Below are 144,179 nucleotides of genomic sequence, written 5' to 3' on the forward strand. Positions count from 1 at the left end.
AAATACCAAATTAAATCAAATCAAATTTTATTTGTATAGCCCACATTCACAAATCACAGTTTGCCTTGGAGGGCTTTACAATCTGCACAGAGACAACACCCTCTGTCCTTAGACCCTCAGTTCAAGTGAGGAAAAACTTGCCCCCAAAAAACCCTTTTAGCAGGGGAAAAAGGTGGAAGAAACCTCAGGAAGAGCCGCAGAGGAGGGATCCTTCTCCCAGGTTGGACAGGCGTGCAATGAGTGGCACGTGTACAGAACAGATCAGCAAAGAAATAGGGTCTAATAAAGAAATGTTGGGTCTATGCTGTATTGTTGGATCTGACCAATAGTGCAGAATCACTGACTACACATTTCTAAACTGGGCCCTAATTTATTTCTAAGTTATTTCTCCTCGTTCAAGTTTCAGGCCTCCACCTGCTTTGGTGACCAAATCATGTCAAAAGACCAACTGGTCTGGGAAGGCCTCAGTCAGTGTCAAAGGTCATTGGAGATCATCCTTTCATTGTATACATAAACAAAAAATCTGCAACTGCAATTCACAGTACATGGTCCTTGGGGGGCCTAGATAATGTGTATAAACTTTGGTGGATGTAGCCCCAAGGATTCACTTAACAGGCCAATCCAGCACCAACACCTACAGATGGTCTAAAGGTGTATAGGTCCAAGGGTCTGGATCTTTCTTGGTCCAACCAGAAAAACCTTTTTCCTCTCAAGCTAGAAAGTTTTGTCAGTGATTTTGCACTCCACGTGGGCCAGTCCTGTGGTGGTTTGAACCCTCTCAGTCTTTTCATCTGCCCACAGTTACAGTTTTAGGCACATAACTGGGCCAGTATAGCTGCAAATGAGCTGAACTTGTTAGGAAGCACTTATATTACATGTCCAAACCAGGTTCTAGACGTTGGAGGCCCAAAGTTATTACTGAAGCTACTTTCAGTATGGTAGTAGCAACATAACATGTTTCCTGGATAACATGATTTTACACATCTCAGGGATCTCCTAGTTCAAGGTTCAGGCCTCCATCTGCTTTGGTGACCAAATGAGGTCAAAAGAGCAACTGGTCTGGGGAGGCCTCAGTCAAGGTCAAAGGTCATTGGAGACCATCCTCTCAGTATATACATAAAAAAAAAACAACCTCTGCAACTCTGTCCCTTTAACCTAAAACTACACAGGCTGATTCACGAGCCCCCCAGCTTGTTGGTCCTGGTACATAGAAAGCTGAAATTCACAGGACATGGTCCTTGGTGGGCCTAGATAATGTGTATAAACTTTTTTCCTCTCAAGCTAGAAGGCTGAAAATGTTGTCAGTGATTCTGCACTCAAGTGATCTGTTGATGACGTTGGTGTAGAGAGAGAAATGCACACATCTTTGGGGGCTTCCAGTGCTTATTGTCCAGGTGCTGGATGGGATTTTCCCCAGCCTCACCTGCTGCCTCCTGTCTGTCAGGAAGTTTGTGATCAACTCACAGGTGGAGGCTGGAACTGTGAGCTGGGTCAGTTTGGTTGGAGGACTTTTGGAATGATGATGTTGAACGCTGAGCTGAAGTCCACCAACAGGATCCTTGCATAGGTCCCAAGGGAGTCGAGGTGTTGGAGGATGTAGTGCAGGCCCATGTTGACTGCATGCTCCACTGACCTGTTTGCAGTCAATGAGTCAATACCAGTCTCTCAAATGTTTTCATGACTACAGACATCAGGGCGAAGGGGGTGTAGTCATTCAGTCCTGAGATGGAGGGTTTCTTTGGGACCGGGATTATTGTTGAGTGTCTGAAGCAGGAGGGGACTTCACACATCTCCAGTGGTCCTTGTAAAGATGGGGGACAGCTGGTCAGCGCAGACTTATAGACATGAGGGTGAGATGCCGTCTGCACCTGGGGCCTTCCTGGTCTCCTGTCTCCTGAAGAGCTGGTACACATCCCCTTCACAGATCCTCATCCTCATCCTCATGGTGGGTGGTGAGTGGGGAGGGGTGAGGGTGGAGCAGGGGTGGTGATGGTTGTCTGGTGTCAGGGTCAAAGTGGGTGAATAGAATAGAATAGAATATCCTTTATTCTTCCCACAGTGGGGAAATTCCGCTTATTGCAGCAGCAAGGGGATAGAATCAATAAATATTACAGTATATACAATATGAACAGGAAAAAAAAACAACAACAGTGACATAGAGCAACATACAGTGACAAAAAAACAACGGCAACAGTACACATTGGATAATTTAAAAATCTGCACGTTAACTTGGGTATCTATTTGACATAACAGTTTATTATTGAGTCTGAGTGTATGAGTGGTCTACTGAGAGCAGTGCTGGTTGAACAGTCTGACAGCAGCAGGAAGGAAGGACCTGCGGTACCTCTCCTTCACACACTTGGGATGAAGGAGTTTGTCGCTGATTGAGCTGCTCAGTGCGGTAACAGTGTCCTGCATGGGGTGGGAGTCGTTCTCCATCATTGATGATAGCTTTCCTATCATCCTCCTCTATCCCACCACCTGCACTGAGTCAAGGGGGCAGCTCAGGACAGAGCTGGCCCTCTTTATCAGCTTGTCCAGTCTCTTCCTGTCAGCGATGGTCCAGTTTATTGTTTGGGCGAACACCCAGGTACTTATAAGAGTCCACTGTCTCAATGTCCATTCCCTGGATGTTCACCGGTGTCGGGAGGGAGTGGCTGCGCCTGCGGAAATCCACCACCAGCTCCTTGGTTTTTGCCGCGTTGATTTGGAGGTGGTTCCGCTGGCACCAGTCCACAAAGTCCTTGCTCAGTTCTCTGTACTCCCTGTCATTGTCCTCTGAGATGAAGCCGATGATGGCAGAGTTGTCAGAAAACTTCTGGAGATGGCAGGTGGCTGAACTGTGTCTGAAGTCTGCAGTGTACAGGGTGAACAGGAAAGGAGCCAAAACTGTTCCCTGTGGAGCCCCTGTGCTGCAGACCACCATGTCTGAGACACAGTCCTTTGACCTCACATACTGTGGATGGTTGGTGAGGTAGTCTGTAATTCAGGATGTGAGGTGATGATCAACTCCTGTGAGCTCCAGCTTGTCCCTCAGAAGCACAGGCTGGATGGTGTTGAAAGCGCTGGAGAAATCGAAGAAAATGATCCTCACAGTGCTTCCAGGCTTCTCCAGGTGAGAAAGAGCTCTATGTTGGAGGAAGATGATGGCGTCAACCACCCCGAAGCCAAGATGGTAGGCAAACTGTACCGGGTCCATCAATGGTTCCACCAGGGGGCGGAGATGGATGAGGACCAGCCGCTCCAGGGTCTTCATCGGGTGCGATGTCAGCGCCACTGGCCTGTAGCTGTTGAGGTCCTTCGGGTGCGGCGTCTTTAGCACCGGTACCACACAGGATGTTTTCCACAGTTGTGGAACTCTCCTCAGCTTCGGGCTCAGGTTGAAGACGGTGTTTGTTGTTGGAGAAGCACCGTACAGTCCTGGTGGGTACAGTGTTCTCCACACAGAAGTTTATGTAGTCCGTGATGCAGTGTATTAAGATCATAGAGTTCCTCCCACACAGTCGTCTCGATACAGTCCCTCAGACCATCTTCTGACTGTGCAGGTCACAGCTGGTTGCCTGTGCACTAAGGGTTTATACATAGGCAGGAGATGAACCAGGCTGTGGTCTGATCTCCCCAATGGAGGGAGAGGTGATGATGAATATGCCTCCTTGGTGTTGGCATAAAATAAGTCCAGTGTTTTATTGTCTCTGGTGTGGCAGGTGACATACTGGGTAAATTTGGGCAGAGTGGAGGAAGGAGAGGCATGGTTGAAGTCCCCAGAGATGAGGAGGAGGGCCTGTGGGTGCTGTGTCTGCAGCCTGCTCACAGCTGAGTGCAGGACATCACAGGCTGCGTCACCATTAGCGGGGGGGGGGTACACAGCTGCTCTTTGACAGTGATGTGCCCGGGGTTACACCATCTATCGTTGACAATCACAGCCAGCCCCCCTCCTTTCTTCTGATCGCTCTCCCGTGTCCTGTCTGCGCACCGCAAATTAAATCCCTCCAGAGAAACGATCGTGTCCGGTGTTAGTGAGTTCAGCCATGTCTCCGTAAACACCATGATGCTACAATCACAATATTCCCATAGGTGCCGGGTAAGCACCATTAACTCGTCCATCTTGTTGGGAAGAGATCTCACATTCCCCATAACGATGGCCGGAAGGACGGGTCAGAAGCGACTGTTCCTACGGCATTGAATTCCAGCACGGGTCCCCCCGTCTCCTCTTCTTTAACTCAAAGGGAACGTCGGGTCTATCCTGGGGCAGCACCGCTGTGTTACGGAGGGCTAACAGCTGATCCCGACTGTAAACAATAGGGCCGTGGCTGGGCATGGGGCCCTCCGGTCACGGAAAGTGTAAAAAAAAAAAAAAATACAGAGCAAACACAGTAACTTTGGTATAGTCGCTAAAAACTGCTAAAAATAAGTGAAAGAAACTCAAATTGAGCAGGAGCTGCTGCAACTACTGCCACTCAGGGGCAGCACGTTGATGGGTGTGAGTGATTTCTCAAACCTGGAGTAGAACTCATTCAGCTCGTCGGCCAGTTGAGGACTCTCTGCAGTGTGGGGGGAGGGTCTCCTGTAGTTGGTGACACCCTGCAGACCTCTCCACACTGATGCAGGGTTGTTGGCTGAAAACCTGTTTGTAATGCCTCTCTGCTCCTCTGACCTCCTTTGTCAGTGTGTTTCTGGCCTGGTTGTACAGGACCCACTTCTGTAGGCCTCCTCCTTGACCTGGCGAAGCTGCTTGAGTTTTGAACCAGTGAACCAGGGTTTATTGTTTTTGTATGTGCAGAAGGCTTTAGTCTGCACACACGTGTCCTCACAAAAGATAGTGTATGATGTCACAGTGTCAGTGAGTTCATCCAGGTTGTAAGCTGCAGCCTCAAAAACATTCCAATCTGTGCAGTCAAAGCAGGCCTGTAGTTCCAGCTTTGCATCAGTGGTCCATCTCCGGACAGTCTTTACTACAGACGTAGCAGATTTTAACTTCTGCCTGTAAGTTGATAGAAGATGAACCATGCAGTGATCAGAGTGCCCCAAGGCTGCATGGGGGACAGAGCGATAGGCATTTTTCAATGTTGAATAGCAGTGGTCTAGAGTGTTTGTGTCGCTGGTGGGACACTTAACATGCTGTCTATATTTAGGCAGGTCATGGCTGAGGTTTGCTCTGTTGAAATCCACCAGAACAATGAGCAGGGAGTCTGGATGTTTCTTCTCCATATCCATTATCTGGTCAGCCAGGTGTTATAAAGCGTCACTAACACAGGCCTGAGGTGTCAGGTGGACTGACCTCCTTGCGGCCTTCAGGGAACCCGTGGCAATGTCTCTCAGCCGGGTTGCCTGTAAAGTCCGATCAGTTGTTAATCTGCCTGCTATTTCAAGATTATGTGATACAGACACATGCGTAACTCTCCTGCTCACTGTTGTCTTGTATTTTATTCTAGGTATGACCGCTTCATTCGGGATCAATTCAATTCAATTCAATTAAATTTTATTTGTATAGCTCCAATTCATAACAGAAGTTATCTCAGGACACTTTTCAAATAGAGCAGGTCTAGACCGAACTCTTTATAACATTATTTACAGAGACCCAACAGTACCACCACGAGCAAGCACTTGGCGACAAGGGCAAGGAAAAACTGCCTGTAAAAGGCAGAAACCTAGGACAGATCCTTCGGCTCTAGGTGGGTGGTTGTCTGTCTGGACCAGTTGGGGTGAGAGAGAGAGAGGGACAGAGAGAGAGACAGAGAGAGAGAGAGACAGACATACAGGTGCACAGGAACAACAGTATTGGCAATGGCAATCTAGCAGGACCATGGCAGGAGGCTCCACCAGGATCGATAAGAACCTGCGAAACGAGAAAGCACAAGAACTCCGGGGAAGAAGTGAAGTTAGAAACATGCATTAATGGGACATGAATGAGTGCAGAAAGAGAGAGGAAGAGAGGAGCTCAGTGCACCATGGGAAATCCCCCCGATAGTCTAGGCCTATAGCAGCATAACTAAGGGATGGTTCAGGACTCACCTGATCCAGCCCCAACTATAAGCTTTATCAAAGAGGAATGTCTTAAGCCTGCTCTTAAATGTGGAGAGGGTGTCTGCCTCCCGAACCACAACACTGGAAGCTGGTTCCACAGGAGAGGAGCTTGGTAACTGAAGGCTCTGGCTCCTGTTCTACTTTTAGAGACTATAGGAACCACAAGTAGCCCAGCATTCAGAGAATGTAGTGTTCTAGTGGGGTAATAGGGTACTATGGGCTCTTTAAGATATGAAGGGGCCTGACCATGAAGAGCTTTATAAGTGAGGAGGAGGATTTTAAATTCTATTCTACATTTTAAAGGGAGCCAGAGCAGAGAAGCTAGTACAGGAGAGATTCAATTCAATTACATTTTATTTCTATAGCGCCAATTCACAACACAAGTTATCTCAGGACACTTTTCAAATAGAGCAGGTCTAGACCGAACTCTTTAAAACATTAATTACAGAGACCCAACAGTACCACCATGAGCAAGCACTTGGCGACAAAGGCAAGGAAAAACTGCCTGTTAAAAGGCAGAAACCTAGGACAGATCCTTCGGCTCTAGGTGGGTGGTCGTCTGTCTCGACCAGTTGGGGTGAGAGAGAGAGAGAGAGAGAGAGAGAGAGAGAGAGAGAGCAAGAGACAGACAGACAGACAGGTGCACAGCAACAACAGTATTGGCAATGGCAATCTAGCAGGACCATGGCAGGAGGCTCCACCAGGATCGATAAGAACCTGCAAGACGAGAAAGCACAAGAACTCCGGGGAAGAAGTGAAGTAAGTAACAGAGATGTGAATTTCGTTTTTTTCTGAGTTTAACATCAGAAAATTGCAGGTCATCCAGGATTTTATGTCCTTAAGACATGTTTGTAATTTAGATAATTGATCGGGCTTGATCGATAGATATAACTGCGTATCATCTGCATAACAGTGAAAATTAATGGAGTGATTCCTAATAATGCTGCCTAAAGGGAGCATATATAAAGTAAATAGTATTGGTCCAAGTACAGAACCTTGAGGAACTCCATGACTAACTGTAGTATTTATTGAAGATTCATCATTAACATGAACAAACTGCGAACGATCTGATAAATATGACTTAGTGACTTAGCTTAGTGCGGTTCAGGGATCAGAGGAGCCTTGATGACTGCCAGAAAGTCCTGTGTGTGGCAAAGAAAGACATGCTGGGCAATCATGGGAGGCTGCTTGAAATTTTTTTATTTATGTTATTTATGTATATTCGCACAAGGACAGTAAGGATGTGGACTCAGGAGGCTGCTGGGGCACTGCAGGACTGCCTTGAGACAATAGACTGGGATGTACTCTTTGAGCCACACGGGGAGGACATCGACGACAAGACAGACTGCATCACAGAATACATCAGGTATCAAGCCATTGATTACCAGTGACCTGAAAGCACTCCTCAACAAGAAGAAGAGGGCCTTTAGGTCTGGTGACAGAGAGGAGCTGAGGAGAGTGCAGCATGAACTCAGAGAGATGCTGAGGGGTGTAAAGACAGCTACAGGAGGAAGTTGGAGGCCAGACTCCAGCAGAACAATGTGAGGGATTTGTGGACTGGGATGAAACAGATCACTGGATGTAAAGTGAAGGGCAACCAACCATCAGGCGGTCTGGAGAGAGCCAACGAGCTGAATGGCTTCTCTAACAGGTTTAGCTCGCAGCCTTCCAGCCCCCCACTCACCCACACTGTTTACACCCCTCCCCCCTCTCCTCCCTATGGTGAGCTCTCTTGTGCAGCAGGTGAAGGAGCTGCGAGACCCTCTACAGTTTGCTTACCAGCCCAATCTGGGAGTTGACGACACTGTCATCTATCTGCTGAAATGAGCCCATTCGCACCTGGATAGTGGTGGCAGCACTGTGAGAATCACATTCTTTGATGTCTCCAGCACTTTCAACACTATCCAGCCACTGCTGCTGGGTGAGAAGCTGCGGGTGCTGGGAGTCGACACCTCCATTGTCTCCTGGATTACTGACTACCTGACAGGCAGGTGACAGTTTGTCTGTCTGGGCAGTGTCCTGTCTGATGCGGTGGTCAGTGATACAGGAGCTCCACAGGGGACTGTGCTGTCCCCTTTCCTTTTCACCTTATACACCACAGATTTTCAATACAACTCTGAGTCATGTCACTTACAGAAATTTTCTGATGACTCGGCTGTGGTCGGCTGTATAAGTTGATGAAGGGGAGTACAGAGCAGTGGTGGACAACTTTGTGGAGTGGGCTGGACGCAATCACCTGAGGCTGAATGTCAACAAGACCAGAGAGATGGTGATTGACTTCAGGAGGAAGAGGACTACTTCACAGCCACTGTGTGTTCTGGGAGAGGATGTGGAAGCGGTGGAGGACTACAAGTACCTGGGTGTCGTCATGATTCCTGCCACAAGCTAACACAATGTACAATAACTCACATCTGTCTGTGAGAGTCAACTCACAACTCTCTGCTGTATAGTCCTGTTTTTGCATACCTGCTCACTGCCACATTGTTTTTCCAGTCTCACTCTTTTCCTGTTTTTATAGTTTTTATATTTTATATTCTGTATATTTGATATTTTTTATATTCTGTATATATTAGGATTTATTTTATATTTTATTGTATTTTATTTTAACTACCTGCACTTTTACGTTTATACTTCTGCTGCTTGTAACAAGACAATTTCCCAGTTTTTGGGATCAATTAAGTAAATCTATTCTATTCTATGTGGCTCCAGAGGAGAAGACGCTGTTTTGCTGTTACTGCAACACCGTCATCATCCTCAGTTATTTTCAAACACCCGATGCAGTGGAAGGAATGGCAGTAAGTGTGTTTTCCTGACACTTTGCACGAGTGTTTCGTAGCGTGCAGTACAGTATAACATGTAGTCAGTATTGAGGTCTGCATGCTGAAACCAAAAGCAACCATGCATGTTCCCACGTTTTCCCTCAGTATGGGGGAGGCAGCAGTAAGTACTTTAATAGGCTGAAATCGCTCGTTGTGAATTGCAGTATTATTAACGACACAGATATTAACTTGGCTCATGTCTTGTCTTTGCAGATGCTCGAGGGCTACTGTCAATGGATCTTCCCTGATTACATCAACATCAGTGTTGATGATGATGGGATATTTTTTTCTGGCCATAAATGGTAGGCCCACTAAGAGTGCCAGCAATGACCTTGCTATATGCACTGTGGAGAGAGAGAGAGAGAATGGGACAAAATTGACATCCTAATTTGCACATTGAGTGAACAGTTCAGAATTCAGATTTGTAAGTGAGAGTCAACTGAGATGTCTTCTGCATTGCAGCTGCAAACTCCCAAATGTGACCAGCCAGGAAATCAGGAGGGTTGTGAAACTCAGGTGGCTTCCCAGTTCACGAGGAGCAGAAAGCTGGCGTGGCTTATTACATGGCCCATTCCACACCCATGGCCAATGTGCACTATTGCATGAAGACCTGGATAACATCGTGGACACCTGCACCCTGTTCAGGAACCTCAGACAGTATGTGCCATCATCTGAAACGCACGTCAGTCGACCACTGTGTCTGTTGGTGCATGTGTTTGTCAGTGTTTATCCTTTGACCTGTTCAATCTTACAACTCCTCTTCTGAGGATTCAGGTGAGGAGAGGAGCAACCGGGCACTGGAGCGAGGAAGAGAAGATGCAGACAACGGGGAGACTGGAGCTGAACAGGACCTTGCAGCTTTCCTACAGGCCTTTCCACTTAATCTGACTGGCCAGCCACCAACCAAGAAGCAGATGGCCGATGCTGGCTTTCCTACTGACACAGTCTTCTATGACAGGTGGAGGGCTCTTCAGTATGGCCAACGGGAGAAACATCTCCTGTGTAAGTGACAATACTTTCCTCCACAATCCAAAGTAATGCATAGAACTCCCAAGTGTGGACAAGAACTCGAAATTGAATGTTCTGTGTTTGAAAGCCAAATGTTCAAGACATCCACGTGTTGTGTATAATATTTTGTCTTATGGATACTGATCACCTAGACCTTGAATACCCAACCTTGAATATGTGTAATTGTTCAGTGTTTTGTATTTGTCCTTTGTTTTACCCTTTGTACTAAAAGATGAAAATTGTCTATAAATATAGAGTTATGAGTTTTGTCTGACAGTGATCACATGGACAGTAGCCTCAAGACAGGATTTTTATAACTAATTTTATTTCAGGCTAACACTGAGATCTCCCCTCTGTGTTCCATGTAATGTCCATCATAGTGAAAGAGGGAAAGAAGTGGTGCTCTTACATCCCAGCACAAACAATAGATGTGTTATACATGTTTTGTTGTGGTTAATGACTCCTCTGTGTGTGACAGTCCAGCCTCAGATTAGGCAAAATCAGTAGTCTTCTTCTTCTGTGTTGTAAACTTTCTCTCTTTTTCTCACCGCAGCGTCCACCCTCTGCTGTGTTAAGTCAAGTGATGATACTGCTCTAAGTGACCAACATCATCCAGGAGAAGGCAAAACTCATGTGTATTCCCATCTACAAGAAAGACCGAGGACACATCACCAAACCATCCAGAACTACACAGAAGCCGAGAGACTGAATCAATTTCAAAACGTCAAACACAGGCTGACAATTACAGTCAGTGTGTGGCTGATGGGTCTGGCATTAGTGCCTTAGTTTGTCATAACAAAGCTGACTCCAGCCCATCACTTAACAGCAACATGGTGGACTCATAATTTATCGGTCATTATGTTTGTGACCTGTGGGAACAAGGACATGTTTGAACACAGTTGTTTGCTAAAATACTGTGAGCGACAAGCGTTTTATTAGATTTTTTAAAATTTTATCATAATCTTAATCTATTTTTCTATTTATACAATGCAAGACCTTTTGTACTGTCACTGCTCCTACAATTTGATGGAAATGAAAACTTTTCTTACAAAAACTCTTTGCAGCCGTTTCATTTAACTGTAATTTCAGTTGTCTGACTGTAGTCCACATTTCCAGGCATCATATTGTTACTATTTTCTGTAGGTTTTTGCTCCCAACTGACAACCTCTAACCTGCAGAGAAGATGAGAAGTTCTGATGACATGATTACTAAGTTTCTATATAGTTTGACCTTTCACCTCCAGGAGGTGAGGCAGCATGTGTTAATGTCCCAGTTCCACATATCTTACAGCCCCTGCAGCACAGGCACAACAAAATATATAAAATAAATAAATATATACAGATATAAAATAATTGATAATGTATACAGATATAAAATATCTACAGATTTAAAATATACATAAGTACAATATATACAGATATAAAATATATCACTCCACTCAGCAATGCTTAACTACAAATCCTCAATTGGATGGGAACCTAGACAATTTCCCCTCCCTTGGTCCGTGTGCACGCTGCCCCTCCTCTTCTATTCAGTAAAATGTTTCCATTTCTGATCCCTGCTTTTCCGCTGCATCCGTCATGATCATCAGGCACTCAGGGTCGGTGTCTGATTCAAAGGCTTGGGCACGTCTCCTCATCTTTCTGACCCTTGTCCTTCTTTCCTTTGCTTTTCTTCCCTCCCTGCTGCTCCGAAAAGCCGCCTTCTCATCTTCATTAACTCCTTCTCTCCTTCAGAGAGCTCAGACACAGAGTACATGCTGTCAGCATACATTGGTTCCTCACCCCCAGAGTCTGAGGTGGAGGCAGGATGCGGGTCCACCGTTTCCTCCATGAGGGCTTTCATCCTCAGGCTGCAAACCTCCATGGCCTCCTTAATGAACGGAAGAGCACAGTCATATTTTTCTGCCATCGCCATGTCATGGCACATGGCAGCCACAACCTGACCAAACTCATCCTTGGACAGCTGTCTCCGTGCCTTGGAAGGAGGAAATGGTTTATAAATTCACTGTCACATACAGATGACAAACAGAGGGTGAACATTAGTCTTCAAAATGTTATGTTTGTTTCATTTTTTAGCATTAAAAAGCCACCTGGGGTGGATCTGACATGACACTTCCACTTCCAGAACCATTATGCTTTCAATTACAGCTTAAATATTTAGTAATGTTCCTTCCAAAAGCAAGTCTGTGAATATTCTCCATCATCCAGTTCATAGTTATCTCAAGGAAATCAATTAAATGCAACTGGACTTGGTTATAAGTCTTTGATTCTGATACAAGTTTCATCGTCATCATCATATATGATGACAAGTTTCGGGTCTGATATCAAAGGCCAAAGCTTCGACATGTTTGCTGGACCCCATGCCAACTCCAAGGCCTACCTCCCTGCCCTCTGCCCTTTCATCACTGACATAATAAACTCCATCCTAGCATCTGGTGTTGTTTCCCCCAGTTTCAAAACTGCTTCCATCACTCCCATCTTAAAGAAGCCTGGTCTGGACCCTGATGATCTCAGCAACTTCCAGCCGATCTCCAACCTGCCTTTCCTCATCAAGGTTCTGGATAAAGCAGTGGCTGCCCAGCTTCACCAACATCTGTCTGACCATGAGCTCTACGAACCCCTGCAATTCAATTCAATTCAATTTAATTCAATTTTATTTGTATAGCGCCAATTCATAATAGAAGTTATCTCAGGACACTTTTCAAATAGAGCAGGTCTAGACCGAACTCTTTAACATTAATTACAGAGACCCAACAGTACCACCATGAGCAAGCACCTGGCGACAAGGGCAAGGAAAAACTGCCTGTTAAAAGGCAGAAACCTAGGACAGATCCTCCGGCTCTAGGTGGGTGGTTAATGCCATCTAGAGTAACTATATCTTTAGACAGTGAGTCTCTAAGGTTTTTGGGGCCAAGAACAAGAATTTCGTTTTTTTCTGAGTTTAACATCAGAAAATTGCAGGTCATCCAGGATTTTATGTCCTTAAGACATGTTTGTAATTTAGATAATTGATTAATTTCATTGGGCTTGATCGATAGATATAACTGCGTATCATCTGCATAACAGTGAAAGTTAATGGAGTGATTCCTAATAATGTTGCCTAAAGGGAGCATATATAAAGTAAATAGTATTGGTCCAAGTACAGAACCTTGTGGAACTCCATGACTAACTGTAGTATTTATTGAAGATTCATCGTTAACATGTACAAACTGCGAGCGATCTGATAAATATGACTTAAACCAGCTTAGTGCGGTTCCTTTAATGCCAATTTGATGCTCAAGTCTCTCTAAAAGAATATTATGGTCAATGGTGTCAAATGCAGCACTAAGATCTAATAATACAAGTACAGAGACAAGTCCATTGTCAGAAGCAGTCAGAAGGTCATTATTAACTTTAACCAGAGCTGTCTCTGTGCTATGATGAACACTAAATCCTGACTGAAAATCCTCAAATAAACTATTGTTATGCAGAAATTCACACAACTCTTTGGCGACTACTTTCTCCAGAATCTTAGAGAGGAGGGGGAGGTTAGAAATCGGTCTTTAGTTGGCTAAAACCCCTGGGTCAAGAGTGGACTTTTTAAGAAGGGGTTTAATTACAGCTACTTTAAAGGACTGTGGTACATATCCTGATAATAAAGAAAGATTAATCATATCCAGTAAAGAAGTGCCAATTAAGGGAACAACTTCTTTAAGCAGCCTAGTTGGGATCGGGTCTAATCGACAGGTTGATGGCTTCAATGAAGAAATGATTGAAGTTAACTGATGAAGATCGATAGCAGAAAAACAGTCTAAATATATATCTAAGTTTACATTGACAGAAGTCCCTGAACTTGGAGAGCCACTGGTAACTGTTGATGGCAGTTGGTGATTAATTTTTTCTCTAATAGTAATAATTTTATTATAGAAGAAGCTCATGAAGTCATTGCTACTTAAGTTTATGGGGATATGTGGCTCAATAGAGCTGTGACTCTCTGTCAGCCTGGCTACAGTGCTGAAGAGGAACCTAGGGTTATTCTTATTTTCTTCTTCTTATTAGTGCTGAGTAATAGGCTCCTCTGGCATTACGGAGGGCCTTTCTATAAATTTTAAGATTATCTTGCCAATTTGAGCGATATTCTGATCATTTGGAAGAGCGCCATTTCCTTTCAGATTTTCTAGCTATTTGTTTTAACTGGCGGGTTTGGTGGTTATACCAAGGTGCTAGTCTCCTATGTTTTAATAATTTCCTTTTTATAGGAGCGATAGAGTCTAATGTTGATCGTAGTGAGCCTGTAGCACTATCGACAAGATTATCAATTTCAGAGGGACTAAAGTCGTTATAGGACTCTGTTAAATTCAGACATGGCATTGAATTAAACACTGAAGGAATCCCCTCCTTAAATTTAGCTACAGCACTGTCAGATAGACATCTGCTGTAGGACGTTTTGCCTAATGGCTTATAATCTAATAGTATGAATTCAAAAGTTATTAAATAATGGTCATAGGTAGGAAAGGATTATGTGGGAAGACTATTAAATGTTCAATATCAATGCCATATGATAAAACAAGGTCAAGAGTGTGATTAAAACAATGAGTTGGTTTATTTACACTCTGACAGAAGCCAATTGAGTCTATTAATGATATAAATGCATTACTAAGGCTGTCATTGTCAACATCAGGTGAGTCCTGAACCATCCCTTAGTTATGCTGCTATAGGCCTAGACTATCGGGGGATTTCCCATGGTGCACTGAGCTACTCTCTTCCTCTCTCTTTCTGCACTCATTCATGTCCCTTTCATGCATGTTACTAACTCCACTTCTTCCCCGGAGTTCTTGTGCTTTCTCGTCTCGCAGGTTCTCATGGATCCTGGTGGAGCCTCCTGCCATGGTCCTGCTTGACTGCCATTGCCAATACTGTTGTTGCTGTGCACCTGTCTGTCTGTCTGTCTGTCTCTCTCTCTCTCTCTCTCTCTCTCTCTCTCTCTCTCTCTCACCCCAACTGGTCGAGACAGACGACCACCCACCTAGAGCCGGAGGATCTGTCCTAGGTTTCTGCCTTTTAACAGGCAGTTTTTCCTTGCCCTTGTCGCCAAGTGCTTGCTCATGGTGGTACTGTTGGGTCTCTGTAATTAATGTTAAAGAGTTCGGTCTAGACCTGCTCTATTTGAAAAGTGTCCTGAGATAACTTCTGTTATGAATTGGCGCTATACAAATAAAATTGAATTGAATTGAACATCCACATGAATATTAAAATCACCTACAATAATTACTTTCTGTTTTAAGGACTAAACTTGATAGAAACTCAAAAATTCAGATCTAAAATCAGAGTACGGTCCAGGAGCGCGGTACACTATAATAAATAGAACTGGCTGCAGTGTTTTCCAGTTTGGGTGAGAAAGACTAAGAACAAGGCTTTCAAATGAATTATAATTTAGCCTACAGCCTACAGAGCACACCACAGCACAGAGATCGCCCTCATCAAAATAACTAGTGACCTTCTCATCGCTGCAGACTCTGGCAAAATCAGTATCCTCATTCTCCTCAACCTCTACACAGCTTTTGACACTGTTTCCCACACAATCCTTCTCAAATCCCTATCCCATGACCTTGGCATAACCGGTACAGCCCTTACATGGTTTCAGTCCTATCTAGCCAACCCTGGACACCTTTCAATCATTCCTCAAAACCCACCTCTTTGCCATGGCCTTTTCCCATCAGTCTTGGCTCAGTCTGTCACTCAGTCTTTCCTTCCCTCTCTCCCTTAATCTGTTCCTTTAACCCCACCCCAAACCCCTGCTAATTCTCATGTAAAGCGCCGTGGGTATTTTGAAAGGCGCTATATAAATACAAGTTATTATTATTATTATTATTATTATGATCGTCATCAACACCACTCAAATTATGCTATGCTATTGTTAAGCTATTTTTTAGATCGAGAGTCATAAGACTTAGACAAAGCACACCCAGATGGTGCTCAATTCTACTGAGCATGGATGGCTCCGGAGATTCATCAGACTCCTTTAGAGTGCATATTCAAAAATACCTTTGATATTTCCCAACAATGAGGGAAAAGTGCACCGGAGGCTTGGCCTGGTGTTGAAGGCAGCATGGACCGACACAAAGGAACCACAGGGAAATTCAATCGAATGCAAATGGACTTGGTTATAAGTCTTCCAAAGACTTTTGGTTCCCCTTAAAAAACCATTACACTTCCACTTTCAGCTCCTGGATTTAGTAATGGTCCTTAGACATGAGTAAGGTTATGCTAACACTTAACCCTGATTGATGGTGGAGGGTGGTGGGTTAGGGTGAAAGGTGCCGCTCACCTGACTTCTCACCCTGGAGTGGATCTGGTTGAATGTCACAGTACTGGTGAGTCCTGAGTCGCTCCACGCCGCATTCAGCAGAAGGCCCAGCTTCCAGTGCTCTTTTCCCTCCATATTATGGAAAACAAGAGGCACTTTTGGGTAGACTCAATCGAGCACTCTGATGAATACCATCTGGGCGTGCCCATATGTGGCCTGGGTCTTGTTACTCTCAATCTAAAATACACATAAAAAATAATGCAACTTGACTTGGTGATGATGATCATATATGATGATGATAAAAGTTGTATGAGAGGTGAAATATCTTCAAAGACATAACCAAGTCTAGTTGTGGTCAACTAAATTTCCTTGCCACAGGTAATCATGTTTAACTCACCCACACCATGTAAAAGCCCTCCTTTTCTTCTCGCTCCCAGACCTCTTTCTTTGTCAGGCTGCAGTACACCACTGGCCAGTGTCCAGTGACGATAAGGTAACCCTGCAGGAGCTCTACGGTGACCAATTGTACCTTTTCCTGCATTTGCTCTGGAAAAGAAAAAAATTATTAGTCTTTCATTAGGGGCAGCTGTGGCTCAGGAGGCAGAGTGGTCATCCACCAACTGGAAAAGATGGTGGACACGTCGAAGCATACTTGAGCAACCCCAATTGCTCCTGGTGGCATAGCCATCAGTACATGCATGAATGTGTGTGAATGGGGTTAATGCTGACTAGAGTTGGACAGCGCTTTGAATGGTCGCAAGGACGAGGAATCTGTCCATTTTTGTATGGCCCACGAAAGCAAGAAAGGAGCCTCCTCTTCTACCTTTGTCATACTTTGGGATTTCCTAAAGCTCTTGAGACTCTTAATGGGTGTTTTGGGACCACAATTAAAGTTGTGCATTAGCTTGACTGAAATCAAATTTCATATTGCAAACTCGCAAATTACAGTTTGCCTCAGAGGGCTTTACAATCTGTCCTTCACCAAAAGAAAAACCCATCAGTAACAAAGCAAAGGATAAGGAGGATACTTACTCAGCAGAGCAGGGGTCCTCATCGTTGCCACCATGATGAATGTTTGCTCCTCCGAGGCACTGACCAGTTTCCCTGGTCATACACATGACAAACATTGAGCAGACATTAATAGGAAGATTTTTCAGTTTGTTTTGTTTTTTGTCAATGAAATAAGCTTCCCTGAAAGATAGAAAGATTTACTTTATTGATTGCAAACTGGGGAATTGTTTAATGAAAAGACTTTTAAGACTTCCAATTTCAGCTTCCAGATTTAGTAGTGTTCCTTCGAAAAACCATCACCCTTCCAATTTCAGCTTCCAAATTTACTAGGCTTTCTTCCCAAACCATTAGGCATTTACCTTAAAACTTCAACTAATTATTACTTCACTTATGTCTCTTTTTCCTCTTGACCCCCCGCCTATGAACCACCACCTACCCCAGAAAGTCCGACTGCAGTCTCTTGATGCAGTCTTTGGCCAATCCGGGTGGCTGTCAGGAGGTTTTCTTTTCAGTGAAAGAGCTCTACGTGGGAGGGGAAGGTCTTTGCGTTGCTGAGCATATTCTTGACTGATGTTGGTTTATACCCAGCCTTCTTCAATGCAGTTGGCCAACTAGAGAACAAAGAGAACCATTTTAGCAACTTATGAGTCATACACCAACCTGGGCCACTGCAACAAGTAAGTCAAGTCACTGGTGTCGACCTCCATTCAAACTTTATTTGGATAGCTCAAACTGAAAGATTGCCTCAGAGGCATGTACAATCTGTAAATAGAGGGTGACCTCTATCTTCCCCCCCAAAATAAAAACCCTTAACAAGGAATAGAAATGGAAGAAACCTCAGGAGAGGCCACAGAGAAAGGGTGCCTCACCTAGGTGCAGTAGAACTTACACCTGTACTCTTATAGCACATGAACAGAATCAAGTGCACTTGGCACACTGTGTACATTATAAATTGTCACCGACCTTAAGGTCAAGGTCCAGCCTGGACACCATTGGTGGCATTGGGTTTGTTGCCCTCAACTCTCTCAGCCTTTGCACGTAGTGGGCCTGCTTTGCTTGAAACAAAGCACCATCCACTTCCTGTGAGGTATTTCAATAAAGAAAGGTCTTTAATTTCCAAAGCAATGATATACATAGCATAAATCAAATCAAACTTGTATAGACCAAATTCACAAATCACAGTTTGCCTTGGAGGGCTATGGTGAGGACAGTATATAGTGATTATAATGAAATGTATATACACAGAAAACACTACTGTGAGATAACTACTTCTCCAAATGTACTCCCCCGCCAGAGGAGAGTTTTTTTCCTCTCAAGCTAGAAGGCTGAAAGTTTTGTCAGTGATTCTGCACTCTAGTCCTGTGGTGATTTGAAGCCTCTCAGTCTTTTCATCTGCAATACATTTGAATTTTTCCAACAGTTTTAGGCCAATATAGCTCCAAATGAGCTGAACTTGTCAGGAAGCACTTATATTACATGTCCAAACCAGATTCTAGACCCTTAGTCATTTCTAAAGCTACTTCCACCACGACCACACAACTTCCCCATATTTTATTGCAAAAACACCCAACTTTGAGACACTTAATTTATTTAAAAATACATAGTTGGCTAGAGAATGACTGAGACCTGTTTGGCCAAATATGGGTCTATGGGATACAGTCATGACACCTTTGTCTCACACAACAGGGAGTTTTTTAAGTATGACTCCAGCATTCATGCGATTATTATCAAGGATTAATATCATAGTGCCCTATTATCTGACTAGAGCACTACGCTCTCAGAATGCAGGATTACTTACTAAGTCTTAAAAAACAGAATAGGAGCAAAAGCCTTCAGTTATCAAGCTCATCTTTGGTCGAATCATCTTCCAGTTTCAGTCTGGGAGGCAGACACCCTCTTCAACTTTAAGAGTAGATTTAAGACCTTCCTTTTTGACAAAGCTTATAGTTAGGCCTTCTCCTCCTTCTCCTCACTCGGTGGTGGTCACAGGGATGGGATGGTGGAGTGCTTGGGAAAAAAACAAAAACAACAAAAATAATACAAAATAAATAAACATATAAAAACACAAATAACATATCACAAACAAGTGCTATGAAATGACACGGACAGGCCAGGCAATGCATACCTTGTAGGGGACGGTTGGATGCAGGCTCCAAATCCTGAGATTCTTCTTCTTCTTGTATTCCCCCTGGATCTGTAGCTGCTGCAACCCCGCCTGCGACACGCCCCCCAAGCACATTTATCTCCATTCTGGATGATGGCCACACAGGAGATGAAGGTCAGGGTCTTCAGGAGCAAACCTCTCTTCATCTCCTTTAGGAGCCTCTGTAACACTGTTTCCATCCGGGGCATGCCGTGCTCTCAGTGCACCTTCAGGTGTATCGAATAGCAGAGGGAGCGCCACTGAATCTCGCCAATGACTTCGAGAGTCTTGGAGGCCACGTGAAGAAGGCTGTGGTATCTGTTAGGTTCTCTAGAGACTTGGACCCCAAAGCAAAGACACAGTCTCTGGTGTGTGGGAACTGAAGATATTTAATAGTTATCCAAAACAAAACCGGAACTGAAACGGGCAGGTGAGGCAAGGAGCTGGCTGGCAGGAGGATGTCTTCAGAAGACTTGCACAGGCAAAACTAGACGTGGGTAAGTAGCAGAACAGCAGAGAGCCGGAGAAGAGACCGGGCTAATGAAGTGGAGGGAATGGCCTGAGTGAAAACAGGTGTGCCAACAGGAGGAAGCCAGCCACACCACCCTGCCCCACACAAGCTCTGCAAGAGAACAGAAAGGGGAGGGGGAAGAGAGAGAACAAAAAGAGAAGCACAACAACAAAGACATAATAAACCAAACCATAACAGTATCTGTGGTCTGGTGTGGGGGAGACAGACTTGCGGGAGCCGACATGATCTCAATCTGCCAGAAAAGAAAAGAAAATAGACATGTCTGTCTAATGATACGGTTGATTAATGAAAAATGAATATATCAAGTCAGAAACAAACAAACAATTTAATATGTACATGTATACATACCTTGACCTTTGACCCCAACGTTTCCTTCCTGCTCAATTAATCTTTGAAAAGAGCAAAAATTCACTTGACTATCTGTATACAGTTGATTAATTAAAATAAATGAACAAAGAGATGAAGTGATACATGATTTCTTATATACATATACAAATATAATTAAAAACTTATCAAATAGACTTGTAATCAGGAATCCTCCTGCACACCAACACACTTAGAAACTCTCTGTGGAAACCCGCTACAGGTTGAGTCATATGTGGTGTGGCATCACTTGTGCTGCCAGGTTAGGGGCAGCGCCTGCCCTCCGGTGGCACCTGATGGGATCTGCACCCCAGCACACTTAGGATTTGGCTATGATGATTTGTAACCCTAAACCCAACCCAGATCTTAAGCCCTAAACTTAACCCTTCACCCTTATCCAGGCCGTAAACATAACCATAATTCCAAATCCTAAACCTATCCTTGATCCTAAGCCCTAAACATAACCCCACCCAAATTTCATGATCATTTATTTGCATGATTAATAATTATAAGACCCCAGACAAGCACACAGGCGTCTTGGCTCTTCCACATCATCGTTCTGTCTGTTAGTGTTGTTGTAGTTGTTGTTGTTGTTATTGTCAGTGTGTGCCTTGGCTCTGTACAGGAAGGGTGATGAAAACATTTATTTTACAGTTGTTCTGCAGCACACAAAATCAGGGAATAAAAATAAACTTTTTGCAGTTTGAACTGTTTTAATAAAGGAAACCAAATTGAAAAACAAAATCTTATAAATAATATTTTTTACTTACATAATTACCAAAATAAACATCTCAAACAAAACAAAAATCTTAATGACCCCAAACTTGCTAAATGTACTTGTACTGATGGAGAACAATAATGAGAATGAAGTACATCAAAATAATTACAATCATTATTATAAGAAGTAGGAGCACATCCCACAGGTCCCATGCTCGTCCACATAGCACTCCCAATCTAAAAGGAAAACAAAACCACATTATTGTATTATAGTACAAACATCACTTGATTCAGCATCATACTATTTGAAATAATTATTAGTGGTGGGACTCGATTAAAAAAATTAATCTAATTAATTAGAGGCTTTGTAATTAATTAATTTAAATTAATCGCATATCAATATTTGACACGAGAAGCAACATTTTTCAATTTAAATGGAATTTAGCTTCCTGAAAGCTTGGTGGATGAAGCTTTTTGTGAGTCTCGTGGAGCGGGCACGGAGGCTCCTGTCCCTTCTTCCAGAAGGCAGGAGGCTGAACAGTGTGTGTGCAGGGTGGCTGGCGTCGCTCACAATCGAGGTAGCTTTCTTGTAAGGAAGGGAGTGGGGCACCAATGATCCTACCAGCTGTGTTGACTATACGTTGCAGTGCTTTCCTGCTGTATTCAGTGCAGCTCCCGCCCCACACAGCTGGACAGGATACTTTCAATGGTGCCCCGGTAGAATGTGCACATGATGGGTGGGGGGAGCTTTTGCTCGCTTGAGCTTGCGAAGGAGAGGTAGAGGCCGTTGGGCTTTCTTCACCAGTGATGCAGTGTTGGTGATCCAGGAGAGGTCCTCGCTGATGTGCACCCCCAGGAATTTGGTGCTGCTCACTCTCTCCACAGCAGCACCATCGATGGTCAGTGGTGGGTGTTCGGTGTGGTCTCTCCGGACGTCAACAACAATCTCCTTGGTTTTGCTGACATTCAGCAGGAGGTTGTTGTCTCTGCACCACGTGGTCAAAAGGTTGACCCCCTTCCTGTAGTGGGTCTTGTTGTTCTTGGTGATGAGATCCACCAGAGTTGTGTCATCGCAAACTTCACCATGTGATTGGTGCTGTAGGTTGGTGTGCAGTCGTGAGTCAGCAGGGTGAAGAGCAGGGGACTGAGCACACAGCCTTGGGGGGGCCCCTGTGCTGAGCGTGATGCTGCTCTTGGTGTTGTTGCCGACTCGTACCGTTTGTGGCCTCTCACTGAGGAAGTCAAGCAGCCAGTTGCAAAGGGAGGTGTTGAGCCCCAGCTGGTGCAGTTTATAGATGAGTTGTTGTGGAATTATGGTGTTGAATGCTGAACTAAAGTCTATGAAAAGCATTCTCACATGTGAGTCTGTTGTGTCCAGGTGGGTGAGGGCTGGGTGGAAAGCAGAGCAGATTGCATCCTCTGTGGAACGTTTGGCTGGGTATGCAAACTGAAAGGGGTCCAGGATGGGGGGGAGGATGGACTTGATATGAGACATGACTAGCCGTTCAAAATACTTCATGATGATGGGGGTCAGTGCCACAGGGCGATAGTCATTGAAGCAGGATGGAACAGGTTTCTTTGGTACAGGTATGATGATGGTGGCCTTGAAATGTGATGGGACAGCAGTTTGACTCAGAGAAGTGTTAAAGATATCCGTGAAGATGTCCTTAAGCTCCTCTGAGCAGTCCTTCAGCACACGGCCTGGGATGTTGTCTGGGCCTGTTGCTTTGCGGGGGGTTGATGGTGGAGAGTGACCTCTTCACACTGGCAGCAGACAGGCACAGAGCCTGATCATGGGGAGGGGGTGGAGTTTTCTGTGGGCTTGTGTTATTTGTAGCTTCAAACCGTGCGAAGAAGCTGTTGAGGTTGTTGAGCAGAGAGATGTTGTCGTTGCAGATCTGGGGCGCGGGCTTGTAGTCCGTGATGGTCTGAATGCCCTACCACAGGCTCCGCGTGTCTCTGCTGTCTTTGAAGTTTAAAAAAAAAAATGTTTTGGGGGGGGGTACAATATCTGGCAGACAGGTAAACAGTCTGAAATAATATGTTTCGCCCCATATCTTTGGCTAGAAGAGAAGAAACTTGTTCATAATCACAGAGGATATAGAGTAGTATCTGAAGTTCACATAAAATAAATTATTTGATGGTCAGGCTTCATCTGTCTATTATAATACATTTCGAGTGAAGTAGATTTCATAGACGTAATTGAAGCCAGAAAACAATCACAGTGATCTTGATTTTGGATATCGACGTTTATTTAGTTCGACAAATTTCATACCAGGACTTGAATTACAGCGTGTTATATGTCAAATCACATGAGGAAATGGTTTTCCCGTTCAGTACGTAGTACGACGTACAAAATAATAAAAGCATTTATTTTGATGGGTGGGCCATGTTGCAAAACCTCGTAGATAATTACAACACCAGAACATTGAATTAAACAATGCAATTGTTATTAGTTTTAATTTACTTGGGTGAAAGCAAGCGCAACGCTGTTCCTACGCCTTCGCTGAATGAATGCACGCTCCCGCGGCCAGGGGAAACACTTTCTGGCGGGGATACCTACATTGGCACAACACACCTGGAACTCGCGCAACGAGCAACGTTACGCACTGTTTGGAATGCAAAAATAAATTTAAAATTAATTGTGTTATTTATTTATTTTTTCTGTAATTAATTAATCGTAATTAACGCAATAAAGTCCCAGCCCTAATAATTATATATATTTAAAGTAGAAACTGCACATGCCTATATGGTGCATCTTGGGGAGATCCTTGTTGTTGTTGTTGTTGTTGTTGTTGTTGGATCTCAAGTCGGATGGAGGGGCCTTCATTTGGCATCTGCATCCTCATTTCTATTGCATGATCTATCAATGTGTCAGTTAGATATAAACAATTTTAGAAAGTTTAACCTCTGTCTGACTAAATTAATTTTAGAAAGCAAACACAAGTACAGCAAACAAATTAACATGCCTGGCATTGCTGAGTGACTTGCTGTTGACACGCCCGACTTCCTGTTGACACGCCTGACTTCCTGTTGACACCTGCATAAAAAGGACCTTTTTAAAGGATTTTTTAGTGCTTTGGATGCTGAATCTGGCTGAACTAGGAATTAGAATTCAAACCAAAGCTGCAAGCTTTTATTATTTTTTATTTGATTTTATGAATTAAGTAGAAGGTAGATTGAAATTTGGAAAATAAAATTGATATTCCACATTTACATCTATCTCATAACATTTTCATTTTAAAAGAAAATGCAATAAAAACGACTTTTTAAAAGTTAAAAAATGCATAAAAATGAGAAAAATCTATAAATTACAGAGCTAACACTTACTCACCACTTACTCACCAGTGCTCCTTCTGTAGCTCCTACTTCTGTAGCTCCTACTTCTGTAGCTCCCACTTCCTGTTGACAGAGGAAGTCCATGTTTTCATCTACAGGCATTCATTATACAATAGATTGAAACATGGAAGGTAAGAACATTACTGATTGAATTTAAACTTGGAAATTATGTTGTGTATGTTTTTTCTACTTCTTATGACATAGGAAGTAGATTTTCCTAGATCTATTTTTATCCAACATGTTTATGGTAAATTATTAAATACACTACACCTGCACATTCTGTATGACATTTATTAAACTAGAAAATTCCTAAAGAAATTTTGATTGTGCCTTGCTCTGACCCGTCACTCTGGCCCATACATTACTGACACTGCCGAGTAGTTTACAGTATGTGACCTCTACCATCGCTTAGGTGTGTGACAGATCAAGCTTTCAACATCTGTGTGTGTGTTCATATGAGAGAAAAAAAAAGACTGTTCAAAATGTTGACAGTTTGCAATATTGGAAATATTGTGGAAATTGTTTTTGTGAACGAAAACAAATTGACACTACTCAGTGACACTACTAGTAATTTCATGTCATATTATTTATTTGAACGTTTTTCAATGGAGCCAATAACATTCGTCCCATAACTGTCCTCCAATCAAAGTTATTAAATGTCAAATCAGGTCACGAAATGCGAGAGCAACTTGTTGTTACGGCGATGACGTACGAAAGGAAGAGTTGAGGGGACAGAGAGGCAGGTCAGAGAGCAGAGAGGGTGCGTCTATATTTACCCATATTTTCTATTTATCGCATCCTCTCTCCTCTGTCCTTCACCATGGCACACACATAATACACGGTTAATCAGCATTCTCACCTGTGTTTAATTCGGCGTATACTTTATCCACCAACCACCCCGTATTTTAATAATGAATCGTGTTTTATTCCATCTATTCCCATGATCTCCTCCCACTGAAATAGCAAGCCTGGTAATGAGTTGATGCGACAAAGTCGGCCCAATATTTTGTATTTATGGATTATATTGATGGCGAATTGACAAGAAGATTGTTGAGATATGATGACTTTTTTTCCCTTTGTTTCTACAGTTATGTGCTTTTATGTGACCGCAAATAATTGTTAATATATGAGATTTCTTAAATGGAGCTTGGCATAATATTGTCCCGCGATTTATGCAGGAAGGGCCATGGTTTAATTAAAATTGCTAAAGTAACTAAATAAGTAATAACCACAATGATGGGAATAATAAGTATGTAGTAATAATGATAATAATAATAACAACAACAACAATAAGAAGAAGAAATGGTATCAATAACACTGATAACAATAGTTATATTGATGAGTAAAATATAATTAAAAAAGAAAACTATTCTTAATGTGCAGTCATAGGCAGTGTAGGTTGTTGAAACCTTTAGTGTCCAGCAGAGCCCCTACCTGTTAGCATACAGTGAACACTGAGGAAAACATTAACGCTAGCTACTGCTAGCATTTTAATACCTACTCATTCACTTTAGCTAGCACACATAAGCACATTAACCATAGCTACGCGCTAATTGTTAGCTACGAGCTAAGCGCTAGCTACGCGCTAATTGCTAGCTACGAGCTAAGCGCTAGCTACGCGCTAATTGCTAGCTACGAGCTAAGCGCTAGCTACGCGCTAGCTTTGGTTAATGTGTTTAATTGTATTATGCACCTGAAGGAGTGCTAATGTAAATTAAGTTACGGCTCATAGCAGGGTAACATATTTAAGGAGCTAGTATTTTAATACCTTCTAATTCTCTTTGGCTAGCCAGGTAGCTAGCGCTAGCATATTAATACCTTGTCATCCTGTGTAGCTAACCATGTGGGTGTCCCAGGCAGACCTTTGGTTGTCCTGGCAACCAGGGCAGGCCACGGCAGCTGCGCACTCTCTCTCTGTCTCTAACACCTGAGAGACACAGAAAATCTTAAAATGAATCCCCTTGAACCATATGGGCCAGGAACGACCGAAATGAAAACCGAAAACACCGTCAGCATCCTCATCTTGTTCACCATAGGAGTCCCGAGTTTCAGTGGTTGAAGTTAAAAAATGTGACCTCTGGAGATTGAGAAAGAAGAGGTTCAACGAGCTCCTTTAAAAATTTCTCCTCTGCATTTAACATGGGACTAGATGGGACCTTGAGAGGGAGTTGCTGGCGCATCAGTGCGTCTCCCGCCAAAACTATTTGTCTGACAGCTTCAGCGGTGGTATCACTGCGACCCCAACGGATTTACCTATCTTTCTATCAATAAATTATTTCTGTAGAGTGACATCTGTGGCCTTGAGAGCAGTTTACAAATTTATTTTTCGACAAATGTTTCGCTCTCCTCACACTCTAGCGATGATGTCACGCACTCTGAAGATTCTCGCAATACACACCCATTCATTTTTTGGCCTGGTTTTTGGCGAATTATTGGTTAACCGTTTGGTGAAACGCTTAGAAAAGTCATGGCACTAATGTCCTCACCGAGCCGCACGTTTTGACACCTTTTTTGAAAAACATACGGAAGAATAATAAGAAAAGTAAGTATGGGGAAGAGTAGTATTGTGCTTGCTTTGCAAGGCACAATAATAAACTTTACAGTGTTGCATTCATTCCAGGCATTCAAACTGGACCATTTCCTATAAATAAGTCCACTTGTGTTGAAACGTTTGTTCAATACGATGCCAGCTACACGCTCCAATTGTCCCTCATCACTCTGAGGTAGTTACAACACTTCATGAGGTGGAAAATCTCAATGTGGGTGCCTAGTCTTCCAAGATAACCCCCTTGTCTACTCATTTTTGTCTCAAACTCCAAAACTTCTCAAACTGATGAACAAGGCCACACTCTGCCATGACAAAAAAGTGACAGTTAAATCTACAATGATGCTGATTGCTATCTGATTAGCTTGAATGATAAAGCTGTCTAGCTTGTTGTGGTTTTAAGGTTTTTTAATAATTTAATGGTAATCCCCCCAGGAAGGCCCCCAAAATGTGCCCTAAAGTCAGGAGTCCAAGGCAGCTCCTTTCATGTCAATTAGCAGGGAGGCCTTAAGGTCCATAAGTCCTGCCTGCAGTCAAAAGTCCATCAGGGGTCAAACAATAGAATTCAAGATACAGGCATTATTCTGCGACATATTATATACATCACTGAGAGCCTGTCTGCTAGATGACAATGTGGTTTTTAATCATGGAATCATCGATTCGCCAATCGCCATACATTATCTATACGAAAACCCTACGTCGCGTGCCGTGGCTTAGGCCTACGCAAAAAATTAAGAAAAAAAAACCCAAACATGTTATGTAAGTCAATAAACGTCATTAATTGATGCTTTCTTATCGTTTTTTGCCTTGATATATTGTTTTAATACTTCTATATAACATATAATAAGTCTGACTCCTCGTGGACTTTGCAGAAAAAATCCTATTGTCCTGCACAAAATGGCAAAATAAACTTCTTGGCAATCTAGAGAATCTAGGCTTATGACCTTTGGGATAATTTGCATAAGTTTTTGGTTTAATAACGACGATATAACCTTACCTTGATAACCCAACGTTAAACGTGCAGTGCTGTGCCTGGCCTCGCCCCAGAATTTTTCAGGTGCCTCGATCGTGCCTGCGGTCAGTGTTGCCAGGTCCGTGAGGCAAAGGGCAGCCAAACTCCAAACAACTCCGTCAACTCCAACCAGCCCAACCGGGTGTAAAAACCAGGAAAACTTAACTTTTGTCTTGTATAATACAGATTCAACATTATTATACCATACTTTATGGTGTTACTTTGTGGATTTCTGTCTATGTAACAGAGTGGTGGGGGGTGGGGTGGGTAGAGTGTGGTGGTGGGGGGAGGATTGGAAAACTTCTTAATTGGCTTCTGCCTCAAGTTTATTCTTTCTTTAACTTTGTGTGCTTGCCTTGTGTTTTCACAGATAAGGCAGGAGGACAGTTGGTCATGACAGATGTAAGTAAGAACGTGCATGTGCTTGTGACTGCAGGTTTCACCTGATTACAGTTGGGAGAATGCAGTGCATATCCAATCCAATCTAACTTTATTTGTTAAGCACTTTAAAACAACCAAAGTTGACCAAAGTACTGTACAGGAGAATAAATAAGACATCATAAATAACAGACATAACAGCTCACATGAGGCGCAAAATTACATACAAAATACAACAATAAAATGATTAATGAAAAGTAATAATGTAAACATGTGTCATATATATATATATATATATATATATATATATATATATACAAGCTTATGTATGATAGATACTTGACAATACAAGAAGATATACATACAATAGATAATATCTTATATATTGGAGTACAACAATCTCGTTCCATACGAGCAAGCGGTGTGCATGGATAGCATTCTGGACACAGAACATCCCTGGCCTTGGCAAAAACACAGAGTGGTATGCATTTCATATACTGTGCGTATTCTTAAGTTGTGGAAGAAGTATCATATCCTTTACTTAAAAGCATGTCTATTTACAAAGTAAGAAATACTGATACTACACTGTAAAAATACTCTGATCACAAGTAAAATATTATTTCAGTATAATCAGTAAAGTATAATTAAAGCATTAAAGGTTGAAGTTGTCCAATAATTGTAGTGAAGTAAAAAGTAAAATATTTTCCTCTGAGATGTAGTGCAGTAGAAGAAGAAAGTAGCATAAAAAGAAAAGTGCCAGTACCTCAAATTTATACTTAAGCACAGCCCTTTAGTGAATACACATTTCATCACTAGTATTCTTACATTCAGGTATTCCAGTGGACATATTTGCATTCTGACAAAATGTGCATATGTATGACAGAAAAGATCTCTGAAGCTACATGCTATATACAATTCAATTCAATTCAATTCAATTTTATTTGTATAGCGCCAATTCATAACAGAAGTTATCTCAGGACACTTTTCAAATAGAGCAGGTCTAGACCGAACTCCTTATAACATTATTTACAGAGACCCAACAGTACCACCATGAGCAAGCACTTGGCGACAAGGGCAAGGAAAAACTGCCTGTTAAAAGGCAGAAACCTAGGACAGATCCTCCGGCTCTAGGTGGGTGGTCGTCTGTCTCGACCAGTTGTGGTGAGAGAGAGAGAGAGAGAGAGAGAGAGAGGGGCAGAGAGAGAGAGAGAGAGACAAACAGACAGACAGACAGGTGCACAGCAACAACAGTATTGGCAATGGCAGTCAAGCAGGACCATGGCAGGAGGCTCCACCAGGATCCATGAGAACCTGCGAGACGAGAAAGCACAAGAACTCCGGGGAAGAAGTGGAGTTAGTAACATGCATTAATGGGACATGAATGAGTGCATAAAGAGAGAGGAAGGGAGGAGCTCAGTGCACCATGGGAAATCCCCCCGATAGTCTAGGCCTATAGCAGCATAACTAAGGGATGGTTCAGGACTCACCTGATCCAGCCCTAACTATAAGCTTTATCAAAGAGGAATGTCTTAAGCCTACTCTTGAATGTGGTTAGGGTGTCTGCCTCCCGAACCACAACTGGAAGCTGGTTCCACAGGAGAGGAGCTTGGTAACTGAAGGCTCTGGCTCCTGTTCTACTTTTTAGAGACTATAGGAACCACAAGTAGCCCAGCATTCAGAGAACGTAGTGTTCTAGTGGGGTAATAGGGTACTATGAGCTCTTTAAGATATGATGGGGCCTGATCATGAAGAGCTTTATAGGTAAGGAGGAGGATTTTAAATTCAATTCTACATTTTACAGGGAGCCAATGCAGAGAAGCTAGTACAGGAGAGATGTGATCTCTTTTTCTAGTTCCTGTCAGTACTCGTGCTACAGCGTTCTGAATTAATTGGAGCGTTTTAATGGACTTATTGGGGCAACCTGATAATAAAGAGTTGCAGTAATCCAGCCTTGAAGTAACAAATGCATGGATTAGTTTTTCTGCATCTGTCTGTGATAGGATGTGTCTAATTTTTGTAATATTACGTAAATGAAAGAAGGCAGTCCTAGAGGTCTGCTTTATGTGGGAGTTAAATGACAAATCCTGATCAAAGATAACTCCAAGATTCCTGACAGTGGTGCTAGAGGCCAAGTTAATGCCATCTAGAGTGACTATATCTTTAGACAATGTGTCTCTAAGGTTTTTGGGGCCAAGAACAAGAATTTCGTTTTTTTCTGAGTTTAACATCAGAAAATTGCAGGTCATCCAGGATTTTATGTCCGTAAGACATGTTTGTAATTTAGATAATTGATTAATTTCATTGGGTTTGATTGATAGATATAACTGCGTATCATCTGCATAACAGTGAAAGTTAATGGAGTGATTCCTAATAATGTTGCCTAAAGGGAGCATATATAAAGTAAATAGTATTGGTCCAAGTACAGAACCTTGTGGAACTCCATGACTAACTGTAGTATTTATTGAAGATTCATCGTTAACATGTACAAACTGCGAGCGATCTGATAAATATGACTTAAACCAGCTTAGTGCGGTTCCTTTAATGCCAATTTGATGCTCAAGTCTCTCTAAAAGAATATTATGGTCAATGGTGTCAAATGCAGCACTAAGATCTAATAATACAACTACAGAGACAAGCAGTTGTCAGAAGCAATCAGAAGGTCATTATTAACTTTAACCAGAGCTGTCTCTGTGCTGTGATGAACTCTAAATCCTGATTGAAAATCCTCAAATAAACTATTGTTATGTAGAAAGTCACAGAACTCTTTGGCGACTACTTCCTCCAGAATCTTAGAGAGGAAGGGGAGGTTAGAAATCGGTCTATAGTTGGCTAAAACCCCTGGGTCAAGAGTGGGCTTTTTAAGAAGGGGTTTAATTACAGCTACTTTAAAGGACTGTGGTACATATCCTGATAATAAAGAAAGATTAATTATTACTTAATAAATAATAAACTTAATGTTATTTATATAAAACCACACTTATTACTGAACTTAAAAATGACCAAAACTCTTCTTAAAATGAAAACACTATGTTTCATTCATATTCCAGTTACACATGTTGTAAGTAACAAAGCTATAACTTTTATGTAAATCATCATCATCATCATGTCCTCCATCAAGGTGGTTTCTAGTATAATTAAGTGTGAGCTGGTAATGGAGCTCTGCAGTCAGTGTTCATCTTGATGCATCATCCTTTGGATATTGTTAGCGCGTTCGTTGATTTGCAAGTAAGGAGAACTCCAAGTCGGAAGTCCGTTTTAGAAAATGTATTTGAGCATTGAGGAATTAAAAGAACATGTACATGGACTCTCTTTGTTCTGAAAACCACAGTTCACTGACTCTAAGAGTGAGCGAGTTGCTGCAGCCAACGTCCCAAAAAGAAGTGCCGAACTAACAGGTATAGAGAGTTTTGTACGAGAATGTGCTGTTATCTTATTGGTCTAGAAGTGTCGATGGGGAGGAGCCGTGGTTTAGACTTAGCTCCCCCCTGATAGGCCCATCTCGATGTCTGTCCTCTGCTCCTGTCTCTAATCGGAAGGGGTCAGCAACCTGGGGAGGAAGAACCCTGTGCTGCCTCTCCTGACTGTTAACTCCCTTCACAATAAGAGCATGCTGACGGTTATACCCTGTGTGTGCAGCCTTTAACAACAACAACCTATGTGTAACCAAACCACGCACTTAATGTGCAAACAATTATTCTGTGAGGGAGCGCATCATAACACTTATGTTAAGTAATATAAAAACACTCACTTTTTCTGATATAATACAGCACTTGTATTGCTATTGAAATATTTATCCCTAACAATAGACTGTCCTGAAGCTGCAGCTGTCTCTGTCCTCTGATGGGTCCAGGAACACCTGAGCTTCATCAGGTCACCTGTAGGACATGGCAGATTCAGTGTTACTTGTAAAGCAGCATATAATATACAGTATAATATAATACAGTACAACAGCTCATTGTGGCTCACAGTAGTCCTATGTTATAAAATAAGCTATCTAATGGCAGCAGATACACACACAGGACATTTACTGACTGTAACTGACGTTGTAATAAGTTCCCGGTGCAATAACAGACATTTGAGCCTCAGTGTTTATAATACAATAGGAGATTATATGAGTATAGGATGTTACACTGGACCTACACTTATATCGTCAGTAATAGCAGTACTTCAGTAACGCTAAATAAACAGATCCGAAAACTTTTATTGGTCGCGGTTTGACTCCACAAAACAACCTAGTGAGCAACCTTAGCTGCTCGGTGCTAATCAAAGTTACACGATAATACTAAACTAATGAATCCCTGCAGTTTGACTACTTCTCTCTCACTGTAGCTCTAGCAGAGGAACAACAAAGCTAACGCTAGCTGAGATAACGTTAGCACGTCAGTATAAAGTTACACAAGAAGCATCATGAAAAATAATCATCATAACTTACTCCCTGTATTTTGTTAGCTTCTAAGGAGGCTTGATCACAGTTTGACTATTTCTCTCTCACGGTAGCTCTATCTTTACCTCCGGTACATTTACATACAGCAGCACACAGACACACCTGAGCGCTAGCGCTAGCTGAAGTAACGTTAGCATGTTCAAGACAGGGACTACACAAAAAGCAACATGAAAAACAACCACCAGGCTCCAACCTAATTAATGGCTAACGAGCGTTAACGATCACACTGTCCCTCGTATTATAACATAAAGTCTGACAGACTCAGTAACTATAGTAACACAGTGAAATCACAGAGCTGCTGTGTGCTAATCAAAGCATCAATCCTACCTAACTAATTACCTTACATGAACAATGAAAAACAAAGCATACATTCTTAAAAATACTTACAGTTACTTTCTCTGCCGATCTACCTAACTAAACTACTACTAATCGAATTCTAGTAACACACACTACTTTCTTTTTGGGTTTTTATTTATTTTTTGCTATGAACAATGAACAATGAACAACCTAAATAAGTCACTTATCTAAAAATCTACCTAACTGAACAATTTACTACTAAAGTTCTACAATTGTAACATTACAATCTACCTAACTAAACTACTACTAATCTAATTCTTATGCACACACACACACTGTATCACACTCACTCCTTTGTTTTTGTGGGATTTTTTCGTATTCTTTTTATTTTTTGTTTACGCAGAACACACACGAGCAGTAACAGTAACTCCCACTAACAACACATTAACAGACAGGAACTCACTGTCTCAGCAGATTTCTTCTTTTCTTAGTAAAGCCCTCGAATGGCCTCACAGGCACTAACTCTGCTTCACAGGCTTTAATGTATTCCTTGTAGGCATCTCTATGGGTCTGGTCCTTGTCTAGCCTTATAAATGAGAGCTCCTTGGGAGACCCAGGAATGGATTTGGAGACAGGCAAGAGACGGACGACCTGCTTCCTAATGTCAGATTGCTTGCTCAGGGCTTTTTCGGCCAAACATTGTCAATTACAGGACCACAGAGAATGTAGAATCATAATTAAGGTCCAGTGTTGCCTTCGCTATGGCCTTGTCCAAGATGAACTTTTGGTCCTGGGCCAACACATTAAAATTGGATGGGTTAGACAAGCTGTTCTTTTGGACTGAGTCCCTGCTCCCATCTTTCAGGTTTAGATCCCTTAGCTCCACTGTAAAACTAGCCCTGACCTTGTTTATGAAGTCCACAGCTTGGTTGCGGTCTGTGAACTCCATGCCTGCAATGTTGGTACGTGATTGGTGGTACCGTGGTACCACAGAGAGGTCTGTGCAATACAGTGGCTGAATGTATTGTTCCACTGAAGGCGTTGGGCTTGGCTGGATCCAGCTATTGCCACATGTTTTTTGAGCATGTGAAAATGTTTCTTTATTGAGACATGGTTCACATGTAGCAGTCTGATGTATGAAATTCGGTCCGTTATGGACTCCAAGCTCTCGAGCTCAATAAAGAGACTGTCGATGTCATATCCCTGGTCTTCAAAAGTCCCTTGCCCCAGTCATAGCAACTGCTAAAGACTGGCACTTTGACTTCTGGGTCATGAAGGAAGTCTTTGAACTCAAAGTGTTCCTTAAAGGGGCCAATAATGGCATGAGTGTTGGCGGTACCGAGCTCAAGAAAGTCGCTAGTGTGTCCAAAATCCATCTGAGGAGAAACCCAGTGTTTTAATTAACTTATACGTGAGTATTTTCCTTTTTCTGTTAAGTTAAGTTGTAATTATATTAAATACTGTGGTAACTATTTACAAATATATAATAACAAATAAACTAGTCACTATTGCCATGGAATGGTTAATATGTTAAATCTGGGACCTTGACCTACCCCACCATTTTCGGCGGCGCTTTTTCCATAAATGTTGGTCCCAAGTGGGTAGGACCTTGCGTTTAAGAGTTACGGCCATTTTGAACTTTGAACTTTGAAACGTTGCTGTATCTCAGCAACCGTAGGTCGTAGAGACACAGGGTCAAGTCCTGCGTGTTCACCATGGTCGAATTGGGTGGGGTAGCCCGGTTCGGGAGTTATTGGACCGAACGTGCGCCCATTCATTGTGAATGGGGTGGATGCTATGTTGAAAACCAAGTGAGGACTTTTCAGAAAGTGTGTAGGAGCACATTTCAGGCCATTTTGAGTGGATTGGAACAGGTTTGTATTTTTTTTTTTTTGGTTCTCACGCCAAGTGGGGGAGTGTATAAGGTAAGTATAACTGAACAAAGTCAGGTATCGGGTGAGTTGTGGACTCTTTGGTCTGTCCTCAGGGGTCCTAGGGACAGGAATAGCTCTGCTGTGTAAAATCAATCTGCAGAGTCCCTGGGATCACTGAGGCACACAAGCCCCCCACGCCACGTCAAGGCAGAGTCCATGTGGAGGATTAAATGGGAACAGAAATACAAAAAGACAAAAGAAAAGTCATGTCTTACAAGATGCCATGATTAAAGAAAAATGTAAATAAAAAATCAGGATGCCACATCGGGTCTTACACTGCCTGCTTGATCAAACAAATTAACTAATTATCTAACTAACCTAACAATCTACCTAATTGAACAATCTACTAAACTACTACTATTGAACAATGAAAGATGAACAACCTAACTAACTAACAATCTTTAACAATCTACCTATCTGAACAATCTATTAAACTACTACTATTGAACAATGAACAATCATAACCTAACAATCTACCTTACTAAACAGCTACAGAACATACACAAACAGTAACAATAACTTGCTTTGGTGTCCCAGACATGAAGGGACCCCGCTCAAGAGGGAAGGGACTCAAGTGAGTGGGATCAGCATTAATAACACAGACCTGAGAGACAGAGGCCATGGGGTGGGGGGGCGGGGTGGGAGGGGGGGATAAACTCGGACGGTTTGGTTTCATTCTGTTTGCTCGGTGGCCTTGGGGGTCCCAGCCCAAAGATCCCCTTCACCTTGTCCTTGAGACTCTCCTTGCTAGGTTGTTTGTTCATGGCCCAAGCTGGAGGAGGGACAGCAACAAGCCTCTCAGTCGCTGTCACTGCTCTCTCCTCTTTGCAGGATTTTCTTTCCGCAGGAGTTTCTTTCCGCTTGAAGGCAGAGCGAACTCCTGCTTCACCGACACCTTGGTCTTGGATTTGCTTTCTTTGTTCAGCAACTTCAGACCATGATTGATTTTTTTTCAACATTTCGTAATTCTTGCGACCATGAACGTGGAAGTTTTCGTTTCATTTGGTGTGCTCGGTGGCCTCGGGGGTCCCGGTCCAAAAATCCCCTTCACCTTGTCCTTGAGACTCTCCTTGCTTGATTTTTGTTTATGGCCCAACCTGGAGGAGGGTAGTATGGGAGTTGTCCTCCTCCTCTGCACTGGAGGCCGACTTGGACTTCTTCACAGAAGTTGTGTCAGGGATCAGGGCGCTCTTTCGTTTTTTAGTTTGTTTGGTGCCGTTCTGCATCTTGTCACTATTTGACTCCTCAGTTTTGCGGTCTGTGCCTGGACATGCACACTTAAGTCCATGTGGAGTTTTTTTTAAATTTTTTTTTATTAGTTTAAGACACACAAGTGTCCTTTATCATAAAAGGAAAATTTTTTACAGATTGAAAGTGAAAAGGGTGGCTTAGTGGCTTTGTACATTATATGGGCTTTAAATGTCCCTCCCTGAGGTTAGAATAAATTAAGGCCAGGAGCCACGGCCTGTAGCCACGGTCTGTAGGATAAGGGGTATCGACATGAGTGCACCCCGGTGCAGGACGTTTCCGGTGAATACCTTTTGACGGGAAGGTGCCAGAGATATGGGAGGCAGACATACCCCACCAAAGCCGCCTAGCGTCTTTCCGACGGCACCAAGCCCGAGTCCGTGCGCCTCTCCACCCCGGGAGAAGTGGAGTCGGGCAGCACATGTGCTTCCAGCCGTAGCCGCAGCACAAATGGTGCAGCGGGTAGCGGCTTTTCACAGCCAAATTTGAGGCACTTCCTGTGGTGCCAGAGCCACAAAAATTGAGCCCCACTATTGGGGGGATGTCAGTTTTCAGTCAGAAGCGGTCGCAGGTGTCTAGCCCTTCGTACGGCCGAGCAGGGCCCAGAAACGTCACTCGACGAGGCCCTGCCATCGTTTACGCCGTGACCTCTCGACCTTTGGTTTCTGCCAAACACACACACGCACACACACGCACACACACGCACACACGAGCAGTAAGACTAACTCACACTAACAACGTGTTAATGGACACGTAGTCACTGTGTCAGCAGATGTCTTGTCTTACGGACAAAGCCAGAGAATGGCAGAACAGACGGGCGGGAATCACATGCGCTTCAGTCGTAGCGGCTTTACACAGAGAAATCCAAAGTGTGGCGGGTGCAGTTCCCATCAGTGGCTACAGAGGGGGTGGAAAAAAAGACAGGCAGGCAGGCAGTCACAGGGAGACACAGACAGGCAGAGCGTTTAAGATGAGGCAAGGTCAAAGGTCAATTGGGAACTTATATCTCTGTTTCTTTCCAAGTATATTTTGTGTGAAGGGAGACTAGCAAATGAAGAATTTCATTGCCCGGTGCCAACTATGTTTCCACTGTGTATATTGTTTTAGCTTTGTTTTTCACTCAATTGATGTTACAAATGGGATTCCTGATTAAAAGTCTATTTGATACGTGTTGAATTTGTGATATTTATATCTATACATACGTACATGTGTGAGTTTTTCTCCAATTATTAATTGAGAAGGAATGAAACTGGGGCTCAAAGGTCAGGGGTTACGGTTAGAGCAAGGGGACTAGTGGACTAATGTGGTGAGGGTGTCTACCCTCACCACATTAACAGGAGGAACCCAGCCTTGAAGCATTTGTTACTTCAAGGCTGGATTACTGCAACTCTTTATTATCAGGTTGCCCCAATAAGTCCATTAAAACGCTCCAATTAATTCAGAACGCTGCAGCACGAGTACTGACAGGAACTAGAAAAAGAGATCACATCTCTCCTGTACTAGCTTCTCTGCATTGGCTCCCTGTAAAATGTAGAATTGAATTTAAAATCCTCCTCCTTACCTATAAAGCTCTTCATGATCAGGCCCCATCATATCTTAAAGAGCTCATAGTACCCTATTACCCCACTAGAACACTACGTTCTCTGAATGCTGGGCTACTTGTGGTTCCTATAGTCTCTAAAAGTAGAACAGGAGCCAGAGCCTTCAGTTACCAAGCTCCTCTCCTGTGGAACCAGCTTCCAGTTGTGGTTCGGGAGGCAGACACCCTAACCACATTCAAGAGTAGGCTTAAGACATTCCTCTTTGATAAAGCTTATAGTTAGGGCTGGATCAGGTGAGTCCTGAACCATCCCTTAGTTATGTTGCTATAGGCCTAGACTATCGGGGGATTTCCCATGGTGCACTGAGCTCCTCCCTTCCTCTCTCTTTATGCACTCATTTATGTCCCATTAATGCATGTTACTAACTCCACTTCTTCCCCGGAGTTCTTGTGCTTTCTCGTCTCGCAGGTTCTCATGGATCCTGGTGGAGCCTCCTGCCATGGTCCTGCTTGACTGCCATTGCCAATACTGTTGTTGCTGTGCACCTGTCTGTCTGTCTGTCTCTCGCTCTTTCTCTCTCTGCCTCTCTCTCTCGCTCTCTCTCTCTCTGCCTCTCTCTCTCTCACCCCAACTGGTCGAGACAGACGACCACCCACCTAGAGCCGGAGGATCTGTCCTAGGTTTCTGCCTTTTAACAGGCAGTTTTTCCTTGCCCTTGTTGCCAAGTGCTTGCTCATGGTGGTACTGTTGGGTCTCTGTAATTAATGTTAAAGAGTTTGGTCTAGACCTGCTCTATTTGAAAAGTGTCCTGAGATAACTTCTGTTATGAATTGGCGCTATACAAATAAAATTGAATTGAATTGAATTGAATTGTTAGGGTCAGGCAAAAGACAGGCAGACAGGCAGGCAGGCAGTCACAGGGAGACACAGGCAGTCAGTCACAGGGAGACACAGACAGGCAGAGCGTTTAAGATGAGGCGAGGTCAAAGGTCAAATGGGAATATATAGTACATTTTGTGGGAAGGTAAACTATCAAATGAAGAATTTCATCCTGAGACACGTCGGCTGCAGCCGTGGCGCTCAGATCTGGAGCACCGCCGTATGTGGCGCTCAGATCTGGAGCACCGCCATATGTGGTGCAGGCCGTAGCCAGGTGTCTAGCCCTTCACATGGCCGAGCAGGGCCCAGAAACATTTCTCGACGAGGCCCTGCCATCGTTTACACCGTGACCTCTTGACCTTTTTTTCAGAAGGTGTGTAGGAGCACATTTTGAGTCGATTTGGGCAAGTTTGTATTTTGACTTTTTTGGTTCCCTCGCCAAGTGTGGGAGTGTATAAGGTAAGTATAACTGGACAAGGTCAGGTATCAGGTGAGTTGTGGACTCTTTGGTCTGTCCTCAGTGGTCCTAGGGATTCTGCAGATTGGTTCTACCTAGCTGAGCTACTCCTGTTTGGTAAGGCAGGAATAGCTCTGCTGTGTAGATTCAATCTGCAGAGTCCCTGGGATCACTGAGGCACGCAAGCCTCTACGCCACGACAAGTCAGAGTCCATGTGGAGGATTAAATGGGAACAGAAATACAAAAAGACAAAAGAAAAGTCACGTCTTACAAGATGCCATGATCAGGACTTACACTGCGTATGATTAAAGAAAAATGGAAATAAAAATTCAGGATGCCACATCGGGTCTTACACTGCCTGCTTGATCAAACTAACTAATTATCTAACTAACCTAACAATCTACCTAATTGAATCTACTAAACTACTACTATTAAACAATGAACAATGAACAACCTAACTAACTACCTAAATAACTAACTAACCTAACTGAACAATCTATTAAACTACTACTATTGAAAAATGAACAATCATAACATAACAATCTACCTTACTAGCCCAAAGATCCCATTCACCTTGTCCTTGAGACTCTCCTTGCTGGGCTGTTTATTTATGGCCCAACCTGGAGGAAGGTAGTATGGGACTTTTCAGAAAGTGTCTGTGTGTGACCGTGAAAGTGGAGAACAAACACCTTCTTGTCCTCCTACTCTGCACTGGGGGCCAACTTGGACTTCTTCACAGAAGTCCTGTCAGGAATCGGGGCGCTCTTTCGTTTTTTTAGTTTTAATTTTAAATTATAATGATTGGTGCCGGTCTCAATTGGTGAGTATTGGACTCTTTGGTCTGGCCTCAGTGATCCTAGGGACTGTCTGGGTTGGCTCCATTCAGCAGAGTTTACTCCTGTGTGGTAAGACAGGAGTAAAGTCTGCTGAATGGGGCCAACCCAGACAGTTCCCAGGACCACAGAGGCACGCAAGCCTCCACGCCACGACAAGGCAGAGTCCATGTGGAGGATAAAATGGGAACAGAAATACAAAAAGACAAAAGAAAAGTCATGTCTTACAAGACGCCATGAGCAGGACTTACACTGCGTATGATGAAAGGAAATGGAAAATAAAATTCAGAGTGCCACATCAGGTCTTACACTGCCTGCTGGATCAAAGGGAAACCAAAGCAAAAAACAGGATACCACATTGGGTCTTACACTGCCTGCTGCATCAAAGGAAAAAATCCTCTCTGTTTTGTCACGCTCTTGTCACTGACTGAACTCGTTCCAAGCGACACGCTCAGCTTGTAGTCCAGCGGTGACAGAGGACGACCATAAAACACCTCCTTCAGTGCAAGCTCGCACTGGAATGCCCTCCATGTGGCATTGAATCATGGAGGACAAACACCTCCTTGTCCTCCTCCTCTGCACCGGAGGCCGACTTGTACTTCTTCACAGAAGTCAGGGCGCTCTTTAGTTTTTTTGTTTGTTTGGTGCCGTTCTGCATCTGGTCACTGTTTGCCTCCTCAATTTTGCGCTTTATGCCTGGACATCCGCATACACGCACCGACTGAACATGCTCAGGTATCAGGTGAGATGTGCACGCTTTGGTCTGACCTCAGTGATCCTGAGGCCAGACCAACAGTTTCAAACTTCCCAGGAAGGGGACCACAGGAGAGAAAACCAATCCGCAAAAAAAGGTTCGTAACAATTAACGATAGGTCATGCCAGTTAGACTACTCATACAACCTTTTTTTAGTGTCCTTGTTGGTCAGTGCAGTGGTTCACTACAGACACATTTTGAGGCCCTAATCTAGTCTGGTGGGATGTGTAGTAACTAGTATTGTGAAAATGTGTAGTGACGAGGAGGGGGGGAGGGGGTATAGTGTTGAAAATGTTATTAGTGTTTATAACAACACGTCTTTTTGTCAGTTACTCCTCAAAGCATGTGCCGTGTGGGAGTGGGTATGGTAAGTATAACTGAACATGCTCAGGTATCAGGTGAGTTGTGAACTCTTTGGTCTGGCTTCTGTGATCCTAGGGACTGTCTGGGTTGGCTCCATTCAGCAGAGTTTACTCCTATGTGGTAAGGCAGGAGTAAACTCTGCTGAGTGGGGCCAACCCAGACAGTTCCCAGGACCACAGAGGCACGCAAGCCTCCATGCCACGTCAAGGCAGAGTCCATGTGGAGGTTTTTTTTTTTTCTTTTTGCTATGAAAACTGAACAACCTAAGTCACTTATCTAACAATCTACTAAATTACTACTATTGAACAATGAATAATTCAATAACATTACGATCTACCTAACTAAACTACTACTAATCTAATTCTAGTAACACACACTACTTTCTTTTTGGGTTTTTATTTATTTTTTGCTATGAACAATGAACAATGAACAACCTAAATAAGTCACTTATCTAAAAATCTACCTAACTGAACAATCTACTACTAAAGTTCTACAATTGTAACATTACAATCTACCTAACTAAACTACTACTAATCTAATTCTAATGCGCACACACACACACACACACACACACTGTATCACACTCACTCCTTTGTTTTTGTGGGATTTTTTCGTATTCTTTTTATTTTTTGTTTACGCAGAACACACACGAGCAGTAACAGTAACTCCCACTAACAACACATTAACTTCTTTTCTTAGTAAAGCCCTCGAATGGCCTCACAGGCACTAACTCTGCTTCACAGGCTTTAATGTATTCCTTGTAGGCATCTCTATGGGTCTGGTCCTTGTCTAGCCCTATAAATGAGAGGAGACCAAGGAATGGATCTGGAGGCAGGCAAGAAGCGGACGACCTGCTTCCTAATGTCAGATTGCTTGCTCAGGGCTTTTTTGGCCAAACATTGTCAATGACAGGACCACAGAGAATGTAGAATCATAATTAAGGTCCAGTGTTGCCTTCGCTATGGCCTTGTCCAAGACCATCAAGATGAACTTTTGGTCCTGGGCCAACACATTAAAATTGGACGGGTCAATTCAATTCAATTCAATTCAAATAGAGCAGGTCTAACAAGGTCAGGTATCACGTGAGTTGTGGACTCTTTGGTCTGTCCTCAGTGGTCCTAGGGACAGGAATAGCTCTGTTGTGTAGATTCAATCTGCAGAGTCCCTGGGATCACTGAGGCACGCTAGCCCCCACGCCACGTCAAGGCAGAGTCCATGTGGAGGATTAAATGGGAACAGAAATACAAAAAGACAAAAGAAAAGTCACGTCTTACAAGATGCCATGATCAGGACTTACACTGCGTATGATGAAAGAAAAATTTAAATAAAAAATCAGGATGCCACATCGGGTCTTACACTGCCTGCTTGATCAAACAAATTAACTAATTATCTAACTAACCTAACAATCTACCTAATTGAACAATCTACTAAACTACTACTATTGAACAATGAAAGATGAACAACCTAACTAACTAACTAACAATCTACCTATCTGAACAATCTATTAAACTACTACTATTGAACAATGAACAATCATAACCTAACAATCTACCTTACTAAACAGCTACAGAACATACACAAACCGTAGGGGGGGTTGGGCTGTTGTTATTTTTTTTTTTTTTGTTTAGTTTAATGATTAACTCGGACGGTTTGGTTTCATTCTGTTTGCTCGGCGGCCTCGGGGGTCCCAGCCCAAATATCCCCTTCACCTTGTCCTTGAGACTCTCCTTGCTAGGTTGTTTGTTCATGGCCCAAGCTAGAGGAGTTTAGTATGGGAGTTCTCCTACTCCTCTGCACTGGAGGCCGACTTGGACTTCTTCACAGAAGTTTTGTCAGGAATCAGGGCGCTCTTTCGTTTCTTAGTTTGTTTGGTGCCGTTCTGCATCTTGTCACTATTTGACTCCTCCGGTCTGTGCCTGGACATGCACACTTAAGCCCCACGTCAAGACAGAGTCCATGTGGAGTTTTTTTTAATTTTTTTTTATTAGTTTAAGACACACAAGTGTCCTTTATCATAAAAAGAAACATTTTTACAGATTGAAAGTGAAAAGGGTGGTTTAGTGGCTTTGTACATTATATGGGCTTTAAATGTCCCTCCCTGAGGTTAGAATAAATTAAGGCCAGGAGCCACGGTCTGTAGCCACGGTCTGTAGGATAAGGGGTATCGACATGAGTGCACCCCGGTGCAGGACGTTTCTGGTGAATATCCTTTGACAGGAAGGTACCAGAGATACGGGAGGCAGACGTACCCCACCAAAGCCGCCTAGCGTCTTTCCGACGGCGCTGAGCCCGAGTCTGTGCGCCCTTCCCCCCGGGAGATGTGGAGTCGGGCAGCACATGTGCTTCCAGCCGTAGCTGCAGCACAAATGGTGCAGCGGGTAGTTGCTTTTCACAGCCAAATTTGAGGCACTTCCTGTGGTGCCAGAGTCACAAAAATTGAGCCCCACTATTGGGGGGATGTCAGTTTTCAGTCAGATGCGGTCGCAGGTGTCTAGCCCTTCGCACGGCCGAGCAGGGCACAGAAACGTCACTCGACGAGGCCCTGCCATCGTTTACGCCGTGACCTCTTGACCTTTGGTTTCTGCCAAACACACACACGCACACACACGCACACACAAACGAGCTGTAAGACTAACTCACACTAACAACGTGTTAATGGACACGTAGTCACTGTGTCAGCAGATGTCTTGTCTTAGGGTTAGGGTTAGTGATGTGTACCAGCTCTTCAGGAGATAGAAGACCAGGAAGGCACCAGGTCCAGACGGCATCTCACCCTCCTGTCTATAAGTCTGCGCTGACCAGCTGTCCCCCCATCTTCACAAGGACCACAGGAGATGTGTGAAGTCCCCTCCTGCTTCAGACACTCAACAAAAATCCCAGTCCCAAAGAAACCCTCCATCTCATGACTGAATGACTACACCCCCTTCGCCCTGATGTCTGTAGTCATGAAAACATTTGAGAGACTTGTGTAGTGGAAATTCTTCTCAACGTTGAGAGGTGCTAAGTCTCTGAAGAACTTTCAAGCCGGTGTGATAATCAAGTCACTTTAATTCATGCAGCATGGAGAGAAGGTCACGCAGTGAATGTTCTCTCCAGACTTCCAAAATGCTCTCTCTTATATACATTTCAGTACATCTCATTACTAGGAAGGACCAGGAAGCAGAGCTGCTGTCTTACACACTTCTGTGCGCTTTCTTTAGAACAGTCACCCACCCAAAACCCCATAGAGACTGTGTCTGTCCCCCGACCACCTAAATTATTTAAAGAAATAAAAACAAGAGGAGTTCAACATAAAAATCTAATAAAAATTAAAACTAACTCCTCAGTAGCACTAAATAAGAGAATGAAATGTGGGCTGTTAAATATCAGGTCTCTGTCCTCTAAAGCTGTTTTAGTGAATGAATTAATATCAGATTATGATATTGATTTACTTTGTCTTACTGAGACCTGGTTGTCCCACGAGGAGTATGTTAGCCTAAATGAATCCACCCCCCCAGTCATATTAATACTCACATTCCTCGAGGCACTGGCCGAGGAGGTGGAGTAGCAGCCATATATGATTCGAGCGTTTTAATGGACCCTAAACCTAAACTAAATTATAATTCATTTGAAAGCCTTGTTCTTAGTCTTTCTCACCCAAACTGGAAAACACTGCAGCTAGTTCTATTTGTTATAGTGTACCGCGCTCCTGGACCGTACTCTGATTTTATATCTGAATTCTCAGAAGTTCTATCAAGTTTAGTCCTTAAATCAGATAAAGTAATTCAGTCAGGACCACTTTCGTCAAAATATCTTATATTCCAAGCAGAATTTACATTTGGTGATATGGCTCTGTTCTGGGACCTCCTTGTCCTTCTGCGTGCCTACGTGGAAAACCTTAAGTCAGGGAGAGCACACCTCCCTGCCCTTCCATGTGCCTACATGGAAAAGTTTAAGACAAGGAGAGCGGCAGCAGAGACCCCCCAGGGTACAGAACAGAGCAAGCATCAATGGCAATCAGAAAATGACATTGATTAATTAGAAACAACATAAAAAGGAGGAGCTGGGGTGGAGGTGGGTGCAAAAGGCTTGTAGAGGAGCAGCAGAGATAGGCAGGCAGGCTAAAGCAGCTTAAATAAGGCGCCATGCATGATGTTTGCCAATTGGATGCTTGAGGAAATCAGGTGAGCTGTCAGCTGACTGTGTATGGTATCCAATGGGAAGCTTAGAGGAATCAGCTGATATATGTTTATGACTAGCTGTGATCGTATATTTAAGAGCAAAAATGCATGGTCTGATTTTGAATTGATAGTCAACTAACAGAAAATCGCCTAAGAGATGGAGTATGAAAGCAGTTGCAGTTATTTAAGAGAATCCAGCAGAGAGCGTCTGATAAGGTATCAAATATCTGGGGCTGCTGTAACAACCAAAGGTGAGCCTAACTGAGAAGTACATTTCTCTTCATTTAAACCGAACAGATGCCAATGTGAAGGTGTAATGCATGACTTAAAGGTTCTCATGGATCCTGGTGGAGCCTCCTGCCATGGTCCTGCTTGACTGCCATTGCCAGTACTGTTGTTGCTGTGCACCTGTCTGTCTCTCTCTCTCTCTCTCTCCCCCTCCCCCCCCAACTGGTCGAGACAGACGACCACCCACCTAGAGCCGGAGGATCTGTCCTAGGTTTCTGCCTTTTAACAGGCAGTTTTTCCTTGCCCTTGTCGCCAAGTGCTTGCTCATGGTGGTACTGTTGGGTCTCTGTAATTAATGTTAAATAGTTCGGTCTAGACCTGCTCTATTTGAAAAGTGTCCTGAGATAACTTCTGTTATGAATTGGCGCTATACAAATAAAATTGAATTGAATTGAAATTAAATGCATCTGTGACATCTGCCTTGGCTAGCCACGTGCCTCTACATGCTTCTTTAATCAACTGATGGCATTGTAGATTATAGCATAAAATAAGGAAAAAGTGCCAGAGGATTTAAACTATTCATGCCTTAGTTTCGCCGTTGCAAGAGCAGACAAATTAATAATTATGTTTATTTATTTTCCCTGAATATTTCCTGGTAGCTATACCTTAATGCTTGTTGAGAAGGCGATTTATGAATGGACCAATATGAACCTTTTGTTATACTTTCTTCAGTAAAGCATCGACTATCTCAGCTCTTGTAAAACAGATTGTAGGTTTTGGCAACCAAGTCAGTCCAGCTAAGAACCATGAACCAGCCCTATAACAGATGATTCACTAAACAGCTTTTAGATGCTTTCTTAGCTCCTTCCCTAGCTCAGGGACGTTTACTGGGGTTGAAGGTTTATCTCTCATGCCCCCTTTTTGAGAGGCAGCACGTTCTTCCCTATGGTGATTGGGACTGCACTTCCCAGCATTCTCGGCGGGAATGTGACGCCGTCAAAACAAGCTGCTGTGACGTCATCGTCAAGCACTGCACCTGTGGAACCATGCACTCTACCTGCAGACAGCAAAGAGGGAAACAGGCCAACTGCGGACGAAGACTGGCCGGCCTGATGTGCCGAACCGAACCCTGGACCCTTGAACCCATGACGGCAAGCGACAACCGGATGTTGGACAGAGCAAGACAGGCGGAGCCGGCCGCTGCGCCTGGGACCCGTGCTCCCCTGGAAGGCAGTGCAGCGCCGGAGCCAGAGCCGGGACCGCAGCGGAGCCGCAGGAGCAATTCCTCCCCCCTTCTGCGGACCCCCCCAGAACCAGAGCAGCCGGACAGAACTGCAGATGTTGTTCAAAAACGACACTCTCCCCAACAGCCGAGATAGCTGCTGAGACTTCACAATGCAATCGACCCGCCATGATACTCACCGCAGACAGGACAAGTAGAAACAACCGACAAACCACAAGTAACGCACACAACATCCTAGCAAAAGGCTTGTAGAGGAGCAGCAGAGATAGGGAGGCAGGCTAAAGCAGCTTAAATAAGGCGCCATGCATGATGTTTGCCAATTGGATGCTTGAGGAAATCAGGTGAGCTGTCAGCTGACTGTGTATGGTATCCAATGGGAAGCTTAGAGGAATCAGCTGATGTATGTGTATGACTAGCTGTGATCTTATGATATAGCTGTAACTGAAAGCTAAGCCTGACTTCGTGCCCTGCCTGAACTAACACTATGCTCAATTTATTGTAGGTGATTTTAATATTCATGTGGATGTTGACAGTGACAGCCTTAGTAATGCATTTATATCATTAATAGACTCAATTGGCTTCTGTCAGAGTGTAAATAAACCAACTCATTGTTTTAATCACACTCTTGACCTTGTTTTATCATATGGCATTGATATTGAACATTTAATAGTCTTCCCACATAATCCTTTCCTATCTGACCATTATTTAATAACTTTTGAATTCATGTTGTTAGATTATAAGCCATTAGGCAAAACTTCCTACAGCAGATGTCTATCTGACAGTGCTGTAGCTAAATTTAAGGAGATTCCTTCAGTGTTTAATTCAATGCCATGTCTGAATTTAACAGAATCCTATAACGACTTTAGTCCCTCTGAAATTGATAATCTTGTCGATAGTGCTACAGGCTCACTACGAAGAACATTAGACTCTATCGCTCCTATAAAAAGGAAATTATTAAAACATAGGAGACTAGCACCATGGTACAACCACCAAACCCGCCAGTTAAAGCAAATAGCTAGGAAATCTGAAAGGAAATGGCGCTCTTCCAAATTATCAGAATATCGCTCAATTTGGCATCATATTCTTAAAACTTATAGAAAGGCCCTCCGTAATGCCAGAGGAGCCTATTACTCAGCACTAATAGAAGAAAATAAGAATAACCCTAGGTTCCTCTTCAGCACTGTAGCCAGACTGACAGAGAGCCACAGCTCTATTGAGCCACATATCCCCATAAACTTAATTAACAATGACTTCATGAGCTTCCTCTATAATAATATTCTTACTATTAGAGAAAAAATTAATCACCAACTGCCATCAACAGTTATCAGTGGCTCTCCAAGTTCAGGGACTTCTGTCAATGTAAACTTAGATATATATTTAGACTGTTTTTCTGCTATCGATCTTCATCAGTTAACTTCAATCATTTCTTCATCGAAGCCATCAACCTATCTATTAGACCCGATCCCAACTAGGCTGCTTAAAGAAGTTGTTCCCTTAATTGGCACTTCTTTACTGGATATGATTAATCTTTCTTTATTATCAGGATATGTACCACAGTCCTTTAAAGTAGCTGTAATTAAACCCCTTCTTAAAAAGTCCACTCTTGACCCAGGGGTTTTAGCCAACTATAGACCGATTTCTAACCTCCCCTTCCTCTCTAAGATTCTGGCTAAAGTAGTCGCCAAAGAGTTGTGTGACTTTCTACATAACAATAGTTTATTTGTGACGCGTTCCATCAAAATGAGTCGGATGTCGCAGCGGCCCGTTTGTGTAGAAACACGTTTTTACAAGAAAATACAATTTTGGGCTATTTTTAGTTTTTACATGTTTCTAATTAAATAAAGTCTCAGCTTTCATACCATGTTTAATGTAAAATACAAAGGATAAATATAGCTAGCATAAATAAAATGAAACAGGTTTCAGAGTTCAAAACACCGGCTAGCGTGTTTGTGTCATCTACGTCATCTGTCAACTGTCAGTTTAGATAGACACGGACACAGAGACAGATTGACAGATTGACAGCTTAGACAAAATGAATTTTCGCGACGACGAAATTGCTCAACTTTTAAATTCAATTCCTGTAAGACATGGTACTTCAGACGACAACTGGATCGACCTTATTACGGACTTTTTCACCGCACCGGCAGCTGAGAGTGAGAGTGACAGCGGCGGCTCGACCTCCGGTATTTCGCTCTACCGACACCGGCCGGCTCCGGCGAAGAAAGTGAGTGTGACGGAGGCCAGGAGGAAGATATTCCACTCGTGGCTGACCCGATGGTAGCATACAATGTCTCTGATTATAATTATGTAAAGCAGTAAAGCAGTAAAGTTTATTTATTTGAATATAAACTGTCTATAAATGTCTTTCAATTCATTTGGAATATGGCGGAATGTTGATTGCTATCTTTAGAGCCCTTTTTCTCAAAAACAAGGTTTGGTGACAATCGACCTTTGGAAGAGCGTGTCTCATACAATTTTTGGAGTAGAAAAATAATTTTGGTATCTCCATAAAGCTGAGACTTTCCTCTTTACAGCCAAGAAGAAAACTCAAAATGAGTTTCTGGGTCAAAGTGACTCAAAATGATGGAGCAGGTCACATTTGAGGATTTTCAGTCAGGATTTAGAGTTCATCATAGCACAGAGACAGCTCTGGTTAAAGTTAATAATGACCTTCTGACTGCTTCTGACAATGGATTTGTCTCTGTACTTGTATTATTAGATCTTAGTGCTGCATTTGACACCATTGACCATAGTATTCTTTTGCAGAGACTTGAGCATCAAATTGGCATTAAAGGAACCGCACTAAGCTGGTTTAAGTCATATTTATCAGAACTCTCGCAGTTTGTACATGTTAACGATGAATCTTCAATAAATACTACAGTTAGTCATGGAGTTCCACAAGGTTCTGTACTTGGACCAATACTATTTACTTTATATATGCTCCCTTTAGGCAACATTATTAGGAATCACTCCATTAACTTTCACTGTTATGCAGATGATACGCAGTTATATCTATCAATCAAGCCCAATGAAATTAATCAATTATCTAAATTACAAACATGTCTTAAGGACATAAAATCCTGGATGAGCTGCAATTTTCTGATGTTAAACTCAGAAAAAATTCTTGTTCTTGGCCCCAAAAACCTTAGAGACTCACTGTCTAAAGATATAGTTACTCTAGACAGCATTAACTTGGCCTCTAGCACCACTGTCAGGAATCTTGGAGTTGTCTTTGATCAGGATTTGTCATTTAACTCCCACATAAAGCAGACCTCTAGGACTGCCTTCTTTCATTTACGTTATATTAGAAAAATTAGACACATACTATCACAGACAGATGCAGAAAAACTAATCCATGCATTTGTTACTTCAAGGCTGGATTACTGCAACTCTTTATTATCAGGTTGCCCCAATAAGTCCATTAAAACACTCCAATTAATTCAAAACGCTGCAGCACGAGTACTGACAGGAACTAGAAAAAGAGATCACATCTCTCCTGTACTAGCTTCTCTGCATTGGCTCCCTGTAAAATGTAGAATAGAATTTAAAATCCTCCTCCTCACCTACAAAGCTCTTCATGGTCAGGCCCCTTCATATCTTGAAGAGCTCATAGTACCCTATTACCCCTCTAGAACACTACGTTCTCTGAATGCTGGGCTACTTGTGGTTCCTATAGTCTCTAAAAGTAGAACAGGAGCCAGAGCCTTCAGTTACCAAGCTCCTCTCCTGTGGAACCAGCTTCCATTTGTGGTTCGGGAGGCAGACACCCACAGGACCAACGAGCTGGGGGGCTCGTGAATCAGCCTGTGTAGTTTTAGGTTAAAGGGACAGAGTTGCAGAGGTTGTTTTTTTTTAATGTATATACTGAGAGGATGGTCTCCAATGACCTTTGACCTTGACTGAGGCCTCCCCAGACCAGTTGCTCTTTTGACCTCATTTGGTCACCAAAGCAGATGGAGGCCTGAACCTTGAACTAGGAGATCCCTGAGATGTGTAAAATCATGTTATCCAGGTAACATGTTATGTTGCTACTACCATACTGAAAGTAGCTTCAGTAATAACTTTGGGCCTCCAACATCTAGAACCTGGTTTGGACATGTAATATAAGTGCTTCCTGACAAGTTCAGCTCATTTGGAGCTATATGGGCCCAGTTATGTGCCTAAAACTGTAGAACAAATTCAAATGGAGCGAACGCTCATGGGCAGATGACAAGACTGAGAGGGTTCAAACCACCACAGGACTGGCCCACGTGGAGTGCAAAATCACTGACAAAACTTTCAGCCTCCTAGCCTGAGAGGAAAAAGGTTTTTCTGGTTGGACCAAGAAAGATCCAGACCCTTGGACTTATACACCCTTAGACCATCTGTAGGTGTTGGTGCTTGATTGGCCTGTTAATTGAATCCTTGGGGCTACATCCACCAAAGTTTATACGCATTATCTAGGCCCACCAAGGACCATGCCCTGTGAATTGCAATTGCAGATTTTCTTTTTAATATATACAATGAAAGGATGATCTCCAATGACCTTTGACACTGACTGATGCCTTCACAGACCAGTTGCTCTTTTGACCTGGTTTGGTCACCAAAGCAGATGGAGGCCTGAAACTGGTTTAGAAAGGTTTGGTCAGTGATTCTGCACTATTGGTCAGATCTAACATTACAGTATAGACCCTTTATTTATTAAAAGTACAAAGGTGGCTCGAGAATAACTTTGACCTGTTTGGCCAAATATGGACCTCATTGGCAGATGGAAAGACTGAGAGGGTTCAAACCACCACAGGACTGGACCACATGGAGTGCAGAATAACTGACAAAACTTTTAGCTTGAGATCCCTGAGATGTTTAGCTAAACCTTGTGAAGATTTAAATGCTAGGTTAAAACACTACTGCTCTAAGTAGACCACTCATACACTCGGACTCAATAATAAACTGTTATGTGCAATAGATACTCAAACATGCAGATTTTTAAAATTATCCATTATGCACCGTTGCCATTGTCTTGCCGTTGTTTCTGTTTGTCACTGTATGTCGTTGTTGTTGGTTTTTTGTCTTTTTCCTGTTTATATTGTATATACTGTTATATTTATTTATTATTCTCCTATCCTCTCGCTGCTGCAATAACCGGAATTTCCCCACTGTGGGATGAATAAAGGCTATTCTATTCTATTCTATTCTATTCTATTCTATTACTGGACTTATGAACTGCGGAAAAATAAATTCCACTATTTTTCAAGTTGAGCAGTTCTATTGAAAACATCAAATTCAAGGAACTCTGTATGGTGACTGAACATTTTAATGTTGCATAAGTTTTGAACAGTTTTCAATTCCTCCTGCCTTCTCCTTTCTTCCCGTCATTCTTGAAATTTCCTTCTTTTCAAAGGTATCTTCCAGGTTTTTTCTGCTGCTCCACTTGATCCTTCTTCACTTTCCCTCTCACTCTTCTCCAGATGCTCCTCTTTTAACTTTCTCTTTTGCACTTCTTTAGCTTTACTCCTCGGCATCACCACAGGCTCATCTTTAATCTTTGTTTCTCTCTTCATTCCCTTTTCACTCTTACTTTTCATCTTCTCCAAAGTCTTCTCTTGAATCTTTGTTTCTCTCTTCTTTCCCTTTTCACTCTTACCCTCCATATTCTCCAAAGTCTTGTCTTGAATCTTTGTTTCTCTCTTCTTTCCCTTTTCACTCTTACCCTCCATATTCCACTCTTTGGACACAGTTTCCCCCATGGATCCTTTATGTTAAGTAAATAATGATTGGTTACTATTGAAATTTGTACCAGTATTTATCCTTTGTATTGTAGTATGTATTTACCTGAGGGAATCATCTGTCCAACTGTGGATCCAGCCTGGTGTTCAATGTTGTCACCTTAAAAGTGTATAAATACAGAAATATATATATGCAACTTTTCTTGTCCAGGCTCTATTACTTCACTTTGTCATATTTTTCCATAATTACCAGATATTGGCATGATGACTTCAAACAAAGATGACTGGTGGAAAATCATCTTATTCACCATATTGACTCGGTCACACACAGTTTTTGTTGAGTGAGTTGTCAAAATCGTTGCTGTTCCTGGGCTTACAAAAGCCTGCTGCATCTAAAAAAATTAAAATAAAAAAGATGTTAAAATATGTTCTCGATCATCTAGTTCGTCTAGCTCGGATGTTCAGGTGTGTTTTAGTGCAGTGCTCTTACACCAGGACGGACTTTGACTGCCACCTTGTCATTCTGTGGGAAAAGGTCAAAGCATGTTGTAAACAGTTTAGAAAGCCACTAATTATTAACACAAAGCGAGCAGATCTACTTCACAGTCAGAAGTTATCATTTTGATTTGTTGGCCTTATAGAAACCCATTTTATCACCTACACACAATGGCAAAGATCCAACATCTATGTAAGAGTCCCTTTATTGTAAAGAATGGGCCTGATGTCTAAACAAGTCTGTTTACTGTAAAATACTTTTTCTGACTTGAGTAACAGCTTTTCTTGTGTTTGTGTTATATGTGGTATATGGTGGTATATGTTGACATTATACTTACTACAGGTGTCTTGAGAGTGACAGGACTCAGTGAAACCAGGGCTGTATTCAGTTTTAGGTCTGGAGATTGGCTCATCAATGCTCGTGTATCCTGTTAATTTATCAATATGAATTAAAGAAGAAATGAAACAGACAAGTGTGGGTTTTAAAAGCCAAGTTTCAAGTTTTTATTTTGCTAATGTGGTAAAACTTTATCTTTTTGTGATATGATTATTGCTTGTTTGATGTACTAGCCACTTCACTTACCTCATTCTGCAACACATCTTCCTCACCACTTTCCCCCATATTTCCTTTTGACAGGGCTTCCTCTTCTTTCTCAGGCAGACATAGACTCTCTCCTCTCGTACACTCCTCCTCTGATTCCTTTTCTGTTACTCTCAGTGCACGGACCCTTGAACCAACCCGCTCAACTTCAGATGAGCTCCTCAGCTGGTTTTATGAAAGACAAAAATAATTTGTTCATTTGGACTGAAAGCTTTTAGTATTTTCCGAAGCATTTACACTGATAATGACTCACCTCTCTTTGCAGGACAGAGCTCTCAGATCTCTTTCTTTTGGCCACCTTGTGAACCCTTCCTATGATCTGTTCATCCTCTTCTTCAAAATCACCCTCTGATTCCTCCTGTGTGGTTTTAATTCATTAAAACTAACTCATTTAGCTCTGAAGGTCTTCAGTACTTTTAAACACTTAAACTGATGATATATCTCACCTCTCTTTGCAGGACAAGGCTCTCAGATCTCTTTCTTTTGGTCACCTTGTGAACCCTTTCTAGGACTTGTTCCTCCTCTTCTTCAGAATCATTCTCAGATTCCTGCTGTGTGGGTTTCCATTCATCAGCGGAGCCATCACCTTCAGATGAACTAAAGCTCTGTTTTTAGGTAACACAAGATTCATTTTACTGATTTTGAATTGAAAGCTTGTAGAATGTGGGGAAGCACTGAATCTAATTATTACTCTCACCTCTATTTTCTGGAAAGGGCACTCAACCTCCCTTTTATCTGTTCCATCCTGTTTAAAAGAGGTCATCTTCTGTTTTTTAATGAAAAGTCAAAAGAGTATGAAAAGCTTTGTAATATGTGGAAGTACTGAAAACTGTCAAAACTCACCATTTGTTGGTTCAAAGGCACAGATGCACTTTTCTCACACAGCTGGTAAGTCCTTTTTGGCACATGTTCCTCATCCTCTTCAGGATCTGGTACTGTTTTTTCTGCTGCTCCACTTGACCCTTCTTCACTTTCCCTCTCACTCTTCTCCAGATGCTCCTCTTTTAACTTTCTCTTTTGCACTTCTTTAACTTTACTTCTCGTCATCACCACAGGATCTTGAATCTTTGTTTCTCTCTTCTTTCCCTTTTCACTCTTACTTTTCATCTTCTCCAAAGTCTTCTCTTGAAACTTTGTTTCTCTCTTCTTTCCCTTTTCACTCTTACCCTCCATGTTCTCCAAAGTCTTCTCTTGAATTTTTGTTTGTCTCTTCTTTCCCTTTTCACTCTTATCCTCCATGTTCTCCAAAGTCTTCTCTTGAATTTTTGTTTCTCTCTTCTTTCCCCTTTTACTCTTACCCTCCATGTTCTCCAAAGCCTTTTCTTGAATCTTTGTTTCTCTCTTCTTTCCTTTTTCGCTCTTGCCCTCCATCTTCTCCAGAGACTTATCTTGAATCTTTGTTTCTCTCTTCTTTCCCTTTTCACTCTTACCTTCCATGTTCTCCAAAGTCTTCTCTTGAAACTTTGTTTCTCTCTTCTTTCCCTTTTCACTCTTACCCTTCATGTTCTCCAAAGTCTTCTCTTGAATCTTTGTTTCTCTCTTCTTTCCTTTTTTACGCTTACCCTCCATGTTCTCCAGAGACTTCTCTTGAATCTTTGTTTCTCTCTTCTTTCCCTTTTCACTCTTATCCTCCATGTTCTCCAAAGTCTTCTCTTGAATTTTTGTTTCTCTCTTCTTTCCCCTTTTACTCTTACCCTCCATGTTCTCCAAAGCCTTTTCTTGAATCTTTGTTTCTCTCTTCTTTCCTTTTTCGCTCTTACCCTCCATCTTCTCCAGAGACTTATCTTGAATCTTTGTTTCTCTCTTCTTTCCCTTTTCACTCTTACCTTCCATGTTCTCCAAAGTCTTCTCTTGAATCTTTGTTTCTCTCTTCTTTCCCTTTTTACTCTTACCCTCCATGTTCTCCAAAGCCTTCTCTTGAATTTTTGTTTGTCTCTTCTTTCCCCTTTTACTCTTACCCTCCATGTTCTCCAAAGTCTTTTTTTGAATCGTTGTTTCTCTCTTCTTTCCCTTTTCACTCTTACTCTCCATCTTCTCCAAGGTCTCTTCCAGAATCGTTTTCTTTGTCTTTTGTCCTGCTCTACCCTCATTGTGGATCTTTTCCTCTGCCCTTTGTCCTTCTTCACCATCACTGTCCATCTTCTCCAAAGTCTCTTCCTGTGTCTCTTTCTCTGTCTTTTGTCCTTCTTTTAGCTTATTTCTGTCACCTTCAATCTTTGACATCTCCAAATAGCCCTCATCCACTTCACCTTCTTTTTCTTGTCCTTCATATTCTCCCCCCCTTTGTTCAGGCAGGCTCTTGTGCAATGTTGTGTCTCCCACTGAGACTTCATTCTCCAATAGCCACTCTTTGGACACAGTTTCCCCCATGGATCCTTTATGTTAAGTAAATAATGATTGGTTACTATTGAAATTTGCACCAGTATTTATCCTTTGCATTGTACTATGTATTTACCTGAGGGAATCATCTGTCCAACTGTGGATCCAGCCTGGTGTTCAATGTTGTCACCTTAAAAGTGTATAAATACAGAAATATATATATGCAACTTTTCTTGTCCAGGCTCTATTACTTCACTTTGTCATATTTTTCCATAATTACCAGATATTGGCACGATGACTTCAAACAAAGATGACTGGTGGAAAATCATCTTATTCACCATATTGACTCGGTCACACACAGTTTTTGTTGAGTGAGTTGTCAAAATCGTTGCTGTTCCTGGGCTTACAAAAGCTTGCTGCATCTAAAAAAATTAAAATAAAAAAGATGTTAAAATATGTTCTCGATCATCTAGTTCATCTAGCTCGGATGTTCAGGTGTGTTTTAGTGCAGTGCTCTTACACCAGGACGGACTTTGACTGCCACCTTGTCATTCTGTGGGAAAAGGTCAAAGCATGTTGTAAACAGTTTAGAAAGCCACTAATTATTAACAAAAAGCGAGCAGATCTACTTCACAGTCAGAAGTTATCATTTTGATTTGTTGGCCTTATAGAAACCCATTTTATCACCTACACACAATGGCAAAGATCCAACATCTATGTAAGAGTCCCTTTATTGTAAAGAATGGGCCTGATGTCTAAACAAGTCTGTTTACTGTAAAATACTTTTTCTGACTTGAGTAACAGCTTTTCTTGTGTTTGTGTTATATGTGGTATATGGTGGTATATGTTGACATTATACTTACTACAGGTGTCTTGAGAGTGACAGGACTCAGTGAAACCAGGGCTGTATTCAGTTTTAGGTCTGGAGATTGGCTCATCAATGCTCGTGTATCCTGTTAATTTATCAATATGAATTAAAGAAGAAATGAAACAGACAAGTGTGGGTTTTAAAAGCCAAGTTTCAAGTTTTTATTTTGCTAATGTGGTAAAACGTTATCTTTTTGTGATATGATTATTGCTTGTTTGATGTACTAGCCACTTCACTTACCTCATTCTGCAACACATCTTCCTCACCACTTTCTTTTGACAGGGCTTCCTCTTCTTTCTCAGGCAGACTTGGACTCTCTCCTCTCGTACACTCCTCCTCTGATTCCTTTTCTGTTACTCTCAGTGCACGGATCCTTGAACCAACCCGCTCAACTTCAGATGAGCTCCTCAGCTGGTTTAATGAAAGACAAAAATAATTTGTTCATTTGGACTGAAAGCTTTTAGTATTTTCCGACGCATTTACACTGATAATGACTCACCTCTCTTTGCAGGACAGAGCTCTCAGATCTCTTTCTTTTGGCCACCTTGTGAACCCTTCCTATGATCTGTTCATCCTCTTCTTCAAAATCACCCTCTGATTCCTCCTGTGTGGTTTTAATTCATTAAAACTAACTCATTTAGCTCTGAAGGTCTTCAGTACTTTTAAACACTTAAACTGATGATATATCTCAACTCTCTTTGCAGGACAAGGCTCTCAGATCTCTTTCTTTTGGTCACCTTGTGAACCCTTTCTAGGACTTGTTCCTCCTCTTCTTCAGAATCATTCTCAGATTCCTGCTGTGTGGGTTTCCATTCATCAGCGGAGCCATCACCTTCAGATGAACTAAAGCTCTGTTTTTAGGTAACACAAGATTCATTTTACTGATTTTGAATTGAAAGCTTGTAGAATGTGGGGAAGCACTGAATCTAATTATTACTCTCACCTCTATTTTCTGGAAAGGGCACTCAACCTCCCTTTTATCTGTTCCATCCTGTTTAAAAGAGGTCATCTTCTGTTTTTTTAATGAAAAGTCAAAAGAGTATGAAAAGCTTTGTAATATGTGGAAGTACTGAAAACTGTCAAAACTCACCATTTGTTGGTTCAAAGGCACAGATGCACTTTTCTCACACAGCTGGTAAGTCCTTTTTGGCACATGTTCCTCATCCTCTTCAGGATCTGGTACTGTTTTTTCTGCTGCTCCACTTGACCCTTCTTCACTTTCCCTCTCACTCTTCTCCAGATGCTCCTCTTTTAACTTTCTCTTTTGCACTTCTTTAACTTTACTTCTCGTCATCACCACAGGATCTTGAATCTTTGTTTCTCTCTTCTTTCCCTTTTCACTCTTATCCTCCATGTTCTCCAAAGTCTTCTCTTGAATTTTTGTTTCTCTCTTCTTTCCCCTTTTACTCTTACCCTCCATGTTCTCCAAAGCCTTTTCTTGAATCTTTGTTTCTCTCTTCTTTCCTTTTTCGCTCTTACCCTCCATCTTCTCCAGAGACTTATCTTGAATCTTTGTTTCTCTCTTCTTTCCCTTTTCACTCTTACCTTCCATGTTCTCCAAAGTCTTCTCTTGAATCTTTGTTTCTCTCTTCTTTCCCTTTTTACTCTTACCCTCCATGTTCTCCAAAGTCTTCTCTTGAATTTTTGTTTGTCTCTTCTTTCCCCTTTTACTCTTACCCTCCATGTTCTCCAAAGTCTTTTTTTTGAATCGTTGTTTCTCTCTTCTTTCCCTTTTCACTCTTACTCTCCATCTTCTCCAAGGTCTCTTCCAGAATCGTTTTCTTTGTCTTTTGTCCTGCTCTACCCTCATTGTGGATCTTTTCCTCTGCCCTTTGTCCTTCTTCACCATCACTGTCCATCTTCTCCAAAGTCTCTTCCTGTGTCTCTTTCTCTGTCTTTTGTCCTTCTTTTAGCTTATTTCTGTCACCTTCAATCTTTGACATCTCCAAATAGCCCTCATCCACTTCACCTTCTTTTTCTTGTCCTTCATATTCTCCCCCCCTTTGTTCAGGCAGGCTCTTGTGCAATGTTGTGTCTCCCACTGGGACTTCATTCTCCAATAGCCACTCTTTGGACACAGTTTCCCCCATGGATCCTTTATGTTAAGTAAATAATGATTGGTTACTATTGAAATTTGCACCAGTATTTATCCTTTGCATTGTACTATGTATTTACCTGAGGGAATCATCTGTCCAACTGTGGATCCAGCCTGGTGTTCAATGTTGTCACCTTAAAAGTGTATAAATACAGAAATATATATATGCAACTTTTCTTGTCCAGGCTCTATTACTTCACTTTGTCATATTTTTCCATAATTACCAGATATTGGCACGATGACTTCAAACAAAGATGACTGGTGGAAAATCATCTTATTCACCATATTGACTCGTTCACACACAGTTTTTGTTGAGTGAGTTGTCAAAATCGTTGCTGTTCCTGGGCTTACAAAAGCCTGCTGCATCTAAAAAAATTAAAATAAAAAAGATGTTAAAATATGTTCTCGATCATCTAGTTCGTCTAGCTCGGATGTTCAGGTGTGTTTTAGTGCAGTGCTCTTACACCAGGACGGACTTTGACTGCCACCTTGTCATTCTGTGGGAAAAGGTCAAAGCATGTTGTAAACAGTTAACAAAAAGCGAGCAGATCTACTTCACAGTCAGAAGTTATCATTTTGATTTGTTGGCCTTATAGAAACCCATTTTATCACCTACACACAATGGCAAAGATCCAACATCTATGTAAGAGTCCCTTTATTGTAAAGAATGGGCCTGATGTCTAAACAAGTCTGTTTACTGTAAAATACTTTTTCTGACTTGAGTAACAGCTTTTCTTGTGTTTGTGTTATATGTGGTATATGGTGGTATATGTTGACATTATACTTACTACAGGTGTCTTGAGAGTGACAGGACTCAGTGAAACCAGGGCTGTATTCAGTTTTAGGTCTGGAGATTGGCTCATCAATGCTCGTGTATCCTGTTAATTTATCAATATGAATTAAAGAAGAAATGAAACAGACAAGTGTGGGTTTTAAAAGCCAAGTTTCAAGTTTTTATTTTGCTAATGTGGTAAAACGTTATCTTTTTGTGATATGATTATTGCTTGTTTGATGTACTAGCCACTTCACTTACCTCATTCTGCAACACATCTTCCTCACCACTTTCTTTTGACAGGGCTTCCTCTTCTTTCTCAGGCAGACTTGGACTCTCTCCTCTCGTACACTCCTCCTCTGATTCCTTTTCTGTTACTCTCAGTGCACGGATCCTTGAACCAACCCGCTCAACTTCAGATGAGCTCCTCAGCTGGTTTTATGAAAGACAAAAATAATTTGTTCATTTGGACTGAAAGCTTTTAGTATTTTCCGAAGCATTTACACTGATAATGACTCACCTCTCTTTGCAGGACAGAGCTCTCAGATCTCTTTCTTTTGGCCACCTTGTGAACCCTTCCTATGATCTGTTCATCCTCTTCTTCAAAATCACCCTCTGATTCTGCCTGTGTGGTTTTAACTCATTAAAACTCTAACTCATTCAGCTCTGAAGATCTTCAGTACTTTTAAACACTTAAACTGATGATAGATCTCACCTCTCTTTGCAGGACAAGGCTCTCAGATCTCTTTCTTTTGTTTACCTTGTGAACCCTTTCTAGGACTTGTTCCTCCTCTTCTTCAGAATCATTCTCAGATTCCTGCTGTGTGGGTTTCCATTCATCAGCGGAGCCATCACCTTCAGATGAACTAAAGCTCTGTTTTTAGGTAACACAAGATTCATTTTACTGATTTTGAATTGAAAGCTTGTAGAATGTGGGGAAGCACTGAATCTAATTATTACTCTCACCTCTATTTTCTGGAAAGGGCACTCAACCTCCCTTTTATCTGTTCCATCCTGTTTAAAAGAGGTCATCGTCTGTTTTTTAATGAAAAGTCAAAAGAGTATTTAAAGCTTTGTAATATGTGGAAGTACTGAAAACTGTCAAAACTCACCATTTGTTGGTTCAAAGGCACAGATGCCCTTTTCTCACGCAGCTGGTAAGTCCTTTTTGGCACATGTTCCTCATCCTCTTCAGGATCTGGTACTGTTTCAGTTAGTGTGGTTTTCATATCACCTGCATCATCCTCATCAGATGAGCTCACCATCTTTTTTCAGGAAAAATAAAGTATATTAAGCTCATTTTAGAATGACGTATTTTAATTTGTGTGTGGAAACACTGCCTGTCTCACCTGCTGGTCTGACGGCACAAGGATCTTGTTGCTGTACAGCTGGTTAAGCCTTTTTCTCACAGGCTTCTCTTGGCCCAATGGTTCATGCTCCTCCTCTTCATACCCCTGATTGTCTTCATTTTGTGCAGGTTCGTTGTCCTCCCTTTCAGAAGCAATGGTCATGGTTTTGTCTTTCTTGTGTTTCTCTCTGCGTTTCCATGTCTTTGCAGCATATGTAGAAATTGCCATCATTGACAATTCTCTACTCTGGAGTGTGACCTCTGCTGGGTCCTCCGCTGTGCAAAGAAATGGATAAAATGAATACAAGTTAATGGATACTACAAGAACAAATAGGTTTGGCATTGATTTAGATTGTTTAAAAAACCTTGATAAAATCTTTTGGCTGTGTTTGCATCATGGCACATAAAAGTCGTCACTTTCTGGTAGGTTTTATGGCCCAACTGCCGCTTGGCCTGGAGGAATGAATGTAAAAAAGAAATATATACAGGTGCAAAATTCATTAACTTTTACCACACTTAATTGTTTTTAAGATACAAAAAAACATGAGAAGTTATCTCACATAAGTGGCAACAGAGGAGCGCAGCATGTTGAAAGTTGGGGCTGTCCCCAAGCCCATCCCCTCCCAGGCTTCCTTGAAATATTCAGACAGCTTCAGCAAGACGCCTCCACTGGTTGTGTGAAAGAAGGTAGAAGCCTCTTTGCCTCCTTCAATTCTGTTTCGAAGCAGGTTGTAACGCTGCAACCAGGAATACTCGCTTGGCTTGAGGGGTACAGCTGCTTCACCAAAGTACCTTTGAGTCTTGTGCTGTCCAACCTAATAATTCAGGAAAGTTGACTTTTCACTCTGACCAACTGATATAACAATGTGTATGTCTCTTGTGTCCTTTCAGTTTTTGTAATAATGTTTGCACTTACACGGATGATGCGGGCACCGTGCTTAGTCTTTTCTGCTGCCTTGACCTCCTTTGTGGTCATGTTGATCACAACACCCTTTCGGTGGCCTGTTGTTGCAATAATATAGCCACCCAGCAGTCCAAAAAACTCTTTCAGACATGTTCGGTCCTCTGGATGCTTCTCAAGGTCAACTGTAAAAGCAGAGGAAGGACATTGTATGCATTCACTCGCAATGATAATGTTCTTTACCTTAGTACCACACGTTGGCCACACAAAAGCAGCAGAGACCAGCCCATATATAAAAACCCAGTTTGTAGATGTTAATCCCTGTAATGTAAAATCTGCAGAACGGTATCTTCACCCAAAGTTTGAGTCTGGAGAAGCCCCATAACATTAAATAAACCTTATTTTTACAAATCTGAAACTTATGCTGAGCAATGATCCATACCCAGTACTGCAGTGATCTTCTTCGGAGCCTCATCTATAAACCATGCATGTTTCTGTGCCTTGACCAGTCTCTCTGAAATTTTGAATAGCATTTATTATATGCATGTTCCCTGCTTTTAAGGATGTAATGTTAATGTTTGGAGGTGGGGTTATGAATGTTAAACATACCAGATTTACTTCGCCTCACACTGAGCTGGTGCCCGACCACATCCCGGCCAATATCTCTGATCCGGGCCCTCAGCTCTACCAAGATGGCATTGATTCTTTTTGTTGCCAGTCTGACAGATGGTGGTGCCATGTTTGAAATATATTTCATAAAGGCCACAACATCCATCAAATAGTTTCTCTGTGTTGGGGGTTTGAAGCCTTTTTCCTGAAGGTCTGCAACAAAACTTGAAAGACAAAAATACAAATACAGTCATGTCCTCTACCCTGTGACACACTGATGCTTCTAACAGTGTAGTACTGTTAGGGATATTTTTGTTTCTTCTTGTTTGATTACACCATCCCCTGATATCTGTCAGGAGTGTTTTATCTCTTTTATAATCAAATAGTGTTTTACCTCTCCTATTGATTAAGTCACATATTTTACCTCTTATTGATAAAGCTGATCAAGTGACCCTTTCCTACCTCTGATTAATACAGCTATACTTCCTACCTCGAGACAGTGTAGTGTGCCTTAAATCACATATCATGTTTGTATGCAATATTCAAAGATACTGTGTTACTAATCATTGAGTTGTTGTGACCTGTCCAGCAATCAGAGGGTATGACGCATTAGTCCCGTGGTGTGAAGGATTAATACATGTGAGAGATAAGCCAGGATACTCTGAAAGTCCCTTTATTATTACTAGCTATTATTATTATTACTAACGAACATGCACTGAATCACAAGTCTGCACTAAAAGGGACTTTTTACTGTAGCTCATACTGTGACATTTGATGCAATTGTTTAAAGATAGGCCTGTACACCAAGTTACACAGGTGCCTTTGTTTTCAAAGAATCAGCCTGAAGCTGTGGCCAAGGTCATGCGAAGGATGCAAGCAAGTGATGGGAGCAAGTAACAGACACAATGGAGCCTAAGACCATAGAAAGATTCCAAACATGGTGCAGGTGAGATAGTATAGGGAGGATCTTTCAACGCGGCGATGTCTTCTGTGGATGGATGGTTCGTGTGCCAAGAGGCTGAGACCAGCCTGTGCACCAACGAAGGAAGAGCTATGTCTAAACCACGGTTTCTTCCCACCAGTTTTGCCAATCATAATAATCAATGTTGACTTGTAATTTGCATGCTGCACATCATATAGTGAATATGTGTTAACAATCTTTATCCTTTTCTGGGAGGCTGGATACAGAGTAACAGGGATCTGCTGACTGTGTTTTTCCAAACAGAAAAGGTCCATGATCATGTACTCTTAATAATCCAATTTGAAAATAAATAGTTAAGAGCACGTCGTAGTTTGTCTTCTCTCAAATAAACGAACACGTTTTCCTGACAGTACTTACCCACGGATTCTAGCGTGGTTGCTCAGGAAAAGAAGGTCAATATTTGGGATTGATGAGTCTGCCATGTACTCTAGAAAATCCCGAACATGTTTGGCTCGCTGCTTGGCGTTTTCAGACGTTTTCCTACTGGGGTTGGCACCTTCTGTGTGGCCCCTAAATTCCTCGACCAATCTTACTGAAGAGGAAAGAATATAAAGCAAATCAAATATTTTTGCATGGTCTTCTTTCTTAAATCACAGAACTCAGATGTCTTTACAATCTGCATATTAACCCAACATCCCCTATCATTCAAGTTCAATACTAGTACAGTGACTACAATATGAGGGTATCTTCACCATAGCGAGGGGCTTTGCTGGGGGGAAATGGTGCACGTCTGCGATGTTTTGCTGCCTGAAAAAAGCACATGAAGCAGATTTTTTTAATCAAGTTACTGAAAAAATTGGTCACATTACAGTACACCAAAGGAATAACTCAACACTCACAGTTGCACGCATTGTTGAAGAATGTAGCTGCTTGAGCTCATGGTTCCTCTCAATCTCAATCTGGAGCAGGTTCTTCACCACGGTTAGTCCAGCAAAGAGAAGCTGGCAGTTCCTGCACCCAGGATCAGGGGCCATCAGGACAGAACGCCTTCTTGTTCGCTTGGCCTGTTGGTCAACTGTTCCTGTGTAGAAGGGAACCTGGCTGGTTGAGGGAGAAGGATCCTGCATCGCTGGTATTTCTGGGTCACAAGAAGCATGGCTGGTTAAAGGAGAAGGATCCTGCATAGCTGGTGTCCCTGGGTCACAAGCAGCCTGGCTGGTTGAGGGAGAAGGATCCTGCATCACAGGTATTTCTGGGTCACAGGAAGCCTGGCTGGTTGAGGGAGAAGGATCCCGCATCGCTGGTATTTCTGGGTCACAGGAAGCCTGGCTGGTTGAGGGAGAAGGATCCTGCATCGCTGGTATCTCTGGGTCACAGGAAGCCTGGCTGGTTGAGGGAGAAGGATCCTGCATCGCTGGTATCTCTGGGTCACAAGAAGCATAGCTGGTTGAAGGAGAAGGATCCTGCATAGCTGGTATTTCTGGGTCACAAGAAGCATGGCTGGTTGAAGGAGAAGGATCCTGCATAGCTGGTGTCCCTGGGTCACAAGCAGCCTGGCTGGTTGAGGGAGAAGGATCCTGCATCGCTGGTATTTCTGGGTCACAGGAAGCCTGCCTGGTTGAGGGAGAAGGATCCTGCATAGTTTTTGTTTTTGGGTCACAAGAACCCTGGCTGGCAAGGGGAGAACTAGACATGGGGCCCGAAAGAGGAGGCACAGTGGTAGAAGCTGCAGCATGGGAAGCAGCCTCTATGACCCTCCTGACACCCTCTTCGATTGCTGCATCATCCACCTCGTCAAGATGTGAGACCATTGGTGGTGTGGGTTTCGAGGCACGTAGGAGGGCCAGTTCTCTTGCAATGTATCTGTCCTTCGCTTTCTGGATGTACAGTGTAACCATTGGCTTCTGCAAAAAAGCAGAACGTACATTTAGTAAATCATTTCATTCTGTCTGAAAAAAATTACATTATTGATATCTCAATAACTTTAGAATCATGCATGTATTTAACCAGCAATATTCTTTTTTTTTAATAAATCTTTTTATTTGGTTTTTAACCCCGGAAAAGAAAGAAAGACACACACAAAAAAAAACATTATTGAAATTGAAATCACATATTAAAATAAATAAATAAAATAAAATTTAAAAAGGGGAAGAAAATAAAAGAAGTGTGGGGGGGGGGGCATCTAGTCACTGTCTGGGTGAATAGTAGTTCTGTCTAAGTACTCTAAGAAGTGCTGCCAGGTTTTGTTAAAAGCATTATCAGAACCCGCCAGTGAAAATCTAACCTTCTCAAGCTTGATATGAGTTAGGACCTCTCTAAGCCAGCTATTGTGTGAAGGTGGAAGAACATGTTTCCATTTAAACAAAATAAGACGTCTGGCCAATAGAGTTGTAAAGGCCAATACCCGGCGCTTTGACACAGGGAGTTGAGGTGTAGTAAGTGGAGGGGAGCCAAACAGTGCCGTGCAAGGCTCAGGGTTAAGGTCCATATCAAGCACTGTTGCGAGTGTATCAAAAATTTGGCGCCAAAAGCCAGTGAGTTTCAGGCAGGACCAAAACATGTGTGTGTGATTAGCAGGTGACTGCTTACATCTGTTACAACTGTCACTGGTGCCTGGATAAATCTTCGCCAGTCGAGCGTTTGTGTAATGTACTCCTCCCAGGTCTGTTTCAGACGAGTCGTTGGGTCAGGGTTAAGGGAGTCAATAGCATTGTAGATCACAGAGATGGAACGCTTTTGTACAGGGTAGAGGGTGAGCAAGGAGTCAATCAGAGACCCGGGTGGGTGGTTAGGGAAGTGAGGGTAGTTGGTTTTAACAAAGTGCCTGGCCTGAAGAAACCGGAAAAAATGAGAGTGAGGTAATTCAAACCTGGCTGCAAGCTCTGTAAAATTAGTAAATATGTTATCTTTGTAAAGATGCTTGACATGTAACAAACCTTTGTTAAACCAGATTTTCCATTTTGTAGCTGCCCAATCGCCTCCTGTACTTCAGCCGCTGTGATTGGTGTGCCTAATTTGTCGGCCAGATTGCTATCAACTTTAGGATATGAGAACATCTCCAGGGGGTTGTGGCTCTTCCAAATTTCAGGTGAGTACTCAGACGTGTACAAGTCAGAATAGAAATTTAAAAACGCATCATTTACCAATTTGGGGTCAGTGACCACTGCTCCCGATGGCAATTTTATCCTGGGGATTAGTCTCGAGAGAGCTGCAGTTCTAGCCTGATGGGCAAGGAGTTTGCCCGCCTTATCTCCCATTTCAAAATACCGTTGCTTTGTTTTTAACAATTTTGTTTTAACCTTGGATGTTGACAAAAGATCAAACTCAGCCTGGAATTTGAGACGTTGGTCATAAAGAGATGGAGTAGGTGCGGCGGCATATTGTGTGTCAATACTAACTAGTTGATCTGAGAGCCAGACCATCCTTTCTGTGTGTCTGATTTCTGACCCCTCAAATATGCTTTACACGCCTCCCATAGAGTGCTTCTTGTGATGTCTGGGGTGTCATTTGCCTAAAAAAAATTGGCTATTTCCTCCTGAAAGAATTTTTTAAAATGTGGATTGTTCAGTAAAAAGTGGGAAAGTTTCCACTGTGTGTGCGGAGGGCTGTGGTTTGGAAAATGTATGACAACTGATGTAGGAGCATGGTCCGAGATCACTATACTGTGATACTTGCTAGAGTTGACCCAGTGTAGCAGCCTATTATCCACAAAAAGAAAAATCAATTCTAGAATATGTACGGTGGACATGGGAGGAAAGCGAAAAGGCTTTGATGGATGGATTGAGAGATCTCCAAGGATCACATAGGCTAAGCTGATTTACAAACGATCTCAGTGTAGTGGCAGAGTTTGAGAGAGAAAAGGGTTTAGACGAGGACCTATCTAGAATAGGATCCTGAATAAGGTTTAAATCTCCACCTATAATCGGGTAATGACTCTGTCTATGTCTGGGAGGAAAGAGAAAAGCTGAGTAATGAATTTGTCAAGAAAAAAAAAAGCTACAACTAAATTCCCCATTAACACATTCAAAACCCCTGTATAGCTTCCAGTTTCTTTATAATTCAATTCAATTTCAATTCAATTCAATTCAATTTTATTTGTATAGCGCCAATTCATAACAGAAGTTATCTCAGGACACTTTTCAAATAGAGCAGGTCTAGACCGAACTCTTTAAAACATTAATTACAGAGACCCAACAGTACCACCATGAGCAAGCACTTGGCGACAAGGGCAAGGAAAAACTGCCTGTTAAAAGGCAAAAACCTAGGACAGATCCTCCGGCTCTAGGTGGGTGGTCGTCTGTCTCGACCAGTTGGGGTGAGAGAGAGAGAGAGAGAGAGCGAGAGACAGACAGACAGACAGGTGCACAGCAACAACAGTATTGGCAATGGCAATCTAGCAGGACCATGGTGGTACTGTTGGGTCTCTGTAATTAATGTGTGCGAAAGAAACAGGATTTGGGGGTAATAAAACAGATATGCCCCTGGTCAAAGGGTTGAATTTTATGATAGGAAGAGCCAGGGGGAAGTCACAGATCAAAGGACCATTTGGTGAGAGAAACCTGGATTTACAGGAGTAACATTTGCAAGACAAACGGGGTTTCATTGTTTGTGATGTAATGAGATGTACTGAAATGTATATAAGGGAGAGCATTTTGGAAGTCGGGAGAGAACATTCACTACGTGACCTTCTCTCCATGCTGCATGAATTAAATTGACTTGATTATCACACCGGCTTGAAAGTTCTTCAGAGACTTAGGACCTCTCAACTTTGAGAAGAATTTCCACTACAAATGTTTTAAAGAGTTCGATCTAGACCTGCTCTATTTGAAAAGTGTCCTGAGATAACTTCTGTTATGAATTGGCGCTATACAAATAAAATTGAATTGAATTGAATTGAATTGAAATTAGCCAGCCTGGTTCCGGAGGCCATGAGGCATGTGCAAAATATTACTTCTTACTGAGGAGTCGAATCAGGTTTTGGGTTGATAGATAAGTCAGCGCTAGAGAGCGCAATGCATGCCTCTACTCCATTCCCCTCTCCACCGGAAGTCTTGAGCCAACCAGCAATATTCTTTCTGTGGGATTTGTAGCACTAAATAAATACAGCATTTCTGAATCTATATTAACCACACAAGGATCAAATGAAGACCACAGACCCACCACACAGCAAGGAAGAACAAGAAGCACAACAAGGACCAAAGTTGCTGGGTTTAAGATCTCAACCTAACTCAACAACACACACAAATCACACAGAGGGACTACCTTCAAGGTGTGGATCCTTTGCAGATGCTTGTCGAGTCGGTTAATATATTTAGACTGGCAGAAACGCACTGGGCAGTCCAGATTTGCACGAAAACTGGAGAAGCAAGAAGAGTCTTTGATTTAGTAGTTGAAAAAATGTTTGTAAGAAGTGTGAAATGAAACAAAGTACTAAGAAAATATGCACACATATTCTTTGTAACATGTGTGACCACTTAACGCTTAAAAATGTTAAAAAAACATATGACACTTGCTAATACAGATTATTCATGACCTGCCTTGCATCTATTTTTGAGACTTTTGCAAAATCAGTTGTAGCCTTATACATCACAGACTGATATTTACATTTGCATTACGTTATTTGTTACTGAAAAAAACACTTTTATTACAGTGATTATTTAAAAGCAACAACTTACTATACAACACTGATTAACAATAGTGTTTTGGACCCTATTTCATTGATAGTGAAAAAGCATCATAAGAAGCCTCTTGAAGAGCATCCTGAAGAGGAAACAGGACACTTACTGTCGATGAGAAAACTTGCTCAGAAGACTCAACTCTGTTTTGTTGACCACCTTTTCTGTGTTTCTCAGGTGCTGGACTATATCAGCATACAGTTTCCCACAAATGAGACACTTGTGCTTGCACCTCTCATACTGCTTGCTTGGAGGGCGGCAGTCAGAAGATTCCTGCTGCTGCGGTCCTGCTGTCTGAGGCTCCTCATCAGGTTTCTGTACATGGACACAAAAGTACTGCTTGTCGAAGCCCAATAGTAGATATTGGTGAATGGATTACACAGATAATCTCTGACCTGTTTCCATCATACCCCATGATATTTGCCATACACATACATTCTAGAGTTTAATATTATTAGGGCCACGGGGCTATCGCACCGATAGCTGCAGGGACCAGTGCTCGGGGCTTTCTCGTCTCGCAGGTTCTCATGGATCCTGGTGGAGCCTCCTGCCATGGTCCTGCTTGACTGCCATTGCCAATACTGTTGTTGCTGTGCACCTGTCTGTCTGTCTGTCGCTCTCTCTCTCTCTCTCTCTCTCTCTCTCTCTCTCTCACCCCAACTGGTCGAGACAGACGACCACCCACCTAGAGCCGGAGGATCTGTCCTAGGTTTCTGCCTTTTAACAGGCAGTTTTTCCTTGCCCTTGTCGCCAAGTGCTTGCTCATGGTGGTACTGTTGGGTCTCTGTAATTAATGTTAAAGAGTTCGGTCTAGACCTGCTCTATTTGAAAAGTGTCCTGAGATAACTTCTGTTATGAATTGGCGCTATACAAATAAAATTGAATTGAAATTGAATTGAATTGTTATACTGTGGATTTCTTCTTATCCTTTCCTCTTCCAGACACAATTTCGGTTTGCTTCTCCTCCTACAATTAGAAGAGTTGCAGGACAACTTATATATCAAAACGTGCGTCTTGATCGGGATCGGTGTGCTATTACTTTTCTAAACAGAATACGAATTTTGAATTTCAAATACGAATCTCATTATAATGTACACACCCTGGCAGTAGCCCCCGTGGCCCTTTCAAAATTTCCCCAGAGGCAATGTTCTAGTTACTTTAATTATCTGGGTGTAAGTTTATGCTTTCTTTACTTTATAAAATAATATTTCCCACATTCCTGGGTAAATTTAGTTTCCTTTTATTCTTGTTTATCTTATGCAAACAATGAATCAATCCATAATGTCATGATTTGGTCGTTTTGATCTTCTGTTTAATAAACGTATTTAAGTTTTTTATTCTTGCATTTGGGTCCTGTTCCATTGTGTTTCCTTAATCGGACATGACACATCATCCCAACTGAACCCTGAATTTTGTAACCTATTGCACAACTAAGATGATACACTAATTTGTTTGTTTTTTTACAAATTGTATATTTTCTCTTCCTGTGACAAAAAATAAAAATAAAGTGACATTTTAAGTTACATTTTAAAAAATTTCAGACCAGTAAAATCTGCAAAAGTAATTCCTGCTGTTCTAATACCTTCATACTGTGATCTATCAGGGAAAAATCAGCTAATAAAAACAACAATTTAAAATCCAGCCTGGGTATATTTAAATGCAAGTAACAGGTTGTAAAATGTTATTTAAGCTATTTTAAGCATGTTTTAGCTAAGCTTATTTAAGTAAAACATGCTAATGAGTACTAATAAAGTGCAACAAAAACCACAAGCAGTCATTAATTTCCCAGACTGCACAGATATCCAACATGTCAGTATTTTTGGGTTTTACCTGATTGCTGGTTGCTGCAACACCTCTGTCCATGATTCCTCCTCAACTTGTCTCTTCCTCTCTCTCTCTGTCTCTCTTGCGCTCTTCCTGCCCTTCACACAGGAGGACATGGCTCTGCTCTGATTGGCTAAAAAATTAAAGACTGCTCTGATTGGCTGAAAAGTTAATGACTGCACTGATTGGCTTCTCCAGTGTGTTGGTGATGTTGTGGATTTTCTTCACTTTTCTGAACTGGCCTCGAGGTTTCTGCATCATCCTGCATTGTGTTCTGCTAAATCTGCACAGGTTTTGAAAGATTTCAGCTCTTCTGCAGGTAAGAGTTAATTTCTGGTTTGTAGCCCACTTTCTGTTTTGTTTTCCTGTTACATTGCTTTAATGCTGCAAAATTACACCACACTTTTACTCTTTTTCCAGCTAAAATGTTGTGGATTTGTGGCCAACTTAACTGTAGATAAAGTTTTATTTTAGTTTGAAATCTCTGAGCGACAAATGGCGGAGGTGGAGGTAAAAGTTCTGCGAGTGAATCTGTCCATTTTCTCTGTATAGTAATAAATGAGGACCCACTTTTGCAGTAAAATATTAAAACTTGTAAAAATTCTGATACAATGTATTCTGCTATTAAGTAGCACACTACTGTAATATGATAGAGCTGAGGCAATTATGAACCCAATTTACTGTAAAGCTGTTTCTCCATATTTAACATGGGTCAAATAAATTAAGTTGACATAATCAATAAAAAATGTATTGCATAATTTACAGAATATGCTTTGGAATATTTTAGATACTTTGTGTTTTTATTACTACTCCCACTTGGATATTGTAGGATATTTTTAGATTGTTGTCGCTTAAAATGCCTGATTTGCCTGATGTGGAACTGGAACTTTTCAAAAACTTGTTGAATGTTGTGATATTTGTAGGCTTTATTTTCTTTACATCACAGGAGAAATGGTATTTTAAACAATCTCACATTCTTGTAATCAACACCATATGACATGAAAATAATATTGTGTATGTATGGGGTCTGGGGCCTAAGAGGATACCTTTCACTCTCTCACTCTCTCTCTCAGCCAAACTGGTATGCCAAGGTCTAATATGTATGTTCCCATATACAGTCCTGCTCTAACTGTAAAACTTACGTTTTACAGTGAAACCCAGGCAGTGCAACCTGAATCTGCAGCCCACCAATCCAAGTACATCATTATGCTTGTGCATCAACATTGCTGCCTCCAGGGATATTTCGCCATGCTATGGACTGTTGCCATGAGGATATTATGCACTCTTACCCCAGAACAAGCTTATTCTCTAAAAATAACATCTGACAATAATCACTATTATGGAACTAGAGATCGAAGTGTGTCTCTCAACTGTAAGTTCACCCTTGATTCTGAGGATTTGGAAGATTTGGACATAGAGTGGAACATTGTGCCACCAAACAGGCAGGAAAAACTTATACTCTGGTATGCTCAAAGTCTCATTCATAATAATTTATATGCCCCTTTAAAGAACAGGATCTACTTTACATCTCATGAGCCCCAAGACGGTGATGCTTCTCTAAGCATCACTGACCTTAAGCTTACAGATTCTGGAACATACCAATGTAAGGTGAGATACCTAGCAAGAGAACAGATTAAAGACATTCTTCTGACTGTAATGGAGAGGCCAGACAAACCGGTATGTTACATGGATGATGAAGCTGTGTTAAATACAAATATAAGGCTCAGATGCAAATCCTCACAAGGCACTCCACCGCTTAAATACAGATGGGCAAAGCTCAGCGTAAACCGGATGCTGGATCCAGATGCCTTTGTTGATGCTCCAGAAGGGGACTTATACTTGGATAAGATCACAGAGAGGGACTCTGGAACATACCGCTGTACTGTCCAGAACCTTGTGGGTATGGAAGACTGTGAGCTTATACTCAAAATCACATCTCCATCAACAGTGATTGACGGACATGGACCTATAGCAGGAACTACAGCTGGAATTACAGCAGAAGTGGGTTTGGAAGACTGTGAGCCGGTACTTAATATCACATCTCCATCAACAGTGATTGATGGACCTATAGCAGGAACTACAGCTGAAATTACAGCAGGAGTGGGTATGGAAGACTGTGAGCCTGTACTCAATATCACATCTCCATCAACAGTGATTGACGGACGTGGACCTAACACAGGAACTACAGCGGAAATTACAGCAGGAGTGGGTATGGAAGACTGTGAGCCTGTACTCAATATCACATCTCCATCAACAGTGATTGACGGACATGGACCTACAGCAGGAATTATAGCAGGAGCTATTGTTGCTGTGATTGTGGTCATCACTGTTATGCTCACCCCAGTCATTTACTACTGCCGCAGAAAAAGGCATGGAAAGTTAAGGAGGAATCTATGGGCTCAGACAAACTCATGCAACTATTGGCCCACCAGCTTAGAACAGGTGATGAAGGTTCAACTAAAGAAATCTGCACATGTAAGTGTTGTGGTCATTTGTGCCAACAGATAGAATATTTTTTCATACTGCGCTCATCATTGCAGCTCAGGTGTGGGGAAGAAGACAAACCGTATGAGAAAACAGAGACTACCAACCCTGTGAGTAGCTGTCAGATATTTATGTCTCTGTTTTATGATTAACTCTATGCTGTTTAGGATGCTGTATATCACTGTAAACTCTGGAGTCATCTAGTCATTAAGGAGCAGAACCAGTGGTTAGTATACATTTCATAGTGTGGCAGCTGGAAACCTTTGAATGTAATTCTGTTGAATAACAGGACCATCTTGGCATTTAAAATGTGAGTAAAAACCCAACATCTATCTGTCCCTTGCATAAAAAAATCTCATGATTTGTCTCCAGGTGCTGTCTTCCTCTGCAGAGGACAATGAGAAGAATGCATCTATTGAGGAGGGTCTGACAGCCTGTGTTGAAGCTAAGGTGAGGTGTATTAACCTTGGCTTAGTGATGTGTACAGGAAGTATAGTATAGGATTTCTGTCCATGACCTCTGAATCACAAAATTTCAGATAGAAAAATCAGAGGACAATGGATCCATGGGTAACGGAGATGAGGTTGGTGCTGAAGGACAGGTGAGTGGAAGTAAACTGGTTTGACTTTGTGTGCATGAAATCAAGTCATACATTAACCAATATTTGTCTGTTCCCCATCTTAAGGAGCCATGTTCCTTCTACATAGAAGATGAGATGGATGTTGAAGGACAGGTTAGTGGAAGTAAACTGGTTTAATTTTGTGTGCATGAAATCAAGTCATACATGAACCACTATCTTTCTGTTCCCCATCTTAAGGAGCCATATTCATTGTACATAGAAGATGAGATGGATGTTGAAGGACAGGTGAGTGGAAGTAAACTGGTTTCACTTTGTGTGCCTGAAATAAGGTCATACATTAACCGATATCTGCCTGTGTCCCATCTTAAGGAGACATGTTCCTTGCAAACAGAAAATGAGAAAAATGCATCGCACGCGGAGGTCATGACAGCATTGTGAAACAAAGGTGAGCAGTATGAAGGTTTTAGTGCTGTTTACTACATTACAGATATATTGGCAAACAACATCTTTTTGCATCCTTTTAGGAGCCATGTTCTTCAGAGGAAGAAAAGTCCAAGGATGAAGAATCCCTTAAAGATCTGTGTTCGTGAACATAAATATAAGACTGGTTTATATATGAACCTTTATCTCAAAATAGTTCAGATTAGGTTACAAAGGAGAACAGGATGTCCAGGGGACACATCCATAATGACACAGTTAAGTTCCTAAATAAGATTTTGATGATTTCATGTTTGTTCGGAGTTTGTCTCAACATCTTTACTCAAAGCTATTTGAAATGTAAGGACCTGTCCGAAATTGATTAAAGACTGAGTCAGGAGGACAGGACGTCCAATTACCAGAAGAAATGTTCTTGAATACATAAAAGTTTTTGAGGAAGAATTCATGTTTGTTCAAAGTCTTGGTCTGTGTTGGGTATTTTAGCCTTTAGATACTGAGAAAGTGGTCTTCAATAATCTCATGAATTTTGGAGTCATACTAAGTTACTTCCTGTTGTGTGAGACAAAGGGGTAATCTCTATCTCTATACACCCATATTTGGCCAAACAGGTCTCAGTCATTCTGTAGCCAACTTTGCATTTTTGATAAAGGGTCTCAAAGTTACAAGTTGGGTGTTTTAGCCTTTAGATACCAAGAAAGTGGTCTTCAATAATCTCATGAATACTGGAGTCATACTTACGTTTCCTGTTGTATGAGACAAAGGGGTCATGACTGTATCTCCATACACCCATATTTGGCCAAACAGGTCTCAGTCATTCTGTAGCCAACTTTACATTTTTAATAAAGGGTCTCAAAGTTACAAGTTGGGTGTTTTAGCCTTTAGATACCAAGACAGTGGTCTTCAATAATCTCATAAATGCTGGAGTCATACTTAAATTACTTAATGTTGTGTGAAACAAAGGTGTCATGACTGTATCTCAATACACCCATATTTGGCCAAACAGGTCTCAGTCATTCTCTAGCCAACTTTGCATTTTTGATAAAGGGTCTCAAAGTTACAAGTTGGGTGTTTTAGCCTTTAGATACCAAGACAGTGGTCTTCAATAATCTCATGAATACTGGAGTCATACTTACGTTTCCTGTTGTATGAGACAAAGGGGTCATGATTGTATCTCCATACACCCATATTTGGCCAAACAGGTCTCAGTCATTCTGTAGCCAACTTTACATTTTTAATAAAGGGTCTCAAAGGTACAAGTTGAGTGTTTTAGCCTTTAGATACCAAGACAGTGGTCTTCAATAATCTCATGAATACTGGAGTCATACTTACGTTTCCTGTTGTATGAGACACAGGGGTCATGACTGTATCTCCATACACCCATATTTGGCCAAACAGGTCTCAGTCATTCTGTAGCCAACTTTGCATTTTTAATAAAGGGTCTCAAAGGTACAAGTTGAGTGTTTTAGCCTTTATATACCAAGAAAGTGGTCTTCAATAATCTCATGAATGCTGGAGTCATACTTAAGTTACTTCTTGTTGTGTGAAACAAAGGTGTCATGACTGTATCTCAATACACCCATATTTGGCCAAAAAGGTCTCAGTCATTCTCTAGCCAACTTTGCATTTTTGATAAAGGGTCTCAAAGTTACAAGTTGGGTGTTTTAGCCTTTAGATACCAAGACAGTGGTCTTCAATAATCTCATGAATACTGGAGTCATACTTACGTTTCCTGTTGTATGAGACAAAGGGGTCATGACTGTATCTCCATACACCCATATTTGGCAACAGGTTGTTTTTTAATTTTTTTTTTATAGTTTTTTTTTTTTTTATGTTTTATTTTTGGTTTTTGTTGGGTTTTTCTAACCTTTTGGCAACGGTTTTTTTAGCCAACTTTGCTTTTTAATAAAGGGTCTAAAGGTACAAGTTGGGTGTTTTAGCTTTAATACCAGTGGTCTTCAATAATCTCATGAATGTGGAGTCATACTTAGTTTCCTGTTGTTGAGACAAGGGGTCATGACTGTATCTCCATACACCCATATTTGGCCAAACAGGTCTCAGTCATTCTGTAGCCAACTTTGCATTTTTAATAAAGGGTCTCAGGTACAAGTTGGGTTTTTAGCCTTTAGATACCAGAAAGTGGTCTTCAATAATCTCATGAATGCTGGAGTCATACTTAAGTTTCCTTTGTTGAGACAAAGGGGTCATGATGTATCCCATACCCCTTGCCAATTTTGTTTTGAATTTTTTTTGTTTTGTTTTTATTTGTGGTTTTTTTCTTTTTAGTCTCTTATCTCCCTTGAAGGTTTTGATTTGTTATAAAGGGTTAGTTACTTTCTGTTTTCCATACACCCATATTTGGCCAAACAGGTCTCAGTCATTCTGTAGCCAACTTTGCATTTTTAATAAAGCGTCTCAAAGGTAAGAGTTTGGTTCTTTAGTCTTTAGATACCAAGAAAGTGGTTTTCAATAATCTCATGAATGGTGGAGTCATACTTAGGTTCCCTGTTGTATGAGACAACGGGGTCATGACTGTATCTCCATACACCCATATTTGGCCAAACAGGTCTCAGTCATTCTTTAGCCAACTTTGCCTTTTTAATAAAGTGTCTCAAAGGTACAAGTTGGGTGTTTTAGCCTTTACATACCAATAAAGTGGTCTTCAATAATCTAATGAATGGTGGAGTCATACTTAACCTTCCTGTTGTGTGAGGAAAAGGGGTCATGAGTGTATCTCCATACACCCAAATTTGGTCAAACAGGTGTCTGTCATTCTGTAGCCAACTTTGCATTTTTAATAAAGGATCTCAAAGGTACAAGTTGGGTGTTTTAGCCTTTAGATACCGAGAAAGTGGTCTTCAATAATCTCATGAATGCTGGAGTCATACTTACGTTTCCTGTTGTATGAGATAAAGGGGTCATGACTGTAACTCCATACACCCATATTTTGCCAAACAGGTCTCAGTCATTCTGTAGCGAACTTTGCATTTTTGATAAAGGGTCTCAAAGTTACAAGTTGGGTGTTTTAGCCTTTAGGTACCCAGAAAGTAGTCTTCAATAATCTCATGAATTCTGGAGTCATACTTAAGTTTCCTTTTGTATGAGGCAAAGGGGTCATGACGGTATCTCAATACACCCATATTTGGCCAAACAGGTGTCTGTCATTCTGTAGCCAACTTTGCATTTTTAATAAAGGGTCTCAAAGGTACAAATTGGGTTTTTTAGCCTTTACATACAGAGAAAGTGGTCTTCAATAATCTCATGAATGGTGGAGTCATACTTACGTTTCCTGTTGTGTGAGACAACGGGGTCATGACTGTATCTCCATACACCCATATTTGGCCAAATAGGTCTCACTCATTCTTTAGCCAACTTTGCATTTTTAATAAACGGTATCAAAGGTACAAGTTGAGTGTTTTAGCCTTTAGATACCGAGAAAGTGGTCTTCAATAATCTCATGAGTGCTGGAGTCATACTTAAGTTACTTCCCGTTGTGTGAAACCAAGGTGTCATGATTGTATCCCCATACACCCATATTTGGCCAAACAGGTCTCAGACATTCTGTAGCCAACTTTGCATTTTTAATAAAGCGTCTCAAAGGTAAGAGTTTGGTTCTTTAGTCTTTAGATACCAAGAAAGTGGTTTTCAATAATCTCATGAATGGTGGAGTCATACTTAGGTTCCCTGTTGTATGAGACAACGGGGTCATGACTGTATCTCCATACACCCATATTTGGCCAAACAGGTCTCAGTCATTCTGTAGCCAACTTTACATTTTTAATAAAGGGTCTCAAAGGTACAAGTTGGGTGTTTTAGCCTTTAGATACCGAGAAAGTGGTCTTCAATAATCTCATGAATGGTGGAGTCATACTTACGTTTCCTGTTGTATGAGACAAAGGGGTCATGACTGTATCTCCATACACCCATATTTGGCCAAACAGGTCTCAGTCATTCTGTAGCCAACTTTGCATTTTTAATAAAGGGTCTCAAAGTTACAAGTTGGGTGTTTTAGCCTTTAGGTACCCAGAAAGTGGTCTTCAATAATCTCATGAATTCTGGAGTCATACTTAAGTTTCCTTTTGTATGAGGCAAAGGGGTCATGAGTGTATCTCCATACACCCAAATTTGGCCAAACAGGTGTCTGTCATTCTGTAGCCAACTTTGCATTTTTAATAAAGGATCTCAAAGGTACAAGTTGGGTGTTTTAGCCTTTAGATACCGAGAAAGTGGTCTTCAATAATCTCATGAATGCTGGAGTCATACTTACGTTTCCTGTTGTATGAGATAAAGGGGTCATGACTGTAACTCTATACACCCATATTTTGCCAAACAGGTCTCAGTCATTCTGTAGCCAACTTTGCATTTTTGATAAAGGGTCTCAAAGTTACAAGTTGGGTGTTTTAGCCTTTAGGTACCCAGAAAGTAGTCTTCAATAATCTCATGAATTCTGGAGTCATACTTAAGTTTCCTTTTGTATGAGGCAAAGGGGTCATGACGGTATCTCAATACACCCATATTTGGCCAAACAGGTGTCTGTCATTCTGTAGCCAACTTTGCATTTTTAATAAAGGGTCTCAAAGGTACAAATTGGGTTTTTTAGCCTTTACATACAGAGAAAGTGGTCTTCAATAATCTCATGAATGGTGGAGTCATACTTACGTTTCCTGTTGTGTGAGACAACGGGGTCATGACTGTATCTCCATACACCCATATTTGGCCAAACAGGTCTCACTCATTCTTTAGCCAACTTTGCATTTTTAATAAACGGTATCAAAGGTACAAGTTGAGTGTTTTAGCCTTTAGATACCGAGAAAGTGGTCTTCAATAATCTCATGAATGCTGGAGTCATACTTAAGTTACTTCCTGTTGTGTGAAACCAAGGTGTCATGATTGTATCCCCATACACCCATATTTGGCCAAACAGGTCTCAGTCATTCTTTAGCCAACTTTGCATTTTTAATAAAGGGTCTCAAAGGTACAAGTTGGGTGCTTTAGCCTTTAGATACCGAGAAAGTGGTCTTCAATAATCTCAGGAATGGTGGAGTCATACTTACGTTTCCTGTTGTATGAGACAACGGGGTCATGACTGTATCCCCATACACCCATATTTGGCCAAACAGGTCTCAGTCATTCTGTAGCCAACTTTGCATTTTTAATAAAGCGTCTCAAAGGTACAAGTTGGGTGCTTTAGCCTTTAGATACCGAGAAAGTGGTCTTCAATAATCTCATGAATGGTGGAGTCATACTTACGTTTCCTGTTGTATGAGACAAAGGGGTCATGAGCTCCTCCCTTCCTCTCTCTTTCTGCACTCATTCATGTTCAATTAATGCATGTTACTAACTTCACTTCTTCCCCGGAGTTCTTGTGCTTTCTCGTCTCGCAGGTTCTTGTCGAACCTGGTGGAGCCTCCTGCCATGGTCCTGCTAGATTGCCATTGCCAATAATGTTGTTGCTGTGCACCTGTCTGTCTGTCTCTCGCTCTCTCTCTCTGTGCCTCTCTCTCTCTCTCTCTCTCACCCCAACTGGTCGAGACAGACGACCACCCATCTAGAGCCAGAGGATCTGTCCTAGGTTTCTGCCTTTTAACAGGCAGTTTTTCCTTGCCCTTGTTGCCAAGTGCTTGCTCATGGTGGTACTGTTGGGTCTCTGTAATTAATGTTTTAAAGAGTTCGGTCTAGACCTGCTCTTTTTGAAAAGTGTCTTGAGATAACTTCTGTTATGAATTGGCGCTGTACAAATAAAATTGAATTGAATTGAATTGAATTGAATTTAATGACTATATCTCCATACACCCATATTTGGCCAAACAGTTCTCAGTCACTCTGTAGCCAACTTTGCATTTTCAATAAAGGGTCTCAAAGGTACAAGTTGGGTGTTTTAGCCATAAGAAACCGAGAAAGTGGTCTTCAATAATCTCATGAATGCTGGAGTCATACTTACGTTTCCTGTTGTATGAGACAACAGGTTCATGACTGTATCTCCATACACCCATATCTGGCCAAACAGGTCTCAGTCATTCTTTAGCCAACTTTGCCTTTTTAATAAAGGGTCTCAAAGGTACAAGTTGGGTGTTTTAGCCTTTAGATACCGAGAAAGTGGTCTTCAATAATCTCATGAATGGTGGAGTCATACTTAAGTTTCCTGTTGTATGAGATAACGGGGTCATGACTGTATCTCCATACACCCATATTTGGCCAAACAGGTCTCAGTCATTCTGTAGCCAACTTTGCATTTTTAATAAAGGGTCTCAAAGTTACAAGTTGGGTGTTTTAGCCTTTAGGTACCCAGAAAGTGGTCTTCAATAATCTCATGAATTCTGGAGTCATACTTAAGTTTCCTTTTGTATGAGGCAAAGGGGTCATGAGTGTATCTCCATACACCCAAATTTGGCCAAACAGGTACCTGTCATTCTGTAGCCAACTTTGCATTTTTAATAAAGGATCTCAAAGGTACAAGTTGGGTGTTTTAGCCTTTAGATAACGAGAAAGTGGTCTTCAATAATCTCATGAATTCTGGAGTCATACTTAAGTTACTTCCTGTTGTGTGAAACAAAGGTTTCATGACTGTATCTCCATACACCCATATGGAGATACAGTCATGACAGAATGACTGAGACCAAACAGGTCTCAGTCATTCTGTAGCCAACTTTGCATTTTTATTAAAGGGTCTCAAAGGTACAAGTTGGGTGCTTTAGCCTTTAGATACCGAGAAAGGGGTCTTCAATAATCTCATGAATGCTGGAGTCATACTTAAGTTTCCTTTTGTATGAGACAACAGGGTTATGACTGTATCTCCATACACCCATATTTGGCCAAACAGGTCTCAGTCATTCTTTAGCCAACTTTGCCTTTTTAATAAAGGGTCTCAAAGGTACAAGTTGGGTGTTTTAGCCTTTAGATACCGAGAAAGTGGTCTTCAATAATCTCATGAATGGTGGAGTCATACTTAAGTTTCCTGTTGTATGAGATAACAGGGTCATGACTGTATCTCCATACACCCATATTTGGCCAAACAGGTCTCAGTCATTCTGTAGCCAACTTTGCATTTTTAATAAAGGGTCTCAAAGTTACAAGTTGGGTGTTTTAGCCTTTAGGTACCCAGAAAGTGGTCTTCAATAATCTCATGAATTCTGGAGTCATACTTAAGTTTCCTTTTGTATGAGGCAAAGGGGTCATGAGTGTATCTCCATACACCCAAATTTGGCCAAACAGGTACCTGTCATTCTGTAGCCAACTTTGCATTTTTAATAAAGGATCCCAAAGGTACAAGTTGGGTGTTTTAGCCTTTAGATAACGAGAAAGTGGTCTTCAATAATCTCATGAATTCTGGAGTCATACTTAAGTTACTTCCTGTTGTGTGAAACAAAGGTTTCATGACTGTATCTCCATACACCCATATGGAGATACAGTCATGACAGAATGACTGAGACCAAACAGGTCTCAGTCATTCTGTAGCCAACTTTGCATTTTTATTAAAGGGTCTCAAAGGTACAAGTTGGGTGCTTTAGCCTTTAGATACCGAGAAAGGGGTCTTCAATAATCTCATGAATGCTGGAGTCATACTTAAGTTTCCTTTTGTGTGAGACAACAGGGTTATGACTGTATCTCCATACACCCATATTTGGCCAAACAGGTCTCAGTCATTCTCTAGCCAACTTTGCATTTTTAATAAAGGGTCTCAAAGGTACAAGTTGGGTGTTTTAGCCTTTAGATACTGAGAAAGTGGTCTTCAATAATCTAATGAATGGTGGAGTCATACTTACGTTACTTCCTGTTGTGTGAAACAAAGGTGTCATGACTGTATCTCCATACACCCATATTTGTATGTATAAGTATGACTCCAGCATTCATGAGAATAATGAAGACCACTTTCCCAGTATCTAAAGGCTAAAACACCCAACTTGTACCTTTGAAACCGTTTATTAAAAATGCAAAGTTGGCTACAGAATGACTGAGACCTGTTTGGCCAGATATGGGTGTATGGAGATACAGTCATGACACCTTTGTTTCACACAACAGGAAGTAACTTAAGTATGACTCCAACATTCATGAGATTGTTGAAGACCACTTTCTCAGTATCTAAAGGCTAAAACACCCAACTTTTACCTTTGAAGCCCTTTCAAAGACTTTAAACAAACATGAATTCTTTCTCAAAAACTTTTATGTATTCAAGAACGTTTATTTTGTTCTCAACAACGTGGCACTTGGATGTCCTTTCCTCCTCTTTAATCAATGAGGGCCAGGTCCACACATTTCACATAAGTTTGAGTAAAGAGGCTGAGACAAACTGAACAAACATGAAATTATCAAAAACATATTTAGGAACTTCACTGTGTCCTCATGGATGTGGCTCCTGGGCATCCTGTTCTCCTTTGTGACCTAATCTGAACTGTGTTGAGGTAAATTTTCACATATAAACCTGTCTAATATTTATGTTATCCTTGAATACAGAACTTTAAGGGATTCTTCATCCTTGGACCTTTCTTCCTCTGAAGAACATGGCTCCTGAAAGGATGCAAAAGGATGTGGTTTTCCAACATATCTGTAATGTAGTAAACAGCACTAAAACATTCGTCATACTGCTCACCTTTGTTTCACAATGCTGTCGTGACCTCCACGTGGGATGCATTTTTCTCATTTTCTGTGTGCAAGGAACATGGCTCCTTAAGATGGGGGGACAGACAGATATTGGTTCATGTATGACTTGATTTCATGCACACCAAATTAATCCAGTTTACTTCCACTCACCTGTCCTTCAACATCAATCTCATCTTCTGTGTGCAAGGAATGTGGCTCCTTAAGATGGAGAACAGACAGATATTGGTTCATGTATGACTTGATTTCATGCACACAAAATTAATCCAGTTTACTTCCACTCACCTGTCCTACAACATCAATCTCATCTTCTGTGTGCAAGGAATGTGGCTCCTTAAGATGGAGAACAGACAGATATTGGTTCATGTATGACTTGATTTCATGCACACAAAATTAAACCAGTTTACTTCCACTCACCTGTCCTTCAACATCCATCTCATCTTCTATGTACAAGGAACGTGGCTCCTTAAGATGGAGAACAGACAGATATTGGTTCATGTATGACTTGATTTCATGCACATAAAATTAAACCAGTTTACTTCCACTCACCGGTCCTTCAGTATCAGCCTGATCTCTGTTTCCCATGGATCCATTGTCCTCTGATTTTTCTATCTGTGAGGAGCACAAATCCTAAAGAGTAGATTTTGTGATTTAGAGGTCATGGACAGAAATCCTCTAAAAAATAACTATACTGTCTGTACACATCACTAAACCAAGCTTAATACTCCTCGCCTTGGCTTCAATACAGGCTGTCAGACCCTCCTCAATAGATGCATTCTTCTCATTGTCCTCTGCAGAGGTGGACAGCACCTGGAGACAAATCATGGGATTTTTTTAATTCAAGGGACAGATAGATAGATGTTGGGTTTTACTCACATTTAAAATGCTGAGCTGGTCCTGTTATTCAACAGAATTACATTCAAAGGTTTCCAGCTGCCACACTATGAAATGTATACTAACTACTGGTTTTGCTCCTTAATGACTAGATGACTCCAGAGTTTACAGTGATATACAGCATCCTAAATAGCATGCAGTTAATCATAAAACAGAGACATGAATATGTCCGCTACTCACAGGGTAGGTAGGCTCCATTACCTCATACGGGTTTTCTTCTTCCTCACACCTGAGCTGCAATGATGAGCGCAGTATGAAAGAATATTCTGTTGGCACAAAAGACCAAAACACAGATTGCAGATTTCTTTAGTTGAATCTTCCTCACCTGTTCTATTCTTATGGGCCAATAGATGCATGAGTTTGTCTGAGCCCATGGATTCCTCCTTAACCTTCCATGCCTTTTTCTGCAGCGGTAGTAAATGACTGGGGTGAGCGTTACAGTGATGAGCACAATCACAGCAACAATAGCTCCTGCTGTAGTTCCTGCTGTAGGTCCATGTCCATCAATAACTGTTGATGGAGATGTGATATTACATACATCAACAAAGCGGTTTCCGCTTCGCTTTTTCCATCTGTATTTAAGTGGTGGAGTGCCTTGTGAGGATTTGCATCTGAGCCTTATATTTGTATCTAACACAGCTTCATCATCCATGTAACATACCGGCTTGTCTGGCCTCTCCATTACAACCAGAATGTCTTTAATCTGTTCTCTAGCTGACTTTCTCACCTTACATTGGTATGTTCCAGAATCTGTAAGCTTAAGGTCAGTGATGCTTAGAGAAGCATCCTGTTCTTTAAAGGGGCATATAAATTATTATGAATGATACTTTGACTATACCGGAGTATACGTTTTTCATCTCCCTGCCTGATTGGTGGCACAATGTTCCACTCTATGTCCAAATTTTCCAAATCCTCAGAATCAAGGGTGAACTGACAGTTAAGAGACACATTTCTATCTCTAGTTCCATAATAGAGATCATTGTCAGGTGTTATTTTTAGAGAATAAGCTTGTTCTGGGGTAAGAGCGCATAATTTCATCATGGCAAAAATCCATAACTCTGTGAAATATCCTGGGAGGCAGCAATGTTGATGCACAAGCATGATGACATACTTGGATTGGTGGGCCTCAGGTTGCACATCCTGGGTTTCACTGTAAAACATAAGGGTTATGGTTAGGGCAGGACTGTATATGGGAACATACATGTTAAACATGGTGCAGGAAAACTGATCTGTTGCAACATATTAGACCTCCTCACACCAGTTTGGCTGAGAGAGTCAAAGGTATCCTCTTAGCCCCCAGACCCCATACATACACAATATAATTTTCATGTCATATGGTGTTGATTACAAGAATGTGAGATTTTTTAAAATACCCTTTCTCCTGTGATGTAAAGGAAATAATGCCTACAAATATCACAACTTTCAACAAATTTTTTTGAAAGAAATCCACAAAAAATTTTAAGCTACAACAATCACCAAAAGTCCACAAAATCCCAGGGGGAGTGGTAATAAATACACAAATATTCTAAAGCATATTCTGTAAATTATGCAATACATTTTTTATTGATTATGTCAAATGAGATCTATTTGACCCATGTTAAATATGGAGAGACAGCTTTACAGTAAGTTGGGTTCATAATTGCCACAGCTCTATAATATTTACAGTAGTGTGCTACTTAATAGCAGGACACATTGTATCAGACTTTTTACAAGTTTTAATATTTTACTGCAAAAGTGGGTCCTCAGTTATTACTATACAGACAAACTGGACAGATTCACTTGCAGAACTTTTACCTCCACCTCTGCCAATCATAGCTCAGAGATTACTAAAGTAAAACTTTATCTACAAAAGAGATCAAAGTGGGCCACAAATCCACATCTGAACAGCATTATAGCAAGAAAAAGAGTAAAAGTGTGGTGTAATTGTGCAGCGTTACAGCAATGTAACAGAAAAAGGAAATAGAAAGTGGGCTATAAACCATAAATTGACTCTTACCTGCAGAAGAGCGGAAATCTTTCAAAACCAGTGCAGATTTAGCAGAACATAATGTAGGATGATGCAGAAACTTTAAGCCAGTTCAGAAAATCCACATGACTGACACACTGGAGCAGCCAATCAGTGCAGTCATTAACTTTTCAGCCAATCAGAGCAGACCCATATCCTCCGTGTGTGAAGGACAGGAAGAGAGCAAAAGTTGAGGAGGAATCATGGGTGGAGGTGTGGCAGCAACCAGCAATCAGGTAAAATCCAAAAATACTGACATGTTGGATATCTGCAGGGCTGCCAAGTTTCAGAAAATGACAAGAGTGAGACTCGAGTGACAGGACGCGTTCGGCCGGTGACCTGTCCTCACCTCCATGCCAGCTTATGGAAGTTTTTCTGTGCCATCTGTGTTTGAATATGAATTTCTAAGATTGAATTTTTTCAGCATCAAAATCAGACTTTGAATTTTAAAACCATCAAATTTCTGGCACTGGAATTTTTTTGCCTGTGATTTTTTGTCAATGTTGAAATAAATTCAGTGTAAAAAAAATCAATGTCTCAAAAAATTCAGTTTTTCAAAATTCGACATGTAAACATAAACAGAAATTCAACATAACAAAATATTAAATGTCAAAAAATTCAACTTAAAAAAATTCAGTGTCGAAAGAACGAGACTCACGTCCGGGTAACCAGTGAGAAGCAATCGATCCCTGTCTCGATTCTTCATTCACAACCTGATGACACAGACACCGGCATAAATAGCAGCATAAATAGGATTCCTCTTGTATCAACTGTCAAATCAGATGACGGATATCTGTCATTCTTGTTTGCCTAACAACAGCGGGTGAGAGTGATCAGATTCACACGCACACACAGGCACACTAGCACGCGCCCACTCTCAGCGCAACAGACACACGCATTTAGACGTACCAGTCCCTAGGAAAAAAAAAAAGCCATACCATACTCAAAAGGTAGAGCGAGTTGTCCAATTCAATTCAATTCAATTCAATTTTATTTGTATAGCGCCAATTCATAACAGAAGTTATCTCAGGACACTTTTCAAATAGAGCAGGTCTAGACCGAACTCTTTAAAACATTAATTACAGAGACCCAACAGTACCACCATGAGCAAGCACTTGGCGACAAGGGCAAGGAAAAACTGCCTGTTAAAAGGCAGAAACCTAGGACAGATCCTCCGGCTCTAGGTGGGTGGTCGTCTGTCTCGACTTATAGCTTATAGTTATAAGCTATTGGTTAATAAGTTATATAGCTTAATAGTTTATAGCTGAGAAGATGATGTTTGTGGTATGTATTGTTTGTCTGCAATTTGTTTGTTTTGTTTATAACACTTGTACCACAGCAGGTGCCTTTGTTAATGAGGCACAAGTCTACATATTTGATATAATTGTGTGTATACATACAAGTGTATATGTATATATAAGAAAATGTCAATAAATATATTGTTAAAAAAAGATGTGTTGGGTCTATACTGTGATGTTGGATATGACCAATATCTCATGTCTCGTCTCATCATGTCTGTATAATCCACTTGTGATAAAGGAATTAATATAGAGTTGTTGGGTTTATACTGCAATATTGGATCTGACCAATATCTCTGTATGGACCCACCAACTCTGTATTAGTCCCTTATAATTTTGTAGTCGTGCTTCTTCTGCTAAAGTGTCATCCTCCTCCTACCTAAGACTTTTTGTGAAAGTGCTTAAGGGACTTTTGCATGCAAACATTAACACACTTAACATGCTGGTAGAATTTAGGGAGTGCTACCTTTAAAGTCTGCATGATTAAAATCCCCTGCTATGATATTCACGGCATCAGGATACATGCTCTGCTTATTGGTAATGCTTGTAGACCCTGTCTGTGAATGTTCTCATTCATCCAGGTCATAGTTATCTTAAGGAAATTAAATCAAATGCAACTGGACTTGGTTATGTCTTTGAAGACGTTTCACCTCTCATCGAAGAGGCTTCATCAGTTCATGTTCCCTTGACTAGGCAAGGGAACATGAACTGACTGTAATAGACGCTCCCTTACTGTTTCCAAAGCCTCCATAGTTGGAATACAGGTGAACAAAGTCGCATCATAGAATACCACGGTTTCATCAGGATCCATTTTTAGATTTCGGACTTTCAATTTTCAATTTTATTTATTTGTATAGCGCCAATTCATAACAGAAGTTATCTCAGGACACTTTTCAAATAGAGCAGGTCTAGACCGAACTCTTTAACATTAATTACAGAGACCCAACAGTACCACCATGAGCAAGCACTTGGCGACAAGGGCAAGGAAAAACTGCCTGTTAAAAGGCAGAAACCTAGGACAGATCCTACGGCTCTAGGTGGGTGGTCGTCTGTCTCGACCAGTTGGGGTGAGAGAGAGAGAGAGAGAGAGAGAGAGAGAGGCAGAGAGAGAGAGAGCGAGAGACAGACAGACAGGTGCACAGCAACAACAGTATTGGCAACGGCAATCTAGCAGGACCATGGCAGGAGGCTCCACCAGGATCGACAAGAACCTGCGAGACGAGAAAGCAAAAGAACTCCGGGGAACAAGTGAAGTTAGTAACATGCATTAATGGAACATGAATGAGTGCAGAAAGAGAGAGGAAGGGAGGAGCTCAGTGCACCATGGGAAATCCCCCGATAGTCTAGGCCTATAGCAGCATAACTAAGGGATGGTTCAGGACTCACCTGATCCAGCCCTAACTATAAGCTTTATCAAAGAGGAATGTCTTAAGCCTACTCTTGAATGTGGTGAGGGTGTCTGCCTCCCGAACCACAAATGGAAGCTGGTTCCACAAGAGAGGAGCTTGGTAACTGAAGGCTCTGGCTCCTGTTCTACTTTTAGAGACTATAGGAACCACAAGTAGCCCAGCATTCAGAGAACGTAGTGTTCTAGAGGGGTAATAGGGTACTATGAGCTCTTTAAGATATGAAGGGGCCTGACCATGAAGAGCTTTATAGGGGAGGAGGAGGATTTTAAATTCAATTCTACATTTTACAGGGAGCCAATGCAGAGAAGCTAGTACAGGAGAGATGTGATCTCTTTTTCTAGTTCCTGTCAGTACTCGTGCTGCAGCGTTCTGAATTAATTGGAGCGTTTTAATGGACTTATTGGGGCAACCTGATAATAAAGAGTTGCAGTAATCCAGCCTTGAAGTAACAAATACATGGATTAGTTTTTCTGCATCTGTCTGTGATAGGATGTGTCTAATTTTTCTAATATTACGTAAATAAAAGAAGGCAGTCCTAGAGGTCTGCTTTATGTGGGAGTTAAATGACAAATCCTGATCAAAGATAACTCCAAGATTCCTGACAGTGGTTCTAGAGGCCAAGTTAATGCCATCTAGAGTCACTATATCTTTAGACAGTGAGTCTCTAAGGTTTTTGGGGCCAAGAACAAGAGTTTAACATCAGAAAATTGCAGGTCATCCAGGATTTTATGTCCTTAAGACATGTTTGTAATTTAGATAATTGATTAATTTCATTGGGCTTGATTGATAGATATAACTGCGTATCATCTGCATAACAGTGAAAGTTAATGGAGTGATTCCTAATAATGTTGCCTAAAGGGAGCATATATAAAGTAAATAGTATTGGTCCAAGTACAGAACCTTGTGGAACTCCATGACTAACTGTAGTATTTATTGAAGATTCATCGTTAACATGTACAGACTGCGAGCGATCTGATAAATATGACTTAAACCAGCTTAGTGCGGTTCCTTTAATGCCAATTTGATGCTCAAGTCTCTCTAAAAGAATATTATGGTCAATGGTGTGAAATGCAGCACTAAGATCTAATAATACATTACAGAGACAAGTCCATTGTCAGAAGCAGTCAGAAGGTCATTATTAACTTTAACCAGAGCTGTCTCTGTGCTATGATGAACTCTAAATCCTGACTGAAAATCCTCAAATAAACTATTGTTATGTAGAAATTCACACAACTCTTTGGCGACTACTTTCTCCAGAATCTTAGAGAGGAAGGGGAGGTTAGAAATTGGTCTATAGTTGGCTAAAACCTCTGGGTCAAGAGTGGACTTTTTAAGAAGGGGTTTAATTACAGCTACTTTAAAGGACTGTGGTACATATCCTGATAATAAAGAAAGATTAATCCAGTAAAGAAGTGCTAATTAAGGGAACAACTTCTTTAAGCAGCCTAGTTGGGATCGGGTCTAATAGATAGGTTGATGGCTTCGATGAAGAAATGATTGAAGTTAACTGATGAAGATCGATAGCAGAAAAACAGTCTAAATATATATCTAAGTTTACATTGACAGAAGTCTCTGAACTTGGAGAGTCACTGGTAACTGTTGATGGCAGTTGGTGATTAATTTTTTCTGTAATAGTAATAATTTTATTATAGAAGAAGCTCATGAAGTCATTGCTACTTAAGTTTATGGGGATATGTGGCTCAATAGAGCTGTGACTCTCTGTCAGCCTGGCTACAGTGCTAAAGAGGAACCTAGGGTTATTCTTATTTTCTTCTATTAGTGCTGAGTAATAGGCTCCTCTGGCATTACGGAGGGCCTTTCTATAAGTTTTAAGATTATCTTGCCAATTTGAGCGATATTCTGATAATTTGGAAGAGTGCCATTTCCTTTCAGATTTCCTAGCTATTTGTTTTAACTGGTGGGTTTGGTGGTTATACCAAGGTGCTAGTCTCCTATGTTTTAATAATTTCCTTTTTATAGGAACGATAGAGTCTGATGTTGATCGTAGTGAGCCTGTAGCACTATCGACAAGATTATCAATTTCAGAGGGACTAAAGTCGTTATAGGATTCTGTTAAATTCAGACATGGCATTGAATTAAACAAGGAATCTCCTCCTTAAATTTAGCTACAGCACTGTCAGATAGGCATCTGCTGTAGGAAGTTTTGCCTAATGGCTTACAATAATAGTATGAATTCAAAAGTTATTAAATAATGGTCAGATAGGAAAGGATTATGTGGGAAGACTATTAAATGTTCAATATCAATGCCATATGATAAAACAAGGTCAAGAGTGTGATTAAAACAATGAGTTGGTTTATTTACACTCTGACAGAAGCCAATTGAGTCTATTAATGATATAAATGCATTACTAAGGCTGTCATTGTCAACATCCACATGAATATTAAAATCACCTACAATAATTACTTTATCTGATTTAAGGACTAAACTTGATAGAAACTCTGAAAATTCAGATATAAAATCAGAGTACGGTCCAGGAGCGCGGTACACTATAAAAAATAGAACTGGCGGCAGTGTTTTCCAGTTTGGGTGAGAAAGACTAAGAACAAGGCTTTCAAATGAATTATAATTTAGTTTAGGATTTTTATGTTGAACTCCTCTTGTATTTCTTTCTTTAAATAATTTAGGTGGTCGGGGGACAGACACAGTCTCTATGGGGTTTTGGGTGGGTGACTGTTCTAAAGAAAGCGCAGAGAAGTGTGTAAGACAGCAGCTCTTTGTTCACTTTGTTCACAAAGCCAATGGAGTTTTGGATGTGTTGCCCACCAGGGGTGCAAGGATGTTTGCTATATGCTTAGCTATGTTGTAGGTGACCAAGTTGATGCTGCTGACAATGGGTCTGAGAGGGGTCCCTTCTTTATGGATCTTTGGGAGTCCATATAGGCAGGGGATTGTGTCCTGGGGATAAAGATGGTAGTATTGTTTCTTGTCAATGATACCTTCTTTTTGTAAATGTTGTAGACCTCTTTTTTGTAGCCACTAGTTGGGTCTCTTCTCACAGTTTCATGTGTCAGTGTCACTGAGTAATGCAGAAATCTTGGCATGGTAGTTAATAGTATTGAGTACGACAGTGCACCTCCCCTTATCAGCTGGAAGGATTATGATGTTTTGGTCCTTGCTTAGTGATGTTACCGCTTTTCTCTCATCAATGGAGAGGTTGGAAGGGGGGGCCTTAGCATTGGACAGAGCCGCTGACACTTTTAACAGAAGCTGTTCGGCTTTGGTTTCAGTTATGTTGTTTTTCCTGATAGCTGATTCTGTAGCTGTAATCAAGTCAACTATAGGTAGGGCAGATGAAAAGACTGAGAGGGTTCCAAACCACCACAGGACTGTCCCACATGGAGTGCAGAATCAGTGACAAAACATGTCCAAACCAGGTTCTAGACGTTGGAGGCTGCAAGTTGTTTCTAAAGCTACTTCCAATATGGTAGTAGTAATCAACATGCTTCCTCGATAGCATGATTTTACACATCTCAGGGATATCCTAGTTCAAGCTTCAGGCTTCCATCTGCTTTGGTGACCACCCTGGAAAGGCTTCAGTCAAGGTCAAAGGGCATTGGATACCAGCCTCTCAGTATATACACTCAAAAAAACAATTTCAATTTCTGCAATTCCTTTAACCTAAAATATACACTGGTTGTATTTGTTTTGGTTACTTTGAGGGACCCAGTAGGAGCTTAGAGTTGCATTTTTGTGTATGTCCTACAGCAGAGTGTCCTCTACAAGTCAGTAAAGAAACAAGGGCAAAATTTAACTTTTGGCCCCAAATTGTATGAAATGAGCTGAAACTTTCAGGCATCACATTCAGTTCAGCACATTCAAAGAACAATATCATTGAAGTTGCATTCCTAAAGCTGCTTTTGGTTTTAGAGGAGCAAGCAACCTACTGCTACCAGAATATGATTTTGCAAATCTCAAGAGTCTTCTAGTTCCTTTTCAGACCTCTGTCTTTTTGTGGGCCACAAAATAAGCATTTTTGGCCCCTAGGGGCCTCTATGGCTATTTTCTACAACATTGACCCTTGAAAGTAAAAAAAAACATCTATATAAGCTCAAAATGGCTACAAATGTAAACAGCAGACCATGAGAGATGTGTCAATCCTGATTCCTGAAGTCCCATACCTTCTGGATACTTTCCAGGACTAATATTTTCCAGGGGCCTTTTGGCACTGAGAGGCCATGAAATATTTTATTTTGGCCCACCAAGAGGTTATCAGGGGTTTTTAGGGAGCCTTGTAGACCACAAAATTGGTTACATGAAGCATTTTTATTCTGGGGGACATGCAGGTCACTGTGGGTCCCTAGAGTCACTCTTGCAGCCCATAGAAAGCATTGCAGACAACTCCAATGCATTTTAAATGAGTGGATTCTGTGGGCCCATATTGTTAGGGTCTAATAAAGATAAACTGGGTGATACTGAAAGATTGGCCTCCAGAGTCTTCATCAAGTGCCCCCTGGTGCCCAAAAATGCAACTACCATGAATAACTGCATACCTGGATACTGGCACTGCGATATTGGCTTACTGGCAAAATGGCCCCAATACACATGAATGGATGGCAGGCCCAACATAGTAAACGTAGTAAATTCAACTTTTAGGTAAAGCCAGGCAAAAAAGGCCAACTTCTCATGATAAAATCCTAAACACCCTTAGACCATCTGTAGGTGTTGGTGCTGTATTGGTTTGTTAAGTAAATCCTTGGGGCTACATCCACCAAAATTTACGACCCCGCTGTTTATAACCCCTTAAGTAGAGAGGAGATTATACCTAGATGTAAAATCCTGAAAGGGGTTTACAATCTCTTTTGTATTACAGCAGATTGTTTTCTAATCTGTCAAGGAAGTTCTGTGTTTCTTCATCAAAGGGCCAGGGGCATGTCAAACAGTATAAGAACAGGGTAAAACATTTGGTCAGGGGGCACAACTCTGAACTGCTTACTGCCTTGTGGTTCTGTGTGATCTGTCCCTCTCAATAGGGAATAAACACTTGGTGCATGCTCCCTTTCCAGTCTTGTTTTTTGACTCTACAGGCAGATCAAGAATTTCAACAACAAGGAGGAAATTTCCGCAACAGGAGCTATATTGGCCCATTTATGTGCCTGAAACTGTTGAAAAAATTCAAATGGAGTGACCCCTGATGGTCAGATGAAAAGACTGAGAGGGTTCAAACCACCACAGGACTGGCCCACGTGGAGTGCAAAATCACTGACAAAACTTTCAGACTTCTAGCTTGAGAGGAAAAAAAAATTCTCTGGTTGGACCAAGAAAGATCCAGGCCCTTAGACTTATACACCCTTAGAACATCTGTAGGTGTTGGTGCTGGACTGTCTTGTTAAGTGAATCCTTGGGGCTACATCCACCAAAGTTTATACACATTATCTCGGCCCACCAACGACCATGTCCTGTGAATTGCAATTGCGGATTTATTTTTAATATATACAATGAAAGGATGATCTCCAATGACCTTTGTAACTGACTGAGGCCTGCCCAGACCAGTTGCTCTTTTGACCTAATTTGGTCACCAAAGCAGATGGAGGCCTGAAACTTGAACTAGGAGAAATAACTTAGAAATTAAAGCTGCAAGCAGCGTTGAGCGGGATCTCGAAACCGGCACGCGTCGGGGCGTGCTGCGGCAGCGTCACATGCCATCGGGGTGTGCTGCGGCCACGTCACGTGCCGATGTAACAAGCGCGGACCATAACATGAAAATGTCATGTAAATTAGCTCAAAATCGCCACGCAGCACTTAGTTCTTGTTGCCACTAGGTGGCGCTATCACTATGTGTTCAGGTCAGGACTCTTATCAGACAAGTGAAGTTTGGAGCCGATTGGACAATGTACACTCAAGTTATAGCAAATTCGTGTTTTGTGGCGGTACATCAAAATTTCCCGGCACGCCACAGACACACCTACTTACCGCAGTCATCACATATCATCAACAATGTGTTTTGTATTTTATAAGAAAATTTCAGCTAGATCTGATCATAGCTTATAGTTAGGGCTGGATCAGGTGAGTCCTGAACCATCCCTTAGTTATGCTGCTATAGGCCTAGACTATCGGGGGATTTCCCATGGTGCACTGAGCTACTCTCTTCCTCTCTCTTTCTGCACTCATTCATGTCCCTTTAATGCATGTTACTAACTCCACTTCTTCCCCGGAGTTCTTGTGCTTTCTCGTCTCGCAGGTTCTCATGGATCCTGGTGGAGCCTCCTGCCATGGTCCTGCTTGACTGCCATTGCCAATACTGTTGTTGCTGTGCACCTGTCTGTCTGTCTGTCGCTCTCTCTCTCTCTCTCTCTCTCTCTCTCTCTCACCCCAACTGGTCGAGACAGACGACCACCCACCTAGAGCCGGAGGATCTGTCCTAGGTTTCTGCCTTTTAACAGGCAGTTTTTCCTTGCCCTTGTCGCCAAGTGCTTGCTCATGGTGGTACTGTTGGGTCTCTGTAATTAATGTTAAAGAGTTCGGTCTAGACCTGCTCTATTTGAAAAGTGTCCTGAGATAACTTCTGTTATGAATTGGCGCTATACAAATAAAATTGAATTGAATTGAATCATCCTGCTAGGAGTAGAACATAAAAGTATAAAACGTGATACTTCCTGTTGCCACTAGGTGGCGCTCTGACTATTACCGAATATCATCACATAGACATGTTCAGGGCGAGACTCTTATCGAACATGTGAAGTTTCGTTGCAGTCGGATCATGTACGCAGAAGTTATGACGAATCACTCTTTCATGGCGAAGGTTTGAAATTGGATGCCACGGGATGCCACGCCACGGGCACAATGTTGGACGAAAAAAACTGACTGCACTTACCAATTTTGAAGTAGATCCAATAAAACCTGTAGGAGGAGTTAGTTAAAATAGAAGCCCTGAAATGCCAAAAATGACATCACAGTGTGACATTCGTTCAAATGGCCAACTTTGAAGGCACGCCACGGACACGCTCTTCAACGTACAGTCAATAATAGCACAACTTGTAATCAGCAACATTATTCAAGAGTACTGTAAAGTTTTGAAGCAGATCTGATAAATTCCATAGGAGTTTGTTTGTTCAAATACAAGACCACGGACTTCAAAATGGCCAAATTTGACGGCATGCCACGGACACGCCCTTTACAGCGTTCATTCAGCACCATTTTGTGACTGTACTGACCAATTTTGAAGCAGATCCCAGAAATTCCCTAGGACGAGTTTGTTCAAATGCAAGGCGAAAAAGTCAAAATGACCACAAAATGATGAGAATTAAAAATTGAAATATCAGACTTCCAGTGGGTTTCTGGGCATGGGTCCAAGAGGCTTTTCTGCTTCTTTTATCATGATACACATGCGTAGCAATTGTCGTACATGTGGGCCTTACATGTCTTGGGGGCTGATTCTGGGGGGCGTCGCCCGTGCACAGGGACAATGTCATATCAATATTTTTGCTACGTTTGAATTTTGTGCAAATCTTCATTCCATTTTGAGAATGTTGCGGGGGCCAAATGTGCGGTTGAACTTCCAAAGGTATAATAATAATAATTCCAAGAGGAACAATAGGGTCTTGCACTTTCAGTGCTCGATCCCTAATTAAAGCTGCAAGCAGCGATGAACGGGCCCTTGCACCCCTTGCCAGTCGGGGCCTGTGGCACGTAAATTTCGTGTAAATCAAACAATGTTCATTTCACAAGGCTTATTTCCTGTTGCCAGTAGGTGGCGCATCGACTACGGTCCTGAACTGTCATGCATGCATCTCTCCTCAGGCCGAGACTCTCTTCAAAAAATTTCATGTAAATCAGATGATGTTTGTGATACAAGGTTTACTTTCTCTGGCCAGTAGGTGGCACAATAACGGTGACTCTTTATTGCCATGTAGATGTGTTTGTGCCAGGTCCCTTATCAACCATGTGAAATTTCATGTAAGTCGGATGATGTTTGTTTCACAAGATTTACTTCCTGTGGCCAGTAGGTGGCGCAATAACTGTGAACCCTAAATTGCATATGGATGTGTCCAGGCAGGGGCTCTTATCAAACGTGAAGTTCGGGTCAGATTCAACCATGTACAGTGGAGTTAAAGCAACTTGATGTTTTGTGGTGAGACAAATTCGCCACACCACCACGGCCAAACTATTTGACTGAGGATAAAACTTTGATCATATTATCATATGATAATGATAATGATAATAATAATAATGATAATAATAATAATAATAATGAAGAAGAAGAGAATAAAAAAGAAAAGAAAATGTGTCCTCAATGGGGAGAGACAGCCAGCCCAAAAAAGGGCACCGGCACCCCCGAAGGGGATTTCCGGGGGGGGGTGAGAAGGCGCGGCATATTTCCCCGTTTTTTTGGGATTAAAGTAGTAAAAAAAGGAGGCGGCGGCCCCCCCGCCGGTTGGAAAAGAAGTTACAGGGGGGGGAGGGGGAGAAGCCGCCGCCGCCGCGGGGAAACACAAGAAAAGCTACCGCAACCTTTTCCGTTTAAAAGAAAAAAAAAAAGGGAAAAAAAAAAAAAAAAAAAAAAAAAATAATTTTTTTAAAAAAAAAAAAAAAAAAAAAAAAAAATAAAAAATTAAAAATTTAAAAAATTAAAATTTTTATATTTTTTTGCATTTTTTTCTCAAGGTTTCTTTGATTTTTACAATATTTGATTTATATTACAGTCTGTTATGTTGCAGTGCTGAGGAAAGAAATTGGTGGTAGCCTATGTTTTTTTTTATTTAAAATGCAATGTGAAATGACAAAATACTTTACTCACTCAATTAAAAGGTTGCAGTTTAAAGCATGATTACATGAGGGGAACAATATTTAGGCTATAGGCCTACACTTGGCCAAGCACCTGCCACTGTTTGTGGCAATTGCCACTGACCCCCTGTGGCAGCTGTCCCTTTCTTTAAACAAGTTGTTGTAACACATGACCTATCAAAAATTGTTGACTTCTAACCCTAAACATTTATAGCTTACTATATGTGATATTTATATGTATCTGTGCATCACAGGATTCTAATTTAAAACCATGTACAAAGGTCTTGGTATGAATGAATAGGCTGTATTTACGAACAAAACTCTTTAATATAACATAACATAAAACTACATCACTGCTCCTCAAATCTTACGAAAAGTTTGTAATTTTTTTTATCAATAAGTTCTCCACAGAACTTGTCGTAATCCTTTTTTTGTGTGAAGACAAATGAGAAAAGTTCTGCTGGAGAACCCTCATCCAGGTCCCCATCCCAGGTTTCCAACTCCTGGAGGGCTTCTTTTCTTTCCTCTTTGTCCATGGAAAGGACAGCAGGGAGTTTCAGCACTCCATCGAATGTCGCCGTACGGCACCAGTCAGCTGCAGCAAGGCTGCCTTGGATGAGAATGTTTTCCTGCAGTAAATTATTATTGATCATTAATGTTGTTCTCAAGTAAAGATTTCAGACTTATAGAGCATTTACAGTACATTTGAAAGAAACATTAAAAAAATTGTACCAACATATGCTGTCTTTATCAACACTGTGGGTTCCATCTAAAACCCCTCTAAACTAAATTTCAGTATACATTCACAATTGTCTTAATTGTACATGTAAATAAAAAAAAAAAGAAATGGTAATGCAACAAATCTGTATCTAGAGCATCTTCAATACACTTCATTAAGTACCACTGTCATTGTGTCCTGGGAGTGCAAAAAAGCTTCCTTATGTCACAGTAAGCGATGCTGTATTGTATGGTCAAGCAACCTTCAACCTTCATAGGATTTTGATTGTGTGAAAGGCTAAATGACATTCATATGGGTGTTTATGTTTACTACTTTAGTATTCATCAGAGACCCTACAATGTATTCATTTTCATTTTCTGTTTTTGTATTTAACAAATTACTTTCTTGCTTAACTATATTTATATATATATTTATATTCAGCTTCATTGTTATTTGTTTGTTTTACATGTAAGCATTGCATATTTAATAATTAATCAGTGACAATAAATAGAAGTTTATCGAAGCTTCGAGGGTCATAATTTCAAATTTATGAACTTCTGAGTTGTGATGCTTGTGAATGTGCTGTACGGCTTCCACCATCAAGAATCGCCTTTGAGCTACTCAAATGTGCTGAGATGCAAAAGCCATAAAACCAAAACAACTTTGTTGCTGGAGTTAATACGTAGATTGCGTTAACTAATACTTTCAGCAGAATAGAAACAGTGTCTGCCTCTCTGGCTGCAACACATACACACTTATTAATATATTACAGATTGCCAATTTTGACAAGATAGCTGTCCTGAGTTAAATACATTTTTGTGGGAAACGGTTTGGGTTTTACCTCTTCTGTGCTGTCTGTTTTATCAGCTGTCTTCCTTGCACTGGGGGCTCTGGGAAAAAAGGAAATCATCTGTAAATGCGATTGATCTGAAACATCACCTGCTAATTCACTAAATGCCACAACAAGCATTATGCATTCAGTGATGTTTCATATCGACATGCACACCAACATCGGAAAGAACGTCCTGTAGCCTACCCTTTCTTTTCCTTTGAAGGTGTGGTGGTTACAAGCACAGATTCCGCTTGGTACCGACACATGTTGCTGTTGCCTTGCAACCACTGAATCAACACCTACAAGAAATAAAATAATTTTTAATAATAAGCATGTCAGGAATTATCAGCTTCAATCCCATAAAAGTATTTAGTCTTGTACACTGTACATTTATGTTCTCATTAATTAATAGTCATACTTAAGTACTTCAGTTTCGATTTTAACATTTTGCTAGTTGTGGTATGTGTTCTCTAAATTATCCAAAGTCCAGTGACACTTGTCCTATGGCATTACTTACTCAGTAATTAGTTTTCTTCTAAATGTAGTTATATTATTCGTTAACATTACATATCCTCATTAGTTTACCTCTGGCAAAACGACCTCTGTTATGTAGAGCTGCTTCTCAGCTACAGTTCCAGGTACTGTCAGGATTTTTGCCAGTCTCTGGATAATCTCGTCCGTCTGTGGTAATAAGTAAGTAAGAAGCATGGAAACACTTTACAGGGGATATTAAGGGGTTAACAAAGAAAATTGTTAAATTGTGCACAGTCAAGGCAACATTTTAATTATTCATTACTCCCTTTCCCTCCTCCTCTGCCTAAAAGTACTGTAATGTATTTGATAAGTAATGCCAATCCTTCCCTGTCCACCAGCATCTGACTAAAAGGTTTCCTCCCAAAAAATGACAGGATGTTAGTTTCAAAATCAAAATAGTTCCTGTGCTCTGTTACTACAGCTTTCTTTGTCATGATGTCCTTATATAGGTTTATTATAGGCAGTCTAAATTTGGGCTTTCAAATACAATTAGTTAATATGCTAAACATGTGCATTGGGATATGGAATATATGTCTAAACATCCGTGACTTCAATATATTTTTCAGTCACATACTATTGTGATTGCGAGGAGTTGTGTCCACCAATAAGACCAAGAGAGAACAGTCTACATACCTTTATGTCACTGAATAAAGTGACATGTTCGCTGTAATGCTTTTTAAGGGCAGGATCAAATCCTCTGTGTTTCCACAGATACATTCTGTTGGACAGAACATGCCCACTCAGCAGGTTTTTCTCCAGATCCTATAATAGTATAATAAGTATTTTTAGATGTTGATTCAGTTTTTACCAGCCTTGTTAAAGTTTTGAATGCCACCTCATAGTAAAAACCTTGTACATGTCACTTCAGAGCAATGTATGTTTTTACCAAAATTTCTTCGTCTGTCTGAAAGTCTTCTACTTTAACAGCCTCCAGGATGTCGTTTCTGTTTAAGACAAAAGCATTGCAGAAATTGGCGCAGTGTTTTTACATCTTTTCATTTCAAAACATTGACCTTAGAATAGATATAGATAAAATGTTACACTGGATTTAAAGGACATGTAACTAGCAAACAGGCTGCTGATATGTGGGGAAAGGCTAAGAATATTTTTTGTCTTATTGTGTATATCTTTGTAATTATTAATAATGTCATACATTTATTTATGTTTACTTATGTAGTTGTTCATTCATTTCATACATTTTCAATATTTGTCTTTCATATTTAATGTAAAAAAAGACAAACTATATTTATCAAAAACAACTGTAAGAGTTATCAATTTGGTTTCAATGGCAACCATTGGTCGGACGTGTATGAGGTTATTCTTACATATCTGGGATGTTGTTGCATCCACAAAAGAAGTCCTTGGACGTCCAGTCTCCTTTTACACCAGCACACTCGAAATGCAGCCAGTTTTTGCAATATGAGCATTGTACCCATTGGTATTTCTTGATGTGGTTATGGAAAACACTGGTAGAAAACAGGATTGTGAGAACGTTATCAATATTCCACAGTACCTTAAAACAGGTATTTCCATGTAATCAGTAGTGGCTTAAATATAACGGACCTTGTCAACTATGTTGTGTCTGAAGTTTTGAGTTGTCATTTGTGTTGTACATACTTGGTTGTCCCTGTTGCTCGCTGGAACAAACATGACTTGGTTTTCCAAGCCTGGCAATGGCTGCTGGAGTCTGTTTTTTTGGCTTCCGATTGCTGTAGTTTAATTTCCTTTTCTTCCATTTTTAAGTTGTCTTCTGCAGTAAGTGGGAAGTCCTGTGTAACAAAAAACTTTGCTCTAACCAGAGCCCTTTTCTTTTTAACAGTATACTGTATATTGTCACATAATAAAACATCAATTACTCCTACCTCAGCATTGACATTTTTTATCATTCTGGTAGCATGATGCAGCCGCAGAGTCCTGCACTGGTTGAGAGTCAGAGCCTCTGTACTGACCGCAACATGTTGCATTTCATTTTCAGCTGCCTAGTTGGGAACAAAACAATTTTCTTTTATGAACCCACAGATGTCACTTGCACTGGACAGGAAGACAAGCAGCACACAGAACAGGCAACTCACAGAACACACGAAAACTCCACAATTAACCGAGTCCTGCTGCTTCCACTGTGGAGGATATGTCACACTCCATCCTTGAAGACCGCCCGAAAATCTGAAGACATTTCTACCAAAAAAGCAGCAATATTTTTTTAGCATATTGTCACATTACCTTTCCAATACCTGGAAAAAATTATATTTTATGTTACTCTCCCTTTACCTGAGGAGGTCCATGTCTTTGTCACTTATGTTTGAATACAGACCAAGTGAATCGTAGACACGAATGTCTTTGGCGCTGAAGTCAAACACCTACAAGGAAACACATCAGTTTATACAACCTTCCAACATATATGACAAAGTTGTAACACAAATGTTGAAATATATATTAAATATAGGTCATGATGTACGTATATTTCAGCATCTCTTAATGTAGGCTGCTGCACAAGATCACTTCTGTACAGAAAGTCTTACAGATATATCCAGTTCTATAAAAGTCAAATCAGAGAATAAAACCTTGCATTTATGGTGGCTCACCCAAAGAATAAAATGGTTCCCTGTCTCCGGAGAGGAATGACCCACAATCCTGGGCAGGAAGATTTTGTCAGAGACCTGTAGCACAAAAAAATACCTCAGATAGTACAACAAAGTCCATATGAAAAGCAGATGTGTTTTGTTAATATATACATTGTATTAGGAAAAAAGTCACAAAAAGGACGTACAGGGATGTGTTTCACAAATTTGTCTTCGACAGCTCCAGTGCTTGTCCATTCCCGGTGCCACAAAATAAAATCAAAGTGACCCAAAGAACCACACTACAACAAAAAATTTAGCATTAGTTTTTAGTTTAGGCATTAGAAATCCATAAAGTCAGACAGTCAAAACATATTACCATGTTTTCTTGAGCCAGCTGTGCTATGCGATAGTTGACAGCCTGGAATTGAATAAATAAGTTGAAATACAAGTCCTTTTGTTTTTTTTTAAGTAAATGATAAACCCTGCACTTCATTACAGATGTTACTTCCAAAACTAAATTATCTATCTACACTTACATCATCTGTCAGCCATGGCATAGCCAGTGAAGAGTCTGCCAACAACTCGAGTGGGCAAACACTGCGCATGTCCTTAATTGACACAGGATATCTTCTTGTGGAATGAGTCAGGGCTTGATTTTCATCTCGAGATCCACATAATAACTTCTTCAGTTTTTCCTGAATACAAACATAATGACAAAGTAATAACTGTTACTACCATTGATTCATAGACAGATGTAAGAGTAAAGGAAAATGGCACAGAGATTTATTACTTACCTTGTCCTTATCGTCAACATCATACAATTGTGCCAAGAAGGAAGACTTCACAATGCTGTCAGGTTGTATATTGACATTTCCAACCTTCCCCTCTATAAAACAAGAGACAAGAACGAAATTGGAATTTCAGAAAAAATGGGCTACTTTGTTACACCGTTTATGTTTCACCAGTTTGTGCCACAGCAAAAAGAACATGTTACAAGTCGTACTTTACAGCACTGTGTTATTTTAACATTTCTACAACTTCAAACTTCTTATCAATTTTAATATCTTAAATATCTGAGCATGTAGTAACAAAACTTACCAGCAGACTGCAGTCCCAGCATCCCATGCAGGCCAATGGACAACTTCATGTTGCACAAGGCCTCCATTTCTGCCTTAAAGCTCCTGTTAATCTTTTCATTGTGAAGATCAATTAACACCCTTACTGTCTGCTTAAAATGTGGCTCATTCATTTGGCACAATGAATATCTCACAGAAGCAAGTTCACGATTGAACTGCTCTGCAACAGATGAGTTCACTTCTGTTCTTAGGGTGGGGCAGATGTTGAGGCTTCGCAACTTCTCTTCTGGGCGTTTTTGGTTTTTTTGGTGGAATCTGTCGTACAAGGAGTACCTTTCACATGTCCCAGTGATTGGATGTCTTGCTTGCAGTCTGTCGTTATCAGGGTTTTCTTGTGATGGGAATGGGGACCTTAGGTTCTTTACCCACTGCATGTCTACTTTTAATTCCTTCTTGGCTGCCAGTTTCAGGTTATCAGAGGTCGGTGCACAGAGTCTTCCATCATGTGGTTGGAAAAAAAGTTGTTTTGTGCGATTGTTTGTATGGCGGGCAACCTGTCCAGCTACATCAGAGATGAAACAGGTGGGAAAGTGCTTAAAACTCAGTAGACCGTCCGTGTGGTCTCTTGCTGACTCAGTCCAGAACAGAAAGTTCAGGTAGTATACCACCCCATGTACGCAAGAAAAATGAAGGACTCCACCTAAAGAATACAAATAAAAATTATACAGCATAATAATGTTATGTTATGGTAGATACTAAATAAATAAATCATATACCAAGGTATTTCTCACCACCAGCTTTCTGTAACTTCAGGAAAAGCTTTGGGTAGATATCCTTGAAGTTTAGCAGTTCCTCAAGCCTGTTCATCATGTCTGCAATGGACCCCTCTGAAGACACACCAAGGGCATTACAAGCATCCTGGAGTTCCTTTTTTTGCGTCTGTAAATTTAAAAGACCCATTGAAATTACATGAAACACACATTATATCATGTAACATCTTGTATCAAACCAACACTCATAAATATGGGATGAACAACAAAATTATATGTACTGCCATGCATATGTAGTCAAAGTTTACTGACAAACCAGCAATATATAAGCACAACGTATACCTTCTTTGACTCAATGATTTCGAGTATTATGTCTTCATTTATCTTTTTTGCCGGAGGCTTGATGTCGTCTGGTTTTCTTTTGAGTGCCTTTTTCACCTCAGTTTTTGGCAGGATATTTCCAACCCTGGTGTTCTCTCCCATCCATGGTGCCAAAGTGGAGTGGCCAGGAGTGGTGGAGTATGGGTTTGCCACAGATGTTCCTTTTAGTAAACCAAGTAACATCGTAAATGCCTTTGGTCAAGGATGTTGTTAGTGTAGCATATGTTGTATAAGGTTTATACCATTGTGGTTGAATTTTTATCAATTTTACAAATTCTTGGTAATATATAGCAGTGTCACTTTGTTTTACTAACCTGATATGAGGCCTTCTGCTATTAATGACCGATCCAGATCTGTCCAGGCCTTTACAATATCCACTTGTAAGTCTTTGTCCGAAATAGTATCTGGATCAGGCCTTTTGAATGTCTCAACTGCAAATGGAGTTTTTCAACACAATCAGCTATCAGAATCTTCATCATTCATTTAATGTTACAATGTATGAATTACAGACATCAAAACAATTCTTACGTGGGACATCAAAGGCCAGTTTCCAGTTAGCATCTGCTACTACCACAGCTGGATGGTGTCCACACTGGTAGCAGGAGAAGTCAAACTGAAAATTTGTCAATGACATGAAGTGGTGGAAAGCTCGCCGCACTATTTGGTGGTGGTACCGATTGTCATTAAAGAAAGATATAGTGTCCAGCATGCGACCAGTCGTTGTCTTGTTCTGTAATCAAACAACATAGTAAAGTGAAGTTCTTGGTAAAGTTATTGATTTACAAAGGTGGACATGCTAAAAGGTTTCATGATACATAATTGCTTGTGTATCATGCAAAGCATTTATTGATGCCTTACCGCCAGACCAGACAGCAGAAGCTCACATAATGGCAATGTTAAAAGGACACGGTTGTTGAAGTTATGGAACCCAGAATGATATTCCTGAAACCTCACAACATTGCCACATGTTGGGCAGTCTTTTACAGCAACAGAGACACCTGATAATGAAAACATCTGTTCAAAATTTGTTCGATCTATATTAGGACTATGTCAACACCAATCCAATTTTTCACTGTTAAAGCTGTTATAGAAAAGACATATGAATGTGATATCATGATGAATACATCATTTCAAAGTATTGACTTACTTGAGTACTGACGTAATTGACTTACCCTTTTTGACATAGTTCATCCCGTACACCATAGCTTGAGTCGTTACAACTTTGGCTGCATTAAGTGCTGGAGGGGTGGGCCCTGGACAGTAGGGGCAGGTGTTTTCAGACGGGACAAAACATGGTGGTGGTTGTTTCTCCTGAGACCTGAGCTCCACAGGTAACTCTTGCAGGCATGGGATGCGCTTTTGCCTTAAAAGATATTCCGTCATTGCACAAATTCTTTGACTGTTCACATTGTGTGGCTCACAAGCGATGCTGCTTTCAACAATGTGACTTTCCAAGTCATCTATGTCATGTACGTGGATATCTGAAGTGGCCAGCAATGTACCTGGGGACTCCTGGTAAATCCACCACATTCCCATCATACGATGGATACAACGGTGAGATTGTCCAGTTCCACGACACTGACAGTTCCACTGTCCTGCCACTGCATCAAATGTCACTCTCGTCCTCCCAAACTGACACCAGTTGTCTGTTTCATTAGTGAATACCGAAAAAAAATGCCACCGCTGGGAGTTTCCCTCCTCTCCAAAAACAGGAAACACACTATCCACTCCACATTTGGTTGCAGCATTTTTCAGCTCTTCACATTTGACACCCCACTCAGATGACATCAGCCCTTTGCTCTGCATGTCCTGTATTGAGGTAGATGTGAGGATTGCTGGCTTGGCATACGGTTTGGCATTTGTGGTTCTTTCTAGGTGTACACATTCTTTCCCAGGATTTCCTGATGACCAAGCAATCTGCATGAATTTACGGCACTTGTCTACCTCACAGTCAATTTTTGGTGGATAGGTTGACTTTATGACATGAATCGGGAGAAATGGACTATGGTCATATTTAGGAGTAACATAAATTCCGTTTCTTACATCTATACATGTCATGGGTGTAGTGTCAATGTTATGGACATCTCTGATATGTCTTTTTAAGTTTTTAGGTGCACTGAGCACAGCTGTGCAGTGCGGACATGTGAACTGGTCGGGCTTTGAGTCCAAGTTGTCTGTGGAGTCTTCTTCGAGAGTGTCCGCTTTTCTCTTTGAAGTGCTTGGCTTACCTGCTAAAGCAAAAAGGTTTTATCAGAGATTTTAATGAAAAAAAAAGTAACATTTGAGTTAAAGGTTTAAACTACATTCTGAAGCCACAGTACCCTGTCCTGTAAAGATATCACGTTTCTAGAATATAGTTGTATAAGTGTTGGGTATGGAATAGGGTGACACAGACTCTCTTGGGTTGGTTGATGTTCTGATGATCACCTTTGAAGATATGTGACTTTATTGCACACCATAGCTTTTACATCTTCTGTATGCTAGTATTATTGACCACAACACCAATTCAATCCGGCTTCGGTCACAACACAGCACTGAAAGAGCCCTCCTCAAAGACACCTTTTTAAAATTGCTTTTAATGTTCAGCTTAGATTGATTTTTTAGTGTTTCACTATTTGATGTTGTTTTGCTGTTTTTATGTTTTTATGTGTCTTTGAGTTTCTACAAAAGCGCTTATAAATAAAATGTATTATTATTATTATTATTATTACTAAAATTAACATCAAATATTTTTTATTAATTGGTGTTAATAAAAGATAAATAATTATTGCCAAGTACTAGACCTACCTTGTCTTTTGTCTGATGCAATACCTGCAGGAGAAAGAGATTTAGAAAATGCGTCATTGATTACAATTAGATAATTATATAGATCATACCAGGTGGAATTATTTAAACTAAAACAGGCAACCTCTTTACATCACAATAAAAAGCCAATTTCATGAGCAATGAGCAGTCACAGACTAATTACCTAAATGTGAGGGCTCTGTAACAATAAATCACTGAATGAAGGTGCAAGGGCTTAAAAGTCCTGTTGAACAATATAAATGTCTTTTGGGTAATCACATTGACAGTTGGTTTATAATATATTTCACCAAAAGAGCATTTGATGTGTTTCAACAACCATCACACACATACTTCTAAATAACACAGATGTTCTTGGTTTAGGTATTTTTCATGGGTTTATCACTTAGCTATGTTGATTGACAAAGACATTAAAATGTTTGTGGATGATGCACATAATGGTGTGGATGAAAACACCTACCATGTTTGCATTTTAAATGCTGTATGAAGGTCTGTGACCGTGCAAATACTTTAAAGTCACAAAATGGGCAATGGTAATGGCATCTGGATGTTTCTTTGCTGTCAGTGCAGTAGCAGGCCACCACAAATTTCTCTGAGAAACAAGTTAAAGATATTAGAAGGATTGCATTAAAATTTCCAAGTGAAAGTAAATAGGCTATCACATCATACACCTCTCTATAGGGTTTAACTCCATACCTTGATTATTTTCCATAAAATAAATTGCTTCTCTTAGATGCTTTTTCTGAAGGTGATCCTTATTTGCCAGTTCCTTTTTAAGACAGAAGATACACTGAGGACCAACACAGGTTAACAATGACTTAATGTCAGAGAACATCTGATGGGAACCTGTTGGGAACAACAACAGGGTCATTAACACCCCTCCCCCACGACTTAAACTTTTGAACTATAGCCTATGTACCTTAAAAAGAAGGTATGAAAAACTTTAAGCTACATAAAAATGAGTAGGCTATTTGAAGCCTTTCTCACCTTCCATTTTCACAAGTCTTGTTAGATGAAAACAGACAGAGCCACGGAGTGTAGTTTCTGTGGAAACATTAAAGTAAATGGTCAACAACAAATGATCACAAATAAAGAAATTTCCCATGTCCAACCACATGAATATTCTGAATTATACAGCCTAATGCATAGCAAACACATAATTCGTTATTATTATTATTATTATTATTATTATTATTATTATTAGTATTATTATTATTATTAGTAGTAGTAGTAGTAGTAGTAGTATTACATCAACAGTTTGCAGCTCCATATGCCTAGTGGTGCGCTTGGAATTTCAGTTTCAATATTTGCGGTGTTTTGAAAAAAAAAATTGTTTTACATGACATTTCTCATCACAGACCGCTTGTGAAACTGTTAAACACTAACAATGGCACCTGAGATCATTGGCGGTCCCTGAGGCCCCGCTGTTTAGCATTCTCACAATAAAATCCTACCTGCACCTGAAATTGCATTACCATTGAAAATAACGGAGTACATATTTTTAAATGTAGGCCTACTGTTGTACATTAAAATGCAATAGGTAATAAACACACTTAAAAAAAGGGGGTTCCGCTAGCTTGTAATATGACTGCGATAGGGGTTACCGTTATTACTTTTCTTCCACAGCTAGGCTGACAGTGTAAACCAAGTAGCCTCACCTATAAAAAATACTTTTCATTTGTTAATTGCAGGCTATTATAAGGTCAGCACCGTGAAGCAGAAAATTAGTAACATTATAATCATATTGTCAATCTAAATACTACAAATAGCCTAACTAATGTCTTCAATAAATAAAAGCACACACCTGACTAAAAGTGATTACCTTACAAGGTCTGTCCAGTTGTATGCCTATTAACTGTGCTTTCTATAGCAGAGACAACTTTAAATGTCCCAAGTGCTGCTCTGAGAAAAAAGTGGGCAGTGATCCCCTTTTTACGATTCAGATGACGCCCTGCAGGGTTGCCAGGTATGGAAGGTAATTTAAGTATTGCAGCTTCAGATGTACACTAAATGCGCTTCTAATAAGGCAGTTAAAATTATCTGATATGTGAACTGTTTGAAATCCTTGTTTGAAAGGCTACATTTTGTACAATTATTATTATATTAATGTATTACTTACCTTGCATTTATCCTCCTCCTCTCTTGTTCAATTCAATTAAATTCAAACAACCATATATATATATATATATATACATATATTTACAGTAGGACAATTTCATTCTAACAGTCATACAACAAACACTGATTGATTGTGGTAACAAACCACAATCAATCAAACCTTCAGACACCTTGTCAGTGACAACATACCAGTATTTGGGCCCCAGAGCAAAGAAGCTCTTGTTGCCTCTTTTTCACAAATAATTTACAAAACATGAATATGTTTCCAATACATCAGCATGTGTTATACTGTTCCTAGGCTACATATCATGCACTTAGGATTGATTTAAGTCCATAGACTATATTTTCAAATTTGACAATCACCTCATGCCACTTGTGATAATATAGTGTCCTTATCATAACTGTCGCCTTAGCACAGTTTAAATGGGTAACGTTTTAATGGATACATTAAGAGAAAACAAGTCTGCCTACAAACAACATAAAACATTACAAGTAATTAACCATCAGGGCTGAGTTTTCAATTCTTACAGGACGAACACAAATCTGGCAACCATTTTCCACAACCACACACAAAGATGTCTTGTGTACTATAGTGTAATTGTAATAATATATTTTTTCAATTTAATTTAATTTAACAAACTGTATTCAGATGATTAATATTATAAGGCAAAGTGAAGTTATGTAGGCTATGTGGACCCTTTCATACAAATTTTGTGCTCTAGGCTACATAATAAAAACTAACGATTGCATAAAACATTATGCATTTGATTTTGGTGCTCATGTGCTGTGTTTATGTGATTATGTGCTTATGTGTTCTATGTCTATCTGCTTTTATCTATGCTCCTGTGTTTTCTGTCTGTGCTTATGTGCCTGTTACTGTTTTATGTTTTGCCTTCAAAATGCTGGGGACTGCAGGTGAAAACAATGACAGCATAAACAATACAGTATATAGGCACGTTTTAATATGAATGCTAACAGAAAAGTGCAGGTGAAAGAAAAGGTTATTTTACTTTAGATGTAGCCTATTGGATATAGCAACTTGTAAGAACGCGAAAGACGAAGCCAGAGCTTGCTCAGAAACTCATGCTGTTGCTTCCATTCCCATGTGCTGTTAAATAAGTCACTGGTTGCTAATTGATGAATCTCTTCACTGCTGTTGTACTCTCTGTGAGGATATTATGTAGGAGTTTTAAACACTTCACAAACTCAGTAGTATTATCCACTAGTACAACAGATGCATATTGACATCAGCAAACCTCACCAAATGTTTACAGGTTGAAATGCCAAAGCAGTAGCATTCCACTGGAAAGTTAGTAATTAACAGTAAAATAAAGTTTGTAAAACAAAAAGTTTGTGTTTATTAATAATGGGACTATCTTTTGTAAAATGTGTACAAAGTTCTCTTACTACAGAAGAATCAGAATCAGCTTTAATGCAAAGTAGGTTTGCACAAAGGTTACAAGAGATTTGCTTTGGTATTTTTGTGCATAACAATAAACATAGTGAGTAGACTAGAATATAACCATATACAAAAATAAAACAAACTGATTTATCTTTTTATAAATCATGCTCAACTTTACAGAAGAAATAAGGTGTTTACAGCCTTGTACAAGAAATGTCTTGCTCATTATGATTGACCCTGTCCGGTTAGCTCAGTCAGTAAAGCTGGCGACCCATGTACGGAGTTGCTGCAGCAGACCGGATTCGAATCCAACCTACGGCCCTTTGAAAAAAAGTTGATTTCCCGCTAGCCGCAGCAACCAGGCTTCATTCGGCCCAGCTCCACCGACGATCCACGTCCTTTATCCGGGAGATAGGCTACTGCCAACATGGCAACAGTCGGAGCTTCAGAAAGCTATGTTTGACGTCCTGCTGATCTCTGCTGATTAGGGTCTGAAAAAAAAAAATTATGTCAAGATTTAAAAAATAAAGGGCACACCATAGCCTAAATATTGTTCCCCTCATGTAATCATGCTTTAAACTGCAGCCTTTTAATTGAGTGAGTAAAGTATTTTGTCATTTCACATTGCATTTTAAATAAAAAAAACATAGGCTATCACCAATTTCTTTCCTCAGCACTGCAACATAACAGACTGTAATATAAATCAAATATTGTAAAAATCAAAGAAACCTTGAGAAAAAAATGCACAAATAAATGCTACCAAGTCTAATATTGCCAAGTGGTAACATTTAGAAACTATTAATGTCGGTATCTCACTAGCAGATACTACAAACAGTCGGTGATTTCAGACACAGCCCTTGTTTGCCACCGTTATACCGCATAAACGGCGAAAGATGCCGTAGCATCTCACGGTGAACCGCGGCAGATGCCGCGGCATCTCAACCTGCCACTGGAAATGCCACTGCTAACAGCGGCAGGTGCCGCGGCATCCTAGATTACCACTGGAATGCCACATAAACGGCGAAATATGCCGCGGCATCTCAACCTGCCACCGGAAATGCCCCTGCTAACAGCGGCAGATGCCGCGGCATCTCAACCTGCCACCGGAAATGCCCCTGCTAACAGCGGCAGATGCCGCGGCATCTCAACCTGCCACCGGAAATGCCACTGCGAGCTGCCGATGCCACTATTTGAGCTAGCTCCTGCTGCAATGGGGGGTGGTAGTGGGTAAAAAATCATAAAAAACGCCTACTGTTTACATGAGCTTTGTGGTAGTAATAGTTCTAGTTTACGACTGTTTGCTTACAATTTACTTTTACCTGTTCATTTGATATGTGGACAACGTAACAAATAGATGGAGGGGGGTGAATCTGATGAAATAAGTTCAAGTCTCTTTCAAAATATCAGTTATTTCATGGAAATTATATGATCCAATATGGCCGTCACCATATGACGTCATAATATGCAAATTAGCTGGGAAAATTGACTACCTAGATAAACTTTAGGTCATTCTCAATATTTGTCTGATTTACACTTTGTCTCTATCTCAAAGCACTTTCAAGCCAGAGCCTCCAGAAATTTAGATGTCAAAATCTAGTATTTTTCAAAATAAAACTCGGCGCCTAAAGGGTTAAGTATAACACTTGCAAATCACCAAAAAAGACCACTAAATTCAAAATGGCTGACTTCCTGTTAGGCCCAGGATTCATATTGTTAGGAGAGTACATAATCTTGATCAGTGCCCCCTGGTGCCCAAAAATGCAACTACCATGAATAACTGCATACTTGGATACTGGCACTGCGATATTGGCTTACTGGAAAAGTGGCCCCAATACACATGAATGGATGGCAGGCCCAACATTGCAAATGTTGTGAAAAAAATCCAACTTTTAGGTAAAGCCAGGCAAAAAATGCCAACTTCTCATGATAAAACCCTAACCCTAACCCTAACCCTAACCCTAAAGACATGGGAAATAACGGTTAGACAAACACACTACAATGGAGGAGTAACACGGATTTTCAGAAAGGGAGGGGCTCAGAGTTTAAAAGGGAGCAACTGACATTTTGAATTCAGTTTGGCACGGCCCTCTGAGGGAGCCACATGTCCCCAGAGGGGCTCATAGTTAGGGGATACTTACCTCAACTAAACTAAATACTTACCTCAAATAAATAAATGAAATACTTACCCCAACTAAAAGGAACTAAAATAAATACTTACCCAACCAAAAGGATTACTTACCTCAACTTAAAGGGATACTCACCTCCACTAAAAGGAATACTTACCTCACTTTAAGGGGATACTTACCTCTAAAATCACAAGGAAACCACCTGTATGTCATGGCAGCCTGAAGAAGTCCCAAGAAGCGGACGAAACGTCGCGAGCGAACGCCACCTGACATACAAGAGAGAGAACATAACATGAGAAAAGGAGGACCCACATATTTATACTTCATATAACAAAGGCGAACCAGTCTAATATAACTCAGATAGTGAGATTATAAAACCTCTTTTGAGAAGATGGGGACGGAGAGCTGGCCATCCACAGTGGTGGCGAGTGCAATCTTGGGGCCTCCACTTAGGTGGAGTCCCCAACCCAAACCCCAAACCTAACCGGCCAGGGCCTCCTGTGGATTAATGGTCAGTGCTCCTACCCATGCTAAGCTATTATAAGCTAACCCAGTCTATATCCCATCTAACCCCAGCCCATATATTTCTGAACTAACCCTAACCAATTGGACCCAAACTAAGCCCTCTTTGAGGCCCTAACCCTAAATCCCAGGCCTGATTCAGTTTTAGTCCCCACCCTGGCTCCAAAATACTGGCCTTAATTTATCTCTAACCCTCAGTGAAGGACATTCTAAGCCCATATAATGGATGAAGCCACTAACTAAAGTAGGCATTTAAATACCATGGATGAAGTGTAGCCATTAAAGGGAGGCACACATACCCAGCGGATAAAGTGTTAATCATAGATATGAACACTATATAAATTAAACGCAAAGAATTGGAGCCAGAAACAAAGAATTTTAATTGAAAAAAGACATGGGAAATAACGGTTAGACAAACACACTACAATGGAGGAGTAACACGGATTTTCAGAAAGGGAGGGGCTCAGAGTTTAAAAGGGAGCAACTGACATTTTGAATTCAGTTTGGCACGGCCCTCTGAGGGAGCCACATGTCCCCAGAGGGGCTCATAGTTAGGGATACTTACCTCAACTAAACTAAATACTTACCTCAAATAAATAAATGAAATACTTACCCCAACTAAAAGGAACTAAAATAAATACTTACCCAACCAAAAGGATTACTTACCTCAACTTAAAGGGATACTCACCTCCACTAAAAGGAATACTTACCTCACTTTAAGGGGATACTTACCTCTAAAATCACAAGAAAACCACCTGTATGTCATGGCAGCCTGAAGAAGTCCCAAGAAGCGGACGAAACGTCGCGAGCGAACGCCACCTGACATACAAGAGAGAGAACATAACATGAGAAAAGGAGGACCCACATATTTATACTTCATATAACAAAGGCGAACCAGTCTAATATAACTCAGATAGTGAGATTATAAAACCTCTTTTGAGAAGATGGGGACGGAGAGCTGGCCATCCACAGTGGTGGCGAGTGCAATCTTGGGGCCTCCACTTAGGTGGAGTCCCCAACCCAAACCCCAAACCTAACCGGCCAGGGCCTCCTGTGGATTAATGGTCAGTGCTCCTACCCATGCTAAGCTATTATAAGCTAACCCAGTCTATATCCCATCTAACCCCAGCCCATATATTTCTGAACTAACCCTAACCAATTGGACCCAAACTAAGCCCTCTTTGAGGCCCTAACCCTAAATCCCAGGCCTGATTCAGTTTTAGTCCCCACCCTGGCTCCAAAATACTGGCCTTAATTTATCTCTAACCCTCAGTGAAGGACATTCTAAGCCCATATAATGGATGAAGCCACTAACTAAAGTAGGCATTTAAATACCATGGATGAAGTGTAGCCATTAAAGGGAGGCACACATACCCAGCGGATAAAGTGTTAATCATAGATATGAACACTATATAAATTAAACGCAAAGAATTGGAGCCAGAAACAAAGAATTTTAATTGAAAAAAGACATGGGAAATAACGGTTAGACAAACACACTACAATGGAGGAGTAACACGGATTTTCAGAAAGGGAGGGGCTCAGAGTTTAAAAGGGAGCAACTGACATTTTGAATTCAGTTTGGCACGGCCCTCTGAGGGAGCCACATGTCCCCAGAGGGGCTCATAGTTAGGGATACTTACCTCAACTAAACTAAATACTTACCTCAAATAAATAAATGAAATACTTACCCCAACTAAAAGGAACTAAAATAAATACTTACCCAACCAAAAGGATTACTTACCTCAACTTAAAGGGATACTCACCTCCACTAAAAGGAATACTTACCTCACTTTAAGGGGATACTTACCTCTAAAATCACAAGAAAACCACCTGTATGTCATGGCAGCCTGAAGAAGTCCCAAGAAGCGGACGAAACGTCGCGAGCGAACGCCACCTGACATACAAGAGAGAGAACATAACATGAGAAAAGGAGGACCCACATATTTATACTTCATATAACAAAGGCGAACCAGTCTAATATAACTCAGATAGTGAGATTATAAAACCTCTTTTGAGAAGATGGGGACGGAGAGCTGGCCATCCACAGTGGTGGCGAGTGCAATCTTGGGGCCTCCACTTAGGTGGAGTCCCCAACCCAAACCCCAAACCTAACCGGCCAGGGCCTCCTGTGGATTAATGGTCAGTGCTCCTACCCATGCTAAGCTATTATAAGCTAACCCAGTCTATATCCCATCTAACCCCAGCCCATATATTTCTGAACTAACCCTAACCAATTGGACCCAAACTAAGCCCTCTTTGAGGCCCCTAACCCTAAATCCCAGGCCTGATTCAGTTTTAGTCCCCACCCTGGCTCCAAAATACTGGCCTTAATTTATCTCTAACCCTCAGTGAAGGACATTCTAAGCCCATATAATGGATGAAGCCACTAACTAAAGTAGGCATTTAAATACCATGGATGAAGTGTAGCCATTAAAGGGAGGCACACATACCCAGCGGATAAAGTGTTAATCATAGATATGAACACTATATAAATTAAACGCAAAGAATTGGAGCCAGAAACAAAGAATTTTAATTGAAAAAGACATGGGAAATAACGGTTAGACAAACACACTACAATGGAGGAGTAACACGGATTTTCAGAAAGGGAGGGGCTCAGAGTTTAAAAGGGAGCAACTGACATTTTGAATTCAGTTTGGCACGGCCCTCTGAGGGAGCCACATGTCCCCAGAGGGGCTCATAGTTAGGGGATACTTACCTCAACTAAACTAAATACTTACCTCAAATAAATAAATGAAATACTTACCCCAACTAAAAGGAACTAAAATAAATACTTACCCAACCAAAAGGATTACTTACCTCAACTTAAAGGGATACTCACCTCCACTAAAAGGAATACTTACCTCACTTTAAGGGGATACTTACCTCTAAAATCACAAGAAAACCACCTGTATGTCATGGCAGCCTGAAGAAGTCCCAAGAAGCGGACGAAACGTCGCGAGCGAACGCCACCTGACATACAAGAGAGAGAACATAACATGAGAAAAGGAGGACCCACATATTTATACTTCATATAACAAAGGCGAACCAGTCTAATATAACTCAGATAGTGAGATTATAAAACCTCTTTTGAGAAGATGGGGACGGAGAGCTGGCCATCCACAGTGGTGGCGAGTGCAATCTTGGGGCCTCCACTTAGGTGGAGTCCCCAACCCAAACCCCAAACCTAAAAGCACAGACTTTCCTCCCAGCAAATTCCACAGGAACCCTGAAAATACGGACTACAGACGGGATGGCACAGAGACCACAGCGGCCGCATGGAGCAGGATACGCTCAGGTGGGTGCCACACACTCGGGTGCACGTAGGACGGAGGGCAGCGGACCCCGACACGAGCGTGGCCGGGGGGGAGCAGGCAGACCCACAGCTGCAAATTCTCCTTTTTCTTCTCTTTCTACACACATGGGACACGGTACAAACAACACTACACACAGTCACACATACACGCCTGTTAAGCTTGCACTGGACACACTCACCCGAACAAAAGCAAAACAACATTTCAAGCTAATACAAGCACTACATCACAGCAATAATCTATAACAGGCCGTGGACATAGGGGAATTTCCATCAGGAATGCTTAGACAGACACTTAAATTAGTTGCATTCATTAAACCATCCTCTCCCACACAAGACACAACCAACATAATAAGAAACAACACAGAACAATGGTTATGGTCAAACATACACACTTTATTAAAACATTACACAGACATAATCACACAGCTCACTAACACCCCGGGGGACAACCTAGCACTCACTGTAGCCACACAATGGGCACACAGGCGCTATGGTAGTAAATTGAGCCCTCATACAATCACTTACGCACATGATCTACTCTTTCCCACAGACTCCTGCCCCTCTCCTTCTCTTCCCTCCTGTGATTCAGATGAGGATTTTTTCAACTTTAACCCATCTAACCCTAACCCCTCTTTTTCCCAGCCTAATCACTTTTCTTCACAGCCTGTGGATAATTTCCCAGCGACGGAAAACCTCTCACCTCCCACTTCTCCTCACAGGCACTGCCCCCAGAGGACGGTGAACACCATGGCTCCCGGGATTGATTGTCAGCCTGGAGAAATAAATACATTTTCTCAAAAAAATAATAAAGACAAACAGGCTTCCCAGTCCCGCAGCAACAATAGAACACCTACCTGCTTTAATGTAGACTCTGGTCTGGTGGCGGCCACAGGTGACGTCTCCCACCACTCGGCGCCTGCGCCCTGGGTCCACCATAATCGGGAGAGCGCACCGACAGTTCCGCAGGCGGCTCCACGGTCCAATGGAGAATCTGAGGAGGGAAATAAAATGATGAGTAACCGAGGTCAAAAAGTCAACATGACAGACCATGACTCCAACTCTGACCCCTCCTCATTTACTCTTAATACATATGGACCGGGAGCGCGTGCGGAGCCAGTTGGCTCTCCCAGCAGGTACGCAGGCGCTAACAGAGCCTCTGACCCTACTTACCACCAGACCAGAGACAACCGTAAGCTGCGGGACTGGGAGTTTAAAGTTAATAAACCAATTGCCATACTGGGGGATGCTAACATCAATAGAATCCCTAAATTTAACCATCCCCTTATCCAGGCTGACAGCTTCCCGGGAGCCTCCCTGTATCACTTTTGGAAAATACTGGAAAAAACACCAATAAACCACAGCACACGGGTGCTGATCCTCTCGGTGGGCCTAAACAACAGGGACCAGGACCCCCACGGCACCTCCATCAAACAGCTGAGGACAGTGGTTAACAGGGCTAACTCGGTCTTCCCAAATGCAACCTTAGTCATCCCTATCATTAACTATTCACCACTCCTACCAACTGTACAACAGCAAAACTTGACAATAATTAATGACTTTATAACAAACCACCTGACACATTTCTCAGTTTTTCCGGATCAGGACTTTAAAACCTTACCAGACAACATACAGTGGACAACAGAGACAGCCAGTGGGATCTTTTCCCACTGGCTTGAGGAATTGGACATCTTCATTTCTGAACTTCAAGACACATAGTCCAAACATTCACACAGTAATTAAGGTTAATCTACAACACACATAATCATAGTTTACTCACAATCATCCACGTGACACACACTCATATCGGCACCCACAAACTACAATACAAACATTACTCATATACATTACCATATTCTTGGGAAGGCCGAACCTGTTGTCATATTAGTATCATTCCATTTCAACCAATAATCCATAACCTACCTTTCAATTTTGCCTACCTGTACCTGGGAACAGAGTTAGAGAGCGGAGGGAACCCGGCCCGCCTCCACCAGCTTCCGGATCAGAACGCCAGACCTGTTAAAATATATTAGACAAAATAAAGCAACCCATAAATTTTTTAAAAATATACAAATATTACAATAAACTACTAATTATGTCCCATCATATTTTTGTCTGAGCTTGTTTTCTATATTCTGATCCACATGCATCATCTGACTGTCTCACACTGTTAAATTTACCCACCATCTTGTGTTGAGTTTACTGTCATCTTCATATGCATAACTCCTGAGCTGCACCTCTCATCCTATACAGACCTAACCCTAACCCTTTGTTTAACTTTAATTACCCATAATTGGCTCATTGAGTTTGTGCATTCAGCTTCGAACACGAACTTTACAAAATAAGAGCACGCTCATGTAAATGCTTTTATTGCAGCAGTCAAAACCCAGCTACAGCATTGGGCGGGTATAAATAGGAGTGGAGAGGGGACACAGCTCTCACTCTCACACTGATGTTGGTACGGACAGGAGCTCTGCCAGTTAGAAAACAAGCCTTTTACATTTCAAAGTGTGTCTAAGCCTGAGGAAGACCTCTGACAGGTCGAAACGTCGCAATTTAGACACACACAATTGGACATAACTTTTCTAAAAATTATATAAGTTTTAAATAGTTTCTCTAGACCTTTTGTCTACGCTTTTAGTTCTTTCCTTTAATCATTTTAGTTTCAAGATTTTTTGTTTTTTAACAATATTAATAGATAACAAAGGCTACATTAATTCACATTATTACATAAATACAGCGCTTACCAGCATCATCACAAGAGTGGTGTATATATTTATCTTATTGTTTCTCACAGTACAACGTGTACTTGACCCATCAGACGGTTACATCTGACTGTGCTGTTCAGAGACAGTTCTAATAAAAATCAGTTTCATGATCAGGCAAATCAGACTGATAAGATACAACTGGGTATACACACACACAGCACGTGACACAGACATGGACTACCACGATGACAGGGAATGGCAGACTGTTAGGAGAGGAAGGAGACAGGATCGCGCTAGAGAGCGTGCTTATCAGACATATGATGATGATCGCATGGGAGCGAGGGCCGGACGGAGGATGGACCGCGCACCGCCTCATCCTCATTCAGCGAGGGTGGGGCCTTAGTCCTATCAAAGGACTAATTCCCACATCCTAACCCTAACCCCTAACCCCTAACCCTAACCCGGCTTAAATTCATCAATGTATAGCAAATTTCTGGGGATATCTCTAGTATACTTAGCCATGTACTTCAACTAGTGTCTGCTTAGACATATTGGTTTATATTTCGCTGGCTCCTCTTACTGGCACTTCCATGTAGCTCATGGAAGGGAGGTTGCCTGGTGTGGTTCTTTGCTCTCCCTGCCTTAAGGTTTTCCACGTAGGCACGCGGAAGGACAAGGAGGTCCCAGAACAGAGCCATACCGCCAAATGTAAAATTCTGTTTGGGATATTTTGACAAAAGTGGTCCCGACTGAAATAGGCAAATTGGAGAAGTCAGATTAGGACTCTATCCGGCAACTGTCAGTGGAGTACCCTTTCATCCTCTCAACTCCTGCCCCTCATTCATTAATCAATCCATTTTATTAATCCATTTTATTAAACAATAATCATACATGGGTTTTTACCAAACTAAATGTACTTGTGAACAAAACTAAACCACAAGCCGATAATACAACATGAAACCACTCCATACTTTCTCTTTACTGATGTGCGACCTGTTCCCCAGGACGAATGGTCAACCCCTGCATCTTCTGGATCACCGATTTTTTCTGTGCGCTCTCCGCCTGCGTCCCCTCCAGACTAGGGCCTTCTTCCTCTGCCTCCCCCACTACCAGGGGTGGAACTGCCACACCCTGTCCCCCCTCCCCCCATCATCCCCCGTTACCCCCCTGTCCATAGGGCTGTCCTCTCGTGCCCTGCCCTGTTCAACTCTCCGTCTTGGTGTTGCTCTAGTATCAGCCTCCCCCCGAGATGGGCTCCGTGACCGTCTGCGGGAACCTTGCCGGTCCCTCCTCCGTGAGCTCCTCCTCACAACAGAGTTGAAGGCACCAGCAGCCTCTCCAACTCTGTAAATCCTACACCTTGGAGGATTTCCACAGTTTTGTTCAGAGCTTCGTCCCTGATGTTCCGAAGATTACGCCCCGCCCATCTTTTCGCCACCACCCACGCAGTCTGGCCTTGGTCCCCCTGGAGCCCCTCCAAAATTCCGCTCAATTTCTGCGTCTCTTCCATATAGTGCTCCTCTAAAATCTGGAGGCTAGTGTGTGACCAGTTCCTATTATTGCCCCCAAGCCACAATTCCGTATCTGCCGTTGGTAAGGCCGGTTGGACAGCCGTCCTCATCCAAGCCACTATCATATTAAAGAATCTGGGGGCCTCCCGATCTCCCCCTGATCTCCGCACCCAGGTCAGATGATGCTGAATTTTCAACAGTTTGTTCATCTCTCGTACCACCTTCTGGAATTCTGTCCTGGGCGGACCTTCTCCAACTCGTCTCCCTTGGCCTCTTCCCCTAACCATCTCAACTCCTCTTCTATCCTCTCCTCTTCCTTCCTCTCTCCACCCCCCTCCCCTCCATTCCTCCCGTCCTCTTGCCCCTCTCCACTGTCTTCTTCCCCAACTCTCCATTCTTTCTCCTGTATATCCCCACCAACTATGGAAAAAATGAAACCAAAAGGATCATTAGGACCAGTTATGGGAGACAGGACTGTGCCCCCACAAAAACCATGCTGGAATAGGTATGCCCACATTCCCCTACAATCCAATAAGGTGGGAGGGGATCTTATCGGAAAAAAAGTAAGTAAGGGAGTAAGAACAAGAAAAAAAGAAAACAGCCCTAACCCCCAAAAAGGAAAGTAGGAATAGCCGTAGAAGACAGGATTGTGTCTCAACTACAACCTTGCAACACTATGCAATCCTACATTCCCCGCTCCCTCCTATCCCAATGGGACAGAGCGAGAGGGGAACTGAACAGTCAAGGAAAAGAAAAGGAGTAAAACCTCCACCCCACTTCCTATCTTAACCTAAGCCCAATGTAACCAGCAATCCGTATACCCCTCCGGCCCACCAATTAAACTAAGACCCCCACTAAACTGTGCCTTCCTATACACTATTCACCCCTCATGGATAAATCCATTCAATAAAGCCCTAAGGACCGCCATCATTCAACCGTGCTTGCTCATGGTGGTACTGTTGGGTCTCTGTAATTAATGTTAAAGAGTTCGGTCTAGACCTGCTCTATTTGAAAAGTGTCCTGAGATAACTTCTGTTATGAATTGGCGCTATACAAATAAAATTGAAAATTGAAATTGAAAATTGAAACCCCCTGGGATATACACAATCCAATTTGCGGATCCACCTACGTTCTGCCCTTATTCGACCCCAACCATGACCACCCAACCTTGCTCTCCAAGCCCAAAATCCCGAGATTCCGCAATCCGTGTTCCTGAAAATGTTGCACCAGATGTGTTTCAGTCTTCCTCCCCCGGAGAATATTGTGCCGCATATAGCCTTACCCTATATGTTCGAGAATAACCCCTCTTTCGTAAAGCCTGAAAAAGTATTCCTATTGCCCCCTCCAAATTCTCCTTCCTAGTGCAAATCCTCCGGAAGCGCAAAAGTTGCGAGCGGATAATGCCTCGAAATGTATGTCTTGGGTGAAAGCTTTGTTTGTGAAGGAGAGTGTGGGAATCTGTAGGCTTAAAGTAAACCTGTAAATCCAATCTGCCCGTTCGGGGGAAATCCGTCCCCTTAAATGTTACCGTATCCAAGAAATTCATTTCATGTTCATGGACCACGGATTCGAGTTTAATAGAAGGATGATGATTGCTTAATATCCCTACAAACTTCTCAAACTCCTCTCTTGTGCCCGTCCACACTCCCCAAATGTCATCCAGGAACCTCAGATATACCAACGGTTTTTTTTCACATTTAATAAACGCCGTCTCCTCCCCCTCGCCATATAGATATTGGCATATGCAGGTGAAAACCGCTTCCCCAACGCTGTACCCTTAATCTGAAGGAAACTTTGTCCATTGAATTCAAAATCATTATGCGTAAGATTAATGTATAAGAGCTCCAGAATGTACTCATCTGGTCTCTTTGGATCAGGGGACCTCCTCATGGCATTTTGTATAGCTTCCATCCCCATTTCCGTATCAATGTTGGTATATAGACTAACCACATCCATGGAAAAGAAAAAGCTTTGTTGAGGCAGCCTCAATTGCTGGACTTTGCAAATGAAATCATTTGTGTCCTTGATATAACTCGCATGCATATTTGCGAGTGGGGTCAGATAGTGGTTTATAAATTCTGCCATTCCATAAGATTCACTCCCGCAATCTGACACTATTGGACATCCCGGTGGAATTTTATGTGGTACCAGCCATAATTCCCGAGGCTTGTGAATCTTAGGCAATAGATAAAAATATCTCGGCCTAGGGGGTGAAACCTCCCCCTTGATATACAGTGCCTGAGATTTCGATAAGAATTTATCGCCCACCAGCCGATCCAAGATCTCCCCTACTCGTATTGCCGTTTCCAAAAACATAGGCCGCTTCAAAGATTGATAATATGAAGTATCACTAAGCTGTCTCATAGCCTCCTGAACATAATCCTCCCTATCCATGATAACCACTGCTGCCCCTTTATCTGCTGGTTTAATAACAATTGTCTTGGATGCCCTCAATTCTTCAAGAGCCTCTATCTCCCTTACACTCAAATTGACCTCATTTTGAACTTTAACCAGTTTTCCCAAATCCTCTTGGTCTTGATAGAAGGGCCAACCAAAGGGTTAGATTCCAATACCCGCTGGGATATTACCCCAAGATCTGCTTCCAATGTTCCCACATAGCTCTCCCTGTTTCCGGGGTCCAATGAATCCAATCTCTGTCGGTTTGAAATGATCCCTCCGGTAACCTTGGAATAAACTGTTCCGTCTCCCTAATCACTCTGTTCAATATTTCCAAGTTCCCCTTGCTAGAAGACCTCAGTCCACTGGCGTAATCTACCAATGGAATAAGGATTTTCGCAAATGGAAATGTAATCCGGGCCACCCCCAGGAGTTGGGTCACCCTTCCCCTCAACAGTGTGGGATTCCCCATATCCCTACCGTTCAATCCGAAACCTAATATCACGGCCTCCACCTCCGTTCTTGTTCCTATTTAATTCTTCAGAAGAAACGTTGCGTTACCCAAATTCGCACCTGGAAAGCAATCCACTTGGACCCTATTGTCTTCAATCAGAGGAAGCCTGGCTATATTAGAATCCCCCAAAACGAGAATCAATCTCTGGGGTTTTAACATCCAACCCCTGTTCCTATTACCCCCATGTTCATGTCGCTCAAACAATGAGGTTTCAGGAAGGTCTTCCCTACCCCCCATCAATTCCCTCCCCTCCTTACCAGGGTCCGAAGGACCTATGGGCATCTGTGGAACGGGGGACCGGGATGGTGAAATGGTTTCGGGTGGTGCCTCAGGCTGAGATTGCGGGGTCAAGCCCTCTAACTGACCCTTAACCCTAACACCCCTAGTTCCCCTACCCTGCCGCTGCTCCTTCGGGACCAACTCCTACTCCTACTTGTGAAACCACCTCTTCCCAATCCTCCTCCCAATCCTCCCACCAAGACCCTAAATTGTCTTCCTCCCCTGACACACTCACCCCTACCGGTCCCGTAACTCCCACCTTAAATCTACCGTCAGTCTGTCTATCGGAACCCCGCCTCTCTGGTACTAGGCTCACTCCCGCCAATCTTCTGGAAAAAACCTTTTTCCGCTGTACCAATGATCCTTCCTCCCCTAAACTATCCCCCTGTTTCCCCCCCCCTCCTTTTTCCAGTTGTTCTTCTTCCCCTCCATCTTTGTTCCTCTGTCCCTCCATGTCTTCCCCCTTTTTTTCTCCTCCTTCCCGATTCTTATTTTCTCCCCCCCCCACCCAACCCCTCCTGCCCCGGTACCTCCATCCCCAAATTGGATGCTGTGGTTCCAGCGGACCCCACCTCCTGGATAACTGGTATCAATGGAATCACCGAGACCTGCACCATCTCCATCTCCATCCCCATCCCAGGAGACTCTCCTGGAGGGGATGATGACCCCTGTCCTTGCGGTATCCCGTCATCCCCCTTCCCTACTTCCATGGTTTCCACCTTTCCCAATACTCTCGCTCCTCCCCCTCCCAAGGGGCTGCTATTCCCTCGCCCCCTATTCTGACCACAAGGACCCACTCGCCTAAGAATTTTATTTGGTGAATCCCCCTCTCTGGGTGTATCAGGAGAATTGGATCGACGACAAGGTTCCCCCAGTGTACTTCTCCTTGTGCCTGAAGTGGAAGGTGCCGGCCTCTCCCCCAAAAAACCAAGGCCTCTAAGAATTTCTGCCACCTTCTCCAAGGTCTCTGGACTCGCTAATCTTTGTTCGTCCCCATTTCTATGCCACTTCCCATGCTCTTGGTCCATCCTCCTTAGGAAGGACCGTCAATAATTCCTGCAACCCTCTAATAGCCTCTTGGTAATGTCCCACCAATATCTGTCGATTATTCCGGACCCAATTATTGTTATTTCAAATCAAATCAAATCAAGTTTATTTGTATAGCCCTTTACAATAGCCGAAAGGTACCCAAAGTGCTTTACAACAAAGCCATGAAACAATACATAACACATATATAATATACAAATACAATTTAAAGTGCTGTAGTGCTGCAGCACTGCAGGGTATTAAAAGCCTTCCAGAAATGCACAGAAAGGAGCAGATAAAAAGAGTACACTTAAGAGACAGTACTGTCCTAGTCAGAATTAAATGCTAATCTAAAAAAGTGGGTCTTAAGCTTCGATTTAAAAAGGCCGAGATCAGTAGTGGTGCGAATGTCAGGGGGCAGTTTGTTCCACAGTCTAGGAGCAGCGACGGCAAAAGAACGATCGCCCCACTGTTTAAGTCTTGACCTAGGGACCTCTAACAGAAGCTGACCTGAAGAGCGCAAGGCTCTGCCACAATTGCGAAAAGTTAAAATCTCTGACAAGTTAGAGGGGGCCAAGCCATTAATGGTGTTAAAAACAAACAACAAAAGTTTATAATCAATTCTAAAACGGACTGGAAGCCAGTGGAGTGACGACAGCACAGGAGTAATATGTTCGCGTCTGGACGTGCTAGTTCAACTTGTGCAGAACGCTGCTGCCCGATTTTTGAGACGATAAATTGAGGACTGACTGAGGCCGACGTAAAGGGCATTACAGTAGTCCAGTCTTGAGCTGATGAAAGCATGGATTGCCTTCTCAAGATCCTGTCGACTGAGAAAAGACTTCACTTTGGCCAAAAGACGGAGCTGAAAAAAGCTCGTACTGACAACAGAGCTAATCTGTTTGTCAAATTTGAGCCCAGTATCAAATGTTACCCCAAGATTTTTGACATGTGATTTAAAAAGAGGGGCCAGAGTGCCAGAATTTGTGGTGAGAGCATTCGACTTAGCTGGTGAACCAAACAAAATGCATTCAGTTTTGCTGTCATGTAAGTGCAAAAAGTTCTGTGACAGCCACTGTTTTATATCTGTGATGCAGTCCAGCAGCTTAGTAAGTGCAGTGTTTTCATTTGGTGTCATGGGCAAATATATCTGCAAATCATCGGCATAAAAGTGAAAAGACAGGTTGTGTTTTTTTATAATTGATCCCAGAGGTAGCATATACAATGAAAACAGAATAGGGCCGAGAATAGATCCCTGTGGCACCCCACAGGGCAGCGATGCATATTATATTTATTATCAACGTACTTGCGGTCTGTGTTGTGGGTGCTGCTGGTTGAATAGATGATCCCAGCCAATTACCAACCCCCTCAAGGAACCCAAAGGTTGGTTGGTTCCCCCTTGTCCCATCAACTTGGTCCCTATGATGTTGTGCCTTTATAAGACCGAACATGGCACGGACCAATTTTTGAAAAGAGGATCTAACGACCCCATCTCCTGGATCCATATCTCCCGGGATACTGTGCGGTAACCACCCCACTACTCCCGTTCCACTCTATCAACAATCTTCTCTTCCTCTCTTCTTCTCCCAAGTAATAGCCTCCTGCCATGGTCCTGCTTGACTGCCATTGCCAATACTGTTGTTGCTGTGCGTCTGTCTGTCTGTCTGTCTGTCGCTCTCTCTCTCTCTCTCTCTCTCTCACCCCAACTGGTCGAGACAGACGACCACCCACCTAGAGCCGGAGGATCTGTCCTAGGTTTCTGCCTTTTAACAGGCAGTTTTTCCTTGCCCTTGTCGCCAAGTGCTTGCTCATGGTGGTACTGTTGGGTCTCTGTAATTAATGTTAAAGAGTTCGGTCTAGACCTGCTCTATTTGAAAAGTGTCCTGAGATAACTTCTGTTATGAATTGGCGCTATACAAATAAAATTGAATTGAATTGAATTGAATTAATAAACCTAAACAAAAGAGAGAACAATTAAGTCGGGAAGCCCTCAGAAAACCCTCTCCAACAAGAGAAAAAAAAGGCCAGACGAGAGCCGGAGCAGGAGAAATACACAACTGGATCAAGAATGTGACGTATTGTACATGTTCGCCAAAACCGAACCTATTTATCTGTCTTAAATTGAGGAAGGAACCCATCTTCCATAATGGTCCCTAGGACCCCCGGGGGTGTTACGATCACCCTCACCTATCCGTTCTGAATCCAAATACAACCAGGATCCCCACCCCTGCTTTTTCTCACATGGGCAATAGTAGTTTCAAAAGAGGATCCGCTGTCCGAAGGCACTGGCGGGTTAGGGTGAATTTAATAACGCAATGACTCCCCCCATGCCTCTAACGAGAACACAGTTTGGAATGGAGAGCCATCGGAAAGCACTGGCCGGTGCATGTCGCAGAAGTGGGGATTACCACATGCCATGGTCTTATAGACCGTTTTATTAGAGTGGCTACGTATCCACCTGGCATGTTTAAAAAATTGGCCGTGGCCCCTGGGTGCAGAGGTCGTTAGGGGCTTCATTTTGGCCGAGACCAGGTAATCCTGGATGTTCTTGTTCTTTCTAAAGGCCGCTATAAACCTGTGGTTTTTCAGGTGTCCTGACCTAAGGACTTTTTGGTAAAAATTGTGTTTGATTTTCCTACACAGGGTGACCGCTGGCCTGGAATAGGTGGTCACAAAGGGGAGAACCTCCGCCGTGTCTAATGGCCTTGTCTCCAGGAAGGCTCTGAAGAGCGTCTTTGTAGCCGCCATGAAATCACTCTTGTGAGTGCAGATTCTGTGGAACCGAAGTAATTCGGATTTCAGTATTCAATTCAATTCAATTCAATTTTATTTGTATAGCGCCAATTCATAACAGAAGTTATCTCAGGACACTTTTCAAATAGAGCAGGTCTAGACCGAACTCTTTAACATTAATTACAGAGACCCAAAAGTACCACCATGAGCAAGCACTTGGCGACAAGGGCAAGGAAAAACTGCCTGTTAAAAGGCAGAAACCTAGGACAGATCCTCCGGCTCTAGGTGGGTGGTCGTCTGTCTCGACCAGTTGGGGTGAGAGAGAGAGAGAGAGAGAGAGAGAGAAAGAGAAAGAGAGAGAGAGAGAGAGAGAGAGAGAGAGAGAAAGAGAAAGAGAAAGAGAAAGAGAGAGAGAGAGAGAGAGAGAGAGAAAGAGAGAGAAAGAGAAAGAGAAGAGAGAGAGAGAGAGAGAGAGAAAGAGAAAGAGAGAAAGAGAGAGAGAGAGAGAGAAAGAGAGAGAAAGAGAGCGACAGACAGATGCACAGCAACAACAGTATTGGCAATGGCAGTCAAGCAGGACCATGGCAGGAGGCTCCACCAGGATCCATGAGAACCTGCGAGACGAGAAAGCACAAGAACTCCGGGGAAGAAGTGGAGTTAGTAACATGCATTAAAGGGACATGAATGAGTGCAGAAAGAGAGAGGAAGAGAGTAGCTCAGTGCACCATGGGAAATCCCCCGATAGTCTAGGCCTATAGCAGCATAACTAAGGGATGGTTCAGGACTCACCTGATCCAGCCCTAACTATAAGCTTTATCAAAGAGGAATGTCTTAAGCCTACTCTTGAATGTGGTGAGGGTGTCTGCCTCCCGAACCACAACTGGAAGCTGGTTCCACAGGAGAGGAGCTTGGTAACTGAAGGCTCTGGCTCCTGTTCTACTTTTAGAGACTATAGGAACCACAAGTAGCCCAGCATTCAGAGAACGTAGTGTTCTAGTGGGGTAATAGGGTACTATGAGCTCTTTAAGATATGAAGGGGCCTGACCATGAAGAGCTTTATAGGTGAGGAGGAGGATTTTAAATTCAATTCTACATTTTATAGGGAGCCAATGCAGAGTAGCTAGTACAGGAGAGATGTGATCTCTTTTTCTAGTTCCTGTCAGTACTCGTGCTGCAGCGTTCTGAATTAATTGGAGCGTTTTAATGGACTTATTGGGGCAACCTGATAATAAAGAGTTGCAGTAATCCAGCCTTGAAGTAACAAATGCATGGATTAGTTTTTCTGCATCTGTCTGTGATAGTATGTGTCTAATTTTTCTAATATTACGTAAATGAAAGAAGGCAGTCCTAGAGGTCTGCTTTATGTGGGAGTTAAATGACAAATCCTGATCAAAGATAACTCCAAGATTCCTGACAGTGGTGCTAGAGGCCAAGTTAATGCCATCTAGAGTGACTATATCTTTAGACAATGAGTCTCTAAGGTTTTTGGGGCCAAGAACAAGAATTTCGTTTTTTTCTGAGTTTAACATCAGAAAATTGCAGGTCATCCAGGATTTTATGTCCTTAAGACATGTTTGTAATTTAGATAATTGATTAATTTCATTGGGTTTGATTGATAGATTTAACTGCGTATCATCTGCATAACAGTGAAAGTTAATGGAGTGATTCCTAATAATGTTGCCTAAAGGGAGCATATATAAAGTAAATAGTATTGGTCCAAGTACAGAACCTTGTGGAACTCCATGACTAACTTTAGTATTTATGGAGGATTCATCGTTAACATGTACAAACTGAGAACGATCTGATAAGTATGACTTAAACCAGCTTAGGGCAGTTCCTTTAATGCCAATTTGATGCTCAAGTCTCTGTAAAAGAATATCATGGTCAATGGTGTCAAATGCAGCACTAAGATCTAATAATACAAGTACAGAGACAAGTCCATTGTCAGAAGCAGTCAGAAGGTCATTATTAACTTTAACCAGAGCTGTCTCTGTGCTATGATGAACTCTAAATCCTGACTGAAAATCCTCAAATAAACTATTGTTATGTAGAAAGTCACACAACTCTTTGGCGACTACTTTCTCCAGAATCTTAGAGAGGAAGGGGAGGTTAGAAATCGGTCTATAGTTGGCTAAAACCCCTGGGTCAAGAGTGGACTTTTTAAGAAGGGGTTTAATTACAGCTACTTTAAAGGACTGTGGTACATATCCTGATAATAAAGAAAGATTAATCATATCCAGTAAAGAAGTGCCAATTAAGGGAACAATTTCTTTAAGCAGCCTAGTTGGGATCGGGTCTAATAGACAGGTTGATGGCTTCGATGAAGAAATGATTGAAGTTAACTGATGAAGATCGATAGCAGAAAAACAGTCTAAATATACATCTAAGTTTACATTGACAGAAGTCCCTGAACTTGGAGAGCCACTGATAACTGTTAATGGCAGTTGGTGATTAATTTTTTCTCTAATAGTAATAATTTTATTATAGAAGAAGCTCATGAAGTCATTGCTACTTAAGTTTATGGGGATATGTGGCTCGATAGAGCTGTGACTCTCTGTCAGCCTGGCTACAGTGCTGAAGAGGAACCTAGGGTTGTTCTTATTTTCTTCTATTAGTGCTGAGTAATAGGCTCCTCTGGCATTACGGAGGGCCTTTCTATAGGTTTTAAGATTATCTTGCCAAATTGAGCGATATTCTGATAATTTGGAAGAGCGCCATTTCCTTTCAGATTTTCTAGCTATTTGTTTTAACTGGCGGGTTTGGTGGTTATACCAAGGTGCTAGTCTCCTATGTTTTAATAATTTCCTTTTTATAGGAGCGATAGAGTCTAATGTTGATCGTAGTGAGCCTGTAGCACTATCGACAAGATTATCAATTTCAGAGGGACTAAAGTCATTATAGGACTCTGTTAAATTCAGACATGGCATTGAATTAAACACTGAAGGAATCTCCTCCTTAAATTTAGCTACAGCACTGTCAGATAGACATCTGCTGTAGGAAGTTTTGCCTAATGGCTTATAATCTAATAGTATGAATTCAAAAGTTATTAAATAATGGTCAGATAGGAAAGGATTATGTGGGAAGACTATTAAATGTTCAATATCAATGCCATATGATAAAACAAGGTCAAGAGTGTGATTAAAACAATGAGTTGGTTTATTTACACTCTGACAGAAGCCAATTGAGTCTATTAATGATATAAATGCATTACTAAGGCTGTCATTGTCAACATCCACATGAATATTAAAATCACCTACAATAATTACTTTATCTGATTTAAGGACTAAGCTTGATAGAAACTCTGAAAATTCAGATATAAAATCAGTAGGCCCCTGTATGTGTGTTTTGGGTGGTGACTGTTTTTAAAGAGCAGAGCATGGGTGCCTGTGTCCTTGAAGAAAACTTTAATATCCAATTTGTTTGTCTGTTTGAAATTTGTTCCTTTATAGGTGGTGGTGTCCAAGAAGTCGACCAACGTGGTGCTGGTGGTGGACTTCAGTGTGATGGACGGGTTGTGGTTATTCAAGGTAAGTACAAATTGGTCAAATTCTTCCATAGAGTGGGGCCAGATCCCCCAGATGTCATCCAGATATCTATAATAAAGCAATGGTTTTTTGTTGCAGGTTGCCAGGGCGGAAGTCTCCCATTCGGCCATGAAAATGTTGGCATACGCCGGTGCAAATTTCTTGCCCATAGCAGTGCCTTTTATTTGTAAATAAAACTTATTGTCAAATTCAAAATCATTCCTCCTCAGATTGATTGCAAGGAGTTGTAATAATTCCTTATCCGCTATTTTTTTATCTGGAAATTTAAGTATATTCTTTATGGCCTTAATGCCTTCATCAATGTCGATGTTAGTGTATAAGCTGTCGACATCCATAGTGAAGAGGATGGAGTCGGGGGGGATCTGGAGTTGTTTGACTGTATTAACAAAATGGTAGGTGTCCTTGAGATAGCCCAAATGTTTATTAGAAAGGGGATTGATGTAGTAATCAATAAATTGGGCCGTGTAGTAGGTCTCACTGTCACAATCAGAGACAATAGGCCTCCCAGGTGGGATTTCGAACGGGACACTCCATTTTGAGGGTTCTTTATGGATCTTGGGCAGCAGGTAAACAATCTGGGCCGGGGGATCGGATTACCCAGCAGGTAAGTGTATTGTTTTTTATTTATGAATTTTTTGTCTAATAATGATTTGATAATTGGTTGCACCATTGTTTTTTAGTTTCAGGGTAGATAGGTTCCTTTAAGACAGAATAATACTTTTTGTCTGTTAGCTGTCTGTTGCCCTCAAATAAATATTGTTCCCTGTCCATCACTACTACTGCACTGCCTTTATCTGCTGGCTTTATGATGATGTTTTTGTTTTCTTTAAGGTCCTTAAGGGCTTCAATTTCATCTTGGTTCAAATTGTTCCTGATTGGGAGTGGCTGGAAATTGTTTTCAAAATAATTAATATCCGCTTGGATGAGGTCAGTGATTTCTGGTGGCAATTTAGACAGGGGGGGGCTCCAATCCGATTTTTGGGTAAAGGGGGTGAAAGTCACATCTTTTTTGTTTTGAAAATAAACATGGAGTTTAATTCTCCTATGATATTGCTGCAAGTCCCATCTGCCCTGCTCAGAGATGTGGCTCTGACTCCCCCTAGTGGGGATGAAAGAGAGGCCCCCTGTCCAGGACACACCTCGACAGCCAGCGGTGGAATGACGACATGTGGCTATACATGTCATCACTGGTCACATTGGGCAGGGGTCCAGAGAAAACTACGGTGTCCGACATTGTCTTAGCATAATTACACACCGACTCCACATTAATCTTAGTGACCTCCGATTGGCATAAACATAAACTGACTATGGAGCTGCCAATTACCAGAGTTGGTTCCTCAGCGGGTGTATTGCTGAGTGGGGAAAATGTATTGGAAACGTGAAGCGGTTGGTGGTGACCTGTGGGCTTCGTCGTTCTAGCCTTCCTTCGCTCAGTCACCCAGCCTCCCTGTCTTCCCGGCTGCTCGGGAACTACCGGGGGATCTACAGAGCTAACAGAAGCTACCTTCGGTCGGACCGCACCGGCTACCGGGGGCTGGCTAACTATAGCGGCTAAAGATATCTCTGTGGTGTGGTACCGTTCCTCTAACTCACTAAGCCTCGCCTCCAGCGCAGTAAATAAACTACATTTAATACATGTACCATTATCATTAAAGGAGGCAGAGGAATAACTAAACATCTGACACACTGAGCCGGACAGAGGAGAGGGAGAAGCCATAGCTAACTGCTAATGCTAATGAAACTAGAGTGTATGAAAAACTTTGAAAGTAGTGAAAAGTCACTAAAAGAGGGAGAACCTCCGAGTGTTTAAGTAGAACTAGTCTACGTTTAAATGTTAAGCGGGTAAATAACCGCTGTAACGAGTAAAACAAATTTATATTTAGCGTTCACTGACAGAGCTACAGCACCAAACAGTGTACACAGAGCAGGAAGTGAACCGGAAATGAGTCAGTACGCTTACCGTAGTACGCACCAAAGCCTGACAATCCTGGATGGACATGGGCCTGGGTTAATTTGAATGTCTGTGATAACACCAGTACATTTTTTGACCCCTCCTGAGAGTGCAGGCTTATGGGGATGAGCATTTTAAATACCCCGTCCAGTGGTCAAACATGTGTTTGGCGGTGGCTTTTGTCCAGTGTATGTTATCTGCCCCAGTTTCAAAAGATTTGGAGGGCAGTCTGGGGATGAAGAGGCAGTTTTTCTGGATATGTGCGTTCAGGTGGACCAGGCAGGACTGCTCTTTGAGAGGTAAGTGACGGGAATAATTGATTAAAGGGACCCAAACGGCCGCTTGAGGGAATTTAGCCTCAGCTGCCTCCACTGTGGCTAATAGCTGCTGTGTCAGGATTGTTTTGGATGCAGCGTTTCTATTATTTATACCAAAAGAGAGGACCAATTTCTCTAATTTGGTGGAGGTGGTAGCCTTATCAATTAGCGTTTAAGCATGTGCTAATGTCGCTCCTGGGTAGCTGTCAATTTGTAGGTTGGTGCTTTCAAATGGAGGCATTTTGGCTAAGTTAGAGTCTCCAATGAAGGCCCACTCTTTGCCAATGCTGAGGCCCCAATCCTGCATTTTGTTCTGTGTGTTAATGTGTTTTGTAGGCCTCCTGGTATTGGGCACCGGCACTGGGGTCGGCGCTGTCGGTCTAGGCTGCAGCGTGAGTCTGCTCTGGGTTGCTCTTCTAAGGCTCCTAAATTTAACTGGAGTGGACTGAGCGGTGGAGGCCTCAAACGGGCCTTTCTGGGGCTCTCCCAGATCCCTGTCAGCTGAGAGGCAGGTGATGGAGTCTGGGCTGCGGACCACACACGGGTTTAAAGGAGCAACCGTCGGCGCCAGAGCAGCTGTCAGCGCTGGAGAGACTGCTGGCGCTGGAGCGGCCAACTGCCCCGGAGCAGCCGCTGGCGCTGGAGTGGCAAGCTGCTAACTCAAGAACGCAAAGTCCCACCCACTTGAGACCAGCACCAATGGAAAGCCCATAGCTTGGCATGGGGGTATAGACACTGGTTTCAAGTCTCTAGGATGTTCCCATACAAAATTATTTAATCTCAAAGTTTCCTAGCAGGGGTGCCACCACCTAATAAACCTCTATGCCTAACCCTAACACCATTATGTCATGAGTTGAAAAGGTAGAAGATGGGCAGGACTTGTGACAGAATGCAAGAGTATATACGGAGAAGCTTTGTGAGGTTGAATTCAGTCTTTCCATGGATGGCTCGGGCTTTGTTTGTCTGTCAAGATAGTAAAGCTCTAATCTACTGACAACTTTGATGAATCCTGATTGTTATTTTTCCACCTGAAGGAGAATAACTTTTGAACCTAATTTGGACCTATGATCAAAAAGAAAACTTGTTTAGACCGAGACCCAACAGCATCCTTAGTATGAGGCTATGGGCCTTCATACTGTATCATAAAACATTGTACACATTGCATTTTGTATGGATTTTTAACCCATTTAGACCGGGAACTCCTATATGTAACTATACCTTTCCATCCGGAAACCCATTTTGGGGTTGTTGTTGCTATGTACAGTATATAGCAACATCATTTTTTGTAATTTTGAATAAATATGTTGATCCCACAGGTCTCCTTTATCTAAAGTTGGAAAGTAACTATATGGAGCTAGGTACACTTGCTATATGGTGCTCATTCATAACAACTTTGATAGTGCTTATTTACCTTATTTTGTTATTTCTGTCTGTATGTCTCTAGGAATGCCAATGTATAACTCGAGCCCCTACCACACTGTGCCATCAGAGCAAGCAAGGAATGGTATGTATTTCTCATCTTAAATGTAGAAATGTTGTCTGTGCAAAGTTCCACAAATCATGTTCAATGTAATTACTAACAATGTGTGTCATTTCTTTTAGACATAAGTCACAGCTACCACATCAGCCGACTTCACCTGGCCTGGGTAAAGATAGCTATATGCCCATTTACCCCCCAATAGACAATGACCTAATGTGCAATGCCATGTGTGATGCCATGTTGTCGGTTTCTTAAAGATTCAGCTCCAGAAACGTCCTGCTGTCTGTTGAGACTTTTAGCTCACTCAGGAAAAAAAAAAAGAGAAGCAAATGTGTTCAATTAAAATGGGAACGAGTGATTGAGTGATTTCTTTAAGTTTCTTAAATGCTCAGATATGTTACGCTTTGTGCGCATGCGCAGCTGCATTAGAAACTTTACTTATGGCACCTGGTAATCATTTCACCCAGACCATCATCAGGACCACACAGCCCGTTGGTATGAAACTGCTAACTACTCACGCAGCCTACTAGTAACAATGTTTAAGTCACTTATATGTTTGAGCACTGAACGTTTACCTCACTGTGTCAGTGTTAGTTGGCCGAGAGTAACTTGTAGCTAGCATTAGGCTATCATTAGTAGCCATTTGCGTTATGCTGATTGTTTGGAGCACTCTGCTGCTTTCTGGTGGCGGTGGTGATGGCGGTGGTTGGCTTGGTGATCCATGGTGGAGTGCCGCGTTTGTGCGTGTGTGAATCCTTTGGGCGAGGCGCGTGGTGGCATGGGTTCTGTGTCCTGTGACAGTGTCCATAGCAACCAGTGATGGCAGAGAGTTGCTGTGCACATGCTCCTCTGGCATTAGGCATTCTGGGTGATGTAGTCAGTGTGAGCCACACTTGCCACATTTTGATGGTGTTGCAGGCTTCTTTGATTTCATTATTTACATTATTATTATATTATTAAATAATACATTTACATGGTATATTTGAATAATATATTATCATTATTTGTTTGTTGTATTTCAGGTTTATGACCTCTGGTCATTTGATTTAAAATAAAAGACAAACACGAGTCATAACATTGTGTGCTTCCTGGTAAGCCTTTTTGGAGGGCTAAATAATGGAACAATCCGAACACTGTCTTTGTTAGGCTTAACATTTAAGTGCTTAATGGTTACTATAAGTTAGGGGTGTAAACATCAGTGATTTGCTTAGTGTCATTCTAAATGATTGAAAATGGTCAATCTATCCTTGAAATGTAATGTAAAGCCAAGTGCTTTTCTTCCAAGACATTGCTGCCTGTAGATTATATTTTGGATGCTGGCATACACAGTCTGGCCTTAGTTTCCGGTAAGAAAAACTGCAGCAACTCCAGAGAAGTACGTTTGCCTTCTTTATTAATTCCTCATATGAACAACGTACAGGATGTGTCTTGTTGTGGTTTCCTGAATTATACAAAACAAATAAACAGCAAATATATTATTATGTTAACGAAATAAAGCAATATGACTGTGAAATAAACAGATACACAGTACTACGCAGTAAAAATAACATGAGGTCGGAATGACACTCCGTAATGGCCACGCGGGGGGGGGCCTCAGACTGCATCATTACAATGTAATACACAGCAATGTAATAAACGTAAATATCGCCGGGTGCAGAACCCGTCCACAATATTAAACACACAATCAAACAATATATGTCTAGAACATATATATATATATATATGGTAAATGGACCTGTACTTGTATAGCGCCTTTCTAGTCTTCTGACCACTCAAAGCGCTTATAAGGGAATTCGAACATATTAACTGGACTGTGGTAATATATCTAATGTACAAAAACTGTGTGTGCATTTACAACATAGCGGCTAACATAACAATTAGCACTGAATATAAACTTACTCTGCACTCACACACAATGGACACAAGTTATTTGGCTCTGCTCAACGCTGTCATAACAGACAAGGAGGTGCGCAGCACTCAACAGGTAACTTGGCTGCCGTCGGGACTGTTCTGATGTTCCTTCGGGACAACTTGGGTCCTTCCGGTTGCGATCGGCTCTTCCCATACACAGCAGAGCAGAGAAGTTTGCACACTGCCAACAAAAACACCAAGATACTCATGGAGGTAAAGCAAATGTCACGGAACATTCACTTTATAAAGACTGAAATTGCTAAATCCTCCATGAATATTCCTGGAGCGGGTCCTGAATCACAGGGAGAAGAGCCCTTCCCCCCTTCTGCCACTCACCAATGAGGAGCAGTTTGGTTAGGCTGAAGGAGGAAACAGTCTGTCGAAAGATGCCGAACCATTTCAGTATTTTCTTACATTTATTGTCAGGAATTGTAGGTGTGGAGGCAATAAAGGGATAGTTCGGATTTTTTGACATGAGGTTGTATGACATACTCACCATCAGTGTTGGGCATCAGCAGTGACATTTCCCCCACTGTGTCCTGTGAGCGGAGTTCTGGCCCGGTTTTGTCATCAGCTGAAGGAGGCGGAAGGAGACGCTGCGACACGTCTTCTCTCGTGTTGCAGCGGTCTCCTTCAGCTGAAGCAAAACGCTTTATCTCCGTGACTTCACCCATTTCCAACGTTTATCTTCATATAAGTGGTCCTCTAATGCAGTTGTTCTCAACCATTTCAGGCCATGACCCCCGCAAAATAATCACATTTGACCTTGGGCCACCCTAAAATAATAATTGAACTAGGGACCCCCCACCCTGACAAACACAAAATTGTTGGTGTTGAGGAATTGCATTTTGTTTGACTCAGTTCCACAGATAAATATTGTGAAAATAGCCGATCTACAAGCAATGTGAAGGCGCTGGGAGCTTGTAGATCAGCTATTTTCACATTTTTTGCCTCTTTCTTATAGAGGAATCCATGGAGCACAGCTTCTTAAAAGTCCTTAAATTGTCACTTCCCTGTCATCTGGGGACACCCCCCAAATTCATGTGGGGGTCCCGACCCACAGGTTGAGAACCACTGCTCTAATGCTCAAAATAGGATGGCACCATTTCTGTCTACTCGCTCTGCGTCTCAGAGGGGGTTTGTGCCTGTGGACAGTTCTGAAACCGGCCAACCAGTGACATCATTTCAAGCTAATGGACATTGAAAATGACCATTGTTGTGATGTCACTAATAGGCCGGTTTCAGAACTGTCCACTGCCCTCCTCTGAGACAAAGAGTAGACATAAACTGTGCCATTGTTTTACGAGTATTAGTTTGGATCAACTATAGTATACTATATATAACTATATATATATATATATATATATATATATTCTCCTGCCATGGTCCTGCTAGATTGCCATTACCAATACTGTTGTTGCTGTCCGTCTGTCTGTCTGTCTCTCTCTGTGTCTCTCTCTCTCTCTCTCTCTCTCTCTCTGTCTGTCTCTCTCTGTGTCTCTCTTTCTCTCTCTAACTCTGCCTTTTCTTTTCTTGGTACCCTGCCACTCCTTTCAGGTGCGTAGCGCAGCCACTTCTGCAGTGCACCCCTCTATTGCAAGTCTGTCAACTTGCAGTCAAATTGATGAGCAGCTGCTGTAACAAAAAGAAAGAAAAAAAAATGAATCCACCCCCCCAGTCATATTAATGATAACTGTTGATGGCAGTTGGTGATTAATTTTTTCTCTAATAGTAATAATTTTATTATAGAAGAAGCTCATGAAGTCATTGCTACTTAAGTTTATGGGGATATGTGGCTCGATAGAGCTGTGACTCTCTGTCAGCCTGGCTACAGTGCTGAAGAGGAACCTAGGGTTGTTCTTATTTTCTTCTATTAGTGCTGAGTAATAGGCTCCTCTGGCATTACGGAGGGCCTTTCTATAGGTTTTAAGATTATCTTGCCAAATTGAGCGATATTCTGATAATTTGGAAGAGCGCCATTTCCTTTCAGATTTTCTAGCTATTTGTTTTAACTGGCGGGTTTGGTGGTTATACCAAGGTGCTAGTCTCCTATGTTTTAATAATTTCCCTTTTATAGGAGCGATAGAGTCTAATGTTGATCGTAGTGAGCCTGTAGCACTATCGACAAGATTATCAATTTCAGAGGGACTAAAGTCATTATAGGACTCTGTTAAATTCAGACATGGCATTGAATTAAACACTGAAGGAATCTCCTCCTTAAATTTAGCTACAGCACTGTCAGATAGACATCTGCTGTAGGAAGTTTTGCCTAATGGCTTATAATCTAATAGTATGAATTCAAAAGTTATTAAATAATGGTCAGATAGGAAAGGATTATATGGGAAGACTATTAAATGTTCAATATCAATGCCATATGATAAAACAAGGTCAAGAGTGTGATTAAAACAATGAGTTGGTTTATTTACACTCTGACAGAAGCCAATTGAGTCTATTAATGATATAAATGCATTACTAAGGCTGTCATTGTCAACATCCACATGAATATTAAAATCACCTACAATAATTACTTTATCTGATTTAAGGACTAAACTTGATAGAAACTCTGAAAATTCAGATATAAAATCAGAGTATGGTCCAGGAGCGCGGTACACTATAACAAATAGAACTGGCTGCAGTGTTTTCCAGTTTGGGTGAGAAAGACTAAGAACAAGGCTTTCAAATGAATTATAATTTAGTTTAGGTTTAGGGTCCATTAAAACGCTCGAATCATATATGGCTGCCACTCCACCTCCTCGGCCTGTGCCTCGAGGAATGTGAGTATTAATATGACTGGGGGGGTTGGATTCATTTAGGCTAACATACTCCTCGTGGGACAACCAGGTCTCAGTAAGACAAAGTAAATCAATATCATAATCTGATATTAATTCGTTCACTAAAACAGCTTTAGAGGACAGAGACCTGATATTTAACAGCCCACATTTCATTCTCTTATTTTGTGCTACTGAGGAGTTGGTTTTAATTTTTATTAGATTCTTATGTTGAACTCCTCTTGTTTTTATTTCTTTAAATAATTTAGGTGGTCGGGGGACAGACACAGTCTCTATGGGGTTTTTGGTGGGTGACTGTTCTAAAGAAAGAGCAGAGAAGTGTGTAAGACAGCAGCTCTGCTTCCTGGTCCTAACTCTGGACTGTCAGGTTTTAGAGATAAACTTCGCCATATTTCTAGATAAGAGAGCCGCTCCATCCAAAGTGGGATGGATGCCGTCTCTCCTAATCAGACCAGGTTTTCCCCAAAAAGGCTTCCAGTTATCAATGAAGCCCACATCGTTTGCTGGACACCACCTCGACAGCCAGCGGTGGAATGACGACATGCGGCTATACATGTCATCACTGGTCACATTGGGCAGGGGTCCAGAGAAAACTACGGTGTCCGACATTGTCTTAGCATAGTTACACACCGACTCCACATTAATCTTAGTGACCTCCGATTGGCGTAAACGGGTGTCGTTACCGCCGACGTGGATAACAATCTTACTGTATTTACGTTTACCTTTAGCCAGCAGTCTTAAATTTGATTCAATGTCGCCCGCTCTGGCCCCAGGGATGCATTTAACTATGGCCGCTGGCTTCGCTAACTTCACGTTTCTGACTATGGAGCTGCCAATAACCAGAGTTGGTTCCTCAGCGGGTGTATCGCTGAGTGGGGAAAATGTATTAGAAACGTGAATGGGTTGGTGGTGACCTGTGGGCTTCGCCGTTCTAGTCTTCCTTTGCTCAGTCACCCAGCCTCCCTGTCTTCCCGGCTGCTCGGGAACTACCGGGGGATCTACAGAGCTAACAGAAGCTACCTTCGGTCGGACCGCACCGGCTACCGGGGGCTGGCTAACTTTAGCGGCTAAAGATATCTCCGTGGTGCGGTGCCGTTCCTCTAACTCACTAAGCCTCGCCTCCAGCGCAGTAAATAAACTACATTTAATACAGGTACCATGATCTTTAAAGGAGGCAGAGGAATAGCTGAACATCTGACACACTGAGCAGGACAGAGGAGAGGGAGAGGGAGAAGCCATAGCTAACTGCTAATGCTAATGAAGCTAGAGTGTATGAAAAACTTTGAAAGTAGTGAAAAGTCACTAAAAGAGGGAGAAACTCCGAGTGCTTAAGTAGAACTAGTCTACGTTTAAATGTTAAGCGGGTAAATAACCGCTGTAACGAGTAAAAAAAATGTATATTTAGCGTTCACTGACAGAGCTACAGCACCAAACAGTGTACACAGAGCAGGAAGTGAACCGGAAATGAGTCAGTACGCTTACCGTAGCACGTCCCACCACACAAACACAGACACCATTGACCATAATATTCTTTTAGAGAGACTTGAGCATCAAATTGGCATTAAAGGAACCGCACTAAGCTGGTTTAAGTCATATTTATCAGATCGCTCGCAGTTTGTACATGTTAACGATGAATCTTCAATAAATACTACAGTTAGTCATGGAGTTCCACAAGGTTCTGTACTTGGACCAATACTATTTACTTTATATATGCTCCCTTTAGGCAACATTATTAGGAATCACTCCATTAACTTTCACTGTTATGCAGATGATACGCAGTTATATCTATCAATCAAACCCAATTAAATTAATCAATTATCTAAATTACAAACATGTCTTACGGACATAAAATCCTGGATGACCTGCAATTTTCTGATGTTAAACTCAGAAGAAAACGAAATTCTTGTTCTTGGCCCCAAAAAACTTAGAGACTGACTGTCTAAAGATATAGTTACTCTAGATGGCATTAACTTGGCCTCTAGAACCACTGTCAGGAATCTTGGAGTTATCTTTGATCAGGATTTGTCATTTAACTCCCACATAAAGCAGACCTCTAGGACCGCCTTCTTTCATTTACGTAATATTAGAAAAATTAGACACATACTATCACAGACAGATGCAGAAAAACTAATCCATGCATTTGTTACTTCAAGGCTGGATTACTGCAACTCTTTATTATCAGGTTGCCCCAATAAGTCCATTAAAACGCTCCAATTAATTCAGAACGCTGCAGCACGAGTACTGACAGGAACTAGAAAAAGAGATCACATCTCTCCTGTACTAGCTTCTCTGCATTGGCTCCCTGTAAAATGTAGAATTGAATTTAAAATCCTCCTCCTCACCTATAAAGCTCTTCATGGTCAGGCCCCTTCATATCTTAAAGAGCTCATAGTACCCTATTACCCCTCTAGAACACTACGTTCTCTGAATGCTGGGCTACTTGTGGTTCCTATAGTCTCTAAAAGTAGAACAGGAGCCAGAGCCTTCAGTTACCAAGCTCCTCTCCTGTGGAACCAGCTTCCAGTTGTGGTTCTGGAGGCAGACACCCTCACCACATTCAAGAGTAGGCTTAAGACATTCCTCTTTGATAAAGCTTATAGTAAGGGCTGGATCAGGTGAGTCCTGAACCATCCCTTAGTTATGCTGCTATAGGCCTAGACTATCGGGGGATTTCCCATGATGCACTGAGCTCCTCCCTTCCTCTCTCTTTCTGCACTCATTCATGTTCCATTTATGCATGTTACTAACTTCACTTCTTCCCCGGAGTTCTTGTGCTTTCTCGTCTCGCAGGTTCTTGTCGATCCTGGTGGAGCCTCCTGCCATGGTCCTGCTAGATTGCCGTTGCCAATACTGTTGTTGCTATGCACCTGTCTGTCTGTCTGTCTTCTCTCTCTCTCTCTCTCTCTCTCACCCCAACTGGTCGAGACAGACGACCACCCACCTAGAGCCGGAGGATCTGTCCTAGGTTTCTGCCTTTTAACAGGCAGTTTTTCCTTGCCCTTGTCGCCAAGTGCTTGCTCATGGTGGTACTGTTGGGTCTCTGTAATTAATGTTAAAGAGTTCGGTCTAGACCTGCTCTATTTGAAAAGTGTCCTGAGATAACTTCTGTTATGAATTGGCGCTATACAAATAAAAATTGAATTGAATTGAATTGAAATTGAATCTGCATAACAGTGAAAGTTAATGGAGTGATTCTTAATAATGTTGCCTAAAGGGAGCATATATATAGTAAATAGTATAGGTCCAAGTACAGAACCTTGTGGAACTCCATGACTAACTGTAGTATTTATTGAAGATTCATTGTTAACATGTACAAACTGCGAGCGATCTGATAAATATGACTTAAACCAGCTTAGTGCGGTTCCTTTAATGCCAATTTGATCCTCAAGTCTCTGTAAAAGAATATTATGGTCAATGGTGTCAAATGCAGCACTAAGAATATTTATATTATTATTGAGTACTTTATTTTTCTATGTGATTAATGTATGTGTATTTTTTAATGCACCAACGCACCAAGTCACATTCCTCGTAGGTGTAAAAACCCACTTGGCAATAAACTATTCTGATTCTGATGTTAAGATATTTTTTAAAGAGACAGACACTCTCCGCTCAACAAGACTAGTTTCCACCCTTAACGCACTTATGCTGGGCTAGTGAAATCACAACTGCTAAGATTTCACAGAATATGTAGCCGGCCAGAGGATTTCAGATAAGCAAAAAAATCATATTTTCAGTTCTGACCACTAGATGGTAGTCCAGGACTTTCCTTAGGAAGTGTTTCAAAACTTTCCAGCAAATCAGTCCCATTCTGGTCTCATCCATCCTACATAATCTCCAAAGACTGTGTGACTTGTCAGAGTGAAAAAGAATAATTTCAAAAAATTTACAACAGGAACTGAACTCTTACAGGATCACAGGATAATAATAATAATAATAATACTTACATAAAATAGTAAAAACACTAAAAACACATCGGACTAAGCTAAACATTAAAAGCAATATGCATTAATTTGCAGCTTTCAGGCAAAATAACAATTTACAGGGTTACCTGGTTAAAACTAAGGTGAAATCATTATCCAAACCAAAACCCAATAAGTCAAGGAGAATTTTTTCAGAACACAGACTTTTGAGTGTATTAGCTCTAGAAATTGTGTTGCAAAAAAATACACATTACAATATGTGGGTGAAACAAGGGGCAACAGCATCTTAACAAGATTCACTCAATAGACACAATATTCTGAAAAGAAGAAATACACACACACACTCCATTAGTAGAGCACTTTCTGGAACATGTCTGGAATTCTGTACAAGCCACAGTGATTCAGAGTAACTCAAGATGGAGTAAAAGGAGAGCTCAGAGAATGAGAGTTGAGAGAGCCTGCAAATTAAAACTAGATACTACACATCCCAGAGGCAGACAGACCTTTAGGACAGTTGGTTTGAGGGAAATCAAAACATCCTCAGATTCAGGTTTGAGATGTTTAATGTGAACAGTTGACAGACATTTACATCAAATACAAGAAAATCACATTTCTCATTTTCAGACATTACATTAAATGACACACACACACACTGAAGTGTATACAGTAAATCTGTTTGTCTCGGTCAGATTACAAACCAACAACAATCTGATAATAACCTGCAGACAGAACTCTGGGTTTAATGACTATTACTACATATACTGTAAATATCTGTACAGGTTTGTCAGTCCACCTGTATGTCTCGCTC

At 41.6% G+C, this 144,179-nt stretch overlaps 3 protein-coding genes and 5 long non-coding RNA genes across 24 annotated transcripts in view; 2 read left to right on the plus strand and 6 right to left on the minus strand.

Moving 5' to 3' along the window:
- Window positions 1-10,768: 10,768 nt before the first annotated feature.
- LOC127360515 (uncharacterized) lies at window positions 10,769-21,139 on the minus strand. 5 transcript variants are annotated; one of them, XR_007883770.1, is made up of 9 exons: window positions 20,174-21,139; window positions 19,276-20,057; window positions 18,949-19,157; window positions 18,114-18,230; window positions 17,587-17,761; window positions 17,172-17,243; window positions 16,537-16,685; window positions 16,161-16,376; window positions 11,734-11,828 (listed from the first exon to the last, which is right to left on the minus strand). It is a non-coding gene; the product is annotated as an uncharacterized LOC127360515 (long non-coding RNA). The 5 variants fall into 5 exon arrangements; XR_007883772.1 differs by having other exon boundaries at window positions 19,276-20,805; window positions 21,076-21,131; XR_007883771.1 differs by lacking the exon at window positions 11,734-11,828 and adding an exon at window positions 10,769-11,720 and having other exon boundaries at window positions 19,276-21,139.
- A 2,735-nt stretch (window positions 21,140-23,874) lies between these two features.
- LOC127360517 (uncharacterized) lies at window positions 23,875-26,240 on the minus strand. Its single transcript, XR_007883775.1, has 3 exons — window positions 26,063-26,240; window positions 24,240-24,307; window positions 23,875-23,945 (listed from the first exon to the last, which is right to left on the minus strand). It is a non-coding gene; the product is annotated as an uncharacterized LOC127360517 (long non-coding RNA).
- An 11,232-nt stretch (window positions 26,241-37,472) lies between these two features.
- On the plus strand, window positions 37,473-94,964 carry LOC127360513 (uncharacterized). Its single transcript, XR_007883766.1, has 2 exons — window positions 37,473-37,936; window positions 94,421-94,964. It is a non-coding gene; the product is annotated as an uncharacterized LOC127360513 (long non-coding RNA).
- On the plus strand, window positions 38,015-69,766 carry LOC127360514 (uncharacterized). Its single transcript, XR_007883767.1, has 2 exons — window positions 38,015-38,111; window positions 69,393-69,766. It is a non-coding gene; the product is annotated as an uncharacterized LOC127360514 (long non-coding RNA).
- On the minus strand, window positions 51,837-58,905 carry LOC127360506 (trichohyalin-like). Of its 8 annotated transcripts, XM_051394961.1 has the most exons (22): window positions 58,869-58,905; window positions 58,725-58,778; window positions 57,640-58,644; window positions 57,493-57,561; window positions 57,287-57,400; window positions 57,049-57,153; window positions 56,790-56,960; window positions 56,545-56,634; window positions 56,202-56,234; window positions 55,962-56,103; window positions 55,818-55,871; window positions 55,123-55,737; window positions 54,206-54,792; window positions 54,060-54,128; window positions 53,809-53,967; window positions 53,616-53,720; window positions 53,345-53,527; window positions 53,100-53,189; window positions 52,757-52,789; window positions 52,517-52,658; window positions 52,373-52,426; window positions 51,837-52,292 (listed from the first exon to the last, which is right to left on the minus strand). In XM_051394961.1, exons 3-22 carry the CDS (start codon window positions 58,396-58,398, stop codon window positions 51,913-51,915), a joined length of 3,954 nt encoding a protein of 1,317 aa, XP_051250921.1. In that variant the 5' UTR covers window positions 58,399-58,644; window positions 58,725-58,778; window positions 58,869-58,905; the 3' UTR covers window positions 51,837-51,912. The 8 variants fall into 8 exon arrangements, with proteins under 8 accessions (XP_051250921.1, XP_051250918.1, XP_051250917.1 ...); XM_051394958.1 differs by having other exon boundaries at window positions 54,206-55,737; window positions 57,493-57,540; XM_051394957.1 differs by having other exon boundaries at window positions 54,206-55,737; window positions 57,493-57,558.
- Window positions 82,388-86,027, minus strand: LOC127360512 (uncharacterized). 4 transcript variants are annotated; one of them, XM_051394974.1, is made up of 10 exons: window positions 84,795-86,027; window positions 84,009-84,087; window positions 83,864-83,917; window positions 83,522-83,599; window positions 83,339-83,419; window positions 83,207-83,254; window positions 83,075-83,122; window positions 82,943-82,990; window positions 82,782-82,857; window positions 82,388-82,699 (listed from the first exon to the last, which is right to left on the minus strand). In XM_051394974.1, exons 1-9 carry the CDS (start codon window positions 84,893-84,895, stop codon window positions 82,789-82,791), a joined length of 606 nt encoding a protein of 201 aa, XP_051250934.1. In that variant the 5' UTR covers window positions 84,896-86,027; the 3' UTR covers window positions 82,388-82,699; window positions 82,782-82,788. The 4 variants fall into 4 exon arrangements, with proteins under 4 accessions (XP_051250934.1, XP_051250933.1, XP_051250936.1 ...); XM_051394973.1 differs by having other exon boundaries at window positions 84,009-84,193; XM_051394976.1 differs by lacking the exon at window positions 84,009-84,087 and having other exon boundaries at window positions 83,864-83,949.
- Window positions 94,965-99,855: 4,891 nt separating the features above from the next.
- On the minus strand, window positions 99,856-100,677 carry LOC127360518 (uncharacterized). Its single transcript, XR_007883776.1, has 3 exons — window positions 100,548-100,677; window positions 100,109-100,166; window positions 99,856-99,984 (listed from the first exon to the last, which is right to left on the minus strand). It is a non-coding gene; the product is annotated as an uncharacterized LOC127360518 (long non-coding RNA).
- A 43,239-nt stretch (window positions 100,678-143,916) lies between these two features.
- Window positions 143,917-144,179, minus strand: part of mat2b (methionine adenosyltransferase II, beta) — a 12,710-nt gene continuing 12,447 nt past the window's right edge. For all 3 annotated transcript variants that reach the window (XM_051394971.1, XM_051394972.1, XM_051394970.1), the window contains one exon: window positions 143,917-144,179. This exon is cut by the window's right edge and continues 545 nt beyond it. The gene's annotated coding sequence lies outside the window, so the exon portion shown is untranslated.

Source organism: Dicentrarchus labrax, unplaced genomic scaffold (assembly GCF_905237075.1).
Source record: "Dicentrarchus labrax unplaced genomic scaffold, dlabrax2021, whole genome shotgun sequence".
Classification (NCBI taxonomy): Eukaryota; Metazoa; Chordata; class Actinopteri; family Moronidae; genus Dicentrarchus; species Dicentrarchus labrax.

Excerpts from the sequence above, each read along its gene's own strand:
- LOC127360506 (XM_051394955.1), bottom strand. The coding sequence starts at position 58,398 with ATGGTGAAGAAGGACAAAGGGCAGAGGAAAAGATCCACAATGAGGGTA. Across the intron at positions 53,721-53,808 it reads GCCTTGTCCTGCAAAGAGAG|GAGGAATCAGAGGGTGATTT; the intron begins GTGAGATATATC and ends AAAACCACACAG. Across the intron at positions 52,659-52,756 it reads CAGTCAAAGTCCGTCCTGGT|ATGCAGCAGGCTTTTGTAAG; the intron begins GTAAGAGCACTG and ends TAATTTTTTTAG.
- LOC127360512 (XM_051394973.1), bottom strand. The coding sequence starts at position 84,822 with ATGTGCAACCTGAGGCCCACCAATCCAA. Across the intron at positions 83,255-83,338 it reads AGGCTGATACTGAAGGACCG|GAGCCACGTTCCTTGTACAT; the intron begins GTGAGTGGAAGT and ends CTCCATCTTAAG. Across the intron at positions 83,123-83,206 it reads AGATGGATGTTGAAGGACAG|GAGCCACATTCCTTGCACAC; the intron begins GTGAGTGGAAGT and ends CTCCATCTTAAG.